The sequence below is a fragment of the Choristoneura fumiferana genome, chromosome 10 (assembly GCF_025370935.1).
Source record: "Choristoneura fumiferana chromosome 10, NRCan_CFum_1, whole genome shotgun sequence".
NCBI classification, from domain to species: domain Eukaryota; kingdom Metazoa; phylum Arthropoda; class Insecta; order Lepidoptera; family Tortricidae; genus Choristoneura; species Choristoneura fumiferana.
In genome coordinates this window covers 8,777,025-8,899,904 of record NC_133481.1, presented here as the reverse complement: position 1 = coordinate 8,899,904, position 122,880 = coordinate 8,777,025, and the positions used below count along the sequence as shown (strand labels likewise).

General features: G+C 36.0%; 3 protein-coding genes across 4 annotated transcripts in view; all 3 read left to right on the top strand.

Annotated features, from left to right (window-relative positions):
* Positions 1-2,763: 2,763 nt before the first annotated feature.
* Positions 2,764-53,413, top strand: LOC141432022 (uncharacterized). Of its 2 annotated transcripts, none has more exons than XM_074093381.1 (9): positions 2,764-2,897; positions 28,925-29,083; positions 42,524-42,615; positions 43,981-44,100; positions 47,021-47,156; positions 48,398-48,531; positions 50,076-50,309; positions 51,017-51,188; positions 51,844-53,413. In XM_074093381.1, the coding sequence occupies exons 2-9, from the start codon at positions 29,020-29,022 to the stop codon at positions 52,005-52,007; spliced, it is 1,116 nt and encodes a 371-aa protein (XP_073949482.1). In that variant the 5' UTR covers positions 2,764-2,897; positions 28,925-29,019; the 3' UTR covers positions 52,008-53,413. The 2 variants fall into 2 exon arrangements, with proteins under 2 accessions (XP_073949482.1, XP_073949483.1); XM_074093382.1 differs by having other exon boundaries at positions 2,764-2,932.
* Positions 53,414-78,005: 24,592 nt separating this feature from the next.
* LOC141431746 (uncharacterized) lies at positions 78,006-83,809 on the top strand. Its single transcript, XM_074092923.1, has 4 exons — positions 78,006-79,070; positions 79,308-79,490; positions 79,763-80,573; positions 83,778-83,809. Exons 1-4 carry the CDS (start codon positions 78,006-78,008, stop codon positions 83,807-83,809), a joined length of 2,091 nt encoding a protein of 696 aa, XP_073949024.1.
* A 35,929-nt stretch (positions 83,810-119,738) lies between these two features.
* LOC141431745 (uncharacterized) overlaps positions 119,739-122,880 on the top strand; it is a 15,503-nt gene continuing 12,361 nt past the window's right edge. Inside the window, exon 1 of the mRNA XM_074092922.1 lies at positions 119,739-119,852. Coding sequence (XP_073949023.1) covers positions 119,848-119,852 — 5 coding nt within the window. The 5' untranslated portion in view covers positions 119,739-119,847. The remainder of the gene's footprint in view (positions 119,853-122,880) is intronic.

The window sequence follows — 122,880 nt, the reverse complement described above, 5'->3', positions numbered from 1 at the left end:
GGATTAGACGCGTTATGTTGGCAATCTTGACAAATCAAAGACAAAAAATGGCATCATCGATAGTTAAAAAAAAATTGACAGCAGTGACAGCAAATTAGCAGGAAATAAAAGCGAGCTGTTTGTTTTCCCGCCATTTCCGATCCGCATGTTTATGTTTAAGTGCAAAAAGCCGTAATTATGTTAATCATCCTAATTTTATTTATTTCATATTGTTTGTTAGTAAAGTAGCAGTAATAAGTACCTAATTTAAAAGATTTTTAAATACAAATTCCTGAAAATAAATTTTCCTGGTTTTTTTTAAATCTTTGCGTAACTTCACCCTTTACTAAAAATATCTTCGGTATGGTTTTTTTCCTCTTGTCAATGTCAGCTGTTCAAACTTGTGTCGGCCATTTTGTGACTCAGCAGGGAGATAAAGAAGGGTCTATGGTCCTCTAACTTTAGCAGAGCCTTGATCGACTGATTAGCGCTAATAGACGTTTATGAATCACGTTTTTTAGCATCGGACCTTCAAGGAGCCTTCAAGGAGGCTCTAACTTTTTATGAATAAGGCTGTAAGAGTTTACCTACCTTGCGTGTAAAAAGTTTGATCCATGGTCTAAGTTTTGTCCGACCTAAAAAGCGCGATGCGCTTTGAAAAAGCCGGCACTCGAGTCGCGGCATGCCATTGAATCGGTTCCGCGCGCCTTTGAATCGGTACCGTGCGGTCTTGATTTCCCATCACTAAATCTCGCTCGTGACGTCATCGTAGGTACGAAAAATTCGACACGCTAGGTTCTCATACAGTTTGAAGCGCTCTTTTCGTCTATCTCGATAAGGTCTGTGGCACTGCCTCACGGGCGTAATAAAAACCTAAATACGAGCAAAACGATTTTTTTCTACTCCTATACTGTTATCTGTGATTTACTTAATCACGAACAGAAATATAAGAACATACATAACATGATTCTGGAAAAGTCTTTATTGTCTAGCGAGTATTCCCCATAACAGCACTGTATCATAATGTTGCTAAAACGATACTGCAACCGCTTACTTTTTTTTTCTTTTTTTTCATTCTTACAGGCTATTGTGCAGCCACTTTATCATATGGTTTTTATACATAACATAAACTTTCCGTACTTACATAATTCATGGCTGCCAACATAAGTAAACAAAATACGTATTTTTTAACATCGCGTCATTGACAAGTAAGTACGAGTAAACATAAATTAAAAACAAAATTTATCTTAGACAAATTTTGTGTTTTATTTAATAACTACATAGTCGTACATAAAGTATTGTAAGCAAAATTGTATAAATAAGTCAAGAAAACTCGTAGCATCTCTTCTTACTCACGACACTCACCTTTTTTTACCCCTATTATACAACTGTTGCATAAAATACTATTAAATAATGTCTGAAATAAGCAAAGCCCGATTGAGAGGGAAAAAAACCTTGTACATTGCACACACCTGCCATTTAGTTTCTAAGTATTTAAATGAAATCAAGCCTACCGGTGTCATGGCGGAAGTGACATCTGTGGGCCGCAGCTGCGTCGTTCCTCATTCCCCGTTTATCTACTTACCTTAATCATATTTTTTGTCAAATAAAAGAAAAAACCTTGAAGAACCTTTTTTGTAAATAATGTGAGTATGGGTTCAATAAGTAGATGTACTGGACGTGTTTAAATAAATATAGGCGAGTTTGTTGAAGTTAGAGACATGAGTATACCTACTAGTGTTTAAAGAATAATGAAATTAAGACGACATAAAGTTTGAAAATAACCCCAACGTAGAAATTTTTTATAAGCTCTATTAAAACTAGTTTTACAAACATAATTGGGTACTAAGTTGTAATTGTCCAATTGCACGCTTTGTTTTCACCGTTTACTTACAGCGTGTTATGTGTTATCAATAAATTAATAACACCTTTGAGTTACTTATAAGTAAGAGTATAAAGGAACTCAAAGGTATTAAATAAACAAAAAGGAAAAAAAATGTATCATACAACATTTGAGGGTAACTTGTATACTAGTACAATTAGTTTGTAACAGTTTTCACACTGCTAAATAAATTAAATAGAACTTTCATTTGCTTATACATTTTAACCATATTGCAGAGGCCGAGGTCATGAGCTTACGAGAAAAGAAAACTGCGTTGATATACACTTTTACTACCCCTAAGTGTCGTAAAATAACTAAATAGACTTAAGCTGGACGTCAGCGCTTTCTGTTATGTTGTCAGAAAACGTCCTTGGTCTTATCACCATTATATCGGATATCATTATATGGATAGAGATTTATCACGATAAATAAAAAGGATTCTTAAAAACCAGCCTCTGCTTATAGTTTGTTTAGGTAATACTAAGAAAGGATTTTCTTTTTTTCTGTTTTTGTTTGTTGTCTAGTATTCCCCGAATATCATTTTTTTCCTGACTTGTTTGTTCTTTCCGAAGCCTGATACCTACTTACTTGAATTTTGTTTTCGAGTCGTTTAGCTAAGCTGCCAGCCTATTGAAACATTAATGAGTAAACAAAAAATACGCGCGAATAAACCGATGCCGCTTAGGTGGAAACAAACAAATCCTCTTGAAAACCGTCACAAAAGTCCATTCCGTTCGCTTTTTTGCAAACAAACACAAACTTGACCGTGCAATTGGAAAAGGCTCGATGCTATTAATTGTCCTACGAGTAACAAGGGGTTTTTGTGAAGTCGCACTTGTAGGGCCGAGAGGCGGTCGATGGCGGGCGGGGCGGCTGTGGCACACGGCTCAGTGTGCCTCGCGTCTGCCCCCGCGACGCTCGCCGCCGCATCGCGCTCCACTCGCCGCCGCTCGCGCGCCCGCGACTCGCCGCGCGCCCCGACTCACCGCTCGCCGCGATCGCCGCCCGCCCTCGGCATGTAGGAAAAACGCTACAGGTGCCCGCTCCGCTTCCTCGCCACATGATAAATGAGTGTGTTTTCATAGATAAACAGACGCCGAAAAGTTTGGTCGTTACGTAATGTGATATCTTATGTTTATTTTATTGCTCGGTCCGCCTCGGCCAGAAATTCGCAAGCTAAATATTATGATAAAGTTAGAGTAAATATTTCGTTTGGAAAGGTTGTATTGATGATTAATTAGCTATAGGCTGCCACGTTTTTATAATTCTTAATTTGCATTTACATGAGTAAACAGAATAGGTATTTATAAATTCGCCGATACATGTTTTAACAACTTAGTATTGGAAAGTTAGAAGCGGGCAATAAGTACTGTCTGTACATTTTAAGTAAACGTAAAGTTTGCAAAAGTGTTTAAGGGCGAGATTGCTTTGGCATTCTAGTGCGCATGATCTGCGCAAGAGGTACCCAAAATTTGTACATAGGTACCTATAGTACGGGGTTGTACCTGTAATAGGGTTAGGGCGAAATTTCCTGTGACCTGGATTTTATTTCTCGAAGCTGGGAGCGCTTCCGGGGCGAAGTTTTCATCGCGAAGGAAACTTAACGTGGGATCTAACGAGATTATTATTTATTACAATCTCAATCAACCTGCAAATAGAGTTAGTTTATATCGTGAATTCTGTTCGATTTAGTTAAAGTCTTTAAATTTTCGCTTTAACTCAAAGTTATCGTTATATAATAAGATTTCAGACTTTTCTTATTGGCTGTGCTTGAGCTACATTCATCCTTAATAAATTTCAAGTTTCTAAGATAACTGAACAACTAATATTGAATATTTGACGCATATGAATAGGTACAGAATCCTACATTGCACGTAGCCTGACACGCCCTTGGCCGGATTATTTTTTATTTTTACGCAGTACAATAAATACAATACAAATATTTTGTATCGACCATCAAAAATTCTCAAATCATACATAAACATTCATACAGTACATTTGTAGATAAAGTGTACAATGAAAACGTTTCGATGAAAATTAAAATTAAAATAAAATACTTCATTATATAACCTGTAGAAGTTTAGATTAAGCGTACCAGCACGTAACTTTTAACAGAGTGAAAATTTCTAACTTTTAATGGATATTGAGAGAGCAGCACACGTAGACTCGCTTTCGAACGTTCTGGAAAATGAAAATATTTGCAATTTCATGCGATAATTGCGGTCCGCAACCGCAATATGTGCAAGCCTTATTGTTTAGTAATTTGTCCGCATACGTAGTAATATACGTATGAAAAATACATAGTTGCGGCAAAATGTTATAGGCCTTCAAATATTTAGTATGGTTTTTGTTTAAATTAATTATAATGGAAATAGCTGCCATCTGTAATTCCATCTGCTAAGAATTCGTTTATCGTTATCCCGCGGGAACTATGGTGTTTTTTTGATAAATCTTTTGAAGAGACTCAGAGCGCCAGGGCTCCACAGACCAAGGGTCTCACCGAAAGGTATAAAATTTTATTATAGTAATTTTGTACCTTTATAATTAATATATACTATTTAGTTTTTTAAGATACTTAGTTCTGAAGATAGATAAAGTCAACATGACGTAGGTAGTACCTAGTAGCTTTTCCCTGTTAAACAAAATGAGCCAAAAGACGTCCATTGCTGGATCTTAAACCAGCCTTCCATTATGCCATTTAAGGCATGCAATTAGTGCAAATTTTAGGGATGCTGACAACATACCGTGGACAGAGTTTCGTACAAATGATTCCATATTAAAGGAACTCGGCATACGAAAGCGCCATCAACCACAGTGGAGTCACGCATTCTGACCTTCTTCAGCCATGTAGGTATCTCGTCATGATGATGATTCCATAGAGCGTCTCGTAGTGCTGGGAAAATTTGAAGGCACCAGGCCACGTGGTAGATAACCAATGAAATGGACGGACCAGATCAAGGCCGCAATTAAGTGCTGTCTATATGAATGTACCCGGAAAGCGGCAGTCCGCGACGAATGGCGCCGTATTACCAAAATCGACACTCATCGTGATTCTCAATGATGACCACGACCACTCTGGCAAGAGTGTACCGACTAAGAAGTGACAACATAGGGGTGACTCTTAAGCATTTTTCTTTCCATTATCCTCGAGTGACCTTGATCTTTCTATGAGGCCGTTTGTAGGACGTGAATTTGACCACTGTCCGACCGAAGACCGGACGACCGATCGAATAGCTAACTACGATACGACTACGATACTACAACAGGGCTATTAAGAAACTCGAAACTCGAAGTTCGTGTCGTGCGGTCCCTCTGATACTTATACTAGACGGTACGATACGAACTTCGAGTTTCGAGTTTCGTAGTAGCCCTGCTGACTACGATTAAAGAAAAATCATTGCGTAAAACGTATGATAAATCACTAAGGGGCTGTTTCACCATCCATCGATTAGTGTTAACTGACGGTTAAATGTGATGCCGTCTCTCTTTGTTTTGTTCGAATAGACGGAAACGGCATCACATTTAACCGTCAGTTAACACTAATCAATGGATGGTGAAACAGCCCTAAGTAATTTTTGTTGTAGAATTGAATAAATCTTACTAGGTACTTTAAGTATTAGTTAATTCCCTATGTTTTATTTTCAGGCAATATTATTTAAGGACATCTCAAAATTTTTCTCGCATACCAAATTACTGTTCGATAAGATATATATTAATATAGCTAACACTTAAAAATAAATACATTTTTCTCCCCGAGAACCGCACTTAATCTCCAGTAATAAATTTTCGAGACACGCAAAGGCATCTGCTTCCATTCAATAAGGGATTATTTCAAACCTGATGTAACCTATGTCTTGAGGGTTAAAAGATTTGCCTCGAAGGAGTTTCTTGGAAACCTTTGTAACTAATTGGGTCCATAATAGTCCATATTTAACGAGCTGGTTTCTAAAAACACTAAAACTTGGGTTACTCTGCCTGAAGATATTTGTACTGTGTGGGCTGATGTTTATTCATATATTTCTAATGAACTATCCATTTTTAATGTCTAAATAATGCTTAATATTGTAAGAGAGAGGTAGGTAATTTAGACCCTCGCTCCGGGTCGTTTTTGGTGGTGGGTTGGTTAGTTGTCCATCGAGAACGAAGCGGGTTGGGGTACTGAGACCATCATCAGTGATGGTCTTATTTTTCTGGTTTTTCTGTGCATCTATATTTCAGTTTGTATTTTCAATTTAGGTTTTACGGGATGACCGTAAAAGTAAAAATTTGGAATTGAAATAAAAATACAAAAAGATTCCAATAAACCATTCTTAATTTCCATTACCAGTCCAATAAAAGCAGGTGTGTAATTAGCCGTCATGTTTTTATTGGACAGTATAAACACGAGAGCACAATGTCGTGTATTTGTTGTCATCGGTGCTTGTGCACGTGCGGTCACGCCCTATCAGCGGGATCGACATTAACTAATTGAGTCCCAGTGTGCTATCAGATGTCACTGTATCAACATCACGTAATGAACACTCGTTTGACTAATTTGTCTAATCTAAAAAATTATCTAACAGCCGCAACAAAGGATGTTGTATTGTTTATTCGCGATTTTGTAAAGCCTGCGGCGTCGAATTTTGTTTATAACTAGCTTTATTCCACGGTTTCACACACGTGAAAGAATAGAAACCGCATCGACGGTTACGTATTTACTTTGTATGTAGGTACTAGGTATGCCAAAATATCCCATCTAATATTATAATATGCGAAATTACCTAGTAAGTTTATTATTGTTTGTTTTGCTTTCACGCCTAAAGTACCTAGGTACTCAACCAATTGTGTCGAAATGATGAAAAATATTAAATATATTTCAGATAATTTGAAAAAATAGCGAGGTAGATTAGTTAGTATATTTTTAGTAGATAAATAAATAACAAATAAATAAATATCATGGTACACACTTGACTGACACTAATTGACCTAGTCCCAAACTAAGCAAAGCTTGTACTATGGATAAACATACTTATATAGATAGATACATATTTAAATACATATTAAACATCGTATTATTTATACAAATATCTGCCCCGGCTGGGAATCGAACCCGGGACCTCAAGCTTCGTAGTCAGGCTCTCGTGGTGGTTACACTTGGCCATCCGATCGTCTGGAACAAAAATTATCCTTAGTGCGGTTATATTACCTAAATAAAATAGCCAAGATATCGTTACGAAACTATAAACGAACAAATCTTTTTTAATATAAGAAAATAAAGGTATATTATTATAAGCTCAATTTATTCGTGTTAAAGGTTCATAATAATAATAATAATAATTCATTTATTGCATAGTAATCATGTCGGACATTAGGTCTTACATAGTATAATTAGATTAATGACATGAACCCTGTTAGGGCACAGCAATTTACACATAAGAATTAAAATGAAAATTATTTTACATAAAATATATTATCATTATCACATTATCATTATTGCAGTCACAATTCAGTGGTTAAAAACACGCAACAAGTTAATTTGCTGGTTTTTATTTCATATACATAATACAAAGGTTTTAAACGCTTTGCAAGTTTAGGAGCTCCTGCAAGTTTCAGTTGGGAATATTTAGTTGATCCTCTGAATCGACTGAGCCCAGCTGGTATTAGTCGCGTCAGTGGACTCCAATGCTTACTATTCTATTGGCGAGCCGAATTACTGGAATAAACACGTTTTTGCGCTTCACGAATTTGGTTTAGCCGTAAGCTGTGCTTCATTTTAGGTACATACTTCATTTTGCTTTAGTTCGATAAAAAAAATTACTAGCCTTTCTAGCAGATAAATTGAAATTACGGGATTTCATAAAAAATCCCACAGGAATTATTAAAATTAATGGAAAACCGCGCTACATGGTCTCTAATTCTAGCGGTTGACATTTTGGGGCTATAGGCACTTGTCCCACCGCCGACGATGAGCGAGAAGCGAGCAGAGCGAATATCTAGAAACGAGTGGGCGAGCAGTGAAAAGCGAGTGTTCGAGCACGACGGGCGATTACTCGCTCCACACGCTCGAGCCGGGTATTGCTGAGATAGTTTTATAGCTCAGCGAGTTTTATAGCTCTTGTCGCTGCGACAAAAGATGTAAGAGCGAGTTCTCGCCGGCAGTGTGAACCGCCAGCGATCAACTATTAATATATATGTCTTTTTTACTCACACAGCAACCTATATATTTTGTTCGTTTCTTGAGCGAGCCAATAGTCGATAGCCAATCGTTTCCTCGCGGTGAGACAACTGTCTTATACCGATTACGTCTCAGCAATTAGTACAACCTACTGGGCATAGGCCTCGCTTACATAATGACAAGTCATAGATTGTAGTTCTCACGTAGGTTTAGTACGGATTAAGAGCACAAATGCGTGCAGCTTTAATCTCGGATTCTCCTTCCCAAAAATCACATGATAAATTTCAGAGGTACAAGCCGGGCTCGAACCAACGACGATCTGAAACCAAGGCCACCATGACGTTTTAAAAAGCAATAAAGCTCTGATATATTATTTGTATCATTAATCCATTTAAATTTTTCTAATCGCGCTATTCGTAAAATAGCCCAATTATACTTAATCCCAAAATCGCTTTTGTCATACTTGTTGACGGCGCTTAAAAGCTTTTACCATTTAGCATTTACCATAATCAAATCATATTAGGGTACAGTTAAAAAATCGCACGTTGGCAAAAATGAAAGCCGATATTTGAAGCGTAGAGTGTTGTCGCTATACATGGACGTACTACCTAAACGGGACCGAGCACTCGCAGCTCAAAAGCACGACGAACGAGATAGCTAGTACCGATGCCCTTTGTCCCTTTCAATAGGGTGACCATACCTAAGACTTTTGTGAGACAAGTTCAATCTTCCTGCTCATTGTTTATTATAATCACTGAAGTTTTTCATTAGCTATGGAAAATTTCTGAGGGATTAGGGATGGATTACGAAATAAATAATACAGATAGTACAAGGCATCAATTTAATAATGTGAAATAATAAGTGCAGTGCAGCGACTAAAGTTTTCTTTGGAATCTGCAACGGAAAGTCTTTTTTGTGTGTAATTAAGCAACGGGTTAATAAATTTGATTATGCAAGGTACTATGCAATCTTTACAATATCAACAAATTATGAAAAATCGTACGCCAACGAACAATAAACAAAAACCATGGTCAACATAGCCGTTAGATTTTAAATAATGGTATTTTATTGGCTGGCAAGACGATAGAACGAGACAAATGCCATCGGTTGTAACTATCCCTCTCATCGTGGATTAGCCTCTATGTTAGGCGCTATGGAAAAAAATACTTTATCTTCCTGTAACATGGTTCATTTTCGTAAATACGAATTTTCAGAGTACTCGGTCCCGTTTGGGTAGTACGTCCATGTCGCTATCTCACCGCTATGACGTGAGCGTCTAGGGACGTTAAAAATACATTTACTCTACCCATCTTTATATAAATATCACGGGAAATTTCACACCAAAAATAGGTATACTCGTACCTATATGATTAAGGCGGGTATAAGTAAGTCCTAACCTAAGATCCTACCGTTTTGGCAAGAAGATTAGACAAAATTTAATTACCCGAACAAATTTTCGCAACTTTTCTTTATACCAATGCAATATTTGGAATAATATTTTAGTACGCACATTTTCATTTTGCCAAATGTTCACTCTGCAGAATATTACCATGGAAAAGAACATTAAAGTCTTTTATCAAATGGTTTACCATTGGAAAATAACTTAACGCCAATAAACATCATAAACAAGTTAAATTTATAGTTACTAATTTGACACGAACGATGAGCGAAAAACAAACTGTTACCAGAACTGTAGATTAGGTTAGGTTAGAATATTGTGCCCCAAACAAAAACGAACTGTTACCAGAAACTGTAGGTTAGGTTAGAACTGTGCAAGCAAAAACGAACCACTACCAGAAACCGTAGGTTAGGCTAGGTTAGAACTGTGCCCCCCCCCCAACAAAAACCAAATATCTTTTGCTAAATGAAACATTTGACTACATGAGGTTTGGTCAAAATACCAGTTGGTAAGTGAGTCATTGTTTAAAAGTCCACTTGCCAAACATTGGGTTTGCGTTACAATTATTTGTTAACAGTTTATTTGTCAAGTAATAATTTGGCAAATGAAAAACCGCGAAAAAATGTTAGGGAAGTGATAATTTGTCTAAATCTTTTTGATGAAACAAGGGTAATCCCAAATTATCATACACATTAAGTGACAGAACAACAAAAATTATTTTCTTTACAAGAGTATTTGAAAATAATTGTAATAGAGTCTGGTAGCGCATGCCAAGTAACATTCCTAAGCAGGTATACCTTATTCGACCAGGCTAGGAATTTTTGTATGCAGATTACCTCACACTAGAATGGCGAGTAATTTACTTCATCGTAAGCATTTCTTAATAACTAATTAATATCCGTAACACTATAGAAAAGCTTTTGATTCGTTAGTTCAACAAATTACATTTTGTTGACATTTAAATTTGTCGAATCTTAATGTCAAAACATTGCTGTGCAAGAATTTTGAAGTATTTTTATCTCATATTCGGCTCGAAAAGCAGGTCGTGTGAACTCAGGCCTAGAACGCGCGTCATCACTCGTCCCAGACCTTTGTGCTAACCGCCCCCGAGCAGCTCAGCTCGAGTGCGACTGTTAAGTGCATCAACTTGGTTTGTTCATTTCACTTTTATTCCATTGCGCTCCTTTGAGTAATTTACAAAGAAGGGATAGCCGTTAAAAATCGTAGAATTTCACAAAATTATTTTTTATGACCCGTATATTACTCTCATTAAAATTTCATTTTAACAACAAAATAAGGGAATACGTAAACATATGAGAAAACGAATCGCTTCACTAAACAGAAAGTTGCTTTTGAAAACTTTATCAACACATACAAACATCCAAACATCTCTTCTCATCTCTTTTAACCTTAAGCAAGCGTACCCCGGTTTATACTCTATTGATAGACAACCTTTTTTGTGAATAGTTAAGTTGTCCGTCGAATTTACATTTAGGTCGATGCTGACAAAGGGTAAGACACCCAGGATTGTCACCCCGTGTTAAACAGGGGGGGGGGGCGAAATAAATGAGTGGGGTAGATTTTAGTTAAGTCAAGTCACCTGCAATTGATCTTGGGTAACCCGACATTTTTCAGCGTATGCATGCTGCCTCTTATACGTGAAGTGCTTTACATTATCCGTCGTGTATATTATGTGTCCTTTATAGCATCATATCATGTATCTTGAAAGCGTCACTTTACATTTTATATACCGTGCGCAGTGAGAGTTTATCGTCCGTGCTAGACTGTTTATGGGCTGTCAAGATTGAAAATCTTCTCGGACAAATAGTGTTTTGTTTGGTGTATTAAAAAATCTATGAGTTTTCAAAACTTATGATGATATTCTGTAAAGAGATGAATAGAATAGTCTGTTCAATATAGCAGTGAACAGAAGGAAAATAGGTTCTTTATAATGCACGCTTTAGGAAGTCATTTAATAATTTGCAATTTTTTAGTATAGGTACGGTACGGTCTAAACTTAATTCTAATTAAAATATCGAAGACGTCAATATTAGCTTAAATTATTCATTAACTAACTTGCCCGCGACTCCGTTCACGTAGAATCAGTTTATTGCTATCCCACGGGAAATATGCAATTTTCCGGAATAAAAACTATTCTAAGTCCTTCCCCGGGACTTGTACTATCTGTATACTGAATTTCACCTAAATTCGGCGCAGCGGTTAAGACGTGAAGTGGTAGGTAAGAAACAAACATACACACTTACAAACTTTCGCAATTATAATTAATATTAATGAGATTAACTTTGCTATTTTTCATATCATAATTTAAAAACAATAAAAAAAACAATTTTGTCAAAAACAGAAACGTCTTCCTATAAAATACCTAAAGAGGCAGAGGTAAAGAACATTCTGCAAGAAACGGAAAGTTTATAATATTGTTAACTCAAGAAATATTCTGTACATTATTTATATTTTTTAATCGCCAGTTTGGATCAAATGTGATGACCTTTAATCATATACGAATAGTTAACTTTTCATAACTAAAGCACTGCACCAAATTTGATGAAATTTTGAATTGAACAAAGCTTGTGAGCTTCATAGCAGAAACTACGAGTAGAATATTTTTAAACAGGGAATGAGAGCGGATGAGTCCACGAAACACAGTAATTAAATGACTTATGTATAATATAAATCGAATTAATATTATGTAGCAAATTACGTATTAATATTGTGTTATTTTGTAAGTACATTACGTTTTAATTTACTTACAAAGTAAACAAAATTATGACTTCATCTTTTACCTCTTTTATTCATCATCATCATCATCATCATCATTATTACGACTTCACAAAAAATGTTTAGAACCCCTTTTTCTGTGACCTTCTAGAGTCCAATGTTATCCTGAATGGACTATACTACTATTATAAAATACGAGTATGTGAGTGCGTGTGTGTCTATTACTCCTTCGATTTGAATTAAACTTGATATGTATATAGCTCGAAGTATAAAATAACCTGTGGGTTCATTTTTATCCCCGTATTCTCACGGGATCGGAATAAAATCACCATATCTCAACTGCTAGGTTTCGAGACATGAAATTGGACACAGGTGTTTATACCGGGTGTGGCCTGTAGTACGAGCAAAAAATTAAAACATAGATCGTCCTCGTCAATCTGAACAACTTTAGTTCAGCGACTTTTAAAAATAATGGAGCCTTTGAATCTTCCTTTTTTCATACAAATTAAATACTGCTATCATGTACGCCATCCTAGAACACAACTGACGTCGCCTGTCACGCTACACGCAGTTTGCTTTACATTGCTTCTTTGAATGTGTAAACTTAAAAGTGTAATAAAAATAAAAATAAAAACAATTATTTTTAAAAGTCGCTGAACTAATTTTGTTCAGTTTGACGAGTATGAGTATGACCTATGTTTTAATTATTTGCTCATATTACAGGCCACATTGCACCCGGTATACGCACCGTTAATGATGACCCCGTTGAAATTTATGGGAAACTACATGGCACTTTAGTAAAATCTCAGATTGCAAATTCAATGGCCAGATCTAATGGAATACGCGTACGAAACCTCGATAAAGTCTAGTTTCAAATTAATTACAGTTGTTAAAGTTCCGCAGTGCTACAAGGAATTTTTACAGTTTCGCCATGTCCGTCCGTCCGTGGGCGGCTTAGCTAAGAGACTATTTAATTAGTCCTAGAAGCGTGTATGTATACCTATATACGTTATATAGTACTATCGCAGCCTAGTAAGCTTTACAAGTTAAGGATTAATAGTCGATCAAAACTTAACATTGAATATTTGCCGCATATTAGTGCGGATCTTTGCAATGCGCATGACCCGGCATGCACTTGACCGGTTTTTTATTAATTCTTCCTAGTCAATGAACTGTGCTACAATTTCTCACACATGGGCACACGGTCTAACTCTGTACATAATGATATTTATGTTTAATATAAAAATTCGGAAAAATAAAAAGACAAGAAACTTTCCTTTTTAATAATTTAAATTTTAATATAGGTACACTTAAAAAGCTTTGGATAACAGACGTGAAAACAAAAAGAACAAAAGAAATGCGCCAGGAAAAAGAATCCTCCATAGATCTAACTACAGTATCGTGCAAAGGAACCAACGCATATTTCCCGTAAATATCTCTTGGAACAAATGAATGAAAAATGAGAGAGTTTTCAGTCCGAGGATGGCATCGCGGCAGGCGATTTTTCGTACTTAGCCCGGGATATCCGCCAAACGGCAGAGTATTATTAACCGCCAACCTGCTGAAAAAGGGAAGTGTCCAATCACTGAAAAATATCGGAGGCATTTATGCTTTGCGTTTTAGAAGAGTCAATGGCTGAGATTTCCGATAAATCAACGTCATAATAACTCTTTGTGCAGTTTGAGCTTTTTTGGCCTGTGATCTTTCGAATAAAAAATAAATACATGTACAGTCACCAGCATTAATATCTGCCACAGCGGAGCGTGCAAAAATATCTGACACGTCCTTCCGGCCCTAGAAATAGAGTCGTATCAGATATTTATGCACGCTCGTTGTGTCAGATATTGCTGCTGGTGACTGTACATACTAAGGTTTATGTAGGTTAGGAAACAACCAACTAACTATTGCGGCGGTTTTGGACTATTTACAATGACTAAATTACACTTTATTTAGAAATGACAACTATTGACTATTTAGAATAACCACTTCATGAAACTTGAATTTCCCCAACGCCAGACAACACCCTAACGTGTTTCAATCGTAAATGCATTCTTAAAACTAGGTACATTTGTCCCACATAAATAGGTACGTATATTCGTATTGGTAGTTGTCTCGCACGTGCAGAGACGACGTAGTAAAAAGTTATGGCCACCAGACAAAGCAAAAAACCTTTGAAAAATAAAAATAAATAGTAACGAGGCCTGAACAAATCCATATTTTTGACTTTACAAGTAAATAAGACATTTCTGCAAAATAAATATTACAACGTGAAAATTACTACGGCAAGTCAATGTAAATAGTGTTTTACGATTCATTATGAAAGCCAGCGTGAGCAATTTGTCTAGATTATGAGAAAAAATGAGCCATCCCACTTCTTTTTTTTTTTTTATTCGACTGGATGGCAAACGAGCAAGTGGGTCTCCTGATGGTAAGAGATCACCACCGCCCATAAACATCTGCAACACCAGGGGTATTGCAGATGCGTTGCCAACCTAGAGGCCTAAGATGGGATACCTCAAGTGCCAGTAATTTCACCGGCTGTCTTACTCTCCACGCCGAAACACAACAGTGCAAACGCTGCTGTTTCACGGCAGGATTAGCGAGCAAGATGGTGGTAGCAATCCGGGCGGACCTTGCACAAGGTCCTACCACCTGCAAAACTTCTCAAATCAAACACTTGCATAATTAGTTAGGTAACCCTATATTATTATCAGTGTTAAGGTTGGAACAATATTTACTTAGGTTGCTCAGATTCTGATTGTTTTCCTAATTAGATCTACCTACCTGTTCACAAGAAATAAAATGAAATGAGTCCTTCTCAAATATTTGTCCTCATTAAATGATAATTTCGGAGACCTAATAAGGATTCTAAAATAAGAATGTTTTTATTTCCACGTTTGATACAACTTTTATTATCAAGATGTTTATTATTTTAAGGTTTATAAATTCATATTGATTAGGTATTCTAATTATCATGTGCCTTATTATTGTGCTAATATTTGTAATAATTACTTAGGTGCTATATCTGCAATTAAAAAAAACTGTAGTACTACACAATTAAAATTCGGTATTAAACACACTTTTTTACTGACTAATTATATCTTTATAATTAACCTCATTTCGTTATTAAGTTGATACTTACCTGACAAGAAATAATAATGATACGAGTAGATACAAAAAAATCTTTGAATCTACTAAGCCTGTACTTTTGTCAAAGATAATAAAATGGACGTAATTTCGCTTTCGATCTTACTAAAACTAGTTCCAAAATCAAATGTGTTTTGGTAAAAAAAAAAAAAACATTTTTAATACTTACAAGCTTTTTCTGCCGACTGTACTTTTTGTTGGCTGTATTTGCATTCTCACCCAAACTACAATTGAATACCAAATTTCAAGTCGATGCCATTAATCGTTAAAGAGTTCCGTCCTGCGGAGACGATCCTGGCCGGACTACCAGGATGTGACTACCAAATTATTGTATTGTCACGCAATTTACTTAAGTATACCAAATTTCAAGTCAATCTAACCACTGGAAGTTGGTCGAATTTAACTTGCAAGATTTGATTACAGACAGACAGACAACGGGACAGGTGAAACTAAATAAAAAAACTTGTAAAAAATTGGAACTGTTAAGGTTTGGAACGTTTTCAATAAAAAACTACTCGTAAGTTTTGGTTTCAATTGTTAAAACAGACAAATAGTTGGTAAAATATTACTTACTTCAATATTTCCAACGACTATCATTTTGCTTAAACATAAACTAAACAACCATTTTAAGTACCAGTGCTTAACTTCAAAGGACAATTTTTATCTAAAACAACTTAAACTGAAGTCGGACTGCGGCTCTAATAAGATTGTACAGACCGTCTTTCAAGAAAGGGAATGTGAAATTTCCTTCTACATTAAACCATCATAAATTCAAACGTTTCTCTGAGGTATCATCTATTTCGCGCAAATATTTGCTGCCCTCTTTGTGATTTCTCGCAGTTGTTCGAGTCGTTTTAGGAACTTAAGGATACTAAAGTTAGAAATAAACATCTATTAACCCTCCTTACAGTAAAACTTCAGGAAAATATGAATTGGTAATTTGTTATGTACTTAGTAAAGCTAACATTTGAAATTTACCACGAGCTTTACGGTGAAGGAAAACATCGTGAGGAAACCTGCACACACCTGAGAAGCAATTCAATGGTGCGTGTGAAGTTCCCAATCCGCTCTGGGCCCGCGTGGGAACTACTGTCCAAGCTCTCTCATCTGAGAGAAGGCCTGTGCCCAGCAGTGGGACGTATATAGGCTGGGATGATAGTAAAGCTTACAGATGATCAATTCATGTTTCCTGGACTGTACCTACGTATAAAATAAACAAACACCTCTACGCTAGTAAATTTGGTCTCTGTATTATCTCGAACTGACCAAAGCCAAAGCACTCTTTGTTATCCCTGCATCAATTGTTCGTGTAATTTTTTTTTCCCAACTATTCACAAGCAAAATTCTTACAAATACCCGCTTTTACAAAGCATACCATAATCTCGTGGCCATTTTTACACGCAATGTGTTAAAATAAGTACCTCTAAGTTCTACTGCGCTATTACGTAATGTTGTTTCAGATATTGATATATTCTTTAGTATTGATATTAAAGAATATATTATCAATAACGATTACGAACGAATATACGAACTTCGTTTGCGGATTTCGTAGTAAGTAGCCCTTCAGATAAAGCGACTGTATGTATGTTACGTTCCGTCTTTCTCTTTTAGCAAACCACCAGTTTTATTCAAAGTCAAAGTTAGTTGACATGGCAATAAATAAATCCCACTAATTATTAGAAATGTGAAATTTTGTAAATCTGTTTGTTTGTTTATTTGTTACCTCGTCAAGTCTAACCCGTTGAACCGATTTAGACGAAGTTAGGTTAGGATAGTTTTTATCCCGGAAAAATTATTAGTTCCCGCTGGATAGCGATAAGCAAATTCGACGCGGATGGAGTCGTGGGCAACAACTAGTAATGAATAAATGTATCAGTAAAACTTTACTGTATCTTTTAATCGTTAACTGATGCCAAAATTTCAAGTTATTTTTAAAAGAGTTTTACTGGCGTTCTAAGTAAATAGATCCGTCATTTAACACGTTGATATTCTATCGCTGTCATACAATTTGTGTGTATATCGTAGTACTATGTTCTCCAGTGCCGATCAAGTTATTAACTGTGCGTATGTCAAGTGAAAAGAGAGGGTAAATGAGTTAGTTTGATTCAGCTCTTTGAATTCGAATTTCACTTGCTTTCTTTGGTGCTCCGCAAAGTAGGTACCTACAAAAGCTTAATAAGAAAAATAAATTATAACCAGTTTATGAGAACTAATTATTGTTTTATCTGTAGAGGCAATAAAAATGTTCAAGATAACAAAAAAAAAAAACAAAAGTGGTACCCCTTGCTCTCCAAGAGTTTATAGTATCTCTCCCGGTGGTGTCCCGAAAAACAACTTGGGGATGCTAAAATGTCTCCTTTCAGAAAATTGATAATTATCATTAAATTTATCAAGCCATGGGTCGTCCATTGTTGGATTCCCCCAGATTGCTGATAAAAACAAAACAATAATTAATAATTGTTATTTAATAAACAAGTCGTGGACAGAAGATAAAACTCGCTTGGAAGCCTCCGTACTTTTAACTATTTTAATTGTAATTTCATTATTAAAGAGAATGTTTCAAAAAAATTGCCAAGACTTATAGGCATTTCTGAAGTCGAAGTCGTGTATAAAAAAAATTGTTTGTTTTGAAAGCCGAAAAACGGTCGTCTGGTTCACTGGATGTTAAGTGATCGCCACTGCTCATGATCACCCAAGTACCATTGAAATTGCTGGTGCTTTGCCGTTTACAAGAAGAAGTACACTCGCTTTTTAAAAGCACCCATGTTATAGAAAAACGGGAAAACCTCAGCTGGCCGTCCAACCCAAAGTTTGCACGTACGGGGCAAGCAACACTGCTTATTAAACCATATGGACGAGCATCTTCCATCGAGGTGGTGTTAATGGAAACTACTTTTCCGTCAGGTAGTATGGTGATGGAACTTAGTAGTAGGGACAAGGTTGAAGAGTTCTTCAGAATACTTCCTATTATAGATCCTATAAAGTACGCAAAGAAAACTGACGTCTCTGCGAAGAGTCAGAAGATCAAGTTTCTCTTAGACCGTCGCTAGAAGTCATCGTAGAGATAGTCGTTGTCTCGTTTTTGGTAACTTAAAAATTGTCATGCCGACTATGACTGCTTTACTTGTTTACGTCCTGAAAATAATGAACTACAGTAAAAGTGTCTTTCCATAAAATTGGAATCATTTCCATTTAAAGTTTGAGTATCGATTCGCTTCGGGAGCATCACTGACGCACTCGACTGGCAGTTTCATTATAAACTTTCCGTCGCATTCTGTCATACCGGTGCGGTTTAATTAATTTGTAAGTATTAACCGTTTTTTGTTAAACTGATGGTGTTTTTGAAATTTTAAAATAAAGCCCTGTGATTCTTAGCAAATAGTTATAGAAAAAAACCGGCCAAGAGCGTGTCGGACACGCCCGAAATAGGGTTACGTAGCCATTACAAAAAAAATAAGTAATATTTTTCTCAGGATTTCGTATTTTGTACGGAATATTCGAAGTTTAGGTATATTTTAAACTTAACCGTTATAGTTTTCCTTGTAAATACTTACTACCATCCTGAATTTTTTAAAATTTTTCCACTCACCGGTTTAGATTTTAGAGGAGACGGGACGGGGGGCACGCTCGATTTTAATAAAATTTGCAAACATATCACTGAATCAAAAAATTGTTTTAAATAGCAACCTCCTAATGATTTTAAAAGACCTATCCAACAATGCAAAAAATATAAAAAAAAATCACCCAACTTTACGTTTGTGGGAGGTACACTAAAAAAAATGTTTTTGAATTTTTTTATAGTATCATTTTATCGGCATAGTTTACATATATATTCGTGCAGCTTTCTAGCATTGATAGTCCCTGAGCAAAGCCGCGGACGGACAAACAGACAGACATGGCGAAACTGTAGAGGTTCCGTTTTTGCCATTTTGGCTACGGAACCCTAAAAAGGGCATATAGTTGTACACATTATAGTAGAAGACTTAAAAAAAACTCGATATAGCCATCCTTTTCAGCCACAGGCAATAGCATCAGATAACCTACTACAGTTATAGTTGTAAAATTTACCTACCTGTAAACCAGTCTATTGATTGCAACAACCACCATTTCAGTTCGCAAAAAAGATAAATATCAAAATAGAAATGAAAACCGAAAGGAAAAATGTAATTAAACATTCGTTTGCTCCAGTGGTTAATGAGTTTTATTGCGGCGACGCAATTTGAACACAAAGGTTTCTAGTTCCGTTGCCTCAATCCTGAAAAGGACTAAAATTCCGGAAATCATTAAAATGAAGAAGACCGACGTTTTATGATGGCGAATTGTTTCCATTTAGCAATATGATGCGCTTTGTGTCAGCGAAAAATCGCCTTTGAATTGATTTGATGACTTATTTTACATAAAACAAAGTGAATCATAATAGAGCACAATCCAACTATAAAGAGTAGTAATTAGATGAGGGTGCTATTTTTTTAACTATCATATTTATGTGATGTATAAAATCCTTATACTCGTACGTATATGGGAACAATTTCATATTGATATAATCCCTTCGTGTCCCCGAGCGTTACAATCAGGTCTAAAAAAAGGGAAACGTATAATGTATATAGGTATGTAAATTCTTTATTTTAGACAAACGTTGAGATATATGTTCAAAGGCGAACTTAAAAACTAACTTATTTATATGTTTAAGTACGATTTTGAAGATCGTTATTCTAACAATATCGATAACAACAGAACTAGTTGAATTGTGGCATCATTCGTGCATTATTGATCTGCCAAATGAGTTCAGCTAATTTTGGCCACGATTTTAAAGTAGTGAATGCCTAATTATAATATTGGTTTAATGCGGGTGAAAGCAAACAAATGATGACAAAAAATCAAGTGGAAAATTATGCATTTAATTAAGTACCTATAGCTAATGGCTACGTCAACAATATGTAATAGCGACCTTAAACACCAGAAGGAAAAAACATAGTTAACTTTAAAACTTCAAGCTCTGGTTGAGAAATAATTACGAGGCAGTCTCAGTATTTAGCTTAGCAGAAGTTAATTAGTGAAAGTAGGTGCAGCAGCTGCGCCGGAGCGTTGCAGCTTGAAGGATGTTTGTTTGAGTAAAACAATAAACCTACACAGTAAATTGTTGTCTATTAGTAGAACAAGAGAAGTACCTACTTCTGTAAGTTACTAAGCTTTGGAAGACGCTTATACATGGCTAGACACCTGCTTACATATATGGGTATATTGCAAGTCGCTGAAAACTAACATGAATGTGTTTAACATTTGAGTCTGTGTCAAGGAGTGTTGTCACATTCACTGATGACTTGTCTTGTCCTCCTTTTAAAGAGCTACAATACAGCAAGTTTGCGACATTTTGACTTCCTTAACCAGGGCTTAAGTACTTTATTTCAGCTCATCATTCATTTCAGTTTCCTTAAAAACCGAGTTAAGTAGATTTTGGTGTACACTTGTTAAATTCAAAATTTTAAACTTTTTAAAAGACGATGAAATGTTTAAATTAGTTTATGAGCTACCATGAAATAACAAATTGTTTCTCAGAAGTTTTTCATAACAACTTATTTTATGGCAGTAAGTCACTAACTTGAAAACAACTAGTTTTAAGGCGAAGTCCTGGAAAGTCAAATTGACGCAAATGACTGAAACCTGAATCTCCTGTGTCGTCAATAAGGTACATACTCGTAAAATTTAAATGGTGTCAAATCTTTGCCAAATAAAAATGATTTTAAGGAACCACGTTATTACATATGTATATACATCTTTATTGCACATAAAAATAAAAAACACAAATACAAATACACAGAGAGGAAAATAAAGGCGAGCTTGGCTTTAAAAATACCGTTCAATAACCTTCTACCTGGTATGAAAGTGAAATGTTTTGCAGAGCGTTAGATCAAGTTGTTCCCATTTATCACATAGACGATTAGATGTACCTAAACGTAACGTTGATGGATGACTAGCCAACGAACGGTTTCGTGCAAGCAAGGTTAAAGACAAGATTTTCAATTGCTGTTGTGTATACGACGTAGTTTCAGATAACAAGCTGACAGTGAGGTTGTTTTGTTCAAAATGCTAAGAATTAAATCATTGTGGTTTTTGTTGGCTTTCCCTTGCAATTTTGTATTGTTTCTGAATTAGGAGTGTTTAGCCGATTTTAAGGGACGTTAATCATTGTAGTCTATAGACTACTTGACTCTACATGTTAGTTTTTTATATGGAGATAGACTACAGTGCGAAAAGAATCTTAATAATCGTGGATGATGACAATGTTTGCATGAGTGTACTTTATTTTAATTATATTATTTAACTAGTATTAGTTTTATATTATTAGAGCTTTAATATCTAGGACACAAACTATAAACCACGAAAAAAAAGACACGGACGTTAAGGGCGAATCATAAAGTTTGAAGTTTTGTCCCATTTTTTGCCTCATTCATTGACATCCTTATGCCACTTTACCTACTAAAAGTGTGTAAAGTGTGGCTAATTGCACAAAATAATTGGTTAGCATTGATACTTATATTTAAGGTAAACAGGAGTAGATGTAGGTATATATTTTACTAAGAATTTAAAAAGGTTCCAATATTTGGGTAGGTAGGTGATGATTGCACTCGCACTATTACATTTAACCATTCATGACACTGTCATTATCATTAATTTCGGTAAGTACTAAATACAGGAATACATAGGTAGGTATTATATACATATATTAAGATTCGAAGTAAAAGACATACACCTTCTTATCCTTTCTACATCTTCGTGAAGCATAAGTTTGCGACCCGTTAATTATTCCATTTGCTTAGCACTTTGATTCAAGACTGTTTGAAGAAACGAGTGCCACGGCTTTAGCTCTTTCAAACGATATTCCTTATACATATTTAAGAAGACCGAAATGAGCAAGACGGAAAATTCGGGTCCGAAATATACCTACGGATATATATCGAGGGCTCATTGAATAAAATGTCATGCGGACGGGTTTCATCCCTTTATATTATCATGTGGGACTGATGTCCAATGATAATACAGACCTTTGCATTACAAGGCTTGCCTCATACTTCAAGGTACTCAAGCCGAGCATGACCATTATTCCTTTCAAGTAGTTTCGTTACCGCGAGCATTTTCACGGGCATTCTTGTACAATTTTAGAGATAAAAATATTTTTTCTAGTTTATGTTGAACTTAGTGAAATTTTATCATTTTCTCACAAGAAGAAATACGCATTTTCACAGAAAAAGAGGTCATACTTGAAACAATCTCAAACTAAGCAAAGCATATCCATACTAATATTATAAATGCGAAGTAACTCTGTCTGTCTGTCTGTCTGTCTGTCTGTCTGTTACGCTTTCACGCTTAAACCGCTGAACCGATTTTGATGAAATTTGGTACAGCGATAGAATAGACCTTGGAAAGAACATAGGCTATCTTTTATTGCGAAAAGAGGCTTTAAGGGGTTGAAATAGGGGATGAAAGTTTAAATGGTGCAAGTTCGTCGCTGTCGAAGATAAAACCATAAAATTTGGCATTTAGGCACTTAATAAGAAATAAGTTGATAATTGTTACAGCTTTTTTGAAAATTCAGCCTGTGAGGGATGAAATAGGGGATGAAAGTTTGTATGGAAGGTCGTCATTATAGAAGATAAATCAATTAATCTTTATCAAACTTGCCATTTCGGCACGTAATCCATACTATAATATTATAAATGCGAAAGTAACTCTGTCTGTCTGTCTGTCTGTCTGTCTGTCTGTTACGCTTTCACGCTTAAACCGCTGAACCGATTTTGATGAAATTTGGTACAGCGATAGAATAGACCTTGGGAAAGAACATAGGCTATCTTTTATTGCGAAAAGAGGCTTTAAGGGGTTGAAATAGGGGATGAAAGTTTAAATGGTGCAAGTTCGTCGCTGTCGAAGATAAAACCATAAAATTTGGCATTTAGGCACTTAATAAGAAATAAGTTGATAATTGTTACAGCTTTTTTGAAAATTCAGCCTGTGAGGGGATGAAATAGGGGATGAAAGTTTGTATGGAAGGTCGTCATTATAGAAGATAAATCAATTAATCTTTATCAAACTTGCCATTTCGGCACGTAATCCATACTTAATATTATAAATGCGAAAGTAACTCTGTCTGTCTGTCTGTCTGTCTGTCTGTCTGTTACGCTTTCACGCTTAAACCGCTGAACCGATTTTGATGAAATTTGGTACAGCGATAGAATAGACCTTGGGAAAGAACATAGGCTATCTTTTATTGCGAAAAAGAGGCTTTAAGGGGTTGAAATAGGGGATGAAAGTTTAAATGGTGCAAGTTCGTCGCTGTCGAAGATAAAACCATAAAATTTGGCATTTAGGCACTTACTAAGAAATAAGTTGATAATTGTTACAGCTTTTTTGAAAATTCAGCCTGTGAGGGGATGAAATAGGGGATGAAAGTTTGTATGGAAAGTCGTCATTATCGAAGATAAAACGATTAATCTTTATCAAACTTGCCATTTCAGCACGTAATAAGAGATAAATAGATGTTTGTTCGCGCTTTTTTTTTTAATTCGACATGTGAGGGGGTGAAATAGGGGATGAAACTTTATATGGAAGGTCGTCATTATCGAAGATAAATCGACGAATCTTTATTAAACTTGCCATTTCGGCACGTAATAAGAGATAAATAGATGTTAGTTCGCGCGTTTTTTTAATTCTTCCGGTGAGGGGGTGAAATAGGGATGAAACTTTATATGGAAGATCGTCATTGTCGAAGATAAATCGATGGTTCTTTATGAAATTTGGCATTTGGGCACTAATAGGAAATAAATACCTAAATATTTGTTCAAGCGTTTTTGAAAACTTTACCTGGATGTTTGCAGAGGGGACGATGCAGTGTTAGCAGAGCCTTCTAAGCTCATAAGCAAAATGTACGCAGTGTGGGGTCATTTTTAGATGGCTTATTGATAAACAGTAATTGATAGACAGTCAGACATGAATAATTATGATTTTCAGATTTTTCTTATTTATTTTGCTATAAGAGTTACCTTTATGCAAAATTCCAAGTTTCTAGGACAGCCGAAGTACCCTATAACTTTTTCTGTTAGGCGATTTGTATGGAAACACCTTTTAATGACTGTAGCTTTGATTGCCTTGACTTAGAAGTTTGATTTTTTCACAGCTTTTGGGACTATTGACCTGAGTTTAGGGTTTCAATTTCAACTCGATACCGATACTCCGCGCGTTTACGAGACAAAGGGTCTTGACAGACAGACGGACGGACGGACAGCAAAGTGATCCTATAAGGGTTCCATTTTTTCCTTTTGAAGTACGGAACCCTAAAAATCATTTGTTCCGGCGCTTTTTATACATCGACCTATTTATTTAAGGATTTCCAAACCAATTTACTATAAGTATATTTATCGGAAATATGTGTAGCTATGCTTACCCTCCTAACTTACAATAAAGGACGTAATGTGTCAAGAGTTCACTATGAAGAATTAGTCTAGCTAAAATATGGCTACCCGCAAAATATTTACGTTTTACCAAAAACATGGATGGAGGATGGATGGAAGAACAAAAAAAAATCATAGTTTATACTTATAGCAATGTATTAAAATAGGTTATTTTCAGTTAACCGTAGAAGTTTTCTATATACTATTATTGGCAGAATAGGTATCCTAAATAAATTAAATACTTCCCAAAGTTATTATTCCACGCGGACGAAGTCGCGGGCAAAAGCTAGTAGAGATATATATTGAAACAAATAAAACAGTGATGACTCACAAACATACATTTGTATTTACCTTTCAGGTATATGCTTAACGCATTCACTGCCGGTGCCACCGACGCACATGGGCGTTCAAAATGTATGAATAATTATTTCTGCGGCACTGGGGGAAGTTCCAAAAACGCATATATGCGTCGGTGGCAGTGAATGCGTTAAGGTATAAACACAAGGCTATTCATCACATCACATCAATGTACTTATATGTAGGTAAAATAAAGTAAAAACAGCTTCGGGAAATGCGCCAGTAGGTATGTTACACACTTTATTGGATTCACTTCGCAATGTACTCGTACCTTCTTATTTAACAAATTTTAGATCCCCGTAACTATAATATTAATTTATTATAAATTATAAATATATATATTATAATAAAAATGAATCGCCATATCCCTAGCCAATGCCATAACTTGAGAACGACTTCTTTTTTTTAAGTTTAGTAATACTTCGTAGAAAGTTCTTACGGAAAGAAGAATAAGGAAAGTTGCGCAGAAAATTTAAGAAAACTTAAAGACTTCATAAACTTTTCTAATGTAACCTTAGGGCGTTAAATTTCAACCGTTAAGATTAAAGACACGGATTTTCTGGCGAGTTGTTTATGACATTCACGATGTAAATTTTGGGAATTTCCAAGGAAATTATTGGGGCATCCCGGAATTTTTGACCAAACTTCGCGTGTACGAGTAGATATACAAGGTGGGCCCTGTAATATGAGCAAAAAATTAAACCACAGCTTTCACTCTTTTATCTTGAGCTTATTTACAATTAGTTTTACAACTTTTGAAAATAAGTTGTATTATGATTTTTAGGGTTCCGGAGCCAAAATGGCCAAAACGGAACCCTTATAGTTTCGCCATGTCTGTCTGTCTGTCTGTCTGTCCGTCCGCGGCTTTGCTCAGGGACTATCAATGCTAGAAAGCTGTAATTTTGCACGGGTATATATGAAAACTATGCCGACAAAATAATACATTGAAAAATTAAAAAAACATTTTTTTAGGGTCCCATAGACGTAAAATGGGGTTGATTTTTTTTCTCATCCAACCCTATAGTGTGGGGTATTGTTGGATAGATCTTCTAAAACCATTAGGGGTTTGCTAAGACGATTTTTCGATTCAGCGATCTGTTTGCAAAATATTCAACTTTAAAGTGCAAATTTACATTAAAATCGAGCGTCCCCCCCTCTTAAATCTAAACCGGTGGGTGGAAAAATTTGCAAAAATTCAGGATGGTAGTAAATATATCAAACTTTCAAGGAAAACTATAACGGTTAAGTTTGCTTTAGAATTATTAGTAGTTTGAGAGTAAATAGCAGCCTAAGGTATAAAATATACCTAAACTTTGGAAGATTCCGTATAAAATACGAAATTCTTAGAAAAATTTTACTAATTTTTATCGTAATGGCTATGGAACCCTATTTCGGGCGTGTCCGACACGCTCTTGGCCGGTTTTTATTATAGTTTAAAGTTTAATTGGACAAGCAATGTATTGCGAAATCCATAACTTTCTTACGTGGCAGGCGATGTCATTTAGGCTATTGGATGCCGTACATAGAAAATACCATTTCATTTGTTTGGAATAAACATATGATAAAGTTACTTAATTTTTGAAAGTTGCAAAACTAAAATTTCCCATTTGAGTAGCAGAACTTGTGTATTAAATTTTTGCTCCTGTTACAGGGCCCACCTGGTATAGGAATTCGGGATAAAAAAAAATATCGTATACCTAGATATAAAATATTTTATTGTCAGCTAACAAGATGCATAGAATATGTTACTAAAAAGATAAACTTTACTATACTTAATAACACACGGGCATCGAGATTCAATCCCATTTCAACCACTAGTTTTAGAGGCACGAAATACAGCGCGGGTTTTTTAATGCAACGTTAGTTAAATTTGAAGCCGTGGTGGCCTAGTGGTTTGACCTATCGCCTCTCAAGCAGAGGGTCGTGGGTTCAATCCCCGGCTTGCATCTCTGAGTCTTTGAAATTCATGTGCGGGATTACAATTGAAATTTACCACGAGCTTTGCGGTGAAGGAAAACATCGTGAGGAAACCTGCACAAACCTGCGAAGCAACTCAATGGTGCGTGTGAAGTTCCCAATCCGCACTGGGCCCGCGTGGGAACTATGGCCCAAGCCCTCTTGTTCTGAGAGGAGGCCTGTGCCCAGCAGTGGGACGTATATAAGCTGGGCTCAAAGGATTTTTGAAAGTTTAGGCAATTGCTATAGGGTTTACGTGTACGAAGCCGCGGGTAAAAGCTAGTCAGTGTATAAAATAAAAACATTTTTGCTTGTCGAAACAGCAGCTCGGGTCTACACGGTAGTAAAGCATACAACACTAAATGATGACGATGAGGAACTAAGTTCGAATTTTGCTTTAACATTTTATTTCTTTGTAGGTATTCTTGTTTCATTATAATTTGAATAATTTTATATATAAATGAACTAAAATAATTTCCTTGCTCACCCGCGACCTTACGATAGCTAAGCTTATGCAAAATATGCGTGTTCATGCAGTTCCTCCACCTCCACACTGTAAGAACACACACAAATCACACAAACCCATCTATCACCACCACCACACTACACTGACGCGTTTCGAACTCAAACAGAGCTCATCCTCAGAGTGACACAACCGTACACCATGCTACCAGTTGTTAGACTAACGAACCACAACCACCGTTTTAACTTGTCACTGTAACTCCCCAAGTACCCACATACGTTTTATGAAACAAAACAAAACTACCCACAAATTATTAATAAATTTTTAACCGTCCTTCAAAACTACCTTGATTTTTTATTTATTTACTGTCAAGGCATGTTTTATTAACTACCATTGCTGAAATTAGATCCAAGCCGTAGCAAGGGAGATGAAACTAAATTTACCTGCTCATTAATAATAGACCCCATACTGTTGTATCTAATTATCTCCATGCATTCTAAAACATCGAGACGAAACCCTTGCCACAATAATGTAACACTTCATACGAATCGGAGTCCGATAAAGAATGATTTAGTTCCAACAAATGTTTGGCAAAATTCGAATTATCAGGATGCTCATTCCTATATGCCGAAACATGCTCTTTAAATCTAGCATTAATACTAGATTTAATGCTGGATGTTTATGCGCAGTATTAATGCTAGATTTAAAGAGCATGTTTCGGCATATAGGAATGAGCATCCTGATAATTCGAATTTTGCCAAACATTTGTTGGAACTAAATCATTCTTTATCGGACTCCGATTCGTATGAAGTGTTACATTATTGTGGCAAGGGTTGATGTTTTAGAATGCATGGAGATAATTAGATACAACAGTATGGGGTCTATTATTAATGAGCAGGTAAATTTAGTTTCATCTCCCTTGCTACGGCTTGGATCTAATTTCAGCAATGGTAGTTAATAAAACATGCCTTGACAGTAAATAAATAAAAAATCAAGGTAGTTTTGAAGGACGGTTAAAAAATTTATTAATAATTTGTGGGTAGTTTTGTTTTGTTTCATAAAACGTATGTGGGTACTTGGGAGTTACAGTGACAAGTTTAAAACGGTGGTTGTGTTCGTTAGTCTAACAACTGGTAGCATGGTGTACGTTGTGTCACTCTGAGGATGAGCTCTGTTTGAGTTCGAAACGCGTCAGTGTAGTGTGGTGGTGGTGATAGATGGGTTTGTGTGATTTGTGTGTGTTCTTACAGTGTGGAGGTGGAGGAACTGCATGAACACGCATATTTTGCATAAGCTTAGCTATCGTAAGGTCGCGGGTGAGCAAGGAAATTATTTTAGTTCATTGATATGGACCTCCGCAAAGTAACGCCTGATTCAATAAATAATTTTATATAACTTTTTTTTTCAGATCTCACAGCGATGACTATAAAACAGAGTTGAAACAATGATAAGAAGTACTTAACACGGATATTGGGCGGTGATGATAAAGTGACCGTGTTGGTGATGGTGCTATCACCATGGTCATGGCGTTTCTGGGTTACACTACTTATTTGTTTCATAAAAGAAGGTAAGTGGTGTATTTATCATATATATTTTTTATTATAGTTACAGTTACGCTTTCCGTCTGGGAGTTTAATCATAATCACAATATCAGATTTTTTAGGGTTTCATATCTCAATAGAAATAGAGGATCCTTGTTATAAGATTACTTCGTCCATCTACCTGTCTGTTAGGTACTCCTTATTCCTCAACGTGTACAAGCAAGCTTTCAAGTAGTAATAATATGAAATATTTTTTTTTTATTCGACTTGATGGCAAACGAGCAAGTGGGTCTCCTGATGGTAAGAGATCAACACCGCCCATAAACATCTAAAATATCTTACATTTACGCTGTAAAAATAAAGTTTCTAAGCCTACGTCATTAAAAGACGTACCCTCTGTTTCATCATCCTTTGATTTAATTTATCTGTCGGATAAATGTGTTGCCGTCTCTGTTTGTTTTTTCGAATAGACGGAGATTTAACCGTCAAATAAAATTAATCAATGTGTGGTAAAACAGCCCCTAAATCTTTTAAAAGTGTACCTACTTTCATGCAAAAATAGTGGCAGTTAAGGATTATGTACACAGCTGTAGCTTGCTCGTGAAGTTTGCGCCTTAAACGCTTCATAACTCCAAACTTCGAACGGCTTTTAATGAGAAGAAAAAAAAAATTTAAGAATATAAACTTATAGAAAATACAATCATATACCTAAGAGCTAAATACTACTAAACAATAAATCTACTAGCTAACTTAAATAATATTTTTATAATTTAAAAAAAGACCGCCTCGAATCGTTCCTTTAAATTGCATTTCGATTAGACTAAATGCGGCTGTTAATAATAAGTATTTACAAATAGAAAATTATAGCACTCTCCCATAGCTCGTCATATTTAGCAGGTATATAAAGTGTACACGATAGCTTAACATTTATATTTGCTTGTTGCCTGGATGGCGATCGTTGTGAAGCAATTAGGCCATATCTGAATTCTTTTCTGTGGTTTCAATGTTTGCTTCAGTCATTTGTATTGTATTTTTTAGTATTAATTATCTTTGTTAAGAGGTGGGTCTTATCGCTGAAAAATTATATTTTTCATTAAGTAACGTTAACAATGCCCAATGTCAAAACACTCTTAAAAAAAAGGGATTTGATGACTGGTTTGATATTGGTGCTGGTGATGTAACATGGTGCAATTCACGCTCATTATTTTAATAGCTATATAGAAGTAAACACATACAATTTTAACATAATTTGTACCAAATTCTTCATATTTATCCGGAATGCAATAAATTCAAGGGTCAACTCTCGTCGTTTAAAATAAAAACCCTACCCTAACCTACCCCACACCTACCTTACAGAGACTTCCTTGCGATGTTATAATATGCATGTATCTTAAAGTTTATCAATATATTTTGCTTCTTTTCCTTTGAACAATAAAGGTTTACAGACGTGATCACCAGTATTTTCTGTCATCTAAATTGTCGTCACTGCGTCCTTAGGTTTAATAACTTTGAAGTCACCAAGTACCAAGTTTACCAAGGTAAAATAAAGTAGTCAACACAATACCTTAACTATATCTCAGAACGCGATGAGAGTTCAACAACCTGGGTATTAAAATTTGTATGCAGCCAGTGTATCGCCTCGGTCGCCCTGGGGGTGCATGGGTGCCAATCCCCAAATACAATTACAGAAGGCAGGGATCATTATTTACTTGGGTATTCTAGTTTCGTCTATCTTTTAAACGTCTAAAGTTTTGGAACATGGATAGGGAAAGTATCCTTACCAATATTATAATTGCAAAAGTGAGTCGGTATGTATGTATGTATGTATGTAAAATCTTTATTGTACAAAATAAGTAAACAAACACAGATGACAAACAATGAAATATATGTACAAAGGCGAACTTTACCCTTTAAGGGCTCTCTACCTGTCAACCTTTTCAGTGGTATGTTTCGTTTTCGCGCTACCGCTCCCGTTTTGGAGTCTCAAACTATCTCCATAGCATCATGCTCCATCCAATTTCATCACGAACTGCGTGAAAGCTTATTTAATAAAATCCTCATTTTCATCTCTCCTGTTCGGAAAGTTTAATTTTCATGGGTAGATAGCCGGGTGGAAAATTGAGTTTTCATCTCTAGGGTGGAAAGTAACTTTTTTTTAATTTTTCAATTAGCCACGGAGTCGGAGATTAATTGAGTTACGTCAATGACACTTTTTTTTCACGTTTCGGCATGGCCATCTAGATGCACGTCGTGACCAAGGAGCTTATATACAACACTGGAGGTTGAACGCCAAACATCCGTTTGAAACAAGAAATTTGATCTCTATTACGTCACGAACATATTCCATCTCTTTCTTTAGTTAGGTTAAGAAAGAGATGGAAGTCATTCGTAAAGTGTGAAAGAAAGAGATAGATTATATATATAAGTAATAATGGTCAAACTTCTTCGTTCGGCGTTCAACCTCCAGTTTTGTATTATAGGCTCCTTGGTCGTGACCAACTGGATTTTTTTTATAGCCGGCCGTGGCAAGTGGCCGGTCGAAAAGGTACCGTTGGAGGTTGGATATAAGTAAATTCAATTTATTATTATTCTATTTTTTTTGTAGTATCTATTTTACTTTCCTCACAGTCGAAATGAAAAGTAGAGTGTCTAAATCGGGTGAAATAACCCATTTCTCTTCGAACTATTGGCACTCTCACTTCGTTCGAGCGCCAGAAATATCTCGGGTGAAATGGGCCACTTTCCACCATTGGTTATCAATCTACTATTTCACATTTGTAATATTAGCATATTATTATAGGTAGGCACTAGTAAGGATGTATTAGTATGTATGTAGGTATAAGTATGACTATTATTACTAGATATTTTTGATGTAACTAGTGAACAGATTTTATAGATAAACATATAAATGTATACCTATAACTTTCTTAAGTTTATGCCCAAATTCAGTTCCAGGTCTAGGTAGAGCTGCATTGCTAAGTAAAAGAAGGGCAGTTCGACAAATCCACTTTCACATTCATAATACTGGTATCACTAGAAATAGTAGGTTATTTTATTAAAACATTAAAGCGCCACGCTTTGTCTGCTGTTCATATTTAGTGAACTATCTTCATTAAGGCTAAAGAAAATCTTACTTATTCCAAAGCCGCAATCGTACAGGAGACTGTAGAACGTGTCCCAAGACAAGCGTCATGTTAATCGCCTACCGCGACGCTTCACATCCCCTGAACTCACTAAGCTCTCGCTGTCTGGTCCCCAAAGGCGGACGCAGAATATTTTATTTCCTTTTTCTCTGTATTTTAAAAAACAATCGAAGGCATTATTATTGCTTATTTTGCATTTAGGCTTTGATATCGACGTATGTCCATCGCTAACGCTTGATTACAGATACCTAAGCACGTACAATCTATGAATCATATCTCAACGTAACGTTCCGCTTATATGACTTCGTCCACGTTGAATTAATATTTCGCGTGAAAAACAATAATGTCCAGCATTAGTAATCGTAAAACAAACGAACAACTAGAAAGAGAAATTGAAATATTTTGATTTCGAAAAATTTCTTCCAAGTTTATCTATAATAACTAATTATAAGATAGATGATTGAAATAAGATATTTATTATATTTATTATTATTATATCATATTAGATTTTTTTCAAAAAAATTCAGGTCAAATAGCGTAAGTTTATTCAAGTAAAAACCACTGCAATACGGTATTTGACTATTTTTTATATATTTTATAAATAAAAACTTCACAATGCCTGTTATTGAATAGAGCACCAATTTTTAAGCTACCTTTACAAACAACAAAGTCAAATACAGAATTAAATAGCAGACAAGCAAAGTTATACTGACAGCAGTCCATAACTGCTTTATCGATTATCCATTAGAATTCCTTTAACTACTCGTAATTGCTTAATTTCTTGCCGGACTGTTTCTTTCCACGAGTGGCTATGTTATTTTATTATCTATTGAGACTGCTAATATACATATTACTCCTTTATATGGTCTGGATAGACCATTAGAAATTTTACAATTGAATTCGGAACTACGAAAACCTTATTTGTATGAAGGCAAAGCTTACGTAACACATTTTTTCCTACATAATTAATTAAATATAGCTTACATAACTAAGAAAAGCTCTTTAATTATATATTAGTATCTAAGCAGTCAGGTGCATTGTCGACGGTGCTGGAACCAGCAACGCTAAGTATATATTTAATTCACAACTGCAATACAATATCGATCTCTCTAGAAGTTTCCACAAAGTTAAATAAAACCTTTTTATATTCTGTATCCTTTCAAATACCTGATCCAAAATACATGGGTAAAATTGGGAAAAAAGGTTATAATTTCGTAACAAAACTGAAATTCAAGGAAGAAGAGTATTGATTAAATCATCCGTCAATGCTTTCATAAAGGAGATAATTTGTTCGAAAATCAGTGAATACTTCATGTTGTCGGGAAAATAAACTTCGTTACGTCTGATCAACACTTCATTCAAAGGAAAATCTCAAGGCTAAATTGCCTGGTTTGAATAAATTTGGCTTCTTCAATAAAGATCCGCATTTTAATAAAGAGAACTTTTTATCTGACACCCAATTTTCATTGAATTTCGTGCTTTCATTTTTTTTAGGGAACCGTAGCAAAACAGGCAAATCACGTTACATTTTTGAAATGACAGCTGCAGATTACTTCCTTAATAAAAATCTACGTCGTTTATCTACTTATGTCAGAAGAATGTGAAACTTTTCATATTATATTTATATTAATAATAACTTATTATTATTAATAATAACTACATTAAATAAAAAGGGTCGTAGGAAACTGGGTCGCATCACAATGCATATAAAGAACACTAATATTGATATTAGTAGCTATAAATTGATTGTCACTAATATTTTATGACATAATACGGCTTTGGTATTTTAAAATACACAATCAATTAATTCTTTGAAAAGATTTTTGCCAATTGCATTGCCACTGAAGTGATTTTATTGAAGATGATACTTCACTTTGTCGTCCGTTCGTCCGTCCGTCAAGATGTTTTAATGTTTTATTTAAGTTCCTTTTTCTTATCAAGCTGAAATAAATATTAAATAATCATAATTTTACTATCATCATATTTTTTTAATTATTGATTCCATCCCAGCCTTTATACGTCCCACTGCTGAGCTTGGGCCATAGTTCCCACGCGGGCCCAGTGCGGATTGGGAACGCACCATTGAATTGCTTCGCAGGTTTGTGCAGGTTTCCTCACGATGTTTTCCTTCACCGCAAAGCTCGTGGTAAATTTCAAATGTAATTCCGCACATGAATTTCGAAAAACTCAGAGGTGCGAGCTGGGGCTTGAACCCACGACCCTCTGCTTGAGAGGCGAGAGGTCAAACCACTAGGCCACCACGGCTTATTTCAAAGTCAAAGTCAAAATATCTTTATTCAATTTAGGCTATAACAAGCACTTATGAATGTCAAAAAAAATCTACCACCGGTTCGGAAAAACCTCTGTTGAGAAGAATCCGGCAATTTATTGATTAGGTATGCATAATTAATTACTCTTCAATTAACTAGTGTTTAGTTGACAGCAATTTAATTTATTTTTCGTGGATTTAGAAGAACCTTTCTATGGTATTGTATACTGCTTATATCAACTCTGCCTCCGTAGAAACGTAAAATAATGTCGAGGTTCTTTTCCCTCGAGATTTCCTAAAAATCTCTTCAGGTATGTGTCTACCAAAACTCAAATCTCTAACTCCAATGGTTCATTGTTAATCAACCTCAATTTGAAGCTCACCGGTGCTATAACATGACAGCTAGGAAGCTTGCCAGTTAAGCATAAAACCAAGCTAACTCAATAATTGCATTCACTTATCAAATAGGACGGGCGCGGGGGACAAAGCTTGCAATATAGCGACGTGTCAGTTGCACAGTGCTGCGGACCGCGGGCCATTTCGCGTGCCCTCGATGCCATGTGTGCGGAAGAAATGTATTACACTACACGTAATACGGCTGCAATAGTTATAGCTATAACTTGTGTTTATTGATATTGCGAACGCGTTACGCAGAAAATGTTTTCTTCGCTATTATACACCGTGTTTTTTTTATTTTTGTCAACTTTAGTTCACCTCTCATCATTTGCCTATAAAATCCCACTGAGTTGGACACATAGGCTTCTGAGAGTGAGAAGGTTTAGGCTGTAGTTTCCACGCGGGTTCAGTGCAGACAGAAAACTTCACACAAATAATTTAATTTTCCTTTAATTTTCGACAAAGCTCTTGATAAATTTAAAAATAATTCCCCATGAATTCTGTAAACTTATCGTTGTGAGTCTAGGTTCCAACTCACGATGCTCCACGTGGTGATGCTTACTAACACAGCTTCAGTTCAAACCATATTTTTTTCGTTATTGGGAATCTGAAAGATTCTATTGATCTGTTACTTAAAACTTATGGAATGTGGGGTTTGGTTTTTGACTGTTAAAAGACACCATTTGGTAGAATATATGGGACTAAAAATATGTATAATAATGATAACTGTCTGCAGTGTAAATAAATTAAAATAGTGACAAGTTTTTGCTGAAACTATTCGGTGAAAAGTGGTCTGGCAGTCGGGTAGCGCTAGCAACTTTGTATTGCAGAAATAGCAAATTAATCGAAAAATGTGGTTCGGAACAGATTGCTCCGTAGTTTGTGAAATCTGGGAAAAACTGGACTTTAGGTGCAACTTTTGCTTTTGGCTATAGCAACGGATGAGACGGACGAATCAACAAGTTCGGAGTGTTTCATAATCATAACAATGTAAGGCGACATAAGAGGTGCACAAATCAGCTTATTCTATACTTCAGAAACACTAAGCTTTACAAGTTTACAGGATCACTTCTCTCACGCACGATCTATGATTGGTTTTTCATGCCCCCGTTCCTCAAAAAAAGCTGGTTTGTGTTATAAAGCTAAAAATTAAAAGCTAATTAAACAAAGCTATATTATAGACAGTTAAAAAGCTAATTAATTTAAGCGCTATTTTTATGAACAATTTTAAACATGGCTCAAACGGCGGAGAAATATTCACTGATTCTGAACATACACTCAATACTTAAAAAGAGATCGCTTAGATCATTAAACCTTTCAAGCGTCGATATGGGTTTTCTTTTCAATGATAAATTAAGATTTTAAACAGTTGTAATAAAAATAAACGAATTAGCCAGAAAATAGCCAAGCTAACTGCCCAGGGGTCTTCTTGTTGAGGAACTGATTATCTATCAGTAAATCGGGTATGTACAGCACTTTGTGGCAAAGTTATAGTTATAACTTCCTATAGATCCAGGGTAGAGAGTAGAGTATAGAGGTAGATCTAAAGTGCTACGCCCGACTTGGACACTCTTCCACATTTTCTTTAGCATTTTAACTGCGCATTATATTCGATATTATACTCTGGCACCATAGATCATTTTTTTTTAGTTTTACAGCAATTTATTATTTTTGTCAACGTTATTTTACTTACTGCCATGACATTTTTTATTTTTATTTCTGTCAAAACAGTATACAATTACGACTGTTGCAAAAAAGTTAGGTGTTTTTAAGTTATAATCTTTGTTCACAAAATGAGGCCAAACCCATAACAAAATACAATATAAGTGTTGCACAGACGTATTTGTATTGAACGTGTGGTGGCGGAGTATCATAGTAAAAGGTTGTGTAGTGTTGTTTTATATAGAAGTTGATTTTTCTTTCTTTTATATAAAAGAATAAGGCTTAGAATAAGTTAGTTATAGTTCTATTTTTCTTTGTTTTTTTTTATAATGATGTATTTATTATTACAGGAATGATGTATTTATTGTAGGAGTATAATGAATAATTGCGTGTTAGGAGGGCTGCCTTTTAAGTTCTGTCGTTTGCAAACCTCCCGTGATTATTAAAAAAAAAACTAGTATCATCTTAAAATATTTCAATTTAGAATTCGAAAACCAAAGAATAACTCGAGATCGGCCGAGCCGTTTTAGTACAGCGTCGGTTAAAAGTTGACAAATCAGTTGTGAAAATGGAAATTTCAAAGGAAAATTTACGTGCGATAATTTTTTACAACTTCAAAAGGGGTTTAACGCGTCTCTGAACGCGTCTCGCGTATTTTTTTAAATAAAAATTTGGAATTGAATTAAAAAATACAAAAAGATTTCAAAAAATAAAAAAAAAACAATCTTAATTTGATTGCTTAATAACGATATCTCTTGTCCGGGTGAGCGGTTAGTTCCAATGGAATGCCGAAAGTTTCTCGATGAGGGCTACGGTATAGATGTCGCTAGCGTCACTGCTTAAGTGGCTAAATAAGAAACAAACAAGCTGAGATATGTAGTGCATAGGAGAAATTCGTGTCTGTACCGTTGTCCAGCAGTGGTGTAGCGGTATAGCACGCGGTACGGAATACCGAGAACCTGGGTTCGATTCCCAGTGATGGTCTTATTTTTCTGGTTTTTCTGTGCATCTATATTTCAGTTTGTATTTTCAATTTAGGTTTTACGGGCGGGATGACCGTAAAAGTAAAAATTTGGAATTGAAATAAAAACACAAAAAGATTCCAAAAAAAAACCAATCTTAATTTAATTATGATTGTTTTTTTTTGGAGTATTTTTGTATTTTTTATTTCAACTCCAAACTTGTTACTTTTACGGGTATTCCGTGAAACCATATCGAAAATACTAACTGAGACATGGATGCACAGAAAAACCAGAAAAAGAGACCAGCACTGGGAATCGAACCCAGGTCCTCAGCAATCCGTGCTGCGTGCCATAACCCCTACACCACAGCTGGACAGGAATCTAGACACGAATTTTTCCTATGCATACATATCTCAGGTTGCTTATTTCTACTACGCTACTTATGCAGCAGCACTAGCGACATCTATGTTCCGCTCTCATCGAGAGACATCACACTCTTTCGGAACCAACCGCTCACCCAGACAAGAGATGTCGCTACTAAGCAATCAAATTATGATTGGTTTTTTTGGAGTCTTTACTCTTTTTGTATTTTTTATTTCAACTCAACTTATTTTTTTTCCAAACGACTCAACTTAAAAGGCAACCCTCGTAATAAATATTTATTCCTAATAAACAAGAACTTAGATCGTAAGGTAATATAAAATTCTACTAATCCTCGAGGGCTTTACAAATAGTTTTAATTTGTGTACTCGTGACAGCACTTGAGCCGAGCCTTTGTTAAGGCTTCTAAACATCGACAGCCCTACAGATTGCGGCGGCACGGTAGGTCTTTGTCTGATAATTTATTAACCGCTCAATCCAAATGAAACTCGTTCACTATCAGATATTTGCCCTCTATGTGAGCAATTATTGAAGCGTCTTTTGTTTCAAACCCGTATTGGATTGGAACCAGATGCCTTCCCGGCCATTTCGTTGGGTTTCGGGAAACAAAAGGTCTAGATGTGGTATCTAATTGTTGTGGTAAATTGAAATGATTCAAGACTTAATTTCTATACAGCAGAGATAAGTAAATATTTTTTTATAATTTTAATATAAATAATTTTGAATTTCTTTAAAGAAATAGATAAAAAAAATACTATTCCCACCTTATCTTTGAAAATACTGAGACTGTACTTTTGAAAAAAAAATACAGAAAATAGTCGTATACCTAGAGATTATGAAATCTTATAGGTAGGCCATTCTCATTTTATTGTGCACTTGTCTAATTACCATACCGCTTTTTCCCGTCCTAGTGACTCGGTAATTAGACTTGAGTGCACAGATAAATGTAAATGGCAACCATCCTTTTTCTAGATGTGTACTCAGTTTCAGTGCAGTGTCCTTTTGCCTGACAAAAAAAGCGGTACGGTAATTAGACAGGTTTACGATAAAATGAGAATGGGCGAGATAGACGTTACCTTAGAAAATAAAACAGTTTTGAGTCATTTACATTAACTGATGCATCATCTTTTTAGCTACACGCTGATTTAAATAACTCAAAAGTATGTTTTGTTTAGATACTGCCTATTGCCGTAGTAGGGAAATCTTAGTGTGGTACTTAAAGTAAAATAAGAAGTTCCGTAATGTCTAGGAAAGCACGGAACCCTTGCCACACGAATTCAAATCGCTCTTGTTCCGTTTTTCATGCTTTCTTTGGCCTACGGTAGGTACAGAGTGATTTTGCAATTTAAAATACCTCTTATTTACCGCCTTATTTATTTCCGAGCTGCATCAACAAACATCGGACCGTTCTCGATCGCGACTCTAACTCAAAGTAAATAATTGGAGTGCTTCAAGTCAGTGTCGAGTTTCCTCATCGCGCCGGACTGTTTACCCGAGGCGTCGATGACTGCGTCCGGTGCCTTTGTGCGGGAGCCGTACACGACACCGGAACCGTACGCCGGATTAGTGTTGCCGAAGATCGACAGTTTGCAATCGATACTTTTAATCGGAAAAAGGCCATACTATCGATAGGCCTATCGATAGTATCGATAGTATTGATATCTAAAGAGATATCGAAAAGATGCATGAAAAGTCATGCAATACTATCGATAGTATCGATATTATTGCTGTATAATAATACAAAACTATCGATACTATCGACAGTATTACAGAAAATTACGAAAACTAGATATCAATAATGTCAATCGATACTTTTGCACAATCGATTGTGACCTAATACTTCAATACTATCGGATTATAAGCCAGATTGCAAGATGCAAAGGTTTCGTGTAAGGTAGGTAAAGGCTTTCGACTTACTTAACGATCTACCAAACCAAACCAACTTACTCTTAAGACTTAGAAGATTCAGTTGCTGCAACTTCTGTTCTGCCAACCTCCCCGTGTAGGTAGATGCAATCGATACTATTGAAATAACGGTAACAATCGATTGTTCAAAACTATTGATAGTTATCGACAGTATCGATACTATCGATAACTATCGATTACTATAGCTTTTGCTCAAACTATCGATAGTCTATCGAAATACTATCGATAGTGGACTGTCGATCGGCAACACTACGCCGGATGTCGCCGTCCTACGCACGTGAGGTTTCGTTTCCACTCAAGCGTTTGTTGTAGACAGAGAGGAAATGTATGAGGATTAGGATTATGTTAATGGAAATATTCTTGCTTTTGATACTGAATTTATTTATTTATTAAGAGTGTATTTTTCTTGGTTAATTGTTTATCGCAACTTCGTCTGCGTCCTAAGAAACATCAACACGGTTCCGAGATAAAAAAAAAATTAAAAAACCACACAAATCTCTTGTTTTTATAACATTAGTTTAGGTAGGTATGTACCATATTTTTCGTTTTCGGTGGAACTCTAGAAAACAATTCTGTGGAATCTTAGTTTCAATCTTTGTCATCAAGGGAAGCTTTTTTTATTATAGGCAAATTATAAACTTATTTAGCTTACAGTTTTGCAGTTTTGTGTACACGAGTGGTCTTGTAACTTGAAAATTTTACGTTCAATAAAAATATTAGATGATTTGTTTGGGTGCGTTCCAAGTTATATAAAAACGTTAGATAATAATTTCATATTATAAACGTTCATTATAACATTAAACACTATAATTTCATTAAGTATTAAGCATAAAGCAATTTTAGGTTTTAAGCTTGACAAGAAATAACATGTTTATGGGCTAAATTCAATTATATAACATACATATACAGTTTATAATACGTATATAACGTTAATATGATATAAAATCAAGTGATATACTTTGTTTATACTTGGTAAATTATAAAACCAGAAAATTAGGTGTTAAACCCTTTAATTCTTTTATCGCAAAGTTTTACTTCAATATTTGTGCGAGCAATCGAAGCGAGCAGATTGAGAAGCAGTGAGAGCAGAGCGAGAAGGTTTTTGTTTTCTTCTATTTTTTTTTGCTTGTACAAAAATGTCACGAGTAAATGTTTTTCTTTATAAGTGAAATAAAAAAAAATTGAGCGTTACGTTTTCCATTGTAAGATTAAATTAATGTTATTATGTTTGGGTTGTTAGAGGTTGCGATTATTGTATTATTTGATCGATATACTCAATGTATTTATGTCCATAGCTCATTTCATTATACATTATGAAATCATATACTATGTTATCATTATAGGTGATGAGCATTATATCAAACGTATGTTATATGTATTTAATAAAATATAGAAAGTGAAGTGAAGAATCCGTATGGATTTAATATATGTTTTGTTTTTATATCTTCTATTACTTACCCGATTTTTTTAACAAATTCTTCTCAGTCTAACCTGATGAAATCGTTAAAATATAATGAGATACTACATTACTCAGTTTACGATCCTCCGACATTTATTTTTATTGCGGCAATTTGCGATCGCGGCAACGATTATAATTGGTTTAAAAATCTCAATTGCATATTAACTGAATATGTTTCTAAGCATGAAATATGGCCCAATATGTTGTACGTGCACTGATTGAATAATCAGAAAAAATATATACTTTTTTTCATATGTATTCCGAGTGACTTTCACTTTTTTGAGGAAATTATCGTCGCTACATTTTTATTAATCCTTTGGCTTGCTTGAACTTAAAAAGGTAGTTTTTTTTAATTTATTTTTTAAAAAAAATTCACGAACAAGCGTAAATCGAAAAAAGAGGGAAAGAAATAAGTGCGTATCTAAAAATCAAAGCTCTATGGGTTTCAGAACTTTATTTATTAAAGCCTACTTACAAAATACTTATCAATTTCAAATGGTGTATGCCCTCGCTTTAGCATAGTTTCTTACCCTTGTTTATCACAGAATTTATGTTAACACGTTCGTCTATTTCGATATTGCAATCAAAAAGTTGAACGGCGACCCATTTGTCCCTACAGTCGGGTCGGTCCCTTTCCAGGCAAACACTGTCCGACACGTCCAGGTCGTATGTTAAAAGGGCTGTGTATACAATGCCTTTCGGTCAAATTGAATACACACCCAAGTAATCCACACTAACAGCAACAAATAGCACGAAGTCATATGTTTCCATAAACTATAATAACGAAAAGGCTGTAAATTGAGCGAGGGCAATGCGTTCAGAATTTATTTTATTGCTTTAGCGACATGCCATGCGCTTAACACGTAACATTAAATAAATAGGTGGCCTTACTTAAAGATAATTATTAGTTATGGTTTAGCTTTATAGTAAAGAAAAAGTAAAATGTTTGTTCAGAAGGAAGCGATTATTTTATTAAATTTTTTCGCCGTTCGCATAACAAAAGCAATGAGCACTAGCTGCATTTCTAGCTAAATTGAGTAGATTTTCACCCGTTTTTTACTTTGAAGTATATATGTAAAAATACGTATGTACTGATGGCCAAAAATTAAGGTTTGAGTTACTATGGAGAGTTTAATAGAAAGGGACCCCGTATTTTTTATAAATAAATAAACAATGATCACGGTACACTTAACACCAATTGACCTAGTCACAAAGTAAGCAAAGCTGTGTTATGGATATGAAAATGAAATTTGGCTTATTGTTGTCAGGAAGCGGTCAAGCTACGGACGTGGAGGTTCGGCTGACGGCGCCGAGCTGGGTGGCGCGCGGCGGCGCCGCCACGCTCCGATGTCTGCATCAGGTCCCAATAGATCCCAATCTATATCACTGAATTTAGAGATGGGTAAATCTAGATCTGAAAGATGATGAGTCAGATCCTTAAACGGATTCGAATTGCTTATCGACTCTGAGAAGTTACTATCTCCGACTAACCTATTGGATCGAACGACTCGTGATCGGCGATTCAACACTCATTTCACTTTCATTGGGATCAGATCAGATATGTGCCGTCCCGCTTACGCATATCATTTATTAAGAGAGGATGAGGGATGGCATGATACGAATTTAAAATTTCAGAGCAACTCCCTGAGCCAGTACGTCAGTAGTAAGTAAGTTAACCGAAGCGAATCACAGATTCAAAAGTCATTATGACGAATCGGTACTTCAGCACCTCGGTACTGAACTAAACCGGACCGGACTGGACCGGGAATGATCGCTCAAAAGAACCGGATTCAATAAAGGAGAGGGAGTCGATAAGCGCGGAGTCGGCATCGATACCGGAGCTGGATTTAGTGAAATCAGAACACTTCTCGGAGTCGTGATTATCTAATGACTAACTGAATCATCACATTCAGCGCCAAGACCCTAACAATTAGGTTCTCTATTTGTAGACCGTTTTTGTTACAAAGAGAAAAAATAGTAGCAAAACAATCAAGCAATAAGGGCATCCGTTACGCTGTCACTGGTCCCTCTTCTAGGCGAAATGATACCGCCTCGGAGGCTAACCTTTTTGTATATCGATATAAAATAATTAATATTGATGCCATTAATTGTGTTCCAAGTTAAAGATCACAGAATAATAAAAGTAATATGTGAGAGCTGAACTAGGAAAGTGTCTATCTGGCTCAGGCAGGTATTTGTGGTGATAGTGGTACTTGAAAAAAGATTGCATTTCACTTGTGAGTACCGTACCGTCATATGTTCATAGAAGATTAAATGAAATCCGTGGTTACACAAGAACCGTGTGTTAATAACAAAGAGAGCATATTTTTGTTCTGGAAAGAAATACAAACTAAAGCATTTCTATTCCTTTTATTGTTGATTCTGTGTAAGGCTGCAAACTGAACGCCAGCGATCAGCGGAGCGAACAGCAGCGTGGCGAGGGTTTTCTCTGTTTATTGCGTGTACAGTCATCGGCACCAATATCTGGCATAACATAGTGTCCATAAAGATATCTGATACGACTCTATTTCTAGGGCCGGAAGATTTGTCAGATACTTCCAGGTAACCACTGTGCGGCAAGCGTCTCGGCAGTGCACTGAACCAAAAATAATGCTCACCACTCCGCTGCCTGTTGGTTTTCCAGTCTGCGACCTTGAGATAATTAAATGCTACTGAAAAATTGGAATTCAGGTAACGTATTTAAGTAACTTATTTCTTTGGACAGGTCCCGCCGCAGCTGCTCTACAAGGTAGAGTTCCTCCGATCCGAGTCCAAGTTGTTGCAGTACGTACGCGAACGGGTACCTCCGTTCACTAATTACACCTTCCCTGGCGGAAGGTTAAATGTAAGTCTTAAAATATTTGCAACATAAATAAATAAAAGGAAAAATCCCTACTCATGAAAATTTAAAAATTGCTGTTTTTAAGAAAAATATGGCGCTGTCCATTGGAGGACAATTTTGCCAGTGTCTAGTAGGTTTTGCCGTTGTACGGTAAAAAAAAATTAGAAAACGAAATATGAGACGTAATAACGTTGACAGCGCAAAGGGAATTGGAAAAAGAAACGAATGCTGAGCTTCTGTTGCATAACTTAAAATTATTTGTCAATTTGATTTTTCCTTTGCCATATATCTGAGACAAAACATATATTTTGCAATAAATAATAGGTACTCGTTGGTAGTTTTGTAAATTTTTATGGATTAGGGGGTTTAGTCTTTGCTGTAAGTGATTCTGAGACAAAAATGTGATTTAACTCTGATAATTCTGTTGTGTGATACTTGCAACTTAACCACAATGAAAAGTAAGACTAATTATTTTGGTGCACGTAGTCCAAAGTACCTACCTATAGTTACAGCAGTGGGGCTACAATTCTATTGTGACAAACCCATATTCTTCGCTCGAACGAAACACAAAGTTCTAGAAACATTTTGTGGGCACCTACTTAGCTAATAAAAGTAATTTGACAAAGTTTTGTTCCCTGAGTGTTGGAACTTGACCCAAATAACGAATTGTTCAAACGCAATAGAAGTAATGGAACTAACTAAGGCTATAGATTTATTTAAGCTTTGTTCGGAAAGCAAAGTTAAAGGCTCGGTATTGATTATCCGTAGTTCGTAGACAATGAGATCGGGTTGCAAACGTGTAAGAGCGATTAAAGCAATTAACTAAATAAAGAGTTATATTACCAAAGATAATATAGCTAAATATTCAGAAAAATAATGCAATCAAAATTATCTCACTCTTACATTGACATCAGAAGTTTTAACAAACATTTATTTTCTGCCGTGGTGGCCTAGCGGTTTGGCCTATCGCCTCTCAAGCAGAGGTTCGTGGGTTCAAATCCCGGCCCGCACCTCTGAGTTTTTCGAAATTCAAGTGCGAAATTACATTTGACATTTACCACGAGCTTTAAAACGGTGAAGGAAAACATCGTGAGGAAACCTGCACACACCTGTGAAGTAATTCAATGGTATGAGTGAAGTTCCCAATCCGCACTGGGCCCGCGTGGGAACTACGGCCCAAGCCCTCTCATTCTGAGAGGAGGCCTGTGCCCAGCAGTGGGACCTATATAGGCTGGGATGATGGAATTTTAGATTAACATTTTTAGTAATTATTATTCATACTTAATCTCGGTTTAAGGATGGATAACATATAAGTACTTATTTCCTCCTAAGACCCATTTTTTCATACTTCCAAGTGCTTGATATCCTTTGTGGTATTTATTGTATACCTACATATATATGTAGATACCTAATAAATATACACTGGCAGGCCCAGACTCAATTTATACACTTTCACTTTATTGATTGTCAAAAATAATGCACCTACTAAGTAAACCCACGAAGATTCAACCTTAAAACAGAGGATTTGAACATTGAGTGCAAAATTTTACGTATTGTGTGCAGTATCATTTAGAAATTTACTTTATGCTGGGACAAAAAAGATAAACTTTATTTTGTACAAAATTTCATACCAGGGTCTCAGGGACTTATTAATTTCTGCTGAAAAAATCCATTTCAGAAAATAAGATAACATTAGCACTATTTAGGTATAAGACCAATATTTTATCATGTTTAAAGCAAAATTAAGTTTATGGTTTCAAACTGTTTCAGTGCTTTAAACTAAGGATCTTCTACAAACTTGGCATGATTTCTTGTAATTTGACAAACGAAACTGAAAACAATACCATTTTGTAAGATCGCCTGGATAAATTATCGACGTGTTATGGAACAATAATTACCATGCTCGTAACTCGTAACCTTCTTACGTACTACGAGAATAATCATCTGTTACTCGTATAGTAATTAAACAATGGAAATTATTACAGTAGCTTGCCCCTGGGCATAATTAACCCCTTTCCCCTAATTCATGTTTAAAATCAGGCACTACGTCAAAGAGTATGGAAGTCGCTAATCACTTTCAGAGTTGCCAAGTTCATAATTTAACACATTAGGTACATACTTTGTTCGTTAATGCGGTGTATATGTATCGTATTAAGTATATATATAATTTTACTCACGTTTTACATTATCTTCTTCCACAAGGACTTTATTAGGCTGTTTAAACTGATTAAACTCGAGAAGTTCTTGTCGTGTGTGTGCATATTGTTTGTAACACATAATTATCGAATTAAATTTTGCCGCCCGCCTGTGAAATCCATTATCGCTTGATAATATAAGTTAAATGTTGCTAATTTCACCACAAATTCAATTATCTCAGGGTGTTATGCAAAAACTAGTTTTTCAACTTTTGCTTTTTATTATTCCCTAGTGGTACAAGCAAAGAAACTTAGTTGAATCGTGTACCAACCAAGTGGGAACTTTTCAAGACAAATATCATGAAATTTATAAAAAAAAAAAATTTGGATTGCCAGAAGGATTGAGCAAGCACTTCTAATAATAATATAATTGTTTCACTAAATTAATAATTTCTTCCTTTTTTGAAGACGGTTAAAAACAAGTAATATTACAAATGCATGTTGACATTCCATACATCTGCCTACGAAATTGCCATGATTTGGATTGTGAAAGCTTCCACTCTGGTACGCAAATCAGTTTTCTCAACTGTACCCACCAATGGCTTATAAAAACTCAAATCCAACCTAGCTGCCTAAATTTTTTTTAAGTATGTTAAAGCTTGCCAAGACATACGTAACTCTTGTTCCTTGCACTCTAGGTTGCAAGTAGATATAGATATATCTTCTACCTACCTATCTTATGCAAAAATGATCTTTCCGCAATACCCCAATGAGGTTTTTGCCAACAGATGTCATTAGCGACAGAAAACTCCATCACTATCGAGAACTTGGACCCGTCGGCGTCGGGTCTGTACTGGTGCGAAGTTTCCCTGGAGACGCCCATCTTCACAGCCGCCTCGCCGCCACATCAGCTGACTGTCGTCTGTGAGTGAAATATTATTATACCAACAGGAAAGGCAGACACTGAATACGGAATAAGCTCATTTGAATAAATACGAATGTACTGACGTATAGCGAGTAACCGAGTTAGGCCGACCCGTGGCGGGTTTGCTATATGCGCATTTGCTGAAACAAACGTTTTTGTGGAAATTGTTTGAGTATCGAGGCTATGGTTTTGAGCTTTTTATTTTTTAACATGAAACGGAAATCATTGAGGAGTTGCGAAGCAATTCTCAGCGGAATAATATACCTATTAAAGAGTAACGGTGCTGAATGACAGAAAACGCACGGCCGAAACCACTGAATGTCATAGCTGCTGCCCGCGTCTTTCTCTGTATAAAAAACCCGCGAAGATCCTTAAAATTTATATCTTGGTCTTGATTCACGTTAAACTAAAAGCAATTGTGCCAAATTTCATGACTCTAAACACAGCGGTTGAGATTTCGCGATTTTATTCCGATTCCGTGAGAGTATCGGAATAAAAAGTAGCTTTTGTGTTATTTCAGAAGTTTAACTATCTACATACCGAATTCCATCAAAATCTATTCAGTAGATATTTCGTGAAGGAGTAACAAACATCCATCCATCCATTCATTCGTCCATCCTCACAAACTTTTGCGTTTATAATATTAGTACGATATGACTTGTATGGATAGATTTACTTTATACCTAATTGTACTATTTTGTAACACTTAAAATTTGTAGTTACGAAATACGTCTTGCTAATTATTTTTAAATCAGTGTCAGTTTAATAAGCGTCGTGGATGCAAAAACTCGTCGCTATATTTGGTCGCCTTAATGAGTTCAACAACGCTGCGCATCGTGTACTGCTCATTATGACGAGATAGTTGCTCCTTCAACTTTGTTATTATAAATTGCGCTATTTAAAAGATACCTTAAAGCCGCGGGTTCACGTTGGATCCAAGCCGTTTCCAACCGAAGCAACTGGAAGTCTATGGGGGGAGGCTTATGTCCAAATGTGGACGTCCTACGGCGCTCAGATGATGATGATGGATGATGAAAATAGGTATTTAACTTAACAACCAACCTACTTAACGATACTCAATGTCAACCTAGCCCTGAAATATCCATTAAGGTAAATATTAGTTACGAAATATAACTAAAGAGGTAGTACAAAATATAACTAGGTAAAGACTATCGTTTTAAATGGGTGCCCCATAATACCTTTTGTTTTTTAACAAAAATAACCTTATTTTTCATAACAGATGCACAGAAACACCCCCCGATTATAACGTTCGGGAAGCCAGATGCGGTGGTGGGAGGGTTATTGAGGGCCAACTGTACCAGCGCGCCGGCCGCACCCGCGCCTCGCCTTACTTGGTACATTGACAATGAAAAGGTACGCCAGCACTTTAATCTACCGGAACCAAATATCTAACCTTTGACATCTAACTAAGGACGTAAACTAAAGTGTTATCAATTAGGTAGGTACTTATAATTAAACCTACTTGTGGCGATGCGCCGTAACAATTCGATTCTCATCAGGTTGATAAAAAAAATTACATGATGTCAGTGATGTCAAATACGGCAAAGCTTATGTATGCTAATTGCGAGGTGTTTCATCCACAGACATCCATCACTCATGCTGCTCTCACTCTCCGGTAGCCTTACGAATATGCTCACTCTACACTTTTGCTACTTACGTACCTTATACAACTACTACATCTAGTTCGTTTTAACCAAACAATTTAGATCAGACCAAAACAATGAATCTGTTGCTACTTATATCATTTTGTTGTCACGCGTTAAGAGAGCTCAGGTATTTCTTTGAATGAATCTTCGCAAAATATTGCTTGATTCAACTAGGTAGTAGTCTATTTTGCAGTTTAAACCAATTATAATTATAGTATTGCAACCATATTATTATTAAATGTGGAGGTCTTGCTCCGATACAAAAAAAACTGTAATCGCATGTATATTACATTAGAATTGGCGAGCTCTTTCAACGGCCCGCAATATATTTTATGATGCGTTTTACGTTGAGCATTAATTCGTAATCCATTATTTTACCATTTTAGCACAACAAGCCTTTAATTATTTTATTTACGGTTGTGTATAGCAATTCAAATAACCAACTGCATGAAATTGCGTGTCGTTTATTTTTATGCTTATTCGATAACTAACGACATTTGTACATTTTTATTTCACCAAATGGCTTTATGGCCTTGACTAGCTTCATTCTTTTTTTATTTTATTTATATATTGAATAGGGACTATATATGCCCCCGGCGCTAGCGTGGATCGGAAACGTATTGTGTCACCTACATGTAGGAACGTATGTGACTTAAAAAGAAGGCGTTCACAACGAAATAGAAATTAAGATTGGTTTTTGGGAATCTATAAGTTTTTTTTTTAAACACAAAAAGATTCCAAAAAACCAATCTTAATTTGATTGCTTAGTAACGACATCTCTACAACTCTCATAAACTACAAACTGAAACATAGATGCACAGAAAAACCAGAAAAAGAGACCAGCGCTGGGAATCGAACCAAGGTCCTCAGCATTCCGTGCTGCGTGCCCCAATCCAAAACCAATCTTACATTTTAATTCATAAATTAATTAATTTAATATTACTTAAACTCTCGCGAGACATATTAATAAAATTACCTACTAAATTAAACTGTTCACGATAATTAGCCAGGAATGGTCCGACTAGTTTAAATTTTTTCCGAAGATCTTTTTCATAGGTAAGTGCGTTCATGACGGCGGCGCTCTCCGCACTCCACAGTTAAATTTTGTAATAGGTATTAATAAATAAACTTCGTTTTTCTTGTAAGTACTTAAAATTATAGTGACCGCTAACGGTGTTCTGCTTAACTCTTGCCTTAGGCTATGACGGCTAAATGACTTTGACATAATACTAATTATCCCAATTGTTGTAGGTGGATGAGGAATCTGTCAGATATTTCTCGTACCGCGTGTCAAGTTCAACGCGCACCAAGGGCGGCGGCGGCTACAGGCACAGGAAGCACCAGCATCGCTATATTGCGCCGGAGTTCAACTATACCGCCAAATACTGGGCACTCGTGAGCGAGACAACGACCGCACCGATACTAAACCACACCAAGCATACCAAGTGTACGCTCAACGAGGCTCAGAGCGAAGAAATGGCCAAGGTTAGCATTAGATACTTACTTTTAGACTTTAACCTGCGACACCAAACTTCACCAGTCATTTCCATCCTGTGGGACAGAGTGTGTCTGTCATCCGCATGTCGCACAGGTATTCTCAAACTTTGCTTATCCTAAAATAAAATTATGAAAATCCTTTGAAAAATAAGAATATTAAAGAAAAAAAAATGAAAAGTTTGAATATGATACTACCGTGAGACTCACTTATATTTAATACTGCTAGTTAAAATTCCGGGTTTTTACTAGATTGTCAAGGGTGTATCCAAAAGTGACATTCTCAAAAACTACGTCGTGGTTACCATATTAGAGAGACACTTAATACCTACAACGTTACGTTACGTGTTTATTTCATGTAGGTATTGCAACCTCTATGAATGTCCAACGTGTATCTATATTCGCGTTATGACACTTATGATATATCGCGTTATATATCTAGATTTTACAATAAGACGCACCCATGTCTTCCCGTAAATGTGGTAAAATTCAACCATGAGATCAGATGTGAGAATGAGCAGTAGCGCTCTCTATCGCCAACTACTAAGTACGGAATCTAGCACTACAGCATGGAAGGCAAGAGAAAATCACCACATTACACTGGCTACTAAACCTTGACCTCTCTGTCAAGAGTATAGCAACTTAGAAGAGACATCTGTATTTCTTATAAATAGTTACATATTCCTTATGTCTGTCAGATCCGCGAGCGGCCGCGCATACCGCCGGTCACACCGATCTCGCTGTGGGTGTCCGTGGCGGAGCTGCGTGCGCCGGCGCACGGGCGGCTGCAACTCACGTGCACAGCCACCATCCCCGACGAGGTCGGCCCCGGCGAACGATACGCCGATGTGAAGAAACAAACTGTTACCGGTAACTGAAATAAATACGCAACCCCTTAACATGCTTTTTACATTTTATTAGTTTCACCTGTAGCTGTGGATCTATTGTGTGTAACGAAATCTTTGGACTTGTTTTTCGACTTTGCCGACCCCTATAGATTATAATAATGATTAGGCTTTCGAGCCCACCGGGTAGTTTCCGCATATATTCTAAGAAAAAAATACCTGAATAAGCAAAGTATGAATCTGGTTTAAAAAATAACTAATACTTATCAGCCCCAGACAAGAACGTCAATTTCTCATTATTTTAAAAAAACATGTCAGAGAGGTATAAAATTAGACAGTTAAAAATTACCAGATAGAAAAATAATCAATGGATTTTTAATACCTTTTAAAAATACGAGTAGAACTAAAACTTCCAACTGACTTTTGATAAAGAGAACTCAATTTACTTTAAAACTCAATAAGAGATCGCGTAGCACTGCACGTAGTGAGCACGTGAGAGGTTCAATATTTTCTACTAAGGCAACCACGCCAGTCACTGTATTTTTCTACGGTTTCGTTCTGTTTGACTGGGTAAAATTCAATGGAATTCTTAACATGTCTCAAAATCTGTAATAATTTGTATGAGGTTCCGTTTTATAATAACAAACATATTTAGATTTTGAATCTTTTCTTTGTTGCAGTTGCTGTAAACGAGCTAAGTTTAAAGAAACCACTGTCCGATACAAGTCCAGCTAATTCAACTTCGACCGTGATACAAGCTTACCAACCAATCTGGATTTTGAGCTGGAGTCTGCTGTTTAATCAATACCTCACCTCAACTAGTCTAGAGACTATAAAGCTATAAGAATTCTTAAATGAACTCATGGTTTTCTTCTCTTGAAGTTTTTGATATTTAATTTTATTTGACACAAATTTCTAAGTATTATACCTTCGTCTCACTCTTTCAAGGTAAAAGGTTGTCCTGTTATTTATTTTGTCTCAAAGCAAGTCACTTTAAAAAAATTACCTATTATTAATTATTATTATTAATTTAATTATTATTTTGTTTTCATGTACAGTCAACTTCATAAATAAGTGATCACTTTTGTACCTTGTCACTTAACGTCATGTTTGAAAAGCCATACTAAATTGCGTAACGACTGAAAGCGACAAGGTACAGAAATGATCACTTATTTATGACATTGACTGTACCAACTGTATTTTTATTTGTAATATCATCAATATTTAAAAAATGCTCGTAGGTCTCAGAACTAGTAATTTAAGTGGACTAAACCAGTGTGTTGTATAATTGGTGAACTTATTATCTACAATGTTTTTAAATAATGACTGTTTTTATATTTTGTTAGACGTGTTAAGACATTAATAACTTATCTTACGGTCAATTATTTCGTTTCTCTGAGCTTCTTATAAAATAAGTCAATTATATGACTCTATATACCTATTTGTATCTGATCTTATTCTCCTTTTACAGGGTGTCATGAAATAAAACTTTTATTACGGTAAATTCAACAATCGCAGAGGATTAGCGATTTGTGATACGTGTATCACCGCGAAACTAATGTTGTATTTAATAAAATTATGGATTTACACATCTGTTTCAGGGTTTCGTACAAAAATCACTACAGTTGTAGTACTATTCTTGGTTTAAAAAATTATGTTCCATTTTTTAATACAAGTAAGTACAAATTGAGTTGATTTCGTGTACGACTACCATTCATATGCATAAACAGGTTCCATTCACGAACATTACGAAATCACCACTAGCGTGTTAACACCATCTAATGGATGCTTGAAATTTTAATGCGACGACGTGTAAATTCATCATTCAAATAATATATAACTTCATTAAATAACATAAAAAAGGAAAACTTACACATTCATCAATGGATTACTTAATTGAGCATTACTATTACTATTTTTCTTATATACCAATGCAAATAAAGAACATCTTTTGAAGTTTTACGTACGACACAAAACCGCGATGATAGATGCAGAGTAATGACATTTTAAAATTATTTATCGATATTCAAAAAGTAATAACGCTGTACGAAGTGTAAATATAGTTTTAATTTGAAAATAATGCCTGTAATATTCCTTGCTACTGCTTTCAGTGTTGTCCCCTAATTGAAGTAAATTGAAACTCCCATTGCTGTGAAAATTGTCGTCGTGATTTATAATTACTATAGTCCTCAGGTTATTAACGAGAAAGGCATTTCAGAATATTCAGATATAAAAAAGGTGGTTCACGATTCGAGTGTTTTTTAATGATCTCACATCAAAAATTCAATAACCTTCACGATGCGTATTATCTTCATAGTTTTAGATCTTTTTCATGTGAATTAGCTAACAGAGATATTGTCTTTTTAACGTTTTTGCTTTGTACCCATCATGGTTGCACCAATAATTTCTGGAATAATAAATAGAAATATATCAATAGTTTAAAATTGTTTTGGGCGTAATTTGGTTTTTGCAAATATTGCAACCCTTATTAGGTACATAACGTAAATTTCTTTTTAATCATTATTATTAAAATTAAAAAAAAATATTCAAACCTTATTTTAATATAAATTATTTTCCGGTATTAATTATTATATTACGTATCAATCTGCTAACTTTTGTACATAATTACTTATCATCTTCTTAATTATTAACTTCAGAATATTTCATGTTGGTAGGCGATTTAAAAGTGAGAAAGTATTTTAAGAGTTCAATTATTATAGTCTGTGTAATTCAGCAAAATATTTTCGATATGATTAGAATAAACCTGTGAAAACAGATTTATATATGTTAACGTAATCATAATTGCCAAAGAGGGGTATGACATTAAGAAAGGGCTGTCAATTTATAATTAATGTCCGAGAAGTAATTGCATTGCAACAATAGTTTTACGAAAAAACACGACCGTATCATCATTAAATAATTAATAGCAAAATTCTAATCAGTGGAATATCGTCAATTTCTTTACTCGAAAGCCTTGGCCAGTACAGAGCATTTATTTTTGTTATAACAAGAATTGTTTTGTACATTTTGAAATGAGTATGGGGTTAGTGTTTTTTTGATAATCTTAGACTTAGAAGCATTACTGAAAAAGTTGACTAATATACCGTTGTAGTCCCGGGATATAAAACGGTACAAATTTTGACGCCCATCATAAGTCATTCCCGTCGATTGGTGTTCAAAGTCTTCCTGCAGCTCTTTACACTGACTATTGTAGAAAATTTATTTGTTAGGCTAAAAGATGTGATATGTTAGGAAAATGTGTATATTTAACGCGGATCGATATATTTATTTTGAAAACATTGAGCTACTGTATAGATAAAATATATTCAAATTATATAATGATGTAGATTATTTAGCTGTACTAGAGAAAAGAACGTCGAAATGTAGTATACCTTATAATATATGTTTATGGGTCCCATCTTTACTTCGTTTGTCAGTTCAAATTATTTATGCACTTATATTAAATTTTCCTATGTGGAAAATCAATAATATTCTATAAATAAGCGAAAAATACCTATACTTATCTTTTTTTAGAACTATAAAAAAATGATTATTTAAATTGTTATTTTAATCAAATATTTTTCATGTCTCACTTGTATGTATGATTATTATTACCTACCAATCATCTACCAAAATTTGTAAGTATTAGAAGGTTTAACAAGCTTTATGAAATAAAATAGAAATGTTATCCTCCATAACACCATCTCTTAAACAACCTGGAAAAATATTTAGTTTAAATTCCTGGCAATTCAAATATTTACAAAATTTTATTTGCAACATGGACGTACAATGTAATTCAATTAAAAAGCTTATTGAAGCAATATTTTGTTTTATTTAAAATAAATCTGTGTTTATACACTTTTGTCAGTATCCCTAAAGTGACCTAGACTTGTTGTACTTACCACTTGTATCAGGACTTTGCACGAGAGATAGAATCGCAAAACAAAAGCATAGCTTAATAGTTTCTAATAGTAGACGCCCTCGCAGCTACCCAACTGCCTACTTCCCGCAATCCGTCGACACCAGCACGCACGGAAGGTCGGATGGACCTGATGTCCCATTAGATGGGCCTGAAATTAGGAGTTAGGGGGAAGGAGCCTTGTCTCGCACTGTTCCGCAAAATAGGCAGCCATGCCTAGACAACCGTGTTACCTCACTAAAATCGAGCCAAAATGAGACAAACTAGTTTGACAGATCAACATGTTCAAATGTTGCCGCAATTAAACCAGTGCTGTGCATATTATCGAGATTAGTAAAGGCTGACCAGAATTATAAAAAAACCTCGCCATATTGCGGAAAATCAATAGAACTAATTTCTTGCACTGGTAACACTAAATTCAAATGTCATTTGTCTATTACTGTCAAAGTTTAACGTTGTTTGCGCGTGGTATTTTAAAGTGTTATTTTAGTTTTTGTGCGTTAAAATGCCGAAGATTATCCATAGCCTTGGAAGGAAAATAATTCACAATGTATAAAAGTATTTATCATAGACAAAGTCTGAGGGATTAGAAAATATTCTTTTAAATAACATCACCGACACCGTTGTCAATATGACTGGTAGCAGGTACGTATGGTAAGTGTAAAGATTTTTGCAATATAAAACGTAGAAATGCTGCTCTCGTGTCAGGATTTTCATATTCCTGGTCAGCCTTTATTTTCATAAGAACTTCGAAATTGGGTGCTCAAAAAAGCTTTTTGATAAGTATGATAAGACATTTTAACACGATTTTATTTTATTTCCAGCTAAATAGTACTTCAATTGTTATAAAAAGTTAAAAATTGGCTGGATCATGTAGACGCAATTTACGTAGGTACCTTCAGCTGAATAATGTGTAAAGAAAACAAATTGAGAAGACAGAGTGCAAACCGTACAGTTCGTTATAAGCTTAAGTTACGCACGTGGTCTCTTAGGGACTACTGGTTATGTACTACAAGGAGTAGGTACATGTCATTGTCATTCGCAGAGTAGCTCCTATGAATCGATCGCGGTTTACATGAATAATTCAAACGCTTCTCAACTCTGTTATCGCTCATAATTCGCCTCACAATAATATTTCGCTTCGTTCGTAAAGTAATAAATTTTATTTCGGATTCAGTGGGTGATCAAATTTACAAGTGATCATTTGTATCCTGTCTATTCCGCACGCAAATTCGGATCGGTTTGATGCAAGGTGGACATTGCGGAAGACATAACTTTTAGGTACCCAATTTTAGAACTATTAGGATTATTTGTTATTTTATTTTATTGTTGTAAAAGCCTGCTGATTTTAAGTTTTCAAATATTTTAAGAGTCCGGTTCTATTAAAGCTGTGCAAAGCTGATGCGTGTAGAATATGATCTGAATCACATTGATTACTTAATTAAATTCACAGAACTTATGTATAATCCATACTAATATAATGAATGTGGAAGTGTGTTTGTCCGTCTTTCACGTTGAAACGGAGCGACGGATCGACGTGATTTTTGGTATTGAGTTAGCTTATGGCCCAGAGAGTGACTAGGGCTACTTTTTATCATGGAAAAATGCACAGTTCCCGAGGGAACGGCGCGCGATAACCGAATTACATGCGGACGAAGCCGCGAGCAAAAGCTAGTTAGAAAAATAATTATGAAATATCATGCCACCTCATCATCCCCTTAGATGCCTTAATTTATTTATTTTACCATCCCGGTTTTTACAAACGACTAAAGCTAAACTAAACATACAGCCAAAGTTACAAAAATATGTGTAAGTATACGACTTTATTGACTTAACACTAAAGTCGTGTATCTATAATATTTTTGTAACTTTAGCCGTATTGATATATCTTCGGTATCGTATATTTTTATAGTTGACTGTACCTCATGAAGCACTGCTGAACTTGATTGGTCGAAAAACGGGTTATTGCAGAAATTGTGCTTCAAAGATTAACTTTTACTGGTGTGTACCGTGATTTAATGAAATCTATGAAATCACGAAAAATCGTGTGCGTCAGAGAACAGGACGTGAAAAAACAGCGAGTATCTCGGTTATGAAAGTTAATACAATGACAGTCGTATCATTGGTTCTGTAGTTCACCTCGACTCTCTCTTAGTACATCATATCATTTTCTTGTATTTTTTTTAACATGTAGCATTTTACAGAGTAGGTAAGTACTGCTCCATATCAATTAAAAAACAAGCGTTGCATAAACTAATTTTGAATTGGCTTAATCAGTTTAACCCATAAGAGAGTGAAACAAGTTAATAGATACCAATTATGAATATGTTTTTAATACGAGTGCCTAGTTTTTTTTTGCAAAAGCATTTAGAAATATCCAATCATCAGATCCTGATTTGGTGATTATGGGGCCTAATTGAAAGCATACATAAATGACGGAGTTATGAGGTAACAAACATATAAAACCAACCGAATTGATAACCTCCTCCTTTTTGAAGTCGCTTAAAAGGGTAGTTTTTTGTTAACTTTTTCTCCGACGTTATTTCCCTGATAAAATCCATCCTAGGTATGTTCGTAAAGCCGTAGAAGATCCTGTGATTCCCTTGATGAGGCCTGGTTGTATAAATTCATTGTACACAACTGTGTTATTATTATTATATTTAATAAAAAGCTTTAAGTAGGTACCAAAATCTATATTTATTCCTTATTTTGGTGCTTGCGTACTTACTCGTAATAAAGCAACAAAAACATTTACTTAGATATATTTAGATTCCTTAATGTTGTCAGAATAAATATAATAATGTCAAAACGTCTGAACTTCGTGATAAAAGGCAGTGTACTTATTTAACCAACTAGGAATCGGAAATCGTGCGGGCGTCATTCACAAAAGCGGATATAGATGTCGTTTACTTTTTATTATAGAACAAAATCGAAGGCCTACGTATTCAGTGCGACAAGCCCTAGTATTTATGTTCGGATCAGGATTTGGATTAATGTTGAGGACAGCACAATGGTCGTGGTGAATAGATATAATTAAATATGTCTGATAACGTAATAAAATAATAATTCTCATTTACCTGTATTATTACAAGCTTTTATTAACTTGGCATATAGTAAGTATGTTTGAGTCAAATAGAGGAATTAAAGTTTGCTACATCTACATACTTCGATTAAAATGCAACCACAATCTGCAAAGAAGCCAAAGTGAAATTTGACAAACACTTATTTTAAGTTTCATTACTGGATAAAAAGTAGAATATTAAAATAAAAGAATTCACGTGCTTCACATGTTCATACCTAGGTATAATATAGAGCCCAAGTTCAAACTTAAAATCGTAGTTCTTTAAGCTTAAGAGGCTATTCCAGTCATCTTGATTTCAGATGTTATGTCGAGACAAACTATTGATTTAGTCTTAAAAGTAGACTGTTGCCGTTTGTTCACCTTTGTGTAACTCTGCAAACACTGAAAAAGAACTATCTAGGTACCACTTACTATGTACGTGAAAGACGCACTCTAATTTGGGGCTCGAATTAGTGGGTTAGTAATATTATCATAAATTTATTTTCCACTAATAATCTGCTGTGCGGGCAGCTATAAATAAATTCGGCCAAGTGCAATTTGCACTCGCGCAACGAGGGTTCCGTATGATTATAAAACGCTCATTGCGCATTGCATGTGCTCGTTGCGCAAAAATAAACCAATGGGCACCACAATATCTCGAAAAACCAGATTTTTCGATTTGTACTTACTTGTTAGTAAGACATCCGTAAAAAATACTAAGTTTCAAGTAGAAGGAAAGGTCAATGAAAAGTTAGATTTTTTGTAATAATAAATAAATTTGGCGGCTTTTCATGTCTTTATTTGCCATTTTTTTTAAAAACATAAAATACGGTAGGTATTTATCCACAAAACGAGCTCCTTTAACTGTAAGGGACCCGTCTATAAAACATTTATGAAATTTTTGCCTGTTGAATAAGAGTAGTAGTAGAGCTTATTTAGTCAACATTCGTACACTTACAGACATAGATACTTATAACCCGAAAATGTCTTGTCAACACGACGCGGCCACCAGCACATAAAATAATAAAGGACCATTTAAAAATAATAAAGAGCCGAGACGAATCCAAGTCGGTGTTCGGTGTAACGATGAGTGTTTAACGACTGCGACGAAACGTCGACGCGACGAGATAGCGACGTTGTAACGACCGGTGGTATCGCAAACAGGGGTACAGATTTACTGAATGTGACAAGGAAATTTTTTTTGAAGTTCATTAACATCGCATGATTTTAAATTACTCGACTGGAGTGTTTTATTTTAATTATAGGTCAAGTTGAAGTGAATGATTAACTAATTTACCTTTTTTTTTGCAAGAAACCGTTGATGTCCGTGTAGCGTGGGCTCCTTTACAGTGCCATCATAGTTGAAACGTGCCATTTTTCTTCAAAATAAAAACGAACCAACATAATATTTTAACCGATAGAAACTTCAGCAAAAATACTAGCAAAATTATTAAGTATATTGTTAGCAGTGTTGCTGAAATTTTTATCCATAATAATATAACTTGCTAGTGTAGCGCCATTGCTGGCCGTAAAACTCAACCTGCGAGTTCAGACATTAAAAAACCGCCTCAGCACGAGCCAGCAGGAGTGGACCTATAGTCATCTACCTACCTCACCTACGCACTTATATTAATACTAGCTTTTGCCCGCGACTTCGTCCGCGTGTACTTTAGTTATCAGGGCATATGTTTTAATTAACCCCCGTTAAGTATAATTGTGACATTTGTATCTGTGTGCATAGCAAAGTACTGCTGTAAACGATAGGTAACAGTAAAGTACTTCGCTATAAACAACTTTTTTTACCAGTTTTGAAGCTAGTTTATGAAAAGATTTATGCAAAGCACGAGAGTAAATTAATTATCTCGCGTGTGCTACCGGCGAGAACCGAATCTTACTCTAGAACCCGAAGTAGATATATATTCGAAATTGCACTGTACATAATATTTTGTAAATTAGGTAAAAGATAAATAAGAACGGGTAATCACACAAAAATTACGCTTATATTAATAATATTATTGATTTTATTATGTACAACCCTATGAGTAATTTTTAAGTTAGGTACCTATTGCATAATTATTTGCAAATTTATTTCACAAATTATTTTAAATATCAATTTAATTTCCACATTTTAGTTGTACATTTTGTATCAAAAACCCCCTTCCCTATTGAAGTCTAGAAATAAGGAAGTCTCATAGAAACTCCCCCCTAATAAATCTAAAGCTACTTCTTCTTTCTTTATCTTTGCCTACGCAGATCATTTTTATTTTTAATCAGGACCCTGTAAGTATACCAATTTTTATAATGCTAAGTCCAGAAATGAGAAAATTTCCATACAAACTTTACCCCCATTTTACCCGTAAAGGGGAAATTTTATCCATTTCACCTAGACAGATAATTTTTGATTGTAATCGAGAACTTATATACCTATTTTTATACCTCTAAGGCCAGAAATGAGAAAAATTCCATACAAATTTTACTCCACATTTTACCCTTTTAGGGGGAAATTTTATCCATTTAGCTTACACAGATAATTTTTAATTGTAATCGAGAGCTTATACACCTATTTTCATACTTTTAAGTCCAGAAATGAGAAAATTTCCATACAAACTTTACCCCCCCCCCCTATTTTACCCCTTTAGGGAGAATTTTATCCATTTCACCTAGATAGATAATTTTTAATTTTAATCTAAAACTTATACACCTATTTTCATACTTCTAAGTCCAGAAATGTGAAAATTTCATATAAACTTCACCCCCTATTTCACCCCCTTAGGGGATGAATTTCTAAAAATCCCTTCGTAGTGCTCACTTACATCATAAAAAGAACCCCTGTACCAAATTTCAAAATTGATCTATAAGTCAGTCAGTCAGTCAGTTTCTTCTTTTATATATGTCAACTGCCGATCGTCAAATCCGCCAGATCACGAAATTCCTAGGCATATCGTGAAATGGCGCCATTTCATGAATTGGCTAATGGACATCCGCCATATCGTTCAATACTCACTGTTTAACGATTTGCCTAGTGACGTTTAGGCAGATCATGAAATTCCTAGGCATATCATGAATCGTCGCCATTTCATGATTTGGCTAGTTTAGGCAGATTATGAAATTCCTAGGCATATCATGAAACGCCGCCATATCGGTTCTGGCACTTCGGCGGCCGCTGTCGCGGCACGCTCGCTTCGCTTCGCTCGTCGTACCTAAATTTTTCTTTTTTTCAGCATATCACGATGTGCCCGGTATAAAGCTAGGAATATCGACGAATGCATTGCTCTAATCGATCTGCCGTATTGTTTCTCAGGCACATCATGATATGCCTGGCCAACTTTTAGGCATATCATGAAATGGCGCCATTTAATGATGTGCCTATAGGAATTTCGTGATCTGGCGGATTTTACGATCGGCTGCCGACATATATATAGATTGGGCTTCAATCACTCCTGCTGGCTCGTGCTGAGGCACCGACCGACTTCAGACTGGTAGAAAATTATTTTCATGGTTTTTGTAGTCGGTTAAATTTTTTGTTATAATTTTTTTTCACGCGTTTTAGTGTAAATAATCTAAGATACAATAGTTTAATATCAACTGCTCGTCACCTTTTACGAAAGATTGCTTTTCCGATGCAGAGACGTTCATTATTGAGGAGTCCTGGTACTTCACTACCCGTTTTACCATATGCATTACGAGGAGCATATATTGCTTAGCAACTGTGTCGAAGTAATTAAAATTCAACCCGTGAAATAGGTACTTGTTATTGAGTAGTAACTCCGATGTTCAACTGTGTCTTCATCATCAGTTCCACTTCACCAAATAATGATTTTCAAGAGCAAATGCACGAGTTACTACTAATAAATCCAATTTACTATAGGTGTCCCTACAACATTTGAAGAGTTCCCTCGATTTCCTTAAGATCCAATCATCAGATCCTGATTTGGTGCTTATGGGACCTAATTGAAAACATTCCTAGACGAACACAAAAAAAAATTCAAATCGGTTCATAAATGACGGAGTTCTGAGGTAACAAACATAAAAAAAATACAACCGAATTGATAACCTCCTTCTTTTTTGAAGCCGGTGAGAAAAGATTATCAGTGGAATACACAGAAATATGTAATTTTGTTTCTTCGTACTTCCAGTTTCGTTTTCAGCTTTACAACAATGTCTCTTAAAGACCGAAGCGCACGCATATACATACATATACATTACATAGGTAGTACACAGCTGAATACCCTATCGACGTTGACTGGGTTGACAATGTAAATTTGATTTTTATCTTAAGAAGTAAGTAGCATGAATCAAGGGTTTACCCGTTTTTATCTGGATGCAACAGTGTTTTAATTTTAATTAATCCGCCATATTATTTTGTATCGTTTTAAGAACAGCGTATAAATTATTGTTTGAAAGATTGGTATTCCATTTTTGTGCAGATCACTTATGGCAGAAGTAGGATAAAAAAAGATCTCAGACAACAACTAACTTGGTATTAGGAAATGAGTTTTCAGTTTGTGTGTTCCACATTTGTGTTATGATTTTATTTTTGCGTGAGTTTGTAGGATGGTAACACATTTTCACGTGGGAGTAGACGATTCCTCGCCCAACACGACCACGTAGAGGCAGAAATGTGGTTCAAAGATAAAATGCAATGTTAAGATAAAAACTTACGTTAGAAGCGCTTCGCATCATTAAGAATACTAAGGTAAACAAACAATAAGTACAACGGGCGCAAGCAAAAAAATACTTAGTTATTCAATTATTAACTAGGTATTTATTTTGACACTTCAAAAACAGCTGAAAATACTACTGCAACTACCCCGGCTTAAATACCCCGAAGGGAATATTTCGTGTGCATAATTCAAAATGATAAATGTTTTATTTAAAACACTAACATAAAGTTGAATGCTTGAACCTTTATCAAATCTAATTGAATGCCGCAATGAACGTGGCTAACTTTTAGAGTAATTATATAGCTTAAGTTTCTGCATATTTGCAACTTTAATTCTAGGTTGGAATTTGGCTCAGTATGGGTTGGTCTGACAGTGAAGAATGGACCTCTATTTTCAGTTGAAAATTGAAATTCCGCCTATCTGTAATTTTCCGGATTCCTGCATTTTAGTGTGACCATGTCGAATGGTGAATGTCTTTACTGAGAAATAAACTTGTTTTAGTTTCCTAGCAGCAGTTGGTCAAGAACAAAATAAAACGGTTTGAACCTCATAGTCACGTTATTCCCTCAATTACCTGGGAAAAAGAAAGGATATGTATTTATCAAACGAAAAAAAAGCCTCAGCACGAGCCAGCAGGAGTGGACCTATAAATAGTCATCTACCTCACCTACGCACGATATGTTGGGCTTTAATCAGTCCTGCTGGCTTGTGCTGAGGCACCGACCGACTTCAGACTGGTAGAAAATTATTTTCATGGTTTTTTGTAGTTTAATATCAACTGCTCGTCACCTTTTACGAAAGATTGCTTTTTCCGATGCAGAGAGTTCATTATTGAAGAGTCCTGGTGCTTCACCACCCGTTTTACCATATGCATTACGAGGAGCATAAATTTCTTAGCAATTGTGTCAAAGTAATTAAAATTCAACCCGTGAAATACTTGTTATTGAGTAGTAACTCCGATGGTCAACTGTGGTCTTCATCATCAGTTCCACTTCACCAAATGATGATTTTCAATAGCAAATACACGAGTTACTACTAAATATTTCCAATTTACCACTCAGCTGCTCGCGTGAAAAAGAAAACGAACATGAATTGCTCTTGTCTTGCGCAATAGCGACGCAGTGTATGTCTGGCAACCACAGTTGCCAGAAGCATTTTGCTAAAATATATTGGGCAACCGTAGTTGCTCAAAGCACGTGAGTGGCTATAGGTGTCCCTACAACATTTGAAGAGTTCCCTCGATTTCCTTGAGATCCAATTATCACATCTTGATTTGGTGCTTATGGGACCTAATTGAAGTCATTCCTAGACGAACGCAAAAAAAAATCAAATCAGTTCATAAATGACGGAGTTCTGAGGTAACAAACATAACAAAAAAAAAATACAACCGAATTGATAACCTCCTCCTTTTTTTGAAGTCGGTTAATAAAACGAACGAAACGTGAAGCTAGTTTTCTATTGGAACTTTGAAGTCTGATTATTGCTGTGTTCTGTAGGTATTCCAAATAGAGGAAGAGTACTTAATCTTTTCTAGTCAAAATAATAATTTTACTATTATACACTATATTCAAAAAACCACATATATTCACCATTTAGCCAGTGAAGGAAAGTAGAGAAACCGTCGAAGCATGTTGAGGCTTTGTTCAATCTGCAAATTTTTAATGACTGTACTAAATTGCTATAGCACATTGAAATCCACGCAGTTGAAAGCGCACAAGAGTAAATAAAAAATTCTCTGCTATTAATTTTCTCGTTTTTCTTTATTGTGTTGTGCTCTTTTTAAATTACAGTGTATTTTTTGCGGGAAGATTTATTAACGAAGAAAGACATTATCTGATTGATATTATTTTGTATTAAAGTAGGTATCCATTCAGTTTGTTTATGATTGGGTATAAATGTATTACAAATATATAAAAACTAGCTTTTAATAGTAACTTTGCAAAGTATTTAATTTATTTAGGGTACCTATACTGCCAATAATAGCACAGTTCTACGGTTTACAGAAATTAACCTATTTTAATACATTGCTTTATATCTAAACAATTTTTTTTTGTTCTTCCATTCTTTGTTAAGACAAATATTATGCGGGTAGCCACATTTTAGCAATACGACGTGTATTCTACCCCGCCAACACAAAAGGACTAATTCTTCATAGTGAACTCTTACGTCCTTTATTTAGTTAGTTAGTTTTAGTTAGGAGGGTAGGATTATAATTAAGATGGCATTTCTACTAAGCATAGCTACTTACACATTTTTCCAATGAATATACATAGTACATTTGTTTGGAATTCCTTACGAACTTTCATCCCCATATTTTCAAGTATGAAAAATGTCGAAATGTGAAAGAGACAGAACAAAATGTATTTTAGGGTTCCGTACCTCAAAATGAAAAAAAAATACAACTCACTCAGGTCAATAGTTCCGCAAGCTGTGAAAAAATCGAACTTCTAAGTCAACACAATCAAAAGCTACAGTCATTAAAAAGGTGTTTCTATACAAATCGCCTTAACAGAAAAAGTTAAAGGGTACTTCCGACTGTCCTAGAAACTTGGAATTTTGTATAAAGGTAGCTCTTATAGCAATTTTTTTCCCCTTATAGCAAAATAAATAAGAAAAATCTGAAAATCATAATTTCTCATGTCTTACTGTCTATGTCAATAAGCCATCTAAAATGACCCCACATTGCGTACATTTTGCTTATGAGCTTAGAATAGGCTCTGCTAACACTGGATATTCATAAATACCTACGTACGGAACCCTTGATGCGCGAGTCCGAGTCGAATTAAACCGGTTTTTTTTATAGTTCTTATCGAATACCTAAACAAAGATTCATCGATTTATCTGTGATAATGACGACGTTCCATATAAATTTTCATCCCCTCGCTGGTAAAATTTTCAAAAACGCTTGAACAAATACTATTTATTTTTAATAAGTGCCCAAATGCCAAGTTTCATAAAGAAACATAGATTTATCTTCGACAATGACGATCTTCCATATACACTTTCATCTCCTATATCACCCCCTCACAGGTCGAATTTTCAAAAAAGCTCGTACAAATACCGACTTATTTTTTATTAAGTGCTTAAATGGCAAGTTTCATGGTTTTATCTTCGACAGTGACGAACTTCCACCATATAAACTTTCTCCCCCGATTTCAACCCTTTAAAGCCTCTTTTTCGCGATAAAAGATAGTCTATGTTCTTTCCAAAGTAACAGCGTAACAGACAGACAGACAGAGTTACTTTCGCATTTATAATATTAGTATGGATAACACGATAAACAACATAATGAAATTTTATCTGTTACACAAGCGGAAGCCATGGAACTATAAACTTGGATTAGATTCATTGCAGATGTCAACTTTGCATGTAAAATAGTTTAATATCGAACATTTATATAACCTTACATGAGTTGGTTCAAAAGTTGAAATTGTACTTAAAGGCTAAAGGTTTACTTGTGTTTTGTGACGTGAAGACCTGAGTCCCGAGGGGCGGAGGAGAGTCAAAGCACTTTGAAACGACGCGTCGGGCTCCGCACAAGCCTGTCCCAGAAACAGACAGGTATATAAGCGTAGTAATTACTGTGAAATGTTTTCTTTGCGACCAGAAATTAAAAATCCTGTATACAAAAATAACTTGTCACAATTATACAAACAATGTAGACATTTGATGACCAATCCTCTCCTATTCTGCACCTATTTATTATGTGTGGTTGAATTGAAGCTCTAGCATACTCATACAAGAAGCGTTTAACGCTACACTAGTATTTTTTATCGCTCTTTAACACGCGCTAACGTTAAGTTGCGTATCCAGCAGAGCTGTACGATGGCTTTGTGATGTGCGAAGAAAAATCACACATAGGATAACTTAATCTTCTTAGCCTCACACCGCTTAGCCACCAAGCACAATTGTGTTCTGGTTTGCAGTTGTACAGGTTCAGTGTTTATAATTCTTTTAGTAGCAGAGAAGCAAAGTAAATATATTGTAAGTACTTCATAGGCATCGTATCTTATGGGCACCTTTGCTTTTTTGTCATCAGAAAGCGATACACTTAAGCGCTCGGTTGTTTTATGCCATAAACGCTGCGTTAAACGCAATGTGTTTGATGCACATCAAATTTGCATCAGATAATCTAATTACTAAACGTCGTACGCGGTGAGCGCAGCGGCAAGCGCTTGTTTTGTAAATTATCTGATGTAGATTGTAGATTATCTGATGCAAAATTGATGTGCGTCAAACGTTTTGCGTTTAACCAGCCTATTTTACCAGCCTCGAAGAATTCCCGAATTTCACGGATCACAACATACTTATATAAGGGACTATTACGATGCTAATCTCGCTTTGAGTTGAGGTCAAACCGCGGATAACTTCCAGTCTACAAATTAAATGTCATCCATAGTATTATCCAAGTAGATTTTGTTTGTTTGGTACACATCTTCACTAAGATTATTGAGTTAAGTTTAAATACTTGTTAGGTATTAGAAAATTAGTAAGCTAAGATAATAAAGTTCATCATCATCATCATCATTCCAGCCTATATACGTTGGGCCATAGTTCCCACGCGGGCCCAGTGCGAATTGGGAACTTCACACGCACCATTGAATTGCTTCGCAGGTTTGTGCAGGTTTCCTCACGATGTTTTCCTTCACCGCAAAGCTCGTGGTAAATTTCAAATGTAATTCCGCACATGAATTTCGAAAAACTCAGAGGTGCGAGCCGGGGTTTGAACCCACGACCCTCTGCTTGAGAGGCGATAGGTCAAACCACTAGGCCACCACGGTTTCATAATAAAGTTATTTAAGTAGAATTACGCATCGCACTATCTCCTTTTTTTAACAGAATAAGCGTAAACGTAAAAAATACCTAGTGACTTCGACTGTATCTATGTAGTACGTAGAAAAAGTACACCAATAATTATGAGTTAATAAATAAATATTATCCCTTTTTTCAAAAGCTCGTTATGTTTTAAGTTAATTTGAAATTAGTATCTACCTACCTGTCCTTATCTGTCACTTTAATATTTACTTTAGCCGGTTTACTAATGTTTACTGTTTAATTTCGCAACTTTTAATTTCCCAACTGTTTAATATTTCTGAAACTGTAAATATGTCAGGATTTTTATAAAACTAACCTAACCTAACCTAAATGGTTCTACACGATAGCCCTGAAATAAATCCTGAAATATTTACAGTTTTAGAGTTTGCGAAATGAAAAGTTGCGAAATGCAACAGGTTTCCAAACGTTACGTTGCGAAAAGAGAGTACTCGACTTTAGCCAGACACAGACGCAATATTCATTTTCTTATAAAGGATTTCTATTCTGCTATGAATATATGAGCATGGGCATGAACATGATGATGATGATGATGATGAACATGGGGTTATACTTACGTCGAAAGTCTACCTGTAGTTGATCCCTAGACATTTCTGAGCAGGGCTCTCTGTACCTACTCTACCTGAGCATATCGTAGGTTTTAATATAAATTGGCAACTACGTAATGTGCCCGAAACGCTAAGTCAGCCATTCATGGGCTACATAAATAAATAACGTTTGACGTAAAACTGAGCGGCCGATGTTTGGAATGTATAAGCTGAAATTGTTATGCGAAGGCACGGCGTTGGCTACACTCGACCGACTTGTCCTAGATGTTGACGTTACAAGCTCCTACCATTGTAATTATAAGTATTACGGATACTGTTTCTAAGGAAAGTTACTCTGCGAGATGTTTTTAAACAATCAATTGAATTTAAAATGCGTCTGCAGATTAGGTGTAATAGACAAAATGATTCCTCATCATTCCAGCCTATATACGTCCCACTGCTGGGCACAAGCTCAGCATGAGCTCGCATGGGTCGTGGTTCCCACGTTGCCCAGTGCGGATTGGGAACTTCACACACACCGTTGATTTGCTGCGCAGGTTTTTGAAGGTTTCTTCACGACGTTTTCCTTCACCGTAAAGCTCGTGCTATTTCAAATGTAATTTCGCATATGAATTTCTTAAAATTTTGAAGTGCGAGCCTCGATTTAAACCCACGACCCTTACCTTTAGAGGTCATAGGTCATAGGCCACCACGACTTCAAAATAAATATGTATAAAAACTGGCCACACACGCGCAGTACAGGGTTCCGTACTAATCCAAAAAATATATATAAGTTTTGATCGACTATTACCTACTCGTTAACTTGTGAAGCTTACGAAATAGATTGGGATCATTTTCCTTTTAAATCCCACTAATATTATAAATGCGAAAGTTTGTAAGTCTGTTTGTTTGTTTGTTACTTTATCACGTCATTTGAGTCCCGGAGAATGACATAGGATAGGTTTTATCCCGGAAAATTGCATAGTTCCAGCGGGATAGCGATAAACGAATTCTACGTGGACGGAGTCGCGGGTAACGGCTAGTTTGGCAGAATTTAAAATCTCCGTTCTTTTATAGGCTTGCAGTTTAGTAATTAAAAAGTTGGCATGCATGGCTAAGCGCAAATAAATTACCTGACTTTTATGCAAATTTAGCAATACCTCAGGGTAATCTTTGGGTAAAGTTCAGCCTTGCTCTCATAGTAATTATCAGCACGCCAAGCAACATACTTAACCAAGCTAAAACTTAGTTGGTTTAAGGCTTAAGGTAAAAGTCCGAGTGCTCGACACGCTAATGCCCAATAGTCGACACCCTGCAGTCATTTCTATTGCTAATGACATAAGATTAAAGATGCCATCTATTAGGACAGTGACGAGCACTCGTACGTTTATCTTGTCAAAAAGAAATTGACAATATAATCATTAATATAAGATATTTATATGACTTATTAATGAGTTTATAGCACGAAAATGATTTTCCGATTGCCGAATAGGATTTGAATCTGTATTGTTGTATTACAAGGTCTTAACATAATAATAATGTGTTAGGCAGCTTGTGGCGAACTGTTGGTGGGTAGCGAGACCACGAACCTAAGATTTCAAGGGTACACATACACACTTGCGCTCAAACACACGCTCACATACACACCCACCCCACCCCGTTATCATATTATCATCATGTGGGTGTCTATTAAATATATTACGACTAATCTCGATGGCTGACGCAGTATGAGGAAACAGGACGACAAGGGGTCTGCTGTGCAGATTTGATAAGGTTTCTGTACTTGCGAGAGAGAAATTTTTCATTCCGCGGAAAGTGCGTGAAGCCATCGAGATTAAGTCGGCCGAATTTCAACCGGGATAGTGGTTGGACGGTACCTCCGAGTTGGAAAACGGTGTTAAATATTCGTGCTGCGTCATCGGTGTGTGTGAACGTACCTTTACAGAGCGATGTTGTTAGTGTTGTGTGCTACCCTACATTTGACAGTTGTAATGTTGATGAAAACGCGGGTAGTTGTGTGCCGGTGTCAGTTTCGTCGGGTAGTCGCGCGAGCAGAGTGGCGGCGCGCAGTGCGCGTGTTGCAGCAGCCGCTGAGTCGCGTTGCTCCGAAGACGAAGGGCTACGGATTAGCCCGAAACATGTCGAGCTAAACTCGATTTAAGACGTGAGTTATCTGGGTCAATATATTTAATATGAGTGAGTCTCACGGTAGTTTCATGTTCAAAATTGCAAATGTGTGTGTCTGCTGTATGTTTCCATGAAATACCCCATTATAATCTTTGACCGTTTTTAACCCCCTCTTGTTACAAATCACGTGATTTTTTTTGTTAGATTTTCTAACGACTATTAAATAATTTTTGTTTAAAAGTTGATAGAACACTTAAAAAATTATCTAAGAATAAATAGCCATAATATTTATGTAACCCACTCAAAATATTTTTTTTAATTCCCCCACAATATCTTTTCGCGAACGCCATGTTTGAATATTATATACCCTAAATATTGACATATATAGTGACCTCCAACAGTTATGATGAATATAATGATAACTCACAATTAAAATTCGACCGGCCGTTTAGGCTGCAGAGAGGACCAGAAAATGGACATACGTAACCCTCCTTGTAGTTCTGTAGCTGATTCGTAGTAGGCCCCGTACAACGATTGTCTAGGAAACGCTTACATAATTATGAATAAACGCAAGACTTGCGAATAAGGAAAATGTTTTGCAGCTTAGCTACGGTATACCTAACAAAGCGTCTTTATTGTACCAAACTTTCCTTGTGATGAAAAATATTGCTTTATTATTGAAATATTATTTTATTTAAAAAATATCGGTGAAACGGCTTACTAGGCTAAAGTAATAAAACGGTTTTTGCTGCATTATTCAATTGGTGCTGCAACTCTCTCAGTCATGAGTTATATTATAACTATTTATATTAATCAAAAGTAGTCTTTATATAATTTAAAATTGCATGTCCTATTTACGATGAAAACCCACTAGACTTGTTTAAAAAAAATCAGTCAGTTTTTGCTCTGTTTGCAATCGCTGCGATTTAAACTTGTTAGCTTTAATTTTACATTGCAGCAATTTAAAAAAGTACAAAATATGCCAAACAAAACTAAAGTTAAAAACAATGTACTACCTATTGTTTGCAGTGTCCAGCGTATTAAAAGTTTCCGTCAGCTGGAGTTCATCAGCCGCCTTTGTCATTTGTTCGCTTCGCTACGTGTATTCAGTAAATATCGCGGACCTAATTTAGGTCATGTAATTTCCGTGCGAGATGCGACACGCATAGCGTTTACATTCTTTTTTCTCTTAATATTAAATTTTAATGTATTAATGACACAATGTATACATTTTAAAATAGGTAAAAGAAAATTTCCAAACACAGCCACTCACCATTACTAGAAAGCTGAAATTTTGCTGAGTTGTTTTTGAAATATAGACAAGAAATAAGGACAGACTTTTGGAAACCTATATTATGTTTGTTTAACTAAAAGTATCTGCATATTAAGTATATATGTACTACTAACTTCAGATTTAAACCTATAGGTAGCTTTCAATTGTTTAAAAAAAAAATTTCCTTAATTCAATGCAGATTTCACCGATAAATTTATGTAAAAAAATGTCACGAGTTTCAGATCAAATGGACCAAGTACAAGGATCAAGAAATACTGAAACTAATTTTAGAAGAGGGTTAAAAATCACGAATTAACCTTAATTTTTTCCCGTTCCCCATCGGCTTGCGGCTATTATAAGAGAATGTGCACGAAATAAAACCTAATGGAAGGTACGTTTAGTAATTAAATTAGGGACAAAATTTGTTGTGTCCGTAATTGCGTACCTACGGAAAAGGGTTTGTGGCCTGCATTATAAATAAATACTGTGGGAGTTGACCTAAAAATCAAGACCCACGAACGTTTTTCAAAAAACAAATGTCCATTTTTAATATTATTAATAAAGGTCGTTTTGTTCATGGAATAATAGTTGTTGATCATAACGTCGTCTGCAAATAATTTGTTCTCGCTATCTGGCGTGATGCAATTTTCCAGGGCAAGAACTACCCTATGTCCTTTCTCCGTGCGTAAGCTTTATATACCAAGTTTTATCTAAATAGATCCAGACGTTATTGCATAATTGATTGCAGGTGGTAGGACCTTGTGCAAGGTCCGCCCGGATTGCTACCACGATCTTGCTCGCTAATCCTGCCGTGAAGCAGCAGTGCTTGCACTGTTGTGTTTCGGCGTGGAGAGCAAGACAGCCGGTGAAATCCCCCTGGTGTTGCAGGTGTCTATGGGCGGTGGTGATCTCTTACCATCAGGAGACCCACTTGCTCGTTTGCCATACAGTCGAATAAAAAAAAATAACAAATATCTTCACACACTTTCTAATTTATAAGTAATATGTATTAGAAGAATTAAGAAAATAAAAATATGACAGCAAACCGTCATAAGCTTCAATAAAATAAGCCAAATTCCGTGCAACAAACTGAGAATAGAACTCGACGACAGCAATGGTTTCCAGTCTAGACCGCTAATAGAAATTCCAACAAGTTGAACTTTGTTTATTCCTTCCTATTATTAGTGAACTACTATACAACAACTCCTCCCACTACCACATTTCCTTATTATTAGAAACTAACTATTGACCGCGTTGAAACTTGAACATTCGTTTATCATACTTAAATGATATTGGATATACTTATATCAAACATCTCAATACCAAATTTATATTCAGCGGTTTAAGTGTGAAAATTAATAGGTAGACAATAATACACAGTTACTTTTGCATTTATAGTTATCATCATAATCAAGTCATCAACTGTAAGTCCACTGTTGGACATAGGCCTCCATAAACCTTCTGGTGATTTGGTATATTAGTATATTTGAACAAGTTTTTCAAAAATTTAAGTAAGCGCTCTAAGAACTTTACTTAAAGTGAAAAAAAACTGTAGGTAGGTAAGTAATTTAAAGCGGTAGGTACTCGAATAGCTACAGATTGACATAGAATTGTTATTCAAGATATATTTTTTGTACTTCATGAGCTCATGACGTTAGTATTATCTTCGTATAGGCGTAGACCTTGTGAAAATCTGAAACGTTACATTAGCTATAAAATCTCTCTATAATACAAATTTCTTACAGACTATTTGTCCAATATAGACTGAACTGACCAGTGTAGTAAGATGTTTTTGTTACTAAATAAACGATTCTAATGGTGAGATAACACACGCGTAGTTAAGATTAATATGGTCCATGTAATATGAAAACTTGATTCGAATTCACCGTGTATTGTTATTTTTGCCACTTCACTATAACTGCAATAAAGAAAAGAAAACCCATTCCAAGTTCTTGCCGTAGAAAAGTTCGGTAAGTAGTAGAAATGAACCTCGAGGCGGCGTTATTGCGAATACACTTTGAGGCGTCAGAAAGATCTAGCCAGCGTGATAAGCGCTCCATTCATCGCGGCTCTTTGGACCAAAATCACTTCTTTTTTACTGAAACTTCGCGTTCGCTGCAGTCGATGGAAATAATTTTAGAGTACTGTGGAGATGTTTTGAAGAAAAAACAAGATTGTGATTGTGACATAAAAATAAACAATGTGAAGGTACTATTTTTGTTAATTCAACAACATTTCAGTTGCGCCTAAGTAATGCCCGAATCAATTAACTATTATGTAGTGAAATCCCCGTCAAACATTTTATGTACATTCTACTTTACTACGTCATATATCTTGTAAGTGTAATTGTAATGTATCATCATCAGCCAGAAGACGTCCACTGCTGAACAAAGGCCTCCATCTTAGAACTCCACAATGAACGACAACTCCCACTTGCATCCACTTGTAGCTGTCCACTTTAACCCACTTGTATCTATCACCTACTTGTGTTGTGTGTTGATTATTATATCGCTGAACTATAAACATTCAAATCTTGGTTCTGGATCCAGCTTCTACAAAGACCATGCAAAGACGTCAAGGGTGCAAGATAATTGTTGGTTTAAGCTGTAAGTATAAGTGGTTATTATGTCATGTATCAAAGGTGAGCATTGTAATGTTTTTAATAATTTTCGCTAAGTTTTCATATATTTTTCCCGTCGAAACCATATTTTTTTAGAAATTATTAAATAGTTTGTTTTAAGTATAACAATTCTAAAAACTTATGGATATTCAGAGAAAAAAGCGTTATGAAAAACAGTGAAAAACCATCGACATCGACCATCGACATGCCGTATGGTACATATGTAGATGTAAATGTGAAAACAATACCTACATTATGACAAACATTACAGAATTGCGATAATTATGAGAGTCGATATGGACCTATGTATCAATGGCATCGAAAGTATCTTATTACTAACCCTAATCCATTGACGCCCTAAATCAATACAGCCTAATCAATTCCCAATAACAACTCAAAGTTACATAGTGTCCAAGTTTCGGGGCGAGGGTCATCGAGTAATCTCGGCGCTGGCGTTACGAGCACGCCGAACCCTCGTCCTGTCGATTCCCGTCTAATTCAATTATATCCGGATTGATAAGCCGACCGTATTTGTGTAAATAACGTGCTTGTTGTTTCGGCGACACCGTCTTGTGTCTCCTTGACTGAGCGAGGTTCATGCGGCGCAAGTCACGAGTCACACGACGCAATCTCAAGCTCCGCTGTTAGACAGATATAATGAAAATACTGAGGATTGCCACTCAGGAACGTCAATTAAGAATTAACTATTCATTAGTGACACGGAACATATTAAGAATTTAAAGCTAATTGACGATTCTCAGACTACGTCAGTTTTAAAGGGTGTCAGAGGGTCAACAATACTGGGATCGATAAAGCAGTACCGTACAGTACCATATTTGTGTAAATAACGTAAACGTTTCAGTGATAAAGTTTTGCCCTACCTTTATTATATACTTTGGCACTGCGTTTGCGCAAATACTGCACCAGGATTTTGTATATTAAAGCCGTTTAAAAGTCTCTTAATGAAGCAACAGATTGACATGATTATTTTCACAGCGATATAAATAATAAAAGCTAATTTAAACGAGCATTCTAACATCACTTTACGTAATTACCAGTTGATATATTCAGATGTGGAGAGTAAGACAGTGAAATTACTGACACATTAAATATTCTATCTTTTCCATCCCTTGCCACTCGTAATTTTTTTTAAATAATTGTATTTGCACTATTGATCAGTAGTTTTTAGACTTCTGTAACCTGTCACATCCAGCCAAGCCGGCACAATCTTAAATTAACATTACTCTAAGGATAGAGGTAAGTGGTTTTCCCTGTGACTTACGCAGTGATATCCTCGCGATTACACTAAGAAATGAACATGGAAGCGATTTATTTAACGAGCTTCTAGCTAAGGGTCTCTGGTTATGCAACATTGAGCTTTATTGCTCCTCGGCTCAACGGCAATATGGAGCGGATAGGCTGAACCGTAGTCTACTGCGAGCGGAATACGCCCACGTCATAATGTGAAACACGGACTGAGGCTGGGCGAATGTTTAATCAAAATGTAACTGTAAGTTACTGTTACTCGAAACGATTACTGGCTTACACGGAAATACGTGCTCAAAAAGCTGACGGGGCCCTCGACTTATTCGTTTGTTTATTGCAAGCTTTTATTTAGTTTCACCTGCCCCGCTGTCATTGCGAGTCGAATTTGACCCATTTCTAGTGACTGGCTTGAAATTTCGTATAATTGAATGACATACAATAGAAACAGCTTTTAATGAAATGAAAATATTCAGTTTGTTTTTAAGTTTAGGTATCTTTTCGAATTGATTTTATATCACACGCTCCTAACTAGGTAAACTTTGTTTATGCTTTGAAAACCGATTCATGGCAACTTCATAGGACGACTTACAAATTGTGATGGTTTTATTCATAAGGGCATAACTTTAAAATTTGAAATACTACTCATAGTATAAAAATTATTTCAATCATGCATCAGGATTTTACTATTAGTCTTATGACCTCGAAAAATTGTCTCTTTCTTTTTAGTCATAATCTCAAACAGATTCCAAATACTATTAAAGTTAGAAAGTTACAAATTATTCAACTTTTATAAACTTCCACAACAAAAACATCAAACAGAGTTGAGAAAACGAAAAGAGTTGACAAGAAATAGCAGCAATAATTCAGCATTTTTTATCAAGTAAACACCAATGTGTAGGTACAGTACCCGCCAGCAGCGGGGAGCAGCTTAACGGGTGGCTGAATCCCCATCGCAGGCCGAGCTTTATTCGGCTTAATTTAATTACGCCCTCTGATGACCTCATCATTGCCCTCCTCGCTCATCGGACCTTTGTTTCATTACCAGACCTTGAGGTTATTCGGAGTCACAATGAAAAATGTGTACAGATTGTTCAAATTGTTGTATTTGCCGGTACAATGAGTTTCTATTTGAGTTTAGTGTTGCATGTAAAATGGCATTCTGAGTTATGGGAACTCATTATATTAACATCCCTGAGTTGTTAAAATAAAAAAGTATATAAATGTAACTCCAGATTCAAAGCGCAGTTTGCATAATATGGCTATATTCAACACTATATAAACCAGCCAAGTGAGGGTCGGATGGCACCGAAAAATATATTTTCACTTCTCATGCTCGTAAAGTTGGTGTTTATGCTGGATCTAGGCGACATAAAATGACTTTTTATGCACTAGTGCATAAAATAAAATCTTCGTCTAAGACCAAGAAAATTAGGTGTCAACAGCCACAAACAAAGATTTTTCTTTATATTTTTTTAATACATTTTTTATTTATATAAAACTAAAAATCAATCAAATCAGTCAAAATAAATCACTAAACCTAAAAAAAATATAATTATATAGTAATGCATGAGAAATAAAATTTACGTAGTGAGTCAACAATTGTTTTCACTGTTGCTATTTCATTTCCTCGCCATCGAAGTGAAAAGCAGAGTGTAAAACTCGAGCATTAAATCCATTTTCCCCTCGACGTGACTATCCACCTTCGCCGTACCGGCTCGGGTGGCTATATGAACGTCTTGGGTAAAATGGCTCGTTTTATGCTCCTGTTGTACAATCTACTATTGTTTCTTGTGTGGAGACCCTCCTTACTTTTTAAATTTATTTGATTATTTCATAAATTCAAGTTTTCTCTACTTATTACATTTCATTTATTTTTAATTCATAAGCGGTCAATATTTGCTTTTTCGAGCAAATTGGCTGTGACTAACTGATAGATAGACTGACATGCGAATGATACTACAAGGGCGATCCGTATTTTCCTTCTGAGATACGGAACTGTAAAAATGGCGAAGTATTTTTTGATGGAATTTTCTGTGTAGTTAGCAGTTAATATTGTTGTTCGCGCACTAAAACCTTTTTAGGCCATACACAGTGCAGGGGTGCTCTCTGGCACAGGACTTGTCAGTCTGGCTCAAGTCTTGTCGTTGACATAAGTTTTTCATCCGCTGTGTTATATTCGTTATAAACCGCATCGCCAAATAAGAAGATTTCCTTCGACTCCGCATCACAAGACCCCCGCATCACATCATCGGCCGGAGCCCTAACCAGGTGAGTGCTTCTGCTCTGTTGGAAATTCCATTTGGCATAGCGCGCTCTCGGTCTTCCGCCACCCATAAAAATTGGCTATTTACACGCCATACCATAATTCTTGGTCCTATCGAACAACCGGATTGCTTCCCGGAACGAAATTATTCACCCGCTTCGCCTGTGACATAGCGTAATTTTTGGCTCTCACAATAGGCATAATTTTCAACCGCCATTTCTGTCATAATTTCTTCTGACATCTCATATAATTTTTGAAACTAAATTTTATATTTTCGCGTTACATAATCATGGCGAAATCACCTTTAGAATCAAAATTATCCATATTGAAAACCAAAGAGGAACGAATTTTACGCCGTTTCTCACATTTGTTGGATCTGTCGAAAAATGTCTCTACGTTCGATTCCCGCAGTAACGAGAATTTCATGGCAGAATCCGAGACGATCGATGATTTTCGAGTAAATTTCGAAAAAATATTAGACGAAATAAATGCAATTTCAATGTCTCTTGATCCTAAACATGAGCCAGATTATGAGACTCTGGATACATTTGAGGACTTATACGCCCGCATTAAGCGCACTCGTGCTAATATTTCTAAAATAACCGCCCCGCAAACGAGTTCGCCTTCTGCACCCGCGCCGCAAGTTAAAGGTCCAAATATTAAGCTACCGCCTATCGACCTTCCCTCCTTTGATGGTAGGACTGAAAACTGGCCCATATTCTATGAGTCGTTTAAATCAAATATTCATAATAATGACCAGCTTACTGACTCGCAACGCGTACAGTACCTCATGGGCAAATTGACCCATAGCGCTTTAAATATAACCGCAGGTTTGGTACCCACAGGAGAGACTTATTCTATTATTTGGGATAGTCTAGTAAATAAATACCAGGATAAACGCGCCTTGGGTACATACTACCTTAATAACATCTTGGACATTAAACCAAGTTCGAATTCGCCCAGCAGTCTTAACAGTTTCATTGAAAGATATTCCGCGACTGTGGCCGCTCTAAAACAATTGGACATTCCTGATCTCTCAGATTTCTTTTTCCTGCAGTGTGCTTTGCGAAAAACTGACCAACAGACTTTACAAAGTTTTGAAATGTCTGTGCGTGACGTAACTATTCCCTCGTACGAGCAATATGTCACATTTATGCAGAGTCAAGTCAAAATTCTAGAACGGTCAGGCAATAATCCTTCAATGAATACTCCGCGAACCGCTTATAAACCCGCTGCCAATACACCGGCTCAACCCGCGCGTACTACTTACAAAGCGTTTGTAGCTAGCAACGATGTTCCTTCTTCCAGCTCCGCAAATAACAAAACCTGTGTATTGTGCAATAATAATGATCACGTACAGTTATATAATTGTTCTAAATTCAAAAATATGGTTTCACCACAAGCTAGATTCGACTTTATTAAAAACAACCGTGGCTGTGTAAACTGTTTAAGCATGTCACATACTCTACTCAATTGCAGCTCACGTAGCACTTGTAAGTTTTGTCAAAAACGTCACCATACGTTGTTACATTTTGACAATAACAATAATAGTTCTCAACCGCAAAAGCCTAGGTATGTTAAATCTACACAGTTGTATACAAACGCTTCATCTTCGTCTACCGCGCATGCGCCGACCGCCTCGTCTGGTGCAGCGTGCCCACGCGCGCAGCCTGCCGTGCCGCTCCCGCGCGAGCCAGCAGCTGATGCTGCGAGCATAGGACGCGACCCGCGCCGCCCGCAGCCGCTTGCTCCTGTACTCATCCGCCGCCTGACAGTAATCAAATCACGTCGCCGTCACATAACGTACCGACTACACTGCCGGTATATAACCCCGCAAACGCTTCAGTTTCTCTGAAAGTAGAGTCAAAACCGAATTCGACTATACTTCTGTCAACCGCTCAAGTTTACGCTAAACAAAACAATAGCGATAATAAAATGATTATTAGATGCCTCATTGATAGTGGATCTCAAAATAATTTAATAACGCTCGATTGCTGTAAGTCACTAAATTTACCCATTATACCGCTGACTAATTCCTATATAAAGGGTGTTGGTTTAACTTCAAGACCAATTCACGGATATGTTTACTTTAATATTGAATCCCGCATATATCCAAATAATAAATACTACATACACGCTTTAGTGGTAGATTGTATAACCGACCAATTGCCCTCGCATTTTATTGAATATAATGAACATGACATGGCTTACCTTAATAATATACCGCTCGCAGACCTCACATGGAACATTCCAGGCTGCATTGATGTAGTGCTCGGTGTCCAGTTATTCCCGTATATTTATTTGGGGAATAGGGTAGATTCCGGCTCTTGTGCTCCTCCCGCTTTTTTAACCGCCTTCGGTTATGTTCTAATGGGTGACTATCCTTGTAAGTCTGACCCTAGTAACGCTATTTCTTTCACCGCTCACGTGCTCAATGACCTCGAGTCGAGCCTAAATCAATTTTGGGAATTAGAAGAAATCCCATTCAAACGTCATTTAAGTCCAGAAGAGACTAAATGTGAAAATTTATACACAACGTCTGTGTCCCGCAATGAGGAAGGTAGATACACTGTGGCCTTACCTTTCTGTAAAGATTCTTCAGAACTGGGGAATTCTCGTTCTGTTGCTCACCGTCGTCTGCTTTACTTGGAGAAGAAGTTCAAGCAAATGCCTACTCTTCGCGATTCCTATAATAAAGTCATCTCAGAATATATGCATAATGGTTATCTAACCGAAATACCCGAGTCTGAACTTACTGATGATGGTTACTATATCCCTCATCATGCTGTCATCCGCCCGGAAAAAGTAACGTCTCCTGTTAGGGTCGTTCTCGATGCCAGTGCTAAGACTCATTCAGGTATGTCACTTAATGACATATTGCACACTGGTCCTAATCTACAGGCTGATTTATTTTTGCTTTTACTGAACTTTCGTTTATTTCCAGTAGCTATGACGTCTGATATTAAACAAATGTATATGCAAATTTGTTTGCCTCCGCATGACTTCAAATTTGTCAAAATATTATTTCGCTTTTCTGAAAGCGAACCAATCCGCAGCTTCCAATTTACCCGCGTCCCTTTCGGACTCAAGTCGAGCCCTTTTATGGCTATGCGTACTGTCAAACAGTTATGCTCAGACGAAAGTCACCGCTTTCCTGATGCTGCAAGAGTGGCAAGCTCTCAGCTTTACATGGATGATCTAGTCCATTCATGTATTAATGATGAAACCGCAATGCGTTTATCGCAAGAATTAATCGCGCTATTCAAGTCTGGCGCATTTGACTTAGTCAAATGGTCAAGTAATTCGTCTGCACTATTAGATAGTCTTCCCGACTCACACCGTGCTTCTGTCAATTTTAACGACAAGCAAAATATTGCAAAGGTGTTAGGGTTGTCATGGGAACCCACAAGTGACACTTTCTTTATAACTACGTCTCCGCCTGCTGGTGGGAAGTGCACCAAGCGAATAATTCTATCCACTGTAGCTCGCTTGTTTGATGTTCTTGGCTTAGTAGCTCCCGTTGTATTATACGCCAAATTATTAATTAAAGAACTTTGGCTTTGCAAGATCGACTGGGATGACACACCCCTGAGCATATAATCAAATGCTACTCTATGCTAGTGCAAGAATTTCCGATGCTGTCAACATTAAAAATTCCGCGTCACATTGGCGTTTCTGCTGACTGTACGGTCAACATTGTCGGATTTTCAGATGCCAGTCTCAATGGCTATGGATGTGTCATTTACTTGCATGTTACAGACCCAGCCGGTTATGTCACTGTGAGGCTACTCTGCTCAAAGTCAAAAGTGTCTCCCGCAAAAATAACTACACTTGCTCGTTTAGAGCTATGTGCCGCTCTCTTAATGTCCAAATTGATCAAAACTGTTCAGGACACATACTTTACTCGTATTCCGATTGCAGGGATATATGCTTTCACAGACTCAACAATTGCTCTTTCATGGATTAAATCATCTCCTCATAGATGGTCCATTTTTGTTAGCAATCGTGTTGCTCAATGTCAAGAAAATGTTGCATCACAAAACTTCTATCACGTTGCCGGAGTTGACAACCCTAGTGATTGTTTGTCTCGCGGTATGCTACCATCACAATTAATATCTCATGATTTGTGGTGGAACGGACCTTCTTGGTTACGAAGCCCGCCTACTGCATGGCCTATTCAAAAATTCTGTCCCACAGAATTTGATAAGTTGCCTGAATGCAAAACTAATACTTTAACCGCAATTGTTCAAGCTGAATAGTACAGCACAATAATTTGCTCAACTTAAGATTAAAATAAGTTACTCGCATATTTTAATATACTTAGCTTTTAATTGGCTGCAAATATTAATTATTAAATATACCGCTCTTAAAACCGCTCCTTTTCTTAAATCGCTTTATTAACCGCTTTATTTGGTGTTATTTTACTTTGGTAAAGCCACCGCTCGCAATTATAATTTATTTTACCGCATCTCTATACAGCGTGTATACTCAATGACGCTACCGCTAAGTGCCATATCTTCGGATCAGCACATAGAAATTTAATTCCCGCGCATTTTTTAATGTTTACACCGCTCCAGTTTTTACCCGCTACTGATTGTCTTATGCCGTCTAACGATGCGATTGTCATGATGCTGAATACCTGCACACGTTGCAAGTCAGAAATAAATGGTATACCCAAGACCATCCCATCAAAGTAGGGACGGTTGTGTTAATGGGTGATGACAATGTTCCCCCGCTTCACTGGCCCTTGGGTGTTGTGACAGATGTCTATCCAGGGTCTGATAACGTGGTTCGTGTAGCCATGATAAGAACTGCTAAAGGATCATTTAAGCGTCCTGTCGTAAAATTGTATCCTCTACCTTCACAGTAGATTAGAACATTTCATTTTCCTACTTCACCGCACCGCACCGCATCATACCTCACCGCACCTCATACTCATTGAAATTCTCCGCATTTCAAGGCCGGGAGCATGTTCGCGCACTAAAACCTTTTTAGGCCATACACAGTGCAGGGGTGCTCTCTGGCACAGGACTTGTCAGTCTGGCTCAAGTCTTGTCGTTGACATAAGTTTTTCATCCCTCCTTACGTGTTAAATTTATTTGTTCATAAATTCAAGTTTCTCCTACTTAGAACATTTCATTTATTTTTAATTCATAAGCGGTCAATATTTGCTTTTCGGCAAATTGGCTGTGACCAGGTGATAGCTTCTGCATGCGTTGGATATTACAAGGGCATCCGTATTTTCCTTCTTACGCCAACTGTAAAAAATGGCGAAGTATTTTTTGATGGAATTTTCTGTGTAGTTAGCAGTTAATATTGTATTTGAGAAAAAAGTGCGTGTGTGTGTTAATCCTTTTAAACATGAATTAATTATGATAAAACAAAGACTATTCATAAATGTGTGAGACGAGGCCAAATGCTAGTGGAACAACTCGACGAAACGGAAATTGGACGTCACATGTTACTCGTGAGACATCACAGTGATAAACAAACAGTATCCCAACTGTCTGTTTACTTATACACTTTTATAAAATTAACTCAAAAGCGATTCATCCCTATCCAATCAGTGGGAAATGTAAAAGAGAGCAACGGTCTAACTTAAGTCCACTTAAGTCATTTGTTCAATGACTGTCTGTTCACAGAATAGTTTACTGTTGTAGGTAAGTCTTAGAATCCCTTTATAAATCAGAAGCTGCACAACGCGTGTTATCGAACGGAACAACAATTAAGATGTAAAAGTTTGAGATTCAAGATTAGACAGAGAAATAAAAACTAGCGCGTATCACACGCAGGTAGCCCCATACCCCCAGTATAAAGAAAAATGATTTGGAATTTAATATTTAATCAATTAATTGCTTTATTTGTTTCACTATAATCTATCACTATCAGTATATTAGTGACCTTTAATAGTCGTTTATGTGAGTTTTATTACAAATATTTGTCCATATTTCGAAAAAAATACACACATAGGTTTTGTCTGCACCTTTAACCGTTGTATAAGTTGTGTAAAATTGACGTTCGAACATTCTTAATCTATTTGTAGATATGTTATTTCGCGCAGATTTGCTGAGCCCCATGTGGATAGAACATTAACATTTATGGGGAGCAAGGGCATGGGTAGTCCCAAATAGCTACTACGAGTATTGGCTAGTTAGTGGGATACTTGGGCCGTACCTACAGTATGTAGATGCGGATTTAAATCCCGTCCGGGATTATCAAACCTTTTCATTATCTTTCGTATTTTATTTTGTTCTATTAGATGTGGCCATCGTATTAGACCTAACGTTCTGTCGCTGTCTTTACTGTGCTAACATTGAATGGTGGCAATAGCTGCAGGCGGAACAGCCAGCAGTGACAACTTGCCGACCCGCTTTCCGATACACCAAGTTTTACCAGCTGCTATTTTTATTTTACCGACTCCGAAGTTTTACTATAGTAATTTTGGTTTTGAAGTAAAGATTTAACTCTTACATGCATAACATTAAAAACTTGTTTATTGGAAAACCAATGTCTGCCTCTTCCCATCTATATGTACGAGTACAGCTAACCGTGCCTTGTTCTCATAATATTATCTCGGGTATTACTTGTACAAAGCCTGCAGCTTGAGCCATCTATTCTCAAAGACCATTTCGTCACAGTACAATGGCCAAGAGCATGTCGGACACGCCCAAAATAGGGTTCCGTAGCATTACGAAAAAAATAAGTAATATTTTTATAAGGATTTCGTATTTTACACGGAATCTTTCAAGTTTAGGTATATTTTATACCTTAGGCTGCTATTTACTCATAAACTACTAATAATTCTCAAGCAAACTCAGCCGTTATAGTTTTCCTTGAAAGTTTGATATACTTACTACCATCCTGAATTTTTTCAAATTTTTCCACCCACCGCTTTAGATTTTAGAGGGGGGGACGCTCGATTTTAATGAAAATTTGCACTTTAAAGTTGAATATTTTGCAAACAAATCACTGAATCGTCTTAGCAAACCCCTAATGGTTTTAAAGACCTATCCAACGATATCCCACACTATAGGGTTGGATGAGAAAAAAAGTCACCCTCACTTTACGTCTATGGGAGGTACCCTAAAAAAATTTTTTTTGAATTTTTAATTGTACCATTTTGTCGGCATAGTTTACTTATATATCCGTGCAAAATAAGGTACAGCTTTCTAGCATTGATAGTCCCTGAGCAAAGCCGCGGACGGACGGACAGACAGACAGACAGACATGGCGAAACTATAAGGGTTCCGTTTTTGCCATTTTGGCTCCGGAACCCTAAAAAGGAGCAGTATACCGTCTCGGCAGCGTCCTTGATATACTTAATTACCTACGCCGGCTCGGTACACAAACGCGCGATAGGGCTGCCTACTCTACTAACTTTCACTTTTCAGTTATGTATTTGATTTATGTCACATGAAATTTAAAGTAGAGAAAGGATTAGGAGCTTTAGGATATTATGGAAGGAATGGACTAAAGTAGTGTTTAACAAAAATTGCATTTTACGTTATTTTTAATAAACCGAAAAAGGTATTATGTTATGTTGTCTGTGAAGGGTCGACACAGATATAGCTATTCACTCTCGCGTCATGAACAATGATGCATTTTTAATTTCCTATCTGTACATGAAAAACAACTCTTTCGAGAAGTATCAACTCCATAGACACAGCACACAATCAAATAATGTCAAATCAAATCAAAACAATACTAATGTCAGTTTTTTTTCTGTTGAACAGTTATCCACGTATTCTGCTTCAAAAAAGCGTAAACGGAACATTTCTGGCAACTTTGCCCACCTATATCTACACAGCTAACCGTGCCGAGTCCTTGTAATATTAACCCAGGTATTAATTATACGAAGCTTGCACCTCCATCTTTATTCTCAACCAGCGCCTGTCTCCCGCGATAGCTTTATGGGGAACGACGGGTCGGCACAGAACTGGCTATTCACTCTCATCATAAACAATTATGCATTTTCTGTTTCGTACCTTTAAACGCACAACAATCCCAAAGAGGGATTAACTTGTTACCCTGCCTGTGAGGGTTGGTCCTTGTCTCTGGCAAAAAGTGACACATAAGCTAAAATTATTTTAAAAAATTAAAAAAAAAAAAAAAATATTATATATTTTTAAATTATTTAAAATTATTGCAATTCAATGGTGCGTGTGAAGTTCCCAATCCGCACTGGGCCCGCGTGGGAACTACGGCCTAAGCCCTCTTGTTCTGAGAGGAGGCCTGTGCCCAGCAGTGGGACGTATATAGGCTGGGATGATGAAGCTAAAATTATAATTAAATGCAGGTGCATAATATTCCATCCTGCTAATACTCGTATGACCAATACACGAAAGTTCATGAGTGCATGCGTGTGTTTGTTTGTTATGCCGTCACGCTAAAACGGCTGGTTAGATTTAAATGAAATTTGGTGTGAATCTCTGGAATAATATTTTTTTTAAATAATATGATTATTATACTTAGGAACGCTGTTTTAATACTTTACCACGATTCCTGTGGTTTAGGTACTAACTATAAAAATGAAAAAATCTATTTTAATCCATTTATCTTATTCTATTCTATACATGTATAATAAATCTGTTACAAGTCGGTGTCTGTACGTTGAAAATATTTGAGAAAAACTATTACTAGGGGTATTTATTAGCGTAAAAGAGCCTAATACTGTAGTGTGTGTCCCTCCACACACACATACTCTCCACCCATGTAATATAAACACATGTAGTTTTAGCATAAGCTCTAGAATAAAGTCAGATATCGAACCCAAAGGTTGTCTCCTTTACGCTCATCCTCACAATACAATGATTTTAAGAATGATTGTCTGTTTGTCTGTGTGTTTGCACACGCTAATCTCAGAAAAGGCTTAACCTAGAGGGATGCGGTTTTCATTAATGTGTTGTCGTTTCGTTGCATTAACATTTAGTGTTTATTTTATTCAAATCGGTTCACGAATAAAAAAGATAATATGCCAAAATTTAAAGAATTTTGTCGAATTAAAGTTTTGATTAATGAATTAATTATAGTCCGTAAAATGATTTCCGGAACATAAAATTCGTTAAATGGAAGCTTGCGTTACAGATACCTACTAGGCAACGGATATACATACTTAAATTATGTGATAAATATGTACTTAAATAGATATTTTAACGTCCAAGACCCGAGAGTAAAAAAAATCGTATTATTCGAACCCGGGTCCTCAAGTCTCATAGTTAGGATCTCTAAACACTTATAAATAAAAAATATTTTTCAAACATATTTTAGGTACGTGCTAAAAAATAAGAAGCTTGAAGCGTCCCGGCTACCGGGATCCTAGGTCTGATAAAATTGGTATCATTCACGGTATGACACCGGCGTAATTACAAACGGCTGTCCGCGGAACGGGCGCATCCGGTGCCGGACGCGATCGATCCCGCCCGCATGCAATGAATGCAACCTACCCACCTACCTACCCACCTACGTACCTCGTAGCTCTACGTTTTAACGCTTTAAACAAACAGACGTGGCGGCGGACACATGCGCCGACAACAACAGCTGTGGTAAAGCTAGGAATAACCTGAAATAGTGCTGTTGAATCGCATGGAAAACAGCGGGACGTCATTTTAAAACTATTGTGACAAATTAAACGATAACATATGTTATCGTTAAACGATAATATTAAAGTAAATTATAAGATGTCTAAACCATGTATTTCGCCTATATTATGTTTGTTTATCAATAAAAAAAGGCAAACGAATGGCTTTACGCGTTGGTTAAAATATCATTATTATCTTATATTACAGATATCCGACCAATAAATTTTATCAATGAGTGTTGAAACAGGCCATACCTATACAATAAGCCTTTTATCGGCGCTCAAAGCCCAGTATGAAGCATTAGTTTAAATTGCGCTTTTTAAAAACGATTGAAAAATCACCGATAGCGTAATAACTTTAAAACGTGGGCTATCGCAGATCGAGGGAATTATGTAAAAGAGCCGCAGAAGGCCGTTTGGCTGATCGCCAGCCGCCGTTACGCGATACGCGCAACAGGTCACTAACGACAATTTTGTTGGACTTACAAAAAAGTATTGCGATTTTGGTCATGCTCTGCTTTGGGCACTGATTTGTAAGTAGATATCTAAGCACATTATGCCGAAGATACATGACCGAAGTTTCGCGGCTGTTTTACGTTCCGACGTGTTCGGCTGATGTAAAATACCATAGCCGATATATTTCTATTTTATTTTATTTTGCTAGCTTTTAACAGTTAAGACAATTTTAATATAACTTTTATTTCAATAAATTACTTTCTGTCAAAATTTCCTTAGCATAGAAAAGTGACACAAAGAGCAATTTGCGGCCTACTTACAGAATAAACGTTTTTATTTTAATAACGGAGAAGTTATAAGACCGAAATTCGGCGCGATGACACCTAAAATGCTGTTCCGATTATTATCAACACAGCCAAAATTACGGCACGTATTGCAACGATCAGCCGCGGAACTTCGGTTTACGACCGCCCGAAGTTCGGTTGTACCTACGTCAAAATGTGACGTAATTTTGGCAATGTGTTGATAGTAATTGAAACGGCATTGCACACCTAGTCACGCCGAATTTCAGGCGCGTAATTTCGGCAAGTGTATTCAAACTAAGGGATAAGCCCAAGTTAGTATATTTATTTAATAATTATGTATTTTATAATTATATGTTTCACGACCAGATGGCCTAGTGGTTAGAGAACCTGACTACGAAGCGTGACGGGGCAGATATTTGCATGAAAAATACGAATGTTTGTTCTCGGGTCTTGGGTGTTTAATATGTATTTAAGTATGTATCTATCTATATAATTATATTTATCCGTTGCTTAGTACCCATAACACAAGCTTTGCTAAGCTTACTTTGGGACTAGGTCAATTGGCGTGAATTGTCCCGTGATATTTATTTATTTATGTAATGTATATTAGTTGATTTGTCTTAAAATCAATTTTTGATTCAAATTTATTAAAATTTATTTTCTTAATCAGACACAAGATCGCGTAGACATTTGAATTATCAAGTATTTCGCGCAACTGTTAACTTGCGTTAATTATTTTCAGTTAGTTAAACCACGTTAGTATTTTCCAAAGCAATATAACTGTCACCAGTATACCCGACACCAGTTTGATTTACCGACTCAACTCACTCTATCCAGAGAGAACAGCTTTATCACTAAATTTTAACTGCTATAGAGTGCTAGCGGTTTCAGAGGTCCTTGATAACTTCGGGTTAACACGAGCATTAGTATTTCTCAGTAGAGCTCACGCTTAGATACTGTATCTGCGAACACTACTCTTTCCTAATTACCTTATTTGTGACAGTAATAATTGTCATGAAGGCGAGGTTACATAGTACCTGCGGTTAGCTTCCGGTTCAAGCTCACCTTGAAAAGGAACCACGAATTGGTTCAAAACATATCGGCCTTATTTATTCTTTCATAGCTATGTCTGTCTCACGCTACTTTTAATATAGATTTAGGAAACTTAGGCAAGGTTGTATACCTAATCAAACTTGTTCAATCGCTGGTTAAAAAGTTTCTATTAATTTTGTGATACCTATTATCAGTTTGTGAAAATCAGTTTTTTTGACTGTACGGTCCTACTTGCAGTGTTAAATAATACAAAGCGCTAATATGGTATGTTTACAAAGTGTTTGTGGTTATATTAGGTGAGGGTATAAATATGATCTATGCACCTAAGTACATAGATCGGTAGATAACATTATCTTCGGACACAACTACTTAAACTAAAGCATAGGTATAGCTTACTTTACTTCAATTGACGAAGCAATAAATGTGAAAAACTGATAAAAAGTAGGAGTAATTTATGCCGATTAGAGGGTAGTGAAACCTTTTCTATGTACATATAATGTACACTTGTATACTTGCGTGTATTCTCAAGATCTAAAAATGATCAATATGTTAAATGTCGTTGCCTTTTATATTACTACTAGCTGTTTCCCGCGACTCTGTCCGCGTAGAATTCGTTTATCGCTATCCCGTGGAAATTATGCCATTTCCCTGGATAAGAACTATCCTATGTCCTTCCCTGGGACTCAAACTATCTGTATACCGAATTTCATATAAATCGGTTCAAAGATTTAGATGTGAAAATGTAATAAACAAACAAACAGACTTACAAACATTTTACATTTATAGTATTAGTGGTATTTCACCACAAACTAGCAAGCTGTTGTCCTACTTTTTTATAGGTGTTACTTTTCGGAGGTTCAAATCATTGAACTATAAACAATTAGGTACTAACTTTGATCACCCGCGACCTTATAAAAAGGTATTTTATGTAACTTTTTTGTCAAAAGCGTTTTTACAAAAGTATCAGACTGGGCCGTTATAATAACCCTACAAGGGTGCCGTTTTTGCTCGTTGCGGTACAGAACCCTAAAAATTAACCCACTGGGCACGAGAACGCGCGGGTGCCAATTAAGGGAGTAGGTAGGCGGCAGCCCACAATTTACGTTAGTTCTGCGGAACTGGTGAGAGTTAAGTTAGTCAGAGCATTAGTTATTCATTCTGTTAGTGTAAAGTTCCCGCAGCGCGTGGCAACCAATTTATTTATGAAAGAATCAATTAAATAGAAATATAACCAATTCGATTGGCACTCTTAAACTATTCACGAGACTTAAGTATTATTTGAATTGGCATATGAAAATCGTACTTATAACTAACCTAACCCTCTTCTAAAGTGAATTGTACTCGTAGTGGCCAAGCGAGTCTAGTGTCAAATGTAGGTGCTCTATAATTTATACCACTACATTTTTTGATAAGTGCGTCACTTAATAAATTTAGTCATCGTGTCATAATACACCAAATATTCATTATAAAAACACACCTAAATTAAAATATCAAGCAAAATTTGTTGATTAAAGCTGAGTCGTATTTCAAACGTGATGAATTTTCAGCGACCAAAATCAAGACAAAAGGTTTTACGTCCAGTAGACCCGCTCGTTAACGCGAGTGCCTATAATCTCAGCGAGATAAAGTATTGTTCTTGTACAAAGACAGGGCTTCAGTATGACAACGGTCGAGTGAGCATTATGTTATGTTGCTCCACTAGAGTGGGGCACAAATGTGAAAGCTACACGTATGGAGTGAAATAAAAACAACCAGTTTTATTAGCCTTCACGTATTCATATTATACATTCATTAAAGTAATTCATAATTTATGGCAACGGAAGCTAAAAACGTAAGGCATACATTTAGCTAAAAAGCCACGAATTCAATTCAGTTTCCATTCTCAGTATTTAAATTTTCTACTCGGGTTAAATTGCTCGAAAAATCGTAACCCAACATCAATTGTACTTTAGAAAGGGTTCAGTTCAAATATTAATTCAGTTTATTTCATACAAGTACACCAGTTGAGTTCCATTTCGTGGTGCACGTGCAACCATTGACTAGCTTCAATGTGGACTAATGCATAAAAATATGAATAAGAGTAGTTATTAAGTAGCATAACTTTTCCATCTATGTTTTTGAGACGTGACACTTCTTAGCACAAGCTTCTTTTCAGAATGAGAAAGTTCGGGTTGAAGTTTCCAAACGAACTCAATGTGGACTGAAAACTTCACATAATAATATTAGTGAACTAATGCGCAGGTATGTAATTATTTTCACACTTAAAAATATTCGCAGGTGAATTCTGCAGTCAGAAAGGTAAACCTAGATTGGAATCCATAAGAGAGCTCTTATATGAAACATCTAGGGTAAAACAGCTTTTTTAAATTACATTCCTCCATAAAACAATCTTCTTTAGTCGTTTCATAAAGCAGTCGTTACAGCACCGCCCTAGGCAGCACAGTTGTGCCGCCAGCTAGAGGGAACAATGAATGCGTTGTTAGAACGGACATCCTGTAGCTTTTGTGCTGTAAAGTTCCTGCAAATTTTGAAATTAAGGCAACAAACTACGAATTAAAAACCGAACCAATTTATTAGTATATGTATAAGTATAGTTTCTTCTTCTCAGCATATTTGTCCATAGGAAGACCACTCGTCCATTTTAGGCAATCTGAGCTCTACAAAACTGCGTATTGGCCGTAATTATGGTCCTGGTTATGCATTGGTAGACTGTATACAATGTGTACACGAAGTCATCTTGTCCTAAACTACAACTGGACTTCGCATTTGTAAATCTACAACTTTTACAACAAATGAATATACCAATGGGAATGGGATCGCTATACCAGTGGGACTCTGCATATTTTGGGACTAAGAAATCAATCGTATATTTTATCCTACATTAACATCTAAGCTCTCTAACCGCGACTGAACAAAAACGTTCTTCCATTACTTTATGATATAATGATAAACGAACAAACAAACACTCTTTGAATACACACAATTTTAATAATAGGGTTTGCCCACAAACCGTGTAACGCAGTATCTTTTGCGTTGCCAAAATCGGCGAACAACTTCATAAATTTAGAAGCAATTACTTTGCTACTCCACGGCAGGTGTGTGTGATCGTCTTCGTGGTAGGTAATAAAATCCTTAGTTTTAGTTCATGGACATATCCGTCGATTTTGGGAGCGCAAAAAATACTACGGTTGAAACGCTTCGTGGGCTCGCTTTTTAAGTAGACTTGGGATAAAAATGTCTGCTAAATTGCAAGTTCGAGCTGCCTGTTTCCCCTCCATCAGATTAACAAAAATATTTTGAGCGGTAGACATATTATAATCAAATTATCGTTGTAGGTATAATGTAATGTATATATTAAAAATAGATCGTAACAGGGTAACGATGTATTTAATAATAATATTTTTTTTTAACTTTTTCTACATTAGGGCACCTGTCACAACGAAATTAACCCACTTACAGAACATCGACTATTAAAATATAAATCTGAGCCTTTTTTGAACTTCTTCTTCATTAGGGATAACCTGATAGTTAAATAATATGTATGTATGTATAAACTCTTTATTGTATATATGTCGGCGGTCGATCGTAAAATCCGTCAGATCATTAAATTCCTAGGCTTAATCGTGAAATGGCGCCATTTCATGAATTGGCTAAGGGACATCCGCCATATCGTTCAAAACTCACAGCTTAACGATTTGCCTTGTGACGTTTAGGCAAATCATGAAATTCCTAGGCATATCATGAAACGCCGCCATTTCATGATTTGGCCAGTTTAGGCAGATCATGAAATTCCTAAGCATATCATGACACGCGGCCATATCGGTTCTGACACTTCGGCGGCCGCTACCGCGGCACGCTCGCTTCGCTTGCTCGGCTCGTGCGTTGTGGTCACAATTAATACTAACCACTCCTCGCCCCTCGTACCTAATTTTTTCTTTTTTTCGGCATACCACGATGTGTCCGGTATACTCGTAGAGCTAGGAATATCGACAAATGCGTTGCTCTAATCGATCTGCTGTATTGTTTCTCAGGCATATCATGAATTTCGTTATCTGGCGTATTTTACGATCGGCCGCCGACATATAGAACACGTGAAATTAGGAGTAAAAAAAACAGATGTAAGTAAGTACAAAATATTGAAGACAACTGTTGAAGGCTCCGTCTCGATGACATTGGAGCTACATTTTGCTTCTGTGAGTGTGAATAAATTAGGAAATTAGGACCACAGCTTGACGCACGTTGTTAACTAGTTGGCGAGTAGTTAGGCAACTTAATTTCAATTAGGTTCAGCGGCCCCACCAGGTAATAACAACGTGCACTACTAACACACCCTGACTTCCGCTGTTCCTCATATTTCATTTAATATAGTCGAGAGCGATGACTAACAACGGCTTACAGAACAAAAACTTATTAGGTAGGTTTTTATGCAGATTCCCAGACACAATGAACAAAAGATTGTTAATGTCGCCAATTTTATAAAAAAATTACAAGTTGTTCATGCCCGTGCTTATACAGGGTTTTACCGATCAGTAGATTTAGTAAAAAGTTGTTGTGCAAAAGTCAAATAACACAAATTTAAGTGATATATATATATTAGTTAGTTATTTCAAAAGTTGTTTAAGATTAGATAGCGGCGCAGAGTATAAATTATGAAGATCCACCTATCAGGTGCAACGTAAATTGCGTTATAAGCTGTGTCATCTGACGTGCCAGCAATCCCCCGCTTCGCTGCTCTCAGTAGCTAGCAAAGCACTATTTTGGAATGCTCATTAGCTTCAGTGATTGTAACGAATATGCTATTGCTCACGTTCGCGAATGCGGTTCCCGATCATTAATAAAAAAAAGCTCTATCCGGACAATTTTTTTTACCGAAATTAGATGAAAATGTCATCATCATCAACATCATCATCATCGTCATTATCAGTATATAGCAGTCCACTGCTGGACATAGGCCTCCCCCAATGAGCGCCAATGCGCCCTGTCCTCGGCTAGACGCATCCAGCTTCTATCAGCAGCCTTTCGCAGATCATCACTCCACGCCGGAGGGCGTCTCACACTACGTTTGCCAAGACGCGGTGTCCACTCAAGAACTCGTTCAATAGCGGATTAAAATTTAGTTGTTTCATCATTTTTTTCTTTTTTCTTATTACAAAATGTTCAGTTCACGGCAGTCTTTCAAAGTTGATTTCAAGAAACTGATAAAATAAGTAAAATCTTGCAAGAAATAATTAAATTTGGCTTTCGCATTTTAAAACCTTGTCTTGTAAAATGCCACGATTTTTTTCTTTTAATAAAAAAAGTATATGTTTACACGTTATACGACTATAACCTTCTGCTTAGATTTCTTGTTTACACTAATTAAAAGTCATTATAACTGAGTCATTGACATAAAACGATGATAATGCATTTTTTTAAACGAATCGTTTCCTCGTATCCGAGATCAGGGAAAGTATACTCGTAGTTATGCTATTTGATGGTTTCAAAGCTATTATAACTACTTATATCGAAGCAGTACCACAATATTAAATTAGGTCAATGCCCAACACGCAAATGTGGTGGCATCTGGCTGAAAATTTTAATAGATATTCCATATTATTCTATAAACCATGATTGTATTAATGCAAACTTTGCGTGTTTAATGTGTAGGTTTACCCACATTTAGGTAACAACCTGCGAATTCGTTTGCTAAGAATTTGTTTATCGCTAGCCCGTGGAAACTATGGAATTTTCCGGGATAAAAATTATCCTAGTGGTTAATCCAGCTAATAACTTATATAATTTCGCATTTTTATAAAGCCTACTAGTAGGAAATAAGATCAATTTATGAATTATTTTCATTAAAATAATAAGAAATTAAGATACCCTTTGAAACTATTATACCTAATATTAACGTCTAAATTATACGCACCTGATTCAAGTTTTTTTTAACAATACCTACATAAACTGAAAAGTTATTAAACTTTCTATTCATTATCATCCCCGCCTATAAACGTCCTACTGCTAGGCACAGGCTTCCTCTCAGAATGAGAGGGCATTAGATGTAACCTAGTTCCCACGCGGGCCCAGTGGGGATTGGGTACTTCACGCACACCATTGAATTGCTTCGAAAGTTTGTGTTAACACTAGTCTTTGTTACATTATAATCCAGTCTTTGAAATACAATTTTGAAGATATACGTAATGAAAAATCATCACATTTTTTTAAACTGGCATCATGCTTGTCTAAATAAAGCCTAACTGAAATTGCCTCATATCTTAACAGCAAAGCGCCTTCTCTAAATGAAAACCTAGGCTAAAATAATAAAAAATAAATTATAGCGCCTTGCAAAAACTCAGCGGCAAACGTGCCTTAATTACGTAATAATTTACTTTAGAACCTTATTTGAAGCGGCGGCGGGTGAACCTTGTTATTTACGTCAAGTGTTCGTAAATATAACGACGTTTGGGTCACCCATGAAACAAAACTCAAACAAAAATATCTCGGGGACTTTACAAAGCTAAGAATTTAGATTCTGCGGTGAATAATCGATTTACTATGATTAAAAACTTTATAAACATAGTCGTTGGTTATCCATTGAATTATATCTTTGTAAGTTTCCACAACTGTTCGTGCAAAATACGCAAGATCGTTAAAAAGCTGGTCGTTATGTCAAATTTGCATAATTTGATCAAAACAATGGCTTATGTTTGTCAAGATTAATGTTAATCCCTCATTCTTACTTTCTTCTTGGCTATTCTACAATTAAGGCTAAAGGCTTTATCTTTATTTAATTAGTGTCCGTAATATTATGGAGATTAAGGAAAATTATTTAATTATATTTTGTCGTAAAAGCGGCGGTGGTTGAAGGAAAGTATCACGATTTTCATTGTTTATCATTTCGTGAAATGAAACTTGTTTAAAGGCGTCTACTTACGAGTATGGCTAAAAAAATATATGATTTATAGTAAAAAAATCCAGTTTTCAATGTCAAAGCATAAAAAAAATATCAAAAAATTGTACGAATCATATTTAAAATGTAATTTTTATACAAAGTCTATAGTTATAATATAATTAGCGTTAGGCACCCTAGGCACTATTAATATCAAGACTCACATTTCATAATTTTCATCCCTAATACTTAATACTTCTCATAGGAACTTACGTACTTAGGCATAGGAACGGTGACGACTCCAACAGCATGTTATACCATTTATATGACATAACACAGCTTGTGCTGAGTAGGACACATAAAGAACATTTCGCAGACTGTTCGGATCGGCTCAGGTGCGCCCCGAAATTAGGCGCAAGCGCCCACCGCTCTGAGCGTGAGCGCTCCCGCCTATTACGGCTCGCATCGCTTTGATTTACACACTGTAGGTACTCATAACCGCAAACATTTTTGAGTTTCAAATAACATTTTCGCTTATTTTACAATGTGTTATTTAACGATTTTTCTTGCTTAAAAATTATATATGTTGATATGTTGATTAATAATTACTGTTGGATTCGTGCACGCTGCAATCGCGTGTGTTCACGCATTATTTATAAGCTATTACGAGTATTTTGGGTGGCACCCACAATTATCATCAGGCCTTGGTACTCATTTAAAATGATACGAGTAACTTAATTAAATTATCTTGATTTACCTAGCTGCTAGGTATAATTTTGCATAAGGTGTCTTTACTTTTAAATAAAAGATAAAACAAAACACTACGCTAACGTGCAACAAAAAGTGTAATTCCAGCAAAATGTCAGCGGAGGGGCTATTTAAGTGTTAATAATACTCGCCCCACGTGTCACTGCGTACGGTATTAAAAGGTCGCCTTAAAGGGCACTCTTTTATAGAGACTGATAGCTGTTTAGTGAATTTATAGCACTAAGTTAACATTTTCTTTCGGTGTATTATAAAACGGCGTTAAATCGGCGTTAAACCAAAGCGTCTAACCCACTCGTTAAGATAGTCTGCAGACGAAGTGCCGCGCCGGTTACATACATGTATAAAACTTGGGTGACATTATTTTTTTGTGTAAAGCAATGTTGCAAAAATTCTTCTAACCCCTTCGCTGCTACCGCTTACCAAAACAATTAGTATGATTTATGACAGATATAAAAACCCTTGAACCCATTTCAGACCATTTTTTGCGTTAGCAATAGTCGACTTTCGTAATAAAATTTGATTTATAATACATTGAATTTTTGCAAAGAAAGAGGGTGAATTCTATTAACAAAGAGGCTTTAAAGATGTACAATCAACAGAACGTGACTGTCTGTGCTGTTTCTATAGCCTTTTGTAGGAAGGTTATGGTGGAACGAAAATTCATTTATTATTTAAGATTGCTTGAAAGGCAACCATTTTGAAACGTGTTTATATCTACTCGAATCTCGACAGTAGGTACCTGCGCAGTACGTGAATACATACTTACTTAAGTAAAGGTAAACCACATTTTCTCAAACGTGCCGCACAGACAGTTGACGTCCATCAACTTAATGTCAAATGTATCATCCGTTTCCAGTCGCCGGGCGCCCAAGAAATATAGTTGCCTTCCTGTAGTACCTATTTCTAGGCGGATTAGTATTCATTGTGTTTTCAAATAAAATGAAATAAAAAACAGTTTAGTTATAGTTGACTGCTGTGTGAGCCCACATTTTAGCTTGGCAGTCTTTTTCCCAACGTCGGTTATGCGTGTTTTTGAGTACCTACAGCGTGGTGTTCCGGATTCCGTCCATCCGTTTCACACCTAATATGCTACGCTCTATCGCTCTTTGGTAAACCTTACGTTTGTTTGTTTGTTACTTGGTGTGTGCCGGAGAACGGCCAGCGACATCAAGGTAGACCGAGAAGGAGATGGCGGGACGATTTGAGCACGTACGCAAAGGACTGGCCTGACGGAAGCGTCAGAACAAGAGTTGTGGAGGTCGGGGGGTGAGGCCTTTGCTCAGCAGTGGGACACTATACAGGCTACTTAAAAAAATGTGACTGCTGTATTAACAAGATCTCCCAATAAAGGTAAAGAAAGAGCTTTATATAATGCTTGCTTATGCCCGCGACTTTCTACGCTAAGAATTCGTTTATCGCTATCCCGGTCCGAGTTACGTACAGAGTTACTTTCGCATTTATAATATTAGTGGAGATAGATTTCAATAAATGGTGTAGATCGTAAACACGCATCAGGTAAAATCGTAACCCAATTTTCGAAATGTACTGAATATGAGTAAGTACATTAATATACTTAACATCGAAAATGCGATTCAGCACTTACGGGTGCCCTAATTTCTACCACATTATTTTGTAAGAATAAAACTATGGTATTACTGGACAAATTCGTTTATGGTCACGCAATTTCGCAGTCCATCTTTCAGGGACGGCATCTCATAAATATTCCTTGTAAAGAGTTTGCCGCGTCGACCTTACTTTTTGACGATACGCTACTTATACGTATGTTGTCCACGCAATAAATAAGTTCAAGGTATATGTGTGGTATATGTGTACAAGGTGTCAATTGAGTAACTGAAAATTTCAGACACCCTAGCTGTATTTTTTATGAAGTTAGTTTAATTTTTTTACGCACAAAAACCTAACTATTAGAGCAAATATTAGCACGATATGCTAAGTCTGTAATTTTACTGGATTTCTAACTCAACACAGGAAATTTGTGTACTTGTCAGTCAGTCAGAAAATCTCAAATAACTAAATAAAAGTCAGTATCACATTAACTAAATACATAATAATATGCAACCTAGCTAAGACATTCATTTGACGTATGTTTTATGCCGTAGTGGCCGAGTGGTTTGACCTATCTATGGTCTCTCAAGCAGAGGATCGTGGGTTCAAACCCCGGCTCGCATTTGAAATTTACCACAAGCTTTACGGTGAAGGAAAACATCGTGAAGAAACCTGCACAAACCTGCGAAGCAATTCAATGGTGTGTATGAAGTTCCCAATCCGCACTGGGCCCGCGTGGGAACTACTGCCCAAGCCCTCTCATTCTGAGAGGAGGCCTGTGCCCTGCAGTGGGACGTATATAGGCTGGGATGATGGTGATGATGATGTTTTATGTATTTCTAACTATTCGACAGCACGCAGTAAAATAAGAGACTAAAATACAGTGTAATCGATGCTACTCTCAATTCTAAACAAATTACTTTCAGATTTTCAGTTAATACATTTATATTTAAGTAACACCTTGTATATTATATCGTTATGTTTGTATCATTCTCGATAGGCAGTTTTTACGTCAAATGAATGAAACGAGAAGTATATATGGTATTACTCAAAAATTTACAAATTCTTATTATGCCTGGAGTAATCGCCATTACAGCTTTCAAAACTTTTATTGTATTCAGGGTTGTCTTAAATATAGTTCTGGTTTAATAACGTATACTCATACAACATAACGAACAAAGTAATCATAAAGTTATTTCTGTAATTTTGTCCTTTTATTTCAGACGCCCACTAGGGACATAAACTACGGAGACAATGTTGATATCTAAAAAGTAATTACTAGCGTCTGGTTCAACATAGCTAGCAAAAATGTGTTATATTTTGCAGATTACATTGTTTTTATTAAGTAGTTTTGTCTGATACCCAGCTTGGATATTTTTTAAATTTAATCCGCGAGGAAATCCAGTCTATGAAATCCGTGCAGTTTTTCTTTGTTATAAGTAAAATAAAGACCGACAATGGCACAACGTGACGATAAAGAAAGGAAGATGATGGTCTAAAGAAAGGTGCATGTGGTCACGAGTACGTAGACTTCATGAGTGGAGAGACCAAAATAGCGAGGTAATTTTAAGCAATATTTTTTTCGTATGTCTCGATTGTAATTCGCAGGGCTCGGTCCGTCATACTTTCAGTGCATGTTCGAGATTTTTCCCGATCCCTTAAGAATATAGAGACATAAAATAGTTTGTGTTGTTACAGGCATCAATAATAAATCATCGAATCAATTCAGCCGTTTTAACGGGAAGGCGTGACACTAACAAACAAACCTACACTCACTATTATTTGCAGTATGATGAGCATTTAATAAAATGCAACATTTTTTTGCACACCACATGAACTTTGTTTGAAGTGAAAGTTAAAACAAGCTTATAACTTCTAAAATTTTGTACAGTCACGAGCATTAATATCTGCCACAGCAGGGCGTGCAAAAATATCTGACACGTCCTTCCGGCCCTAGAAATAGAGTCGTATCAGATATTTATGCATGCTTGTTGTGTCAGATATGGTGACTGGTGACTGTGTATGATTTTTAATACAGGAAGTAGTAGTAGAATGGAACCTTGAATTTAAAGCCCCGTGGTCAGATACAACCTGTATATACCTAGCTTCGGAATAATTTATATAAAAAAAAACCTTTTTTTTTGGACCTTACTGTAACGTCCAAACCTATGTACAAAGTATCCAATTTTAATTGATAATAGCAACAACAATATTTTAAAAACCAAAATCTGAGACCCATTAATTCTGGTCATAATCATAATCTTCGAAATAACGCAAATAACATCACTGAAACTGTTTTAATCTGTCTGAAAAAGTGCATGGTCGTAACAAATCGTTTGGGACATGTGGATCGCTTTCACTACTTTCATTGAGTCAGCTCTCCATGTGCCTGCGAGTTTTATGTGAAGGCCTGGGAGGCCAGTAAATAAAATTGGAAATTCTCTTACCGTGCATGTATCAGCGGATATAATGAAAACTTATGATTTTGTGTACCAGAAAGGTATTTTAGTTCAGTTTTTGAGATCATAATAGAGAAACAAGTCCGTCTTTAAATTGAAAATACAAACTGAAATATAGATGCACAGAAAAACTAGAAAAATAAGACCATCACTGGGAATCGAACCCAGGTCCTCGGTATTCACGTCCTTTTTCGGCACTCCATTGGAACTAACCGCTCACCCGGACAAGAGATGTCGTTACTAAGCAATCAAATTAAGATTGGTTTTTTGGAATCTTTTTGTATTTTTTATTTCAATTCCAAATTTTTACTTTTACGGTCATCCCGTAAAACCTAAATTGAAAATACAAACTGAAATATAGATGCACAGAAAAACCAGAAAAAAAGACCATCACTGGGAATCGAACCCAGGTCCTCGGTATTCCGTACCGCGTGCTATACCGCTACACCACTGATAGTCAACAGTACAGACACGAATTTCCCCTATGCACCTCATATCTCAGCTTGTTTGTTTCTTATGTTAGCCACTTAAGCAGTGACGCTAGCGACATCTATACCGTAGCCCTCATCGAGAAACTTTTTTCGGCACTCCATTGGAACTAACCTTCTTTGGGACATTATTATTTATTTATTTTATTTATTTTACATTATTAAAATAAAATACACGGGTCAGTTAACTTTTTAGTGTTGTTATTCTGTCCCGTAACTCTGGAGACATAAGTGATACACTTGGTTAGAAAAATGTTTAGCATGCTTAGGTGAGTCATGAAGGAATTGCCTTAAAACTGTCACAACATCTAACTTTTTGTGTTGCACCCCATAAAATCGTACTTTTAACGCATTCACTGCCACCTGACTTCCACTGGTGCCACCGACGCACGTGTGCGTTCAAAATGTATGAATAATTATGACAGCGGCACTGGGCGAAGTTCCAAAAACGCATATGTGCGTTGGTGGCAGTGAATGCGTTAATAAGTACCTCAGAAGACGTAACCATAGCAACGAGCTACAAGAAAAAAATTATTGACCCTGATTCACGTATAAAGGTCTGTAAAAACCCATTCGTACCAACAAAGACTTATTCGCTCAATTATGTTAAGGGAATACCAAGTTTTGTTGGAATTCCGCAGTCTTTTGCGAATTGAAGCCGCAAAATTCACTAAACCAACTGAAATGTGACAAACGCTGCGAACGTTGGCGACTGTAATTTGTTTTCCAACTTGTACCTACAGTTTAATGCTGCGGTCTTTCATCATCATCATCTCATATTGAGATGACTCGGAACTGCTTAAACCAAAAGCGAGTTAAAACGGTGTATTTCCACTCTATAATTCTTTGCAGTAATGCGTAATTGTAAAGAAAAAAAAACAATCAGTATTGTTATTCGAAGATTCAATCAGTTCAGGAGTGTTCTGAAATCTATTTTGTTTTGACATAGTTGCGGTTAACCAATAATATTGCTGCAGCACAATTTTTTTCTCTTTGACCCAGTGTTAGACATCTAAATAATATACTCGTCAACTTGAAGTATGATGCTATTTGAGGACGTTCGGCAGTAGCGGGTGTTACAACAGCATTTCTATCTGTGAGTTTTCTTTTTTACTTTTTATTTTTATTTTTAGTAGGGCTGCGTTGTGCGGCGCTTTGGGCAGTTCTGTATCGCATGCCAACTAGGATCCACATAATATCAGCGTCGAGTCACCTTCCGTGACCTGACAAATGCTGAGTGGATTCCTTTTTCATAGCAAACGTACTTAGATAGTTATTGGAATATTTGTTACTTCCTAATTGATTATGTTAGTTATTAAATAAATGTTTCTTATTCTTATTCTTATTCAACCATTGGGTCTCCAATAATCATCAAAGTAGAAGACTCTATTATGACATTCATATCAAAGACTATTCAAACAATCGATAGAATTCTACTAATAAGAGATTGGGCTTAACCTATGTTCTCCTATCGTAAAATGGCTTAAAATACGATCACCAGAGCGAGTGTTTGATATACACCTATGCCAACGACTTGAAATTGGAGAACACTTAAGTAAACTGACTTGTGTTCATCCCGAGTCATTTGTTGGCAAAAATTACAGCCATGTTCAAAATGATATTCATAGATACCGCCATAGAAAACACGAACCCAGCGTTATTAAAAAAAACCGGCGAATGCTCAAGCATTTGGCTGATGTCGAAGATCGTCGTCATGAGTTCTGTAGGCTCATCAATGTTATGAGCAAAATTTGCGCATACAGAGTGGAAAGTTTAGATGGAGCAGCAAGGGCAGCTACTAGATCCCTTGCTGCTACGCGAAAATGCTCTTAGGAGACCTTTACTAACTTTTGGAGTGATATTCACAGATTTTTGATAAAATGTATAGTCAGCAAAAAAATCAACAGATTTGAATTTTTTTTAATGCCAATCGGTCCCATTTCTATAAAGAATTAAAACACTCCGAGACCATTTTCGCGTAGTAGCAAGGGATCTAGTAGCTGCCCTTGATGCCCCCATCTCAACTTTCCACCCTGTAATCTAATATCTAGTTTAGTTACGCAGTTACCTACTGTGAAAATATACTCACACATAATATTGCCTGCTAGGCAACAAAAGCCGATAGGTAGATACCAATGATGGACATAATAGTGGCTACTCAATTTTATGATCTTTTGAAGTTTATTTAGGTAAAAAAATTGCAGTCTCTTCTCTAATAATATGAGTGTCTCATCTAATCCTCTCTAATATTTTACAGTCACCAAGTTCCTTTCATTAGCATTAAGCTTCGCTTGGCACGCGACTCGCTCGCAACTTGTTGCAACTTGCTCAACTTTCACGTGCCTCGCCAATACTCAACAATTTAAACTTCATCCAATAAAAATAGAACTGATCTTTGTAATGCATTGTTTTTTCACCCTCTGCAAAACGCTTATTTGGAGAGTTACCTACTGTCAAAAATTCTACATCTGTAAAGAAAGTCAAATAGATACTTACTTACTATCCTTTTATTTCTGATTTTGCCACATTTAATCTGGATTTAACATAAATTGTGTTATTAAATAATTAAATCCTGTATAATAATGAATAACCTACTTTCTTGCTTATTGACTTCTTCCTATTTTTCAGTAAGTACTTACCTACCTAATGTTCTGTTCAGCATGTTTAAAAGCAAGAGTTTGACTGCAAACTGCAATACATAAAACCAGCAGTCTTTCTTTACATATACGTTCCCCTTAGCACTCGTAATTAAAATTGCACTTTATTTTTTATTTTTTTTAAGGCGAGAGCCGTGGTGGCCTAGGTGGTTTGGCCTATCGCCTCTCAAGCAGAGGATCGTGGGTTCAAACCTCAGTTCGCATTTCTGAGTTTTTCGAAAATTTACCACGAGCTTTACGGTGAAGGGAAACATCGTGTGGAAACTTGCACAAACTTGCGAAGCAATTCAATGGTGTATGTGAAGTTCCCAATCCGCACTGGGCCCGCGTGAGAACTACGGCCCCAGCCCTAGCATTCTGAGAGGAGGCCTGTGCTCAGCAGTGGGACGTATGTAGGCTGGGATGATAATTTTTTAAGTCTATAAATTGCTATTGTCAGCATGTAGGTCAATCGTATGAAACACAGTGAAAGCCTCCTACTAAAATTTTTTTTCTCTAAAACTGCCGTAAACGTCTACATTATTCCAGAAGGCTAAGTGCATAGTTTAAGGTCAGCGAGAAATTAAAAAGTTAAAAAGATTGCAGGCGCGCTAGCTCGACAATAATTTACTTATTATTGTCGAGTCTCAAACTTTTTATAAAGCAAAAACGGCCATGGAAATGTTGGCACAAGTCGTATACAGCCAACTCAAACGGCTGCTATCAGTTATTTTGTTTGAGCTCCAGACTTTTTTTATTGGATCTGAAACAGCTTGTGGTGTTTTTGGTGGAAAAATACACCTGCTGTTTTTTTAATGACAAAAAGGCGAGAAGCATGATACATTTTATTGGAGATTTTTTCCTTCACCATTGAATAGATTTATATTAGTCTCGGCTGGAATAGCAATTACCTACTAGCTTTGTATCAGTTAAACGGACGAGTTTGCGAGTTCTTATACTCAGCCACCAATTGCCTATTTCCAGGCCACGACAATAATCTACTATTAACGTACTCAACCGCCTCTAGCTAATAATTATGACAACCTTATCTCCTAATATAATATAAGCGTATTTAAAAGAAGATATCTACACATTAATCTTCAGAACGCAATAGACAAGAACCAATTAGAAAGTTATAAATGGATAAAAAATCGTAAGCAGAAGCAAAATTCAGAGAAAACGACTTATTAGTATAGTCAAATTTAGTACAACCCCGAGAGAGCAAACGAGGAATTTTCCAATTACAGAAGTTAAGATAAATTACATTTTAAATAGGCAAGCTGGCAAATATTATAACAAGAGAAGTCGTTAAAGTGTACCTAATAATCAGGGTTTTTTTGTACAGTCAAAGTTAGTTAGGTACCTACTGTACTTACTGTGTTTAAGTAAATGTTTCACCTACTAAGCTACAGCACCGGGTGAAAATTATAAAAATACTATTAAATCCATAGGTACTAATATTATAAATGCGAAAGTGTGTTTGTATGTTTATCCGTCTTTCACGTCGAAACGGAGCGACGGATCGACGTGATTTCTGGCATAGAGTTAGTTTATGTGCCAGAAAGTGACATAAGTAGGCTACTTTTTATCCCGGAAGAATAGCCCCGCGATATCCGAATTCCACGCGAAGCCGCGGGAAAAAGCTGGTAGGTATTATAATTGTGAAATATTTTGTGACTACACGTGTATGTTTGTTAAGTACTCGTTTCAGCTAGAATGGCTGCAATGGTTGGTTTGAATAAAATTTGGTATGTACCTAGATAGCTGCAGGTCATCTGGACTAACACATAGGCTATACTTTTTATCCTGATGGTCTTACGGACAAGAGGTTTAATCTCGAAATTTCAACCACTGGGTTTAGACTCACAAATTTTGGCACGGGTGTTGTATACAAGGTTAATGCATTCCCCGATGTATTTTTTGGGAATTTCCATGGGAATTTAGTAATGGTCTACGCAGTCACGGGTGGACACTAGTAATATATAATTCTTTAGAATAATCTGGCTGTTTCCCAATAAGCTGCCATCCCTAAATGTGGAAAGTAGGGAGACGCTATTAATCCTTAATAACGATTGTTTTCAAGCCTTTAAAGCCATCTGTGGCGGTAGCGGGTGACGATTTTCCATCTCCTTCCAAACTTGAAGGATAGCGGATAAACGCTTTCTTGATTGGATGACCGAAGATACCAAAGCCTCAACTTAATTTATATTCTTTGATTAAAAGTGCTCGTGATATTTTTCCATTCTTCAACTTTGATTGCTTTACATTTTTAACGAGAAAATTTATACTTAGAATTTGGAAGTCGTTGCCTGGCTCGAAGTTGATTTTTGATTTGTCGCGTTCCAATGGTTTTTCTTATTTATTAAATAAAAATAGCTTCTTCATTTAGGGATTTCTCGACGTAGATTTTACTTTATAATATTACTAGCTATTGCCCGCGACTCTGTTCGCATAGACTTTATTTATCGCTATCCCGCGGGAACTAAGCAATTTTCCGGGATAAAAACTATCCTATGTTCTCCGGGACTCAAACTATCTTTACCTATACCAAATTTCTTCAAAATAGGTTCAGTACATCCAGAGATTACCCCTACAAGATCACAAACTCACAAACTTTATCTCTTTATAAATAGTAAACAAGTTTAGATAATAAATAATAATATTCAGTATATTTAGATTAACATCACACAGTTGGTAGTTCAGTAGCTTCTTTGGAATAGCTCGTGAGATTAGTAATAAGCAGAGCATGTTTACCTAACATACATTGGCATCGTAGACAAATTGAACTTTTTCTTTAAATTGCTTCTTTTCATGTTTCTATCTTAGCAAAAACTAAGTAAAAAAATGTAGTGCGCATCGTGTAATAGTAAATACTATTTAATGACGTACTTTAAATACCACATACGACGTGCTAACTTAAGAGGTGAATGAATAGTTTTAAAATAAAGAGAATAAATACGAGAGCAAAAGTTATAAAGACGAGTACGGATTGACCAAGTTTTATTGACAATACTAACAACCCTTAAACGAAGGATTTTGAAGTTTCTTTTATGGATGTTTGCTATACATTGTGAGGGTTGGGTTGGGTGAGAGCAGAAAACGCAAGATTGATGGTAAATTCCTTCCTTGTTACTATCAAGATATGAACAGCCACCCAGTTTCCCCGCATTCAAAGCTTGTCGCACCATGTTATCAGCTATACCATAACTTTTGCTTCGAGCTTATGAGAAAAAAGCTTCTTAAAAATGTAAAGGTGTGAAAATGGAAATGGCGTTAGCTTTGTGTATGCTTATAAATAACTAGCGGACCCGGCAGACGTTCTTCTACTCGAAAAAATACTACATTAAAATTATGATAATGATAACATACAAACAAAACAACAGCACCATCCTAGCGGGTCCAAATTTTCCAAACCATCAACCAAAGTTGTTTTGCCATATCAATTATTTTAAGTGAATATTTTTCTGGGCAAATATAAAATAACTAACTTATTGTAGTGTGTGGGGAGGGGATGACGGAACCCATGAACATTTTGTATGGGAAAATGTTTTTTCTTTTATTTTATTTTTTCGTCAATTCTCCAATGTTTTTAATACTTATTATACACAAAAATCATAAAAATTGGTCCAGCGGTTCTTGATGTATAAATGGTGTAACTAACACGACTTTGTTTTATATACATAGACTTACCTTTAAGTATGTACTCTTAAACTTAAGTGACTTAGATTGACACAGGGTATTTAAGGGCATTGAATATTGTTTGTCACATGTACTCGTAAGTACATAATATTGACAGAGAATACTACCAAAATTTTACAAATACTTGCTGTGATTGCTGCCACATCCAGATTCTGAGCCTGAGGCACATTAAACTCGTCAACTCGTCTCCTACATACCAGGTTTTTTGGTACTGAATTCCCTCATATGATTTACGAAATTATACACTGTGTATTAAAATTAATCAAGTAGGTGTATTTGCAATTGTGGTGTGTTTACAATTTCATTGGTCGGTATTCAGCGTCAAAGGCGTGATCACGCCTAAATCAAAAATTCCTATGATTTTTTTACAAACTTTAATCAGACTGACACAACTATTTGCTAAAATATTTCTGACAAACTTTGGAAACCTCCCTCGTACAAAGTAATAGACCTACCCATTTACCTCTAGACGTGCCTAAAAAGGTCCTGACGTACAGACAGCTGGACGCCAACTGATCCTATGAGAGCTCTTGTCTATTTCAGCTTATTTCGGCAAACCTTTGAAATGTTCAAACGCCTATGAAGAGAGCTTTCCACATCAAGGGAACTTAAGTATCACTTACCTAAATTGAAACTTGACTTTCATTTACGTCCGAGACCCATGTTAAAACGGACTTAGGTAGTACCGGACAACATAAGCTGGTTAGTATGAAATTTGAGCACCTGTGAACTTTATTGCTTTCCGTTTTAGTACGAATCGAAAGGTATTATTTTGATATTTGATAGCGCTATCAAATACCGACTCGTAAGCGCTACCATGTAATTAACGCGTCTTATTTTCTCTCTTTACCTCTTATTGGTCGGTTTGGAAGTTAAATTGGGAACTACACGTAGCTATTACCTATTCAAATGCTCGTATTTTACGCAAAACAAAACCTAACCTAAAAACTGAAGTGAAGGGGTTTCATTTGTAGAAATAGTTTATTGTTCTTGCTAGCTAACTAAACTAAATAGCAATGTTCAAAGTTTAATGTTTGAACTAGCGTGTATTTATACCTAGTGCCATCCACGAAGAGGCGTGATTTTGACAAAATTGGACATTAATGACATTGTAATAAGAACCACGGCACGCGTCATCGTAAATGACTCTACCTATAGTAGGAGCTCACTGGACATGCATAAAGTTTTGAGACATACATAAACAACTGTGAATTATGTTCTCTTCTGAAGATAAACTAACATACACTTAACTAGGTACGTATTTCAAATGAAACAAAAAGTGACCATTTCATACTAATACAATGAAGAAGAAAACTGTCTTAATTTTTCTGTTTGTATGTGGGGGGGGGGGGTGATCTCGATTAAATAAATATTTAAAGGAAATCTTTCATAGGACTGCCAACTAAGTTGAAGCAGCCCAAAAGAAAAGATGGCGTACCACTTGGACTCATATAAAATCGAGTGGCAGAGAGAGCACGCTCTTGACGGAGACGAGTGTTGGTAACAAGCTACCCTAACTAATACCTATTACAAATGCGAGAATGCGAGTTTGTTTTTTCAACCGTTCGTAATGTAATTTGGTACAAATTCTTCGGAGAAGGAGTCGCGGGCAATCGCTAGTATGAAAAACTTCACTTCACGTGTCGTGAATTAATATGTATACTTCATAAAAACATATCGTAGGAAAGTACGAAACTCCCGCGGGACGCAAACAAAGTTGTGGGATTTACAGGCAATAGTCAGTTATTTATGTATGTCATCACACGGAATCTATTCGAACCGCCAAATTGCTGTTGCCCGACATATTTAATGTAATTACTTAGTTTAGATTATAATTCTGATCAGAAAAGCACGCAACATTACCTAGAACTGAAAATGTGTCTATAGTACTCGTAGCACGGCGAACGGCTGTGCTGCTCTGAAGATGTGTTCTGGTTGAGTTCGAAACGCATCAGTGTAGTGTGGTGGTGCTGATGATAGGTTTGTATGCTTTGTCTGTGTTCTTAATACAGTGTGCAGGTGGAGGAACTGCATGAACACACATATCTTGCATAAACGTAGTTATCATGATTAAGGTCGCGGGTGAGCAAAGTAATTGTTTTAGTTCATTTATATGGACCTCCGCAAAGTAACGCCTGATTCAATAAACTGAAAATTGGTTACCTTAAACCATTTTAAATTTACAATTTATTTTTAATATTTTAAACAGTGATGAGTCTAATTTGACATTGTTCATATTTTACCAAAGTACCCTGATTCGAAAACCATCTCGAGCGATAAAGGTTTTTGAAAATATAGCCAAAAATATGTTTAACCTTTGTTTGACCTTTTTAATAGTGGTAAAGGGATGAATCCCTTTACCTAAAAAGATAACCCATAATGTCTAGGTTTGTCTATGGTATCTGTCACGCAGACATTGATGTTACTCAGTTGTCACCGTTAAATGTGAATTATTTTTTCAAAAATCGAAATCGAATCCAATCCTTTTCCCTTTTCCGCGAGTAGTTTTCATGTAAATGTATGTTCCTTCGTGCAACAATAGCACGTTAACAACTCCGGAAAGATAATTAATTGTTCGCATTAGAGAAAAAATTGCGTAAGCAATGGTGCGAGCAATAAATATTGAATACTGCAAAGTTTACGCACAGTATTGTTGTAAAGACCATTTCGACGTAAGTAATTAAATTAAACAGGCCTTGTGAACACGGGTCGCAGTCTAATCAGCTTTAACATGCATAATTGTCGTTCATAATTATTTACTTAAAATTTGTTATCTCAAAGGTTAGATTACAATGTTTACAATAAGTATCCGATTGAGTGTGACACTGACAATGTCAGTTAACATCTGTTGAAAACTAGCTCGTTTTTTTTAAATATAATCGTACTTGGCCTTTCACTTGGTTTCAGCCGCCATATGTAATTTACGAGACGTCGTATCTGATATTTTACCTGTAACTAAGCCATTATATGCCAAGATATTCAAATTAGTATCTTGAAATTATCTATAATTTAAGAAAATAAGATAAAAAAGAGTAGTAAAAAAAATTAACAATGCCAATAATTCATAATCATAAAACCTGTTTCACATTTGCCTCAATCATTCATGTCTGTGTAAGGTAGCTTACGTTTCAAAATGGTGTTTACAAATTCCACTACAACGCCATCTAGTTCAAATCTTTAGAACTAAGTCGTTTCTCGGGAAACTTTCTCTTCTAGAGGGCGGAAAACATGTATTACAAGTATTGAAGTTGTTGTTGCTCTCCACAGATGGCAGCACAACAGTGAAAGCTTGTATAAAGTAGAGCTTGAAATATGGAATAAGTTGTAAACATCGAATCAAAGATGTCGTTTAGTAAGACTTTAACAAAGACTATAATTAATTATTATTCAGTCTTATCTTAGTCTTTTAGACATGTTAAATGAAAAGATATTATCCAAATACATAATGTTTATTAGACATCACACAAATCGAATCTTTTAATGTTAATTTTAATATTGTGTTTTTCATCATGACGATCCCTAGAGGAGAACCAATCTTGTTTTAATTGTTATTTTTATTCTTGGAAATTTATTTTTATGGTAATGATTGTTATTAATCTTATTTATATTACCTTTGACGATACCTTTGACGATTTCAAAATAATTTATTGTAGATAACTTGACATTAATGTAAATTATAATGTAATTAGGTATATTGAATGAATAAATAAACTAAAGTAAGTAATCAAGTACATGAAGTACCTACAAACATTACTATTTAATTACATACAACTCAATTCCTAATACAAAATGACTATTTCTTACGAACTATTTTAGTGGACCTGACTAATTTATTTAACACTTTATAGTCAACTAGACTAAAATATGATTTTATTTAACAATAACAACAACTATTGTCACAATTTTAATACAGAATAATGATATTCTGTATATGAATTGAAATGTATTACTTAAATGATATTGTATCGGATAACTCACGTCTTAAATCGAGTTTAGCTCGACATGTTTTGGTCTAATTCGTAGTCCTTCTTCCTAGGAGCAACGCGACTCGGCGACATTTGAATTGAAATGCATATACATATCGATACTAACATAAGATATACAAAGGTTGGTCAGGGTATAATACCGTTTTACTGAATTAGGTCCTGTGTAAGATTTTAAAAAATCGACTTTGTCTTACTTGTTTAATTTTTGTTTTTATGTAAAATGTACGTACATTACGCATTTTATATAGATAAGACTACTATAATTTATTTTATAATTATTATAACATTCGTTTGTTGTGCAAGTACCTACTTAGATAAAGATTTTGAGATCCGTTTATTAATCTCAGAAATTTGATCATTCAGTTTGTTGTTATACGATCCGATTTTAAACTTTTATGTTGATTGAAATTATGCATTTCGTTTTTATGCGAAGTAAAAATAAGCTATTGTTGTAACGGAAAAGCATAAACAACCCCGATGAATCGAGTACCTTATTAGCCCACTTGACAAAGATTTGCAGCCTAATTTAGGTACCTACTCGAGTTTGGGACACCCTAATGATATATGTAAATATACCATACTATGTATACCATTTTTTTATCGAAGATTTACATACTATCACAGGGATCAATGTAAAATGAGTCTACCGTCAAAGAATTCATAAGCAAAAAGATATTCTTGAACCGAATATCCAAATTAGCAAATAACCTTCATTTTGCGTCTTACCTACTTGTTAATTAATTACCGACCCACCTTTAATTACTACAAATTAGATTGCCATCCCATAATGCCACTTCTTCATCTCAAAGACATTATAATAAAGGAAGGTACAAACTACAGCGATAATGGTGTTACCGTAATCAATTTAAATTCATACTAATGATATCAGTTTACCCTACTTCCTACACAAAGGGTAACGAAAATGCTTTTCGGTCCCGCTATCTCGTGTTTGTATGGGGACATAATTTGTTTGTTCCGGGGATGGGGAAAAGCGGACAGTCCAAGGGCAACCTATGATGACCAAGCAATTTTGTAAGAAGATTTTGTTCTCTGTTGCATTTTGATTGTTTTAGCTAGGCTGTTTAGAGGCATTTCTTTCATAAGCTTAAGGTTAAGAGTGAGTTTTGCTTAGGTATACTTAGGGGGGGCGGGAATGAAAAATTTACTTATGCAATACCTATTTGAACATACTTAATCCCCGGGAATCGTACTGCAAAATAAATTAATTTGATTACTTTTCGATGCAATTTCAAACGTTAGGGATTCGAGTACTCATAGGTATTTAACGAGACGTTTAACTCATGACGTGTAATAATAAAGTTACTCTTTGACTAGATTTACCTTAATGTAGTCAAAGAAAAAGTTTTCTCGTTTCATTCTGTATTTTTCCTAAGTTCAGAGCAGGAGGAACTCGAGAATGTCACTTAAATATAAACCTGGTATTTTGGTAGACTTTTTGTAATAATATTTTATAGGTAATTCTATTTAAAACAGAACGTTCTACAGCAAAAATAAATTTGAGTTAGAATTTGTGCTGAGAACTAAGCCAAGAATAATTTGGAAGCTTAGGTGCATCCACTGTTTATGTGGTGGTTTACAGATCCCAATACGCTTTAAAATTTGTATGGATAGAAAGGCTTCTTCAACTGATAATTATATTATAACAAAAAATAACAAGTTACAGGTACGTACTTTTTCAAATTGTAATAAACATCATCATCATCAGCCTGAAGACGTCCACTGTTGAACAAAGGCCTCTTCATTATAAACGACAACTCGCCACTTGCGTCCACCGGCTGTCTACAGCTCGCACGATGGCATCACCGTCTAGTGGATGGCCTGCCAATGCTTCGTCGTCCGGTTTATGGTCGCCACTCAAGGACTTTTCACCGCCAATGGTTATATCCTGTCAATTGAAAATACTAAACTGAAAATATACCTTCCCAAATAAAAAGAGATTTTTCCAAATTGATTCGCTTTATGAGGAAGTACTGCGATAACAAATGTAAAAATATACAATCGCATAGACAACCTCTTCCTTTTCAGAAATTCATAATACCTCAAAATAACATTACGTGATTTCTCATTGACCTCGTGGTTACATGCCACAATGTACGGTCATAAAGATCCTTTGGATAAACTTGGAAGTGACGTTATGTCAGCGTTATGCAACATAAAGTAATACTGTGGTTAAAGGTAACAGGAAAACCTGTAGGTTCAAATGGATATAAGAGATTACCATCGGCGTAGGAGTTCAAGTAGGTAGAATGTAATGTGATTTCGACACAAGCAAATATGACTGACAAATTTAGTCTATTTAAACACCGTACAATTTAGCTTCACTTGCAAACTACAAAACAAAGTAAAATATCTTTAAGCTCGATTTATAGATATTTTCAAGGGTTCGGTTGACTTGAATTTTCGTAATATGCATGTTTTGGTAGAACAGTTAAAGCCAGAAAATCTTGCTGGTGAGTACTTTATACCGTTTTGTTTTACGTTAAATATCAGACGACCAGATGGCCTAGTGGTTAGAGAACCTGACTACGAAGCTTGAGATCCCGGGTTCGATTCCCGTGTCGGAGCAGATATTTGTATGAAAAACACGAATATTTGCTCTCGGGTCTTGGGTGTTTAATATGTATTTAAGTTGTATCTATATCTATATAATTATATTTATCCGTTGCTTAGTACCCATAATACAACAAGCTTTGCTAAGCTTACTTTGGGACTAGGTCAATTGGTGTGAATTGTCCCGTGATATTTATTTATTTATTAACTCATTAAAGACAACTTTAACTTTTAATTAATAATTAATTAAAGGTAAATTATTAAGCATAAAAACTATTTTAATAACTTTTATCCAAAATAGCGAAACCAACAAAGCATTTCAACTTAGTTTAGTCCGTGTTATCGAATAAACTACTACGAAACTATATGCTGGTATCAAAAATAGGTTTCCACTAGTTCCCATCACACGGACGGGCCCAGTGTGGATTGGTAACTTCACACCCACCATTGAAAACAAAAGCTAAAACAGAAACACAGTAATGTTTAATCCCTGGAAATACAAGTTTCCTAATGATAGGGAAAAACTTGTATTCCACTCGGACCAAGCCGTCGGCTAAAACTACGTACATTGTTGGGTACATAATCTACCGAAATAACAAAGCTTAACAAAGCGACTTTGTTTACTTTGAATTAAGAAAAAAATATCAAAATGTTCACTTGGTTTTTTATTTGTAGGTATATTATACCCACCATCCAAGAAGACGCGTGATTTTGTCAAAATTAGACATTAATGACATAATAATAAGAACCACGGCACGCGGCATCGTGAATGACTCTACTTAAAGGTACGCACCATTGATTGATGTAGAAATATCATTGAACCCGTGCACCAGTCTAAAGTTAATACTTAACTTAAAAATTGCCGTTATAAAGTAATCAATAGTAATCATATTTTCAACTTTTTTTTTAATAACAAACAAGCACACGAAAAAAGATCATAATGAAAATTATAGTTCGTAGTTTTCTCGTCGTGTTTTCTTAAGAATTTTAACCTACTTTCAATCAACAGTAAAGTAAACTTGTAAGTTCAAATAATCGTATAGGTACCTAGTGCCAATGTTAAGGTCACGCACACAACAAACATGTCTTGTAATGGCAGCGGAATATTGACAGTCACTCATTCATTTAATTTATTCCCCTTTTATGCAATCAGTCCTTCATATAATAGCTGTGTGTGTAATCATTCACTTTAACTATCGTGGCACTACCTTTGTACACGTGCGTGCATGTTTTTTCATCACATTTGCTCGCCAATGATGTTTTTCCATGCCAAAATGATAAAACTAGTCATCCCGGGAAACAAGAGATTTCAACTGAGTAGGTAAAATTGTGTACGTTTTCACTTCTTTAACAGAAATCGACTCCATCTAGAAAATACCACAGCTAATGAAATACTGACTAAATGGGAAGAAGATGCGTCCTTAATTGAATAGAACTACTTATACAAAGTTGATATAAATAAGTAAAGTACTAAAAGTTGGTGTGTTCCACGAAAATCTTCGGTACGGAACCTTTTGGTCTCTCAGCTTGTTTTGCCTTATTAATGTCCTCAACTTAAGTAAAAGGAAGGTTTTAATAATTAATTTAGGCTACTAGATGCCTTGCCTTTTCTAATAGAGTAGCCTAAGATCAATATTGCTTTGATGGGAAATATTACGGGCATAATTTGAACTCTGACTTTGCCACTAATTTCATTTAATAGCGGCAAAAAGATAGCGTGACCTTTACAGTGAAGCAAAACATCGTGAGAAAACTTGCACACCTGCAAATTCAATGATGTGTGTGAAGTTCCCGATCCGTACTGGGCAGGCGTGGGAACTACGGCACCATCTCATTCTGAGGTAGAAAGTATTATACAAAATATCTTCAAATTATGAATGAACAGTGAACACACAGGTGAACGTTTTCAGGACTTTTTACTTGTAGTTCCCTGTGTAAAAAGATATTATTCTAGTCAGTCAGATAGATTATCAGAAAATATGAAACAAAACATAGTTTTTCTTTTGTCAATCAAACAAAAGTTCAATATCTTAAAAACGGCTAGACCGATTTTGATGAAACATGTCTAAAAACCATCGCTATGAAACATACTTAAAAAAAACCACAGTGCCACAGACAGACACACATAGCGGTCAAACTTATAACACCCCTCTTTTTGCATCGGGGGTTAAAAACGCTAGATTGGTTGATTGATTGTTTGTCTCGAAAACCCTCATAGCAGATTTCATCAAAATCGTGAGAGCTATTTCCGAGATCTACGAAATAAATAAATAAGTATATGTAATTAAAAGCAACCTAACCATAAAAAAATCATTTTTAATACAAGCTTTTTTTGCTGACTGTAGGTAATTTTTGTTGACCGTACCTACTTGCATTGTCACCCAAACTACATTTGCATACCAAATTTCAAGTCGAGATACTTATTAACCGTTAAAGAGTTCCGTTCTGCTGAGACGATCACGGCTGGACTACCAGGATGTCACTACTAGATTTACATAAGTATTCCAAATCTCAAGGCAATGACTACTGGAAGTTGGTCAAATTTAACTTGCAAGATTTGATTACAGATAGACAGACACAGAGAAGGGGATAGGTGAAACTAAATAAAATCTCCTAAAATTTCTCATTTTTAATAGTACATTGTGCATTGTGGATTACTAACGAGAGTCTATTAGAAGCCCGACGCCGGAGGCCGAGGGCTTTTAATGAATCGAGTTTGTAATCCCCTTACGGCCCGGGATATACACAATGATTTTCATCACATAGCGAGGAAAAAAATGCAAAAAATAAAATTATTTTGTCTCTAAACACTTCACAACTCGGCAAAAGAAAGACTAAGAAAATAATTGAATAAAATAATGGCTACCCGCCAATACAGGGGGCAATAACAAAATTCGAAAATCGAAGTTCGTATCGTACCTACCGTCCCTCTTAATTATTGCGTCAGCAAAACGACACGAACATCTATTTTCGAATTGCGTAGTAGCCCCCCGATTGTCATTTTTTTTCGAGTCGTCTACCATAGATAGTGCTAAAATTATTCCAACATGCTAAAAAAATATTTACTAAAATTATTGCAAAACAATTTGATATAAAATTAAAATTTAACTAACGAAGTTTCATGATGCATGGAAAAAATTATGGTGTAAAATTGTGTTATACTTAGCTAATTTTTAAAGATGTAAATAAAACGTTGACTGATTTTAAAACCTCATTAGTCTGAAATGACGTACCTACTTACTTTTTAAAACTAAAGTCATAACTCCCTTGAGAAGAAAAACTGAAGGCCATTGTCCTTTAGTATACAGGCATGGGGTAACATCATTGACCAGCAAGTGTGATGAAAAAGTATATATTGTTGTATTGTATTACTTATGAAGGGTGGGAAAAATAATCCCTTAACCTTAATTGACAAGCAAAATCTAGCTATAATTACGTATCATCGTGACTTGAGTCGTAATAGACGAAATACATGATATAAAATTTAGGCACATCACAATAAGTGCAAATGAAAGCCCTTGAATTTGTATCAAATTTAATTTGCGAATTCTTCCGCTAGTTTACTCAGTTTTATAAATCACGAACGACATTTTTAGGTAGCTGACCGTTAAAGTAAGTACCTAGATACGAAGGCGAGAAAGTGGAAGAGAAATATCTAGGTAAACAATGAGGAACAAAGAACTGCAAATCTAGAACAAGCGTTTTACTAATTCCCGCTCGGCTTGCAGTTCTTGTGCATTTTCTTTCGGACTCGTTGCCACTTTGTTAGAATTGTCTACATTTTTCAGTTCGATGTTTGAGTACCCGGAAAAGCCATCAAGTGCTGGTCGAGCCTCGCGCAACGGGGTTCGTACGTACACACTTTGAAAATAATGGTACATTGTGACTTAACAGAGGTAAATAAGGAATTACAAACGAGAGTCTATTAAAAGCCCGAAGTCGAAGACGCTTTAATAAGTCAATGTGCGTAGGTAATTACAGTACCGGCCGTGCGACATGCAATGTTTTTCATTATATTCTTTCTCTTCCACGCAGCATACTTACTACAAAATTCGAAAATCGAAGTTCCTATCGTACCGTCCCTCGATTTCCGAATTTCGTAGTAGCCCCTCTGAGCTGCATGTGGGTGGCGTGCAGCCCGCAGCAGTACGCGCAAGAACTCATAACATCCTCAGGCGCATATGCATACGCAAAAAACGGCCCTTGGGTTGTATTCAGGGGGTTGCGACCAAGTTAGCCTGCATGATACGACAGTGTTTACGACCAAGTATATCTTATACTAGACTTTACCAGCTGCTTCGCACGTGTAAAACATTAGATCCGGCAGTGAAACTGAAATTCTGGGTTTTGTCTAAATTCCATAAGAATTCCCATAAATTATATTTTATCATGGACTGATTGATTGATTTGATGACTGTCAGATTTTTTTTTAAGTTAAAAAGGCCATGGAAATGTTGGCACAAGTCGTATTCAGCCAAGTCTAATGGCCGGTACAGATATTTTGTTGGAACTCTGGACTTTTTCTATTGGGTCTGAAATAGCTTGTGGTGTTTTCGGTGGAAAAATACACCTGCAGTTTATTATTAATGAAAAAAGGCGGGAAAGCATAAGAGAAATATTGGAATAAAATTAAATTTTATAATATATTTTGAATGAACTAAAATAATTTCCTTGCTCACCCGCGACCTTACGATAGCTAAGCTTATGCAAAATATGCGTGTTCATGCAGTTCCTCCACCTCCACACTGTAAGAACACACACAAATCACACAAACCCATCTATCACCACCACCACACTACACTGACGCGTATCGAACTCAACCAGAGCTCATCTTCAGAGTGACACAACCGTACACCATGCTACCAGTTGTTAGACTATCATAGCATGTACGTTTAATACTCATACTCGCTAGGTGGCGCTGATGTCGTGCACAAAGCCAGTATACATGATATGGATTAAACGATACAGCTCTATGACAAAGTGACGGATGGTCTATATACTTTGTAATAAAGTTCCATTACACCCTTTGGGCAGGTTCAGAACCCTGAAAAGGAAACCTTAGCATGACTAATTGGCAACACAGTTGGCAGTTGCTATTATTGCACATCCATATTATCTACCTCTAAGATACTATTGAGTGGTTGCCCAAAACTTTATATAAACGAACGAGTAGTTGAATTGTGTTTTGTTTCCGATTCATAACTTCTTGACTGTTCTGTTTTTTTAAGCTTTGGAAGAAATTAAAGAACAATATTTATTTATTTAAACAAACAATTCTGTAAACATAGACAACATCGGTTAAGCTAAAACAGGTTTGTTTGGACGCTTCATTTTGCAACAAAAAACAATTATATTTGAGGCTATTTGGCATAACGCGCTTGAAAAAGTAGCTAGTGCGCGGCATACCATTACCATGTCGGCCATTTGAACTGGAGCACACAAAATTAAAACAGTCCAATCACGCAATGTATTACGTGCCATTGACGTAACAATGCCGAAGAAACAAACATTAGTTAGGGGGATAAAGTGACTGTCTACTGGTTATAATCTTTAAAGGAAACGTTAGTCAGCTCGCTGCCTTAGCTCACAAACCACTTTCCCCCTCTTTACAACGTTATACGCTCCGATTGAGAATTCACAATTTTCTCGCACTGTTTGAGCCTAAGTGGTGTATTGTGTTTGGACGTGTGATACCAGATATGCGGTAAGTACAATGTGGAATGGCGGTTTTTTTCAAACATCTTCATTTGCGATCCGTACTTGTGGGCCAGTGATTGGTCGCGTGTAAGTGAAGTGCTGAGTGTTAGTAATGGGATATAAGTAAGTTTTTTTTTGGAACATATTTTTTATTCTAGTGTATTTACTTAACCTGATGTGTCATAACTTAAATCTGCTTTGTAGCGCTCTATGATTACAGATGCAATATAAAAAAAATATAATATCACGTATTTTGGAGTACCTACGTACATTTATTATACAAAAATAAATGAAGAAGCCAATTTACAACCGTTGATATACATAATACAAAGGCGAAGTTATTCCCTTAAAGGTACTACCAGTCAACCTTTGAGTGAATGAGAGGAGCACTTAGTTATAGCAACTTATTATAATCATCACAAGGCACTCCACGGCATACGTGTTTTTTTTATTAATTATTTTTCACTGGTTTATTTTGTCTAACATAGTTTTTTCTTAATACTTATCCAACTAATATTATTAAATGCGAAAGTTGTGTGTGTGAGAATGTGTGTATATTTGCGATTCCTTTACGCTAAAACGGCTGGCTGGATTTGCATGAAATTTGGTATGAAGATACATAGCATATGCATATCTGGCATAAAACAGCAACAAAGGCTACTTTTTTTCTCAATGTTCCATGGTACTGGGACAAAAATCTGGAAATAACAACCGCTGGCTCAGAGTCATAAAATTTGGCTTGTTTTTTTTTTAATGCAACGTTAATGTAAAGCACGATATAATTTTTCGGGAATTCCTACGTGAATTTTTGTCTTCACACAAGAATGGCTGCACGGATTTCGATAAAATTTGTAATATACAAGGTGTTAGTTAAATAACTGACAACCAGAAAGTAGTATGCTCAGAATCAAGAGTAGATTCGATTACACTATGTTTTAAATCAGGTTGTGTTTGTGTTTTTAAATCCCTTTTTTAATGTGCCCAGTCTAAAAGTTATGATTGCAACAGGTGCCAATTAAATATTTTAGCGAGGTTGCATACTAATTAGATAATTTAATACTGGCCGTTTTGTTGCCAATGTGTGATTTTCTTCTAAAAACTGACAACTACATTATGAGTGTAGAGTTAGAAATGAATTAGAACTACTAACTTAGCAAAACACACGAATAGCACTTAAAATAATGAAGATATTCAAACGTAAATGAAATCAACTAACTTAAAATCAAAAAAATATTTTTGGTGTGTGAGGTTTTCAGTTATTTCATTACCACCTTGTAGACATTCCCTTGGGATCGAGATAAAATCTCGTAATCACATCCACTAGGTATGGAGTTACAAAAATTGGCACTGTTGTTTATAATGCAACAGCATGACGACCGGATAGCCAAGTGGTTAGAGAACCTACTACAAAGCTTGAGGTCCCGGGTTCGATCCCCGGTTGGGGCAGATATTTGTGTGAAAAATAGGAATGTTTGTTCTCGAGTCTTGTATATAAGCATGTATCTATCTATTTAAGTGTGTACCTAGTATCACATGCTTTGCTTACTTTGGGACTAGTCAATTGGCGTGAAGTGTCCCGTGATTTTTATTTATATATCATGCCCTACTCCGGGACTCAAACTATCTGTAGGTATACCATTTTTTTCTAAATTGATTCAGCGGTTTAGACATAAAGAGGTAACAAACAAACAAACAGACTTACAAACTTTTGCATGTATAATATTAGTGGGATTAACACCTCAATTTGTAATACTACAACTTTACAAAGAAAAATCATATAGAAGCCATATTTTTAAAGCTGTGAAATACCTATGTACATATATTTAATCACAACTGCTTTGTGCGTCAAAGTTAAAGCTCAAATTTCCGCAGCGTACCGTGTTTAAATTACAAATAAGTATATCCTTTGACTAAACTCTCGTTTTCTCTTTATACCGGTCCTTGCCGGTCGTATAACAGTTACAGATATAGAGGTACACCAGGAACAGGAACTATCATCGTATTTACGGCCCAGCGAAAACTAAACGAAACCGCGACGCAGAGAGCGTTTTCATAGTTCATTGCGTGTGATTGAATGTAACCACTGTGGGGCGAGCATTTCGACCGCGCAATGAACAGAGAAAACACTCACCTCGTCTTGGACCGGCGTTGTGCCTGGATCAAACGTACAAGGCAAACATCGAATTATACAATTAGATTTCTGATGTAAGCATTATCTTCTTAACCGGCTAAAGCCGAGTCGGACTCGAAGGTTTCCGTACCACCGTACCGAAATAAATACGGTTTTTATTTAACGGTAATATTTTTTTAGTGGTAATATTTTTTTAGTTTTTTGTTCGCATTGGGTATCCTTTTGGGTACAGAACCATAATTTTAATATTTTTAATCCCCCGCTCATTATAAAAATCGCTCCCAGTTGGAGAGTGGGTAGTATTTTCTAATAGATGATAAGAATAAGAATAATTTTTATTTATCTAAAAATGACCACTATTACTTAAGGGCAGCGACCCTTAATTATACTCGTAGCACGCGACGAACCGATATACTACCAGTACCCTTCTTGGTTGTTGCGAAACGTGAAAAGAAAGTGTTTAGAATTAAAACTGTTTAATTAATATGTTAAATAATGTTACAAATGTTATAATGTTAGGTTGAATCACTAATCTAACTGACTAAATGTCTATACAAATGTTAATGTTCGCGGTTAGAAAACTAAAACGTGATTGATTCAAATAATCTTAAGCAATATTAAGGAAGCTAGATATGCACTATTGGCATCAGCGCCACCTAGCGTCCGCAACTTTTATGGCTCTGATGCTCTGACGTTTTGTAATTTCATCGCGACATTGTGACAAAAATCAAACCTATCACGTATTAAGTTATAATACAAAATTACTGTGATACCGTGATTTGGGTTGACAAAAGGTTGTGAATCCATTTTTGGTCACTAAAATTAAATGAGGTAGGTAAGTAAAATTTATTCAAAAAGTTCGTTTTATTTTCGTTATGTCAGGGTTTGTTTACTTCATGTTTAG

Coding starts and splice junctions, on each gene's coding strand:
- LOC141431746 (XM_074092923.1), top strand. CDS start 78,006: ATGGCGAAATCACCTTTAGAATCAAAATTATCCATATTGAAAACCAAA. Junction 79,071..79,307: donor TGTGCAATAATAATGATCAC/GTACAGTTATAT, acceptor AAATCTACACAG/TTGTATACAAACGCTTCATC. Junction 80,574..83,777: donor CAGTGCTAAGACTCATTCAG/GTATGTCACTTA, acceptor TATTTCGCGCAG/ATTTGCTGAGCCCCATGTGG.
- LOC141432022 (XM_074093381.1), top strand. CDS start 29,020: ATGGTGCTATCACCATGGTCATGGCGTTTCTGGGTTACACTACTTATT. Junction 47,157..48,397: donor ACATCAGCTGACTGTCGTCT/GTGAGTGAAATA, acceptor TTTTCATAACAG/ATGCACAGAAACACCCCCCG. Junction 48,532..50,075: donor GGTACATTGACAATGAAAAG/GTACGCCAGCAC, acceptor CAATTGTTGTAG/GTGGATGAGGAATCTGTCAG.